We start from the raw sequence: 144,179 nt of genomic DNA on the forward strand, positions 1-144,179 counted from the left end.
CAGGCTTTTTTTCCCGTGAGACATTTTTCACCTATGGGACTTTTAACCTCTGAGACTTTGGTTTTTTACCCGTCAGATATTTTTTTACCCGTGAGACTTTTCTTACCTGTACAGACTTTTTTTACCCATGAGACTTTTTAGCCATGAGAATTTTTCCACCTCTGAGAGTTTTTTTACCCGTAAGACTTCTCTAACCATGAGACTTTTTTTACACGCGAGAATTCTTAAACGTGAGATTTGTTTTACCCGTGAGACATTTTTTACCTGTGAGACTATTTTACCCGTTAGTGTTTTTACCCATGAGATTTCTTTACCCGTCAGACTTTTTTGACTCATCAGGCTTTTTTTCCCGTGAGACATTTTTCACCTATGGGACTTTTAACCTCTGAGACTTTGGTTTTTTACCCGTCAGATATTTTTTTTCCCGTGAGACTTTTCTTACCTGTCAGACTTTTTTTACCCATGAGACTTTTTACCCATGAGAATTTTTCCACCTGTGAGAGTTTTTTTACCCGTAAGACTTCTCTAACCATGAGACTTTTTTTACACGCGAGAATTCTTAAACGTGAGATTTGTTTTACCCGTGAGACATTTTTTACCTGTGAGACTATTTTACCCGTTAGAGTTTTTACCCATGAGATTTCTTTACCTGTCAGACTTTTTTGACTCATCAGGCTTTTTTTCCCGTGAGACATTTTTCACCTATGGGACTTTTAACCTCTGAGACTTTGGTTTTTTACCCGTCAGATATTTTTTTACCCGTGAGACTTTTCTTACCTGTCAGGCTTTTTTTACCTGTGTTGACATTTTTCCCATGAGAATTTTTCCACCTCTGAGAGTTTTTTTACCCGTAAGACTTCTCTAACCATGAGACTTTTTTTACACGACAGATATTTTTAAACGTGAGATTTGTTTTACCCGTGTGACATTTTTTACCTGTGAGACTATTTTACCCGTTAGAGTTTTTACCCATGAGATTTCTTTACCCGTCAGACTTTTTTGACTCATCAGGCTTTTTTTCCCGTGAGACATTTTTCACCTATGGGACTTTTAACCTCTGAGACTTTGGTTTTTTACCCGTCAGATGTTTTTTTACCCGTGAGACTTTTTTTACCTGTGAGACTTTTTTTTCCCATGAGAATTTTTCCACCTCTGAGAGTTTTTTTACCCGAAAGACTTCTCTAACCTTGAGACTTTTTTTACACGCGAGAATTTTTAAAAGTGAGATTTATTTTACCCGTGAGACATTTTTTACCTGTGAGACTATTTTACCCGTTAGAGTTTTTACCCATGAGATTTCTTTACCCGTCAGACTTTTTTGACTCATCAGGCTTTTTTTCCCGTGAGACATTTTTCACCTATGGGACTTTTAACCTCTGAGACTTTGGTTTTTTACCCGTCAGATATTTTTTTTCCCGTGAGACTTTTCTTACCTGTCAGGCTTTTTTTACCTGTGTTGACATTTTTCCCATGAGAATTTTTCCACCTCTGAGAGTTTTTTTACCCGTAAGACTTCTCTAACCATGAGACTTTTTTTACACGCGAGAATTCTTAAACGTGAGATTTGTTTTACCCGTGTGACATTTTTTACCTGTGAGACTATTTTACCCGTTAGAGTTTTTACCCATGAGATTTCTTTACCCGTCAGACTTTTTTGACTCATCAGGCTTTTTTTCCCGTGAGACATTTTTCACCTATGGGACTTTTAACCTCTGAGACTTTGGTTTTTTACCCGTCAGATGTTTTTTTACCCGTGAGACTTTTTTTACCTGTGAGACTTTTTTTTCCCATGAGAATTTTTCCACCTCTGAGAGTTTTTTTACCCGAAAGACTTCTCTAACCTTGAGACTTTTTTTACACGCGAGAATTTTTAAAAGTGAGATTTATTTTACCCGTGAGACATTTTTTACCTGTGAGACTATTTTACCCGTTAGAGTTTTTACCCATGAGATTTCTTTACCCGTCAGACTTTTTTGACTCATCAGGCTTTTTTTCCCGTGAGACATTTTTCACCTATGGGACTTTTAACCTCTGAGACTTTGGTTTTTTACCCGTCAGATGTTTTTTTACCCGTGAGACTTTTTTTACCTGTGAGACTTTTTTTACCCATGAGACTTTTTACCCATGAGAATTTTTCCACCTCTGAGAGTTTTTTTACCCGTAAGACTTCTCTAACCATGAGACTTTTTTTACACGCGAGAATTCTTAAACGTGAGATTTGTTTTACCCGTGAGACATTTTTTACCTGTGAGACTATTTTACCCGTTAGAGTTTTAACCCATGAGATTTCTTTACCCGTCAGACTTTTTTGACTCATCAGGCTTTTTTTCCCGTGAGACATTTTTCACCTATGGGACTTTTAACCTCTGAGACTTTGGTTTTTTACCCGTCAGATGTTTTTTTACCCGTGAGACTTTTTTTACCTGTGAGACTTTTTTTACCCATGAGACTTTTTACCCATGAGAATTTTTCCACCTCTGAGAGTTTTTTTACCCGTAAGACTTCTCTAACCATGAGACTTTTTTTACACGCGAGAATTCTTAAACGTGAGATTTGTTTTACCCGTGAGACATTTTTTACCTGTGAGACTATTTTACCCGTTAGAGTTTTTACCCATGAGATTTCTTTACCCGTCAGACTTTTTTGACTCATCAGGCTTTTTTTCCCGTGAGACATTTTTCACCTATGGGACTTTTAACCTCTGAGACTTTGGTTTTTTACCCGTCAGATATTTTTTTACCCGTGAGACTTTTCTTACCTGTACAGACTTTTTTTACCCATGAGACTTTTTAGCCATGAGAATTTTTCCACCTCTGAGAGTTTTTTTACCCGTAAGACTTCTCTAACCATGAGACTTTTTTTACACGCGAGAATTCTTAAACGTGAGATTTGTTTTACCCGTGAGACATTTTTTACCTGTGAGACTATTTTACCCGTTAGTGTTTTTACCCATGAGATTTCTTTACCCGTCAGACTTTTTTGACTCATCAGGCTTTTTTTCCCGTGAGACATTTTTCACCTATGGGACTTTTAACCTCTGAGACTTTGGTTTTTTACCCGTCAGATGTTTTTTTACCCGTGAGACTTTTTTTACCTGTGAGACTTTTTTTACCCATGAGACTTTTTAGCCATGAGAATTTTTCCACCTCTGAGAGTTTTTTTACCCGTAAGACTTCTCTAACCATGAGACTTTTTTTACACGCGAGAATTCTTAAACGTGAGATTTGTTTTACCCGTGAGACATTTTTTACCTGTGAGACTATTTTACCCGTTAGAGTTTTTACCCATGAGATTTCTTTACCCGTCAGACTTTTTTGACTCATCAGGCTTTTTTTCCCGTGAGACATTTTTTACCTATGGGACTTTTAACCTCTGAGACTTTGTTTTTTTACCCGTCAGATGTTTTTTTACCCGTGAGACTTTTTTTACCTGTGAGACTTTTTTTTCCCATGAGAATTTTTCCACCTCTGAGAGTTTTTTTACCCGAAAGACTTCTCTAACCTTGAGACTTTTTTTACACACGAGAATTTTTAAAGGTGAGATTTATTTTACCCGTGAGACATTTTTTACCTGTGAGACTATTTTACCCGTTAGAGTTTTAACCCATGAGACTTCTTTACCCGTCAGACTTTTTTGACTCATCAGGCTTTTTTTCCCGTGAGACATTTTTCACCTATGGGACTTTTAACCTCTGAGACTTTGGTTTTTTACCCGTCAGATGTTTTTTTACCCGTGAGACTTTTTTTACCTGTGAGACTTTTTTTTCCCATGAGAATTTTTCCACCTCTGAGAGTTTTTTTACCCGAAAGACTTCTCTAACCATGAGACTTTTTTTACACGCGAGAATTCTTAAACGTGAGATTTGTTTTACCCGTGAGACATTTTTTACCTGTGAGACTATTTTACCCGTTAGAGTTTTTACCCATGAGATTTCTTTACCCGTCAGACTTTTTTGACTCATCAGGCTTTTTTTCCCGTGAGACATTTTTCACCTATGGGACTTTTAACCTCTGAGACTTTGGTTTTTTACCCGTCAGATATTTTTTTACCCGTGAGACTTTTCTTACCTGTCAGACTTTTTTTACCTGTGTTGACATTTTTCCCATGAGAATTTTTCCACCTCTGAGAGTTTTTTTACCCGTAAGACTTCTCTAACCATGAGACTTTTTTTACACGACAGATATTTTTAAACGTGAGATTTGTTTTACCCGTGTGACATTTTTTACCTGTGAGACTATTTTACCCGTTAGAGTTTTTACCCATGAGATTTCTTTACCCGTCAGACTTTTTTGACTCATCAGGCTTTTTTTCCCGTGAGACATTTTTCACCTATGGGACTTTTAACCTCTGAGACTTTGGTTTTTTACCCGTCAGATGTTTTTTTACCCGTGAGACTTTTTTTACCTGTGAGACTTTTTTTTCCCATGAGAATTTTTCCACCTCTGAGAGTTTTTTTACCCGAAAGACTTCTCTAACCTTGAGACTTTTTTTACACGCGAGAATTTTTAAAAGTGAGATTTATTTTACCCGTGAGACATTTTTTACCTGTGAGACTATTTTACCCGTTAGAGTTTTTACCCATGAGATTTCTTTACCCGTCAGACTTTTTTGACTCATCAGGCTTTTTTTCCCGTGAGACATTTTTCACCTATGGGACTTTTAACCTCTGAGACTTTGGTTTTTTACCCGTCAGATGTTTTTTTACCCGTGAGACTTTTTTTACCTGTGAGACTTTTTTTACCCATGAGACTTTTTACCCATGAGAATTTTTCCACCTCTGAGAGTTTTTTTACCCGTAAGACTTCTCTAACCATGAGACTTTTTTTACACGCGAGAATTCTTAAACGTGAGATTTGTTTTACCCGTGAGACATTTTTTACCTGTGAGACTATTTTACCCGTTAGAGTTTTTACCCATGAGATTTCTTTACCCGTCAGACTTTTTTGACTCATCAGGCTTTTTTTCCCGTGAGACATTTTTTACCTATGGGACTTTTAACCTCTGAGACTTTGTTTTTTTACCCGTCAGATGTTTTTTTACCCGTGAGACTTTTTTTACCTGTGAGACTTTTTTTTCCCATGAGAATTTTTCCACCTCTGAGAGTTTTTTTACCCGAAAGACTTCTCTAACCTTGAGACTTTTTTTACACACGAGAATTTTTAAAGGTGAGATTTATTTTACCCGTGAGACATTTTTTACCTGTGAGACTATTTTACCCGTTAGAGTTTTAACCCATGAGACTTCTTTACCCGTCAGACTTTTTTGACTCATCAGGCTTTTTTTCCCGTGAGACATTTTTCACCTATGGGACTTTTAACCTCTGAGACTTTGGTTTTTTACCCGTCAGATGTTTTTTTACCCGTGAGACTTTTTTTACCTGTGAGACTTTTTTTTCCCATGAGAATTTTTCCACCTCGGAGAGTTTTTTTACCCGAAAGACTTCTCTAACCATGAGACTTTTTTTACACGCGAGAATTTTTAAACCTGAAATTTGTTTTACCCGTGAGACATTTTTTACCTGTGAGACTATTTTACCCGTTAGAGTTTTTACCCATGAGATTTCTTTACCCGTCAGACTTTTTTGACTCATCAGGCTTTTTTTCCCGTGAGACATTTTTCACCTATGGGACTTTTAACCTCTGAGACTTTGGTTTTTTACCCGTCAGATATTTTTTTACCCGTGAGACTTTTCTTACCTGTACAGACTTTTTTTACCCATGAGACTTTTTAGCCATGAGAATTTTTCCACCTCTGAGAGTTTTTTTACCCGTAAGACTTCTCTAACCATGAGACTTTTTTTACACGCGAGAATTCTTAAACGTGAGATTTGTTTTACCCGTGAGACATTTTTTACCTGTGAGACTATTTTACCCGTTAGTGTTTTTACCCATGAGATTTCTTTACCCGTCAGACTTTTTTGACTCATCAGGCTTTTTTTCCCGTGAGACATTTTTCACCTATGGGACTTTTAACCTCTGAGACTTTGGTTTTTTACCCGTCAGATATTTTTTTTCCCGTGAGACTTTTCTTACCTGTCAGACTTTTTTTACCCATGAGACTTTTTACCCATGAGAATTTTTCCACCTGTGAGAGTTTTTTTACCCGTAAGACTTCTCTAACCATGAGACTTTTTTTACACGCGAGAATTCTTAAACGTGAGATTTGTTTTACCCGTGAGACATTTTTTACCTGTGAGACTATTTTACCCGTTAGAGTTTTAACCCATGAGATTTCTTTACCCGTCAGACTTTTTTGACTCATCAGGCTTTTTTTCCCGTGAGACATTTTTCACCTATGGGACTTTTAACCTCTGAGACTTTGGTTTTTTACCCGTCAGATGTTTTTTTACCCGTGAGACTTTTTTTACCTGTGAGACTTTTTTTTCCCATGAGAATTTTTCCACCTCTGAGAGTTTTTTTACCCGAAAGACTTCTCTAACCATGAGACTTTTTTTACACGCGAGAATTTTTAAACCTGAAATTTGTTTTACCCGTGAGACATTTTTTACCTGTGAGACTATTTTACCCGTTAGAGTTTTTACCCATGAGATTTCTTTACCCGTCAGACTTTTTTGACTCATCAGGCTTTTTTTCCCGTGAGACATTTTTCACCTATGGGACTTTTAACCTCTGAGACTTTGGTTTTTTACCCGTCAGATATTTTTTTACCCGTGAGACTTTTCTTACCTGTACAGACTTTTTTTACCCATGAGACTTTTTAGCCATGAGAATTTTTCCACCTCTGAGAGTTTTTTTACCCGTAAGACTTCTCTAACCATGAGACTTTTTTTACACGCGAGAATTCTTAAACGTGAGATTTGTTTTACCCGTGAGACATTTTTTACCTGTGAGACTATTTTACCCGTTAGTGTTTTTACCCATGAGATTTCTTTACCCGTCAGACTTTTTTGACTCATCAGGCTTTTTTTCCCGTGAGACATTTTTCACCTATGGGACTTTTAACCTCTGAGACTTTGGTTTTTTACCCGTCAGATATTTTTTTTCCCGTGAGACTTTTCTTACCTGTCAGACTTTTTTTACCTGTGTTGACATTTTTCCCATGAGAATTTTTCCACCTCTGAGAGTTTTTTTACCCGTAAGACTTCTCTAACCATGAGACTTTTTTTACACGACAGATATTTTTAAACGTGAGATTTGTTTTACCCGTGTGACATTTTTTACCTGTGAGACTATTTTACCCGTTAGAGTTTTTACCCATGAGATTTCTTTACCCGTCAGACTTTTTTGACTAATCAGGCTTTTTTTCCCTTGAGACATTTTTCACCTATGGGACTTTTAACCTCTGAGACTTTGGTTTTTTACCCGTCAGATGTTTTTTTACCCGTGAGACTTTTTTTACCTGTGAGACTTTTTTTTCCCATGAGAATTTTTCCACCTCTGAGAGTTTTTTTACCCGAAAGACTTCTCTAACCTTGAGACTTTTTTTACACGCGAGAATTCTTAAACGTGAGATTTGTTTTACCCGTGAGACATTTTTTACCTGTGAGACTATTTTACCCGTTAGAGTTTTTACCCATGAGATTTCTTTACCCGTCAGACTTTTTTGACTCATCAGGCTTTTTTTCCCGTGAGACATTTTTTACCTATGGGACTTTTAACCTCTGAGACTTTGTTTTTTTACCCGTCAGATGTTTTTTTACCCGTGAGACTTTTTTTACCTGTGAGACTTTTTTTTCCCATGAGAATTTTTCCACCTCTGAGAGTTTTTTTACCCGAAAGACTTCTCTAACCTTGAGACTTTTTTTACACACGAGAATTTTTAAAGGTGAGATTTATTTTACCCGTGAGACATTTTTTACCTGTGAGACTATTTTACCCGTTAGAGTTTTAACCCATGAGACTTCTTTACCCGTCAGACTTTTTTGACTCATCAGGCTTTTTTTCCCGTGAGACATTTTTCACCTATGGGACTTTTAACCTCTGAGACTTTGGTTTTTTACCCGTCAGATGTTTTTTTACCCGTGAGACTTTTTTTACCTGTGAGACTTTTTTTTCCCATGAGAATTTTTCCACCTCGGAGAGTTTTTTTACCCGAAAGACTTCTCTAACCATGAGACTTTTTTTACACGCGAGAATTTTTAAACCTGAAATTTGTTTTACCCGTGAGACATTTTTTACCTGTGAGACTATTTTACCCGTTAGAGTTTTTACCCATGAGATTTCTTTACCCGTCAGACTTTTTTGACTCATCAGGCTTTTTTTCCCGTGAGACATTTTTCACCTATGGGACTTTTAACCTCTGAGACTTTGGTTTTTTACCCGTCAGATATTTTTTTACCCGTGAGACTTTTCTTACCTGTACAGACTTTTTTTACCCATGAGACTTTTTAGCCATGAGAATTTTTCCACCTCTGAGAGTTTTTTTACCCGTAAGACTTCTCTAACCATGAGACTTTTTTTACACGCGAGAATTCTTAAACGTGAGATTTGTTTTACCCGTGAGACATTTTTTACCTGTGAGACTATTTTACCCGTTAGTGTTTTTACCCATGAGATTTCTTTACCCGTCAGACTTTTTTGACTCATCAGGCTTTTTTTCCCGTGAGACATTTTTCACCTATGGGACTTTTAACCTCTGAGACTTTGGTTTTTTACCCGTCAGATATTTTTTTTCCCGTGAGACTTTTCTTACCTGTCAGACTTTTTTTACCTGTGTTGACATTTTTCCCATGAGAATTTTTCCACCTCTGAGAGTTTTTTTACCCGTAAGACTTCTCTAACCATGAGACTTTTTTTACACGACAGATATTTTTAAACGTGAGATTTGTTTTACCCGTGTGACATTTTTTACCTGTGAGACTATTTTACCCGTTAGAGTTTTTACCCATGAGATTTCTTTACCCGTCAGACTTTTTTGACTCATCAGGCTTTTTTTCCCGTGAGACATTTTTCACCTATGGGACTTTTAACCTCTGAGACTTTGGTTTTTTACCCGTCAGATGTTTTTTTACCCGTGAGACTTTTTTTACCTGTGAGACTTTTTTTTCCCATGAGAATTTTTCCACCTCTGAGAGTTTTTTTACCCGAAAGACTTCTCTAACCTTGAGACTTTTTTTACACGCGAGAATTTTTAAAAGTGAGATTTATTTTACCCGTGAGACATTTTTTACCTGTGAGACTATTTTACCCGTTAGAGTTTTTACCCATGAGATTTCTTTACCCGTCAGACTTTTTTGACTCATCAGGCTTTTTTTCCCGTGAGACATTTTTCACCTATGGGACTTTTAACCTCTGAGACTTTGGTTTTTTACCCGTCAGATGTTTTTTTACCCGTGAGACTTTTTTTACCTGTGAGACTTTTTTTACCCATGAGACTTTTTACCCATGAGAATTTTTCCACCTCTGAGAGTTTTTTTACCCGTAAGACTTCTCTAACCATGAGACTTTTTTTACACGCGAGAATTCTTAAACGTGAGATTTGTTTTACCCGTGAGACATTTTTTACCTGTGAGACTATTTTACCCGTTAGAGTTTTTACCCATGAGATTTCTTTACCCGTCAGACTTTTTTGACTCATCAGGCTTTTTTTCCCGTGAGACATTTTTTACCTATGGGACTTTTAACCTCTGAGACTTTGTTTTTTTACCCGTCAGATGTTTTTTTACCCGTGAGACTTTTTTTACCTGTGAGACTTTTTTTTCCCATGAGAATTTTTCCACCTCTGAGAGTTTTTTTACCCGAAAGACTTCTCTAACCTTGAGACTTTTTTTACACACGAGAATTTTTAAAGGTGAGATTTATTTTACCCGTGAGACATTTTTTACCTGTGAGACTATTTTACCCGTTAGAGTTTTAACCCATGAGACTTCTTTACCCGTCAGACTTTTTTGACTCATCAGGCTTTTTTTCCCGTGAGACATTTTTCACCTATGGGACTTTTAACCTCTGAGACTTTGGTTTTTTACCCGTCAGATGTTTTTTTACCCGTGAGACTTTTTTTACCTGTGAGACTTTTTTTTCCCATGAGAATTTTTCCACCTCTGAGAGTTTTTTTACCCGAAAGACTTCTCTAACCATGAGACTTTTTTTACACGCGAGAATTTTTAAACCTGAAATTTGTTTTACCCGTGAGACATTTTTTACCTGTGAGACTATTTTACCCGTTAGAGTTTTTACCCATGAGATTTCTTTACCCGTCAGACTTTTTTGACTCATCAGGCTTTTTTTCCCGTGAGACATTTTTCACCTATGGGACTTTTAACCTCTGAGACTTTGGTTTTTTACCCGTCAGATATTTTTTTACCCGTGAGACTTTTCTTACCTGTACAGACTTTTTTTACCCATGAGACTTTTTAGCCATGAGAATTTTTCCACCTCTGAGAGTTTTTTTACCCGTAAGTCTTCTCTAACCATGAGACTTTTTTTACACGCGAGAATTCTTAAACGTGAGATTTGTTTTACCCGTGAGACATTTTTTACCTGTGAGACTATTTTACCCGTTAGTGTTTTTACCCATGAGATTTCTTTACCCGTCAGACTTTTTTGACTCATCAGGCTTTTTTTCCCGTGAGACATTTTTCACCTATGGGACTTTTAACCTCTGAGACTTTGGTTTTTTACCCGTCAGATATTTTTTTTCCCGTGAGACTTTTCTTACCTGTCAGACTTTTTTTACCTGTGTTGACATTTTTCCCATGAGAATTTTTCCACCTCTGAGAGTTTTTTTACCCGTAAGACTTCTCTAACCATGAGACTTTTTTTACACGACAGATATTTTTAAACGTGAGATTTGTTTTACCCGTGTGACATTTTTTACCTGTGAGACTATTTTACCCGTTAGAGTTTTTACCCATGAGATTTCTTTACCCGTCAGACTTTTTTGACTCATCAGGCTTTTTTTCCCGTGAGACATTTTTCACCTATGGGACTTTTAACCTCTGAGACTTTGGTTTTTTACCCGTCAGATGTTTTTTTACCCGTGAGACTTTTTTTACCTGTGAGACTTTTTTTTCCCATGAGAATTTTTCCACCTCTGAGAGTTTTTTTACCCGAAAGACTTCTCTAACCTTGAGACTTTTTTTACACGCGAGAATTTTTAAACGTGAGATTTATTTTACCCGTGAGACATTTTTTACCTGTGAGACTATTTTACCCGTTAGAGTTTTTACCCATGAGATTTCTTTACCCGTCAGACTTTTTTGACTCATCAGGCTTTTTTTCCCGTGAGACATTTTTCACCTATGGGACTTTTAACCTCTGAGACTTTGGTTTTTTACCCGTCAGATATTTTTTTTCCCGTGAGACTTTTCTTACCTGTCAGACTTTTTTTACCTGTGTTGACATTTTTCCCATGAGAATTTTTCCACCTCTGAGAGTTTTTTTACCCGTAAGACTTCTCTAACCATGAGACTTTTTTTACACGACAGATATTTTTAAACGTGAGATTTGTTTTACCCGTGAGACATTTTTTACCTGTGAGACTATTTTACCCGTTAGAGTTTTTACCCATGAGATTTCTTTACCTGTCAGACTTTTTTGACTCATCAGGCTTTTTTTCCCGTGAGACATTTTTCACCTATGGGACTTTTAACCTCTGAGACTTTGGTTTTTTACCCGTCAGATGTTTTTTTACCCGTGAGATTTTTTTTACCTGTGAGACTTTTTTTTCCCATGAGAATTTTTCCACCTCTGAGAGTTTTTTTACCCGAAAGACTTCTCTAACCTTGATACTTTTTTTACACGCGAGAATTTTTAAAGGTGAGATTTATTTTACCCGTGAGACATTTTTTACCTGTGAGACTATTTTACCCGTTAGAGTTTTAACCCATGAGATTTCTTTACCCGTCAGACTTTTTTGACTCATCAGGCTTTTTTTCCATTGAGACATTTTTCACCTATGGGACTTTTAACCTCTGAGACTTTGGTTTTTTACCCGTCAGATATTTTTTTACCCGTGAGACTTTTCTTACCTGTACAGACTTTTTTTACCCATGAGACTTTTTAGCCATGAGAATTTTTCCACCTCTGAGAGTTTTTTTACCCGAAAGACTTCTCTAACCATGAGACTTTTTTTACACGCGAGAATTCTTAAACGTGAGATTTGTTTTACCCGTGAGACATTTTTTACCTGTGAGACTATTTTACCCGTTAGAGTTTTTACCCATGAGATTTCTTTACCCGTCAGACTTTTTTGACTCATCAGGCTTTTTTTCCCGTGAGACATTTTTCACCTATGGGACTTTTAACCTCTGAGACTTTGGTTTTTTACCCGTCAGATATTTTTTTTCCCGTGAGACTTTTCTTACCTGTCAGACTTTTTTTACCTGTGTTGACATTTTTCCCATGAGAATTTTTCCACCTCTGAGAGTTTTTTTACCCGTAAGACTTCTCTAACCATGAGACTTTTTTTACACGACAGATATTTTTAAACGTGAGATTTGTTTTACCCGTGTGACATTTTTTACCTGTGAGACTATTTTACCCGTTAGAGTTTTTACCCATGAGATTTCTTTACCCGTCAGACTTTTTTGACTCATCAGGCTTTTTTTCCCGTGAGACATTTTTCACCTATGGGACTTTTAACCTCTGAGACTTTGGTTTTTTACCCGTCAGATGTTTTTTTACCCGTGAGACTTTTTTTACCTGTGAGACTTTTTTTTCCCATGAGAATTTTTCCACCTCGGAGAGTTTTTTTACCCGAAAGACTTCTCTAACCATGAGACTTTTTTTACACGCGAGAATTTTTAAACCTGAAATTTGTTTTACCCGTGAGACATTTTTTACCTGTGAGACTATTTTACCCGTTAGAGTTTTTACCCATGAGATTTCTTTACCCGTCAGACTTTTTTGACTCATCAGGCTTTTTTTCCCGTGAGACATTTTTCACCTATGGGACTTTTAACCTCTGAGACTTTGGTTTTTTACCCGTCAGATATTTTTTTACCCGTGAGACTTTTCTTACCTGTACAGACTTTTTTTACCCATGAGACTTTTTAGCCATGAGAATTTTTCCACCTCTGAGAGTTTTTTTACCCGTAAGACTTCTCTAACCATGAGACTTTTTTTACACGCGAGAATTCTTAAACGTGAGATTTGTTTTACCCGTGAGACATTTTTTACCTGTGAGACTATTTTACCCGTTAGTGTTTTTACCCATGAGATTTCTTTACCCGTCAGACTTTTTTGACTCATCAGGCTTTTTTTCCCGTGAGACATTTTTCACCTATGGGACTTTTAACCTCTGAGACTTTGGTTTTTTACCCGTCAGATATTTTTTTTCCCGTGAGACTTTTCTTACCTGTCAGACTTTTTTTACCCATGAGACTTTTTACCCATGAGAATTTTTCCACCTGTGAGAGTTTTTTTACCCGTAAGACTTCTCTAACCATGAGACTTTTTTTACACGCGAGAATTCTTAAACGTGAGATTTGTTTTACCCGTGAGACATTTTTTACCTGTGAGACTATTTTACCCGTTAGAGTTTTAACCCATGAGATTTCTTTACCCGTCAGACTTTTTTGACTCATCAGGCTTTTTTTCCCGTGAGACATTTTTCACCTATGGGACTTTTAACCTCTGAGACTTTGGTTTTTTACCCGTCAGATGTTTTTTTACCCGTGAGACTTTTTTTACCTGTGAGACTTTTTTTTCCCATGAGAATTTTTCCACCTCTGAGAGTTTTTTTACCCGAAAGACTTCTCTAACCATGAGACTTTTTTTACACGCGAGAATTTTTAAACCTGAAATTTGTTTTACCCGTGAGACATTTTTTACCTGTGAGACTATTTTACCCGTTAGAGTTTTTACCCATGAGATTTCTTTACCCGTCAGACTTTTTTGACTCATCAGGCTTTTTTTCCCGTGAGACATTTTTCACCTATGGGACTTTTAACCTCTGAGACTTTGGTTTTTTACCCGTCAGATATTTTTTTACCCGTGAGACTTTTCTTACCTGTACAGACTTTTTTTACCCATGAGACTTTTTAGCCATGAGAATTTTTCCACCTCTGAGAGTTTTTTTACCCGTAAGACTTCTCTAACCATGAGACTTTTTTTACACGCGAGAATTCTTAAACGTGAGATTTGTTTTACCCGTGAGACATTTTTTACCTGTGAGACTATTTTACCCGTTAGTGTTTTTACCCATGAGATTTCTTTACCCGTCAGACTTTTTTGACTCATCAGGCTTTTTTTCCCGTGAGACATTTTTCACCTATGGGACTTTTAACCTCTGAGACTTTGGTTTTTTACCCGTCAGATATTTTTTTTCCCGTGAGACTTTTCTTACCTGTCAGACTTTTTTTACCTGTGTTGACATTTTTCCCATGAGAATTTTTCCACCTCTGAGAGTTTTTTTACCCGTAAGACTTCTCTAACCATGAGACTTTTTTTACACGACAGATATTTTTAAACGTGAGATTTGTTTTACCCGTGTGACATTTTTTACCTGTGAGACTATTTTACCCGTTAGAGTTTTTACCCATGAGATTTCTTTACCCGTCAGACTTTTTTGACTCATCAGGCTTTTTTTCCCGTGAGACATTTTTCACCTATGGGACTTTTAACCTCTGAGACTTTGGTTTTTTACCCGTCAGATGTTTTTTTACCCGTGAGACTTTTTTTACCTGTGAGACTTTTTTTTCCCATGAGAATTTTTCCACCTCTGAGAGTTTTTTTACCCGAAAGACTTCTCTAACCTTGAGACTTTTTTTACACGCGAGAATTCTTAAACGTGAGATTTGTTTTACCCGTGAGACATTTTTTACCTGTGAGACTATTTTACCCGTTAGAGTTTTTACCCATGAGATTTCTTTACCCGTCAGACTTTTTTGACTCATCAGGCTTTTTTTCCCGTGAGACATTTTTTACCTATGGGACTTTTAACCTCTGAGACTTTGTTTTTTTACCCGTCAGATGTTTTTTTACCCGTGAGACTTTTTTTACCTGTGAGACTTTTTTTTCCCATGAGAATTTTTCCACCTCTGAGAGTTTTTTTACCCGAAAGACTTCTCTAACCTTGAGACTTTTTTTACACACGAGAATTTTTAAAGGTGAGATTTATTTTACCCGTGAGACATTTTTTACCTGTGAGACTATTTTACCCGTTAGAGTTTTAACCCATGAGACTTCTTTACCCGTCAGACTTTTTTGACTCATCAGGCTTTTTTTCCCGTGAGACATTTTTCACCTATGGGACTTTTAACCTCTGAGACTTTGGTTTTTTACCCGTCAGATGTTTTTTTACCCGTGAGACTTTTTTTACCTGTGAGACTTTTTTTTCCCATGAGAATTTTTCCACCTCGGAGAGTTTTTTTACCCGAAAGACTTCTCTAACCATGAGACTTTTTTTACACGCGAGAATTTTTAAACCTGAAATTTGTTTTACCCGTGAGACATTTTTTACCTGTGAGACTATTTTACCCGTTAGAGTTTTTACCCATGAGATTTCTTTACCCGTCAGACTTTTTTGACTCATCAGGCTTTTTTTCCCGTGAGACATTTTTCACCTATGGGACTTTTAACCTCTGAGACTTTGGTTTTTTACCCGTCAGATATTTTTTTACCCGTGAGACTTTTCTTACCTGTACAGACTTTTTTTACCCATGAGACTTTTTAGCCATGAGAATTTTTCCACCTCTGAGAGTTTTTTTACCCGTAAGACTTCTCTAACCATGAGACTTTTTTTACACGCGAGAATTCTTAAACGTGAGATTTGTTTTACCCGTGAGACATTTTTTACCTGTGAGACTATTTTACCCGTTAGTGTTTTTACCCATGAGATTTCTTTACCCGTCAGACTTTTTTGACTCATCAGGCTTTTTTTCCCGTGAGACATTTTTCACCTATGGGACTTTTAACCTCTGAGACTTTGGTTTTTTACCCGTCAGATATTTTTTTTCCCGTGAGACTTTTCTTACCTGTCAGACTTTTTTTACCTGTGTTGACATTTTTCCCATGAGAATTTTTCCACCTCTGAGAGTTTTTTTACCCGTAAGACTTCTCTAACCATGAGACTTTTTTTACACGACAGATATTTTTAAACGTGAGATTTGTTTTACCCGTGTGACATTTTTTACCTGTGAGACTATTTTACCCGTTAGAGTTTTTACCCATGAGATTTCTTTACCCGTCAGACTTTTTTGACTCATCAGGCTTTTTTTCCCGTGAGACATTTTTCACCTATGGGACTTTTAACCTCTGAGACTTTGGTTTTTTACCCGTCAGATGTTTTTTTACCCGTGAGACTTTTTTTACCTGTGAGACTTTTTTTTCCCATGAGAATTTTTCCACCTCTGAGAGTTTTTTTACCCGAAAGACTTCTCTAACCTTGAGACTTTTTTTACACGCGAGAATTTTTAAAAGTGAGATTTATTTTACCCGTGAGACATTTTTTACCTGTGAGACTATTTTACCCGTTAGAGTTTTTACCCATGAGATTTCTTTACCCGTCAGACTTTTTTGACTCATCAGGCTTTTTTTCCCGTGAGACATTTTTCACCTATGGGACTTTTAACCTCTGAGACTTTGGTTTTTTACCCGTCAGATGTTTTTTTACCCGTGAGACTTTTTTTACCTGTGAGACTTTTTTTACCCATGAGACTTTTTACCCATGAGAATTTTTCCACCTCTGAGAGTTTTTTTACCCGTAAGACTTCTCTAACCATGAGACTTTTTTTACACGCGAGAATTCTTAAACGTGAGATTTGTTTTACCCGTGAGACATTTTTTACCTGTGAGACTATTTTACCCGTTAGAGTTTTTACCCATGAGATTTCTTTACCCGTCAGACTTTTTTGACTCATCAGGCTTTTTTTCCCGTGAGACATTTTTTACCTATGGGACTTTTAACCTCTGAGACTTTGTTTTTTTACCCGTCAGATGTTTTTTTACCCGTGAGACTTTTTTTACCTGTGAGACTTTTTTTTCCCATGAGAATTTTTCCACCTCTGAGAGTTTTTTTACCCGAAAGACTTCTCTAACCTTGAGACTTTTTTTACACACGAGAATTTTTAAAGGTGAGATTTATTTTACCCGTGAGACATTTTTTACCTGTGAGACTATTTTACCCGTTAGAGTTTTAACCCATGAGACTTCTTTACCCGTCAGACTTTTTTGACTCATCAGGCTTTTTTTCCCGTGAGACATTTTTCACCTATGGGACTTTTAACCTCTGAGACTTTGGTTTTTTACCCGTCAGATGTTTTTTTACCCGTGAGACTTTTTTTACCTGTGAGACTTTTTTTTCCCATGAGAATTTTTCCACCTCTGAGAGTTTTTTTACCCGAAAGACTTCTCTAACCATGAGACTTTTTTTACACGCGAGAATTTTTAAACCTGAAATTTGTTTTACCCGTGAGACATTTTTTACCTGTGAGACTATTTTACCCGTTAGAGTTTTTACCCATGAGATTTCTTTACCCGTCAGACTTTTTTGACTCATCAGGCTTTTTTTCCCGTGAGACATTTTTCACCTATGGGACTTTTAACCTCTGAGACTTTGGTTTTTTACCCGTCAGATATTTTTTTACCCGTGAGACTTTTCTTACCTGTACAGACTTTTTTTACCCATGAGACTTTTTAGCCATGAGAATTTTTCCACCTCTGAGAGTTTTTTTACCCGTAAGTCTTCTCTAACCATGAGACTTTTTTTACACGCGAGAATTCTTAAACGTGAGATTTGTTTTACCCGTGAGACATTTTTTACCTGTGAGACTATTTTACCCGTTAGTGTTTTTACCCATGAGATTTCTTTACCCGTCAGACTTTTTTGACTCATCAGGCTTTTTTTCCCGTGAGACATTTTTCACCTATGGGACTTTTAACCTCTGAGACTTTGGTTTTTTACCCGTCAGATATTTTTTTTCCCGTGAGACTTTTCTTACCTGTCAGACTTTTTTTACCTGTGTTGACATTTTTCCCATGAGAATTTTTCCACCTCTGAGAGTTTTTTTACCCGTAAGACTTCTCTAACCATGAGACTTTTTTTACACGACAGATATTTTTAAACGTGAGATTTGTTTTACCCGTGTGACATTTTTTACCTGTGAGACTATTTTACCCGTTAGAGTTTTTACCCATGAGATTTCTTTACCCGTCAGACTTTTTTGACTCATCAGGCTTTTTTTCCCGTGAGACATTTTTCACCTATGGGACTTTTAACCTCTGAGACTTTGGTTTTTTACCCGTCAGATGTTTTTTTACCCGTGAGACTTTTTTTACCTGTGAGACTTTTTTTTCCCATGAGAATTTTTCCACCTCTGAGAGTTTTTTTACCCGAAAGACTTCTCTAACCTTGAGACTTTTTTTACACGCGAGAATTTTTAAACGTGAGATTTATTTTACCCGTGAGACATTTTTTACCTGTGAGACTATTTTACCCGTTAGAGTTTTTACCCATGAGATTTCTTTACCCGTCAGACTTTTTTGACTCATCAGGCTTTTTTTCCCGTGAGACATTTTTCACCTATGGGACTTTTAACCTCTGAGACTTTGGTTTTTTACCCGTCAGATATTTTTTTTCCCGTGAGACTTTTCTTACCTGTCAGACTTTTTTTACCTGTGTTGACATTTTTCCCATGAGAATTTTTCCACCTCTGAGAGTTTTTTTACCCGTAAGACTTCTCTAACCATGAGACTTTTTTTACACGACAGATATTTTTAAACGTGAGATTTGTTTTACCCGTGAGACATTTTTTACCTGTGAGACTATTTTACCCGTTAGAGTTTTTACCCATGAGATTTCTTTACCTGTCAGACTTTTTTGACTCATCAGGCTTTTTTTCCCGTGAGACATTTTTCACCTATGGGACTTTTAACCTCTGAGACTTTGGTTTTTTACCCGTCAGATGTTTTTTTACCCGTGAGATTTTTTTTACCTGTGAGACTTTTTTTTCCCATGAGAATTTTTCCACCTCTGAGAGTTTTTTTACCCGAAAGACTTCTCTAACCTTGATACTTTTTTTACACGCGAGAATTTTTAAAGGTGAGATTTATTTTACCCGTGAGACATTTTTTACCTGTGAGACTATTTTACCCGTTAGAGTTTTAACCCATGAGATTTCTTTACCCGTCAGACTTTTTTGACTCATCAGGCTTTTTTTCCATTGAGACATTTTTCACCTATGGGACTTTTAACCTCTGAGACTTTGGTTTTTTACCCGTCAGATATTTTTTTACCCGTGAGACTTTTCTTACCTGTACAGACTTTTTTTACCCATGAGACTTTTTAGCCATGAGAATTTTTCCACCTCTGAGAGTTTTTTTACCCGAAAGACTTCTCTAACCATGAGACTTTTTTTACACGCGAGAATTCTTAAACGTGAGATTTGTTTTACCCGTGAGACATTTTTTACCTGTGAGACTATTTTACCCGTTAGAGTTTTTACCCATGAGATTTCTTTACCCGTCAGACTTTTTTGACTCATCAGGCTTTTTTTCCCGTGAGACATTTTTCACCTATGGGACTTTTAACCTCTGAGACTTTGGTTTTTTACCCGTCAGATATTTTTTTTCCCGTGAGACTTTTCTTACCTGTCAGACTTTTTTTACCTGTGTTGACATTTTTCCCATGAGAATTTTTCCACCTCTGAGAGTTTTTTTACCCGTAAGACTTCTCTAACCATGAGACTTTTTTTACACGACAGATATTTTTAAACGTGAGATTTGTTTTACCCGTGTGACATTTTTTACCTGTGAGACTATTTTACCCGTTAGAGTTTTTACCCATGAGATTTCTTTACCCGTCAGACTTTTTTGACTCATCAGGCTTTTTTTCCCGTGAGACATTTTTCACCTATGGGACTTTTAACCTCTGAGACTTTGGTTTTTTACCCGTCAGATGTTTTTTTACCCGTGAGACTTTTTTTACCTGTGAGACTTTTTTTTCCCATGAGAATTTTTCCACCTCTGAGAGTTTTTTTACCCGAAAGACTTCTCTAACCTTGAGACTTTTTTTACACGCGAGAATTTTTAAGCCTGAAATTTGTTTTACCCGTGAGACATTTTTTACCTGTGAGACTATTTTACCCGTTAGAGTTTTAACCCATGAGATTTCTTTACCCGTCAGACTTTTTTGACTCATCAGGCTTTTTTTCCCGTGAGACATTTTTCACCTATGGGACTTTTAACCTCTGAGACTTTGTTTTTTTACCCGTCAGATGTTTTTTTACCCGTGAGACTTTTTTTACCCATGAGACTTTTTTTTCCCATGAGAATTTTTCCACCTCTGAGAGTTTTTTTACCCGAAAGACTTCTCTAACCATGAGACTTTTTTTACACGCGAGAATTTTTAAAGGTGAGATTTATTTTACCCGTGAGACATTTTTTACCTGTGAGACTATTTTACCCGTTAGAGTTTTAACCCATGAGATTTCTTTACCCGTCAGACTTTTTTGACTCATCAGGCTTTTTTTCCCGTGAGACATTTTTCACCTATGGGACTTTTAACCTCTGAGACTTTGGTTTTTTACCCGTCAGATGTTTTTTTACCCGTGAGACTTTTTTTACCTGTGAGACTTTTTTTTCCCATGAGAATTTTTCCACCTCTGAGAGTTTTTTTACCCGAAAGACTTCTCTAACCATGAGACTTTTTTTACACGCGAGAATTTTTAAACCTGAAATTTGTTTTACCCGTGAGACATTTTTTACCTGTGAGACTATTTTACCCGTTAGAGTTTTTACCCATGAGATTTCTTTACCCGTCAGACTTTTTTGACTCATCAGGCTTTTTTTCCCGTGAGACATTTTTCACCTATGGGACTTTTAACCTCTGAGACTTTGGTTTTTTACCCGTCAGATATTTTTTTACCCGTGAGACTTTTCTTACCTGTACAGACTTTTTTTACCCATGAGACTTTTTAGCCATGAGAATTTTTCCACCTCTGAGAGTTTTTTTACCCGTAAGACTTCTCTAACCATGAGACTTTTTTTACACGACAGATATTTTTAAACGTGAGATTTGTTTTACCCGTGTGACATTTTTTACCTGTGAGACTATTTTACCCGTTAGAGTTTTTACCCATGAGATTTCTTTACCCGTCAGACTTTTTTGACTCATCAGGCTTTTTTTCCCGTGAGACATTTTTCACCTATGGGACTTTTAACCTCTGAGACTTTGGTTTTTTACCCGTCAGATATTTTTTTACCCGTGAGACTTTTCTTACCTGTCAGGCTTTTTTTACCTGTGTTGACATTTTTCCCATGAGAATTTTTCCACCTCTGAGAGTTTTTTTACCCGTAAGACTTCTCTAACCATGAGACTTTTTTTACACGACAGATATTTTTAAACGTGAGATTTGTTTTACCCGTGTGACATTTTTTACCTGTGAGACTATTTTACCCGTTAGAGTTTTTACCCATGAGATTTCTTTACCCGTCAGACTTTTTTGACTCATCAGGCTTTTTTTCCCGTGAGACATTTTTCACCTATGGGACTTTTAACCTCTGAGACTTTGGTTTTTTACCCGTCAGATGTTTTTTTACCCGTGAGACTTTTTTTACCTGTGAGACTTTTTTTTCCCATGAGAATTTTTCCACCTCTGAGAGTTTTTTTACCCGAAAGACTTCTCTAACCTTGAGACTTTTTTTACACGCGAGAATTTTTAAACCTGAAATTTGTTTTACCCGTGAGACATTTTTTACCTGTGAGACTATTTTACCCGTTAGAGTTTTAACCCATGAGATTTCTTTACCCGTCAGACTTTTTTGACTCATCAGGCTTTTTTTCCCGTGAGACATTTTTCACCTATGGGACTTTTAACCTCTGAGACTTTGTTTTTTTACCCGTCAGATGTTTTTTTACCCGTGAGACTTTTTTTACCCATGAGACTTTTTTTTCCCATGAGAATTTTTCCACCTCTGAGAGTTTTTTTACCCGAAAGACTTCTCTAACCATGAGACTTTTTTTACACGCGAGAATTTTTAAACGTGAGATTTATTTTACCCGTGAGACATTTTTTACCTGTGAGACTATTTTACCCGTTAGAGTTTTAACCCATGAGATTTCTTTACCCGTCAGACTTTTTTGACTCATCAGGCTTTTTTTCCCGTGAGACATTTTTCACCTATGGGACTTTTAACCTCTGAGACTTTGGTTTTTTACCCGTCAGATGTTTTTTTACCCGTGAGACTTTTTTTACCTGTGAGACTTTTTTTTCCCATGAGAATTTTTCCACCTCTGAGAGTTTTTTTACCCGAAAGACTTCTCTAACCATGAGACTTTTTTTACACGCGAGAATTTTTAAACCTGAAATTTGTTTTACCCGTGAGACATTTTTTACCTGTGAGACTATTTTACCCGTTAGAGTTTTTACCCATGAGATTTCTTTACCCGTCAGACTTTTTTGACTCATCAGGCTTTTTTTCCCGTGAGACATTTTTCACCTATGGGACTTTTAACCTCTGAGACTTTGGTTTTTTACCCGTCAGATATTTTTTTACCCGTGAGACTTTTCTTACCTGTCAGGCTTTTTTTACCTGTGTTGACATTTTTCCCATGAGAATTTTTCCACCTCTGAGAGTTTTTTTACCCGTAAGACTTCTCTAACCATGAGACTTTTTTTACACGACAGATATTTTTAAACGTGAGATTTGTTTTACCCGTGTGACATTTTTTACCTGTGAGACTATTTTACCCGTTAGAGTTTTTACCCATGAGATTTCTTTACCCGTCAGACTTTTTTGACTCATCAGGCTTTTTTTCCCGTGAGACATTTTTCACCTATGGGACTTTTAACCTCTGAGACTTTGGTTTTTTACCCGTCAGATGTTTTTTTACCCGTGAGACTTTTTTTACCTGTGAGACTTTTTTTTCCCATGAGAATTTTTCCACCTCTGAGAGTTTTTTTACCCGAAAGACTTCTCTAACCTTGAGACTTTTTTTACACGCGAGAATTTTTAAAAGTGAGATTTATTTTACCCGTGAGACATTTTTTACCTGTGAGACTATTTTACCCGTTAGAGTTTTTACCCATGAGATTTCTTTACCCGTCAGACTTTTTTGACTCATCAGGCTTTTTTTCCCGTGAGACATTTTTCACCTATGGGACTTTTAACCTCTGAGACTTTGGTTTTTTACCCGTCAGATATTTTTTTTCCCGTGAGACTTTTCTTACCTGTCAGGCTTTTTTTACCTGTGTTGACATTTTTCCCATGAGAATTTTTCCACCTCTGAGAGTTTTTTTACCCGTAAGACTTCTCTAACCATGAGACTTTTTTTACACGACAGATATTTTTAAACGTGAGATTTGTTTTACCCGTGTGACATTTTTTACCTGTGAGACTATTTTACCCGTTAGAGTTTTTACCCATGAGATTTCTTTACCCGTCAGACTTTTTTGACTCATCAGGCTTTTTTTCCCGTGAGACATTTTTCACCTATGGGACTTTTAACCTCTGAGACTTTGGTTTTTTACCCGTCAGATGTTTTTTTACCCGTGAGACTTTTCTTACCTGTGAGACTTTTTTTTCCCATGAGAATTTTTCCACCTCTGAGAGTTTTTTTACCCGAAAGACTTCTCTAACCTTGAGACTTTTTTTACACGCGAGAATTTTTAAAAGTGAGATTTATTTTACCCGTGAGACATTTTTTACCTGTGAGACTATTTTACCCGTTAGAGTTTTTACCCATGAGATTTCTTTACCCGTCAGACTTTTTTGACTCATCAGGCTTTTTTTCCCGTGAGACATTTTTCACCTATGGGACTTTTAACCTCTGAGACTTTGGTTTTTTACCCGTCAGATGTTTTTTTACCCGTGAGACTTTTTTTACCTGTGAGACTTTTTTTACCCATGAGACTTTTTACCCATGAGAATTTTTCCACCTCTGAGAGTTTTTTTACCCGTAAGACTTCTCTAACCATGAGACTTTTTTTACACGCGAGAATTCTTAAACGTGAGATTTGTTTTACCCGTGAGACATTTTTTACCTGTGAGACTATTTTACCCGTTAGAGTTTTAACCCATGAGATTTCTTTACCCGTCAGACTTTTTTGACTCATCAGGCTTTTTTTCCCGTGAGACATTTTTCACCTATGGGACTTTTAACCTCTGAGACTTTGGTTTTTTACCCGTCAGATGTTTTTTTACCCGTGAGACTTTTTTTACCTGTGAGACTTTTTTTTCCCAAGAGAATTTTTCCACCTCTGAGAGTTTTTTTACCCGAAAGACTTCTCTAACCATGAGACTTTTTTTACACGCGAGAATTTTTAAACCTGAAATTTGTTTTACCCGTGAGACATTTTTTACCTGTGAGACTATTTTACCCGTTAGAGTTTTTACCCATGAGATTTCTTTACCCGTCAGACTTTTTTGACTCATCAGGCTTTTTTTCCCGTGAGACATTTTTCACCTATGGGACTTTTAACCTCTGAGACTTTGGTTTTTTACCCGTCAGATATTTTTTTACCCGTGAGACTTTTCTTACCTGTACAGACTTTTTTTACCCATGAGACTTTTTAGCCATGAGAATTTTTCCACCTCTGAGAGTTTTTTTACCCGTAAGACTTCTCTAACCATGAGACTTTTTTTACACGCGAGAATTCTTAAACGTGAGATTTGTTTTACCCGTGAGACATTTTTTACCTGTGAGACTATTTTACCCGTTAGTGTTTTTACCCATGAGATTTCTTTACCCGTCAGACTTTTTTGACTCATCAGGCTTTTTTTCCCGTGAGACATTTTTCACCTATGGGACTTTTAACCTCTGAGACTTTGGTTTTTTACCCGTCAGATATTTTTTTTCCCGTGAGACTTTTCTTACCTGTCAGACTTTTTTTACCTGTGTTGACATTTTTCCCATGAGAATTTTTCCACCTCTGAGAGTTTTTTTACCCGTAAGACTTCTCTAACCATGAGACTTTTTTTACACGACAGATATTTTTAAACGTGAGATTTGTTTTACCCGTGTGACATTTTTTACCTGTGAGACTATTTTACCCGTTAGAGTTTTTACCCATGAGATTTCTTTACCCGTCAGACTTTTTTGACTCATCAGGCTTTTTTTCCCGTGAGACATTTTTCACCTATGGGACTTTTAACCTCTGAGACTTTGGTTTTTTACCCGTCAGATGTTTTTTTACCCGTGAGACTTTTTTTACCTGTGAGACTTTTTTTTCCCATGAGAATTTTTCCACCTCTGAGAGTTTTTTTACCCGAAAGACTTCTCTAACCTTGAGACTTTTTTTACACGCGAGAATTTTTAAAAGTGAGATTTATTTTACCCGTGAGACATTTTTTACCTGTGAGACTATTTTACCCGTTAGAGTTTTTACCCATGAGATTTCTTTACCCGTCAGACTTTTTTGACTCATCAGGCTTTTTTTCCCGTGAGACATTTTTCACCTATGGGACTTTTAACCTCTGAGACTTTGGTTTTTTACCCGTCAGATATTTTTTTTCCCGTGAGACTTTTCTTACCTGTCAGACTTTTTTTACCTGTGTTGACATTTTTCCCATGAGAATTTTTCCACCTCTGAGAGTTTTTTTACCCGTAAGACTTCTCTAACCATGAGACTTTTTTTACACGACAGATATTTTTAAACGTGAGATTTGTTTTACCCGTGTGACATTTTTTACCTGTGAGACTATTTTACCCGTTAGAGTTTTTACCCATGAGATTTCTTTACCCGTCAGACTTTTTTGACTCATCAGGCTTTTTTTCCCGTGAGACATTTTTCACCTATGGGACTTTTAACCTCTGAGACTTTGGTTTTTTACCCGTCAGATGTTTTTTTACCCGTGAGACTTTTTTTACCTGTGAGACTTTTTTTTCCCATGAGAATTTTTCCACCTCTGAGAGTTTTTTTACCCGAAAGACTTCTCTAACCTTGAGACTTTTTTTACACGCGAGAATTTTTAAAAGTGAGATTTATTTTACCCGTGAGACATTTTTTACCTGTGAGACTATTTTACCCGTTAGAGTTTTTACCCATGAGATTTCTTTACCCGTCAGACTTTTTTGACTCATCAGGCTTTTTTTCCCGTGAGACATTTTTCACCTATGGGACTTTTAACCTCTGAGACTTTGGTTTTTTACCCGTCAGATGTTTTTTTACCCGTGAGACTTTTTTTACCTGTGAGACTTTTTTTACCCATGAGACTTTTTACCCATGAGAATTTTTCCACCTCTGAGAGTTTTTTTACCCGTAAGACTTCTCTAACCATGAGACTTTTTTTACACGCGAGAATTCTTAAACGTGAGATTTGTTTTACCCGTGAGACATTTTTTACCTGTGAGACTATTTTACCCGTTAGAGTTTTTACCCATGAGATTTGTTTACCCGTCAGACTTTTTTGACTCATCAGGCTTTTTTTCCCGTGAGACATTTTTTACCTATGGGACTTTTAACCTCTGAGACTTTGTTTTTTTACCCGTCAGATGTTTTTTTACCCGTGAGACTTTTTTTACCTGTGAGACTTTTTTTTCCCATGAGAATTTTTCCACCTCTGAGAGTTTTTTTACCCGAAAGACTTCTCTAACCTTGAGACTTTTTTTACACACGAGAATTTTTAAAGGTGAGATTTATTTTACCCGTGAGACATTTTTTACCTGTGAGACTATTTTACCCGTTAGAGTTTTAACCCATGAGACTTCTTTACCCGTCAGACTTTTTTGACTCATCAGGCTTTTTTTCCCGTGAGACATTTTTCACCTATGGGACTTTTAACCTCTGAGACTTTGGTTTTTTACCCGTCAGATGTTTTTTTACCCGTGAGACTTTTTTTACCTGTGAGACTTTTTTTTCCCATGAGAATTTTTCCACCTCTGAGAGTTTTTTTACCCGAAAGACTTCTCTAACCATGAGACTTTTTTTACACGCGAGAATTCTTAAACGTGAGATTTGTTTTACCCGTGAGACATTTTTTACCTGTGAGACTATTTTACCCGTTAGTGTTTTTACCCATGAGATTTCTTTACCCGTCAGACTTTTTTGACTCATCAGGCTTTTTTTCCCGTGAGACATTTTTCACCTATGGGACTTTTAACCTCTGAGACTTTGGTTTTTTACCCGTCAGATGTTTTTTTACCCGTGAGACTTTTTTTACCTGTGAGACTTTTTTTTCCCATGAGAATTTTTCCACCTCTGAGAGTTTTTTTACCCGAAAGACTTCTCTAACCTTGAGACTTTTTTTACACGCGAGAATTTTTAAAAGTGAGATTTATTTTACCCGTGAGACATTTTTTACCTGTGAGACTATTTTACCCGTTAGAGTTTTTACCCATGAGATTTCTTTACCCGTCAGACTTTTTTGACTCATCAGGCTTTTTTTCCCGTGAGACATTTTTCACCTATGGGACTTTTAACCTCTGAGACTTTGGTTTTTTACCCGTCAGATGTTTTTTTACCCGTGAGACTTTTTTTACCTGTGAGACTTTTTTTACCCATGAGACTTTTTACCCATGAGAATTTTTCCACCTCTGAGAGTTTTTTTACCCGTAAGACTTCTCTAACCATGAGACTTTTTTTACACGCGAGAATTCTTAAACGTGAGATTTGTTTTACCCGTGAGACATTTTTTACCTGTGAGACTATTTTACCCGTTAGAGTTTTTACCCATGAGATTTGTTTACCCGTCAGACTTTTTTGACTCATCAGGCTTTTTTTCCCGTGAGACATTTTTTACCTATGGGACTTTTAACCTCTGAGACTTTGTTTTTTTACCCGTCAGATGTTTTTTTACCCGTGAGACTTTTTTTACCTGTGAGACTTTTTTTTCCCATGAGAATTTTTCCACCTCTGAGAGTTTTTTTACCCGAAAGACTTCTCTAACCTTGAGACTTTTTTTACACACGAGAATTTTTAAAGGTGAGATTTATTTTACCCGTGAGACATTTTTTACCTGTGAGACTATTTTACCCGTTAGAGTTTTAACCCATGAGACTTCTTTACCCGTCAGACTTTTTTGACTCATCAGGCTTTTTTTCCCGTGAGACATTTTTCACCTATGGGACTTTTAACCTCTGAGACTTTGGTTTTTTACCCGTCAGATGTTTTTTTACCCGTGAGACTTTTTTTACCTGTGAGACTTTTTTTTCCCATGAGAATTTTTCCACCTCTGAGAGTTTTTTTACCCGAAAGACTTCTCTAACCATGAGACTTTTTTTACACGCGAGAATTCTTAAACGTGAGATTTGTTTTACCCGTGAGACATTTTTTACCTGTGAGACTATTTTACCCGTTAGTGTTTTTACCCATGAGATTTCTTTACCCGTCAGACTTTTTTGACTCATCAGGCTTTTTTTCCCGTGAGACATTTTTCACCTATGGGACTTTTAACCTCTGAGACTTTGGTTTTTTACCCGTCAGATATTTTTTTACCCGTGAGACTTTTCTTACCTGTCAGACTTTTTTTACCTGTGTTGACATTTTTCCCATGAGAATTTTTCCACCTCTGAGAGTTTTTTTACCCGTAAGACTTCTCTAACCATGAGACTTTTTTTACACGACAGATATTTTTAAACGTGAGATTTGTTTTACCCGTGTGACATTTTTTACCTGTGAGACTATTTTACCCGTTAGAGTTTTTACCCATGAGATTTCTTTACCCGTCAGACTTTTTTGACTCATCAGGCTTTTTTTCCCGTGAGACATTTTTTACCTATGGGACTTTTAACCTCTGAGACTTTGGTTTTTTACCCGTCAGATGTTTTTTTACCCGTGAGACTTTTTTTACCTGTGAGACTTTTTTTTCCCATGAGAATTTTTCCACCTCTGAGAGTTTTTTTACCCGAAAGACTTCTCTAACCATGAGACTTTTTTTACACGCGAGAATTCTTAAACGTGAGATTTATTTTACCCGTGAGACATTTTTTACCTGTGAGACTATTTTACCCGTTAGAGTTTTAACCCATGAGACTTCTTTACCCGTCAGACTTTTTTGACTCATCAGGCTTTTTTTCCCGTGAGACATTTTTCACCTATGGGACTTTTAACCTCTGAGACTTTGGTTTTTTACCCGTCAGATGTTTTTTTACCCGTGAGACTTTTTTTACCTGTGAGACTTTTTTTTCCCATGAGAATTTTTCCACCTCTGAGAGTTTTTTTACCCGAAAGACTTCTCTAACCTTGAGACTTTTTTTACACGCGAGAATTTTTAAAAGTGAGATTTATTTTACCCGTGAGACATTTTTTACCTGTGAGACTATTTTACCCGTTAGAGTTTTTACCCATGAGATTTCTTTACCCGTCAGACTTTTTTGACTCATCAGGCTTTTTTTCCCGTGAGACATTTTTCACCTATGGGACTTTTAACCTCTGAGACTTTGGTTTTTTACCCGTCAGATGTTTTTTTACCCGTGAGACTTTTTTTACCTGTGAGACTTTTTTTACCCATGAGACTTTTTACCCATGAGAATTTTTCCACCTCTGAGAGTTTTTTTACCCGTAAGACTTCTCTAACCATGAGACTTTTTTTACACGCGAGAATTCTTAAACGTGAGATTTGTTTTACCCGTGAGACATTTTTTACCTGTGAGACTATTTTACCCGTTAGAGTTTTTACCCATGAGATTTCTTTACCCGTCAGACTTTTTTGACTCATCAGGCTTTTTTTCCCGTGAGACATTTTTTACCTATGGGACTTTTAACCTCTGAGACTTTGTTTTTTTACCCGTCAGATGTTTTTTTACCCGTGAGACTTTTCTTACCTGTGAGACTTTTTTTTCCCATGAGAATTTTTCCACCTCTGAGAGTTTTTTTACCCGAAAGACTTCTCTAACCTTGAGACTTTTTTTACACACGAGAATTTTTAAAGGTGAGATTTATTTTACCCGTGAGACATTTTTTACCTGTGAGACTATTTTACCCGTTAGAGTTTTAACCCATGAGACTTCTTTACCCGTCAGACTTTTTTGACTCATCAGGCTTTTTTTCCCGTGAGACATTTTTCACCTATGGGACTTTTAACCTCTGAGACTTTGGTTTTTTACCCGTCAGATGTTTTTTTACCCGTGAGACTTTTTTTACCTGTGAGACTTTTTTTTCCCATGAGAATTTTTCCACCTCTGAGAGTTTTTTTACCCGAAAGACTTCTCTAACCATGAGACTTTTTTTACACGCGAGAATTTTTAAACCTGAAATTTGTTTTACCCGTGAGACATTTTTTACCTGTGAGACTATTTTACCCGTTAGAGTTTTTACCCATGAGATTTCTTTACCCGTCAGACTTTTTTGACTCATCAGGCTTTTTTTCCCGTGAGACATTTTTCACCTATGGGACTTTTAACCTCTGAGACTTTGGTTTTTTACCCGTCAGATATTTTTTTACCCGTGAGACTTTTCTTACCTGTACAGACTTTTTTTACCCATGAGACTTTTTAGCCATGAGAATTTTTCCACCTCTGAGAGTTTTTTTACCCGTAAGACTTCTCTAACCATGAGACTTTTTTTACACGCGAGAATTCTTAAACGTGAGATTTGTTTTACCCGTGAGACATTTTTTACTTGTGAGACTATTTTACCCGTTAGTGTTTTTACCCATGAGATTTCTTTACCCGTCAGACTTTTTTGACTCATCAGGCTTTTTTTCCCGTGAGACATTTTTCACCTATGGGACTTTTAACCTCTGAGACTTTGGTTTTTTACCCGTCAGATATTTTTTTTCCCGTGAGACTTTTCTTACCTGTCAGACTTTTTTTACCCATGAGACTTTTTACCCATGAGAATTTTTCCACCTGTGAGAGTTTTTTTACCCGTAAGACTTCTCTAACCATGAGACTTTTTTTACACGCGAGAATTCTTAAACGTGAGATTTGTTTTACCCGTGAGACATTTTTTACCTGTGAGACTATTTTACCCGTTAGTGTTTTTACCCATGAGATTTCTTTACCCGTCAGACTTTTTTGACTCATCAGGCTTTTTTTCCCGTGAGACATTTTTCACCTATGGGACTTTTAACCTCTGAGACTTTGGTTTTTTACCCGTCAGATATTTTTTTTCCCGTGAGACTTTTCTTACCTGTCAGACTTTTTTTACCTGTGTTGACATTTTTCCCATGAGAATTTTTCCACCTCTGAGAGTTTTTTTACCCGTAAGACTTCTCTAACCATGAGACTTTTTTTACACGACAGATATTTTTAAACGTGAGATTTGTTTTACCCGTGTGACATTTTTTACCTGTGAGACTATTTTACCCGTTAGAGTTTTTACCCATGAGATTTGTTTACCCGTCAGACTTTTTTGACTCATCAGGCTTTTTTTCCCGTGAGACATTTTTCACCTATGGGACTTTTAACCTCTGAGACTTTGGTTTTTTACCCGTCAGATGTTTTTTTACCCGTGAGACTTTTTTTACCTGTGAGACTTTTTTTTCCCATGAGAATTTTTCCACCTCTGAGAGTTTTTTTACCCGAAAGACTTCTCTAACCTTGAGACTTTTTTTACACGCGAGAATTTTTAAAAGTGAGATTTATTTTACCCGTGAGACATTTTTTACCTGTGAGACTATTTTACCCGTTAGAGTTTTTACCCATGAGATTTCTTTACCCGTCAGACTTTTTTGACTCATCAGGCTTTTTTTCCCGTGAGACATTTTTCACCTATGGGACTTTTAACCTCTGAGACTTTGGTTTTTTACCCGTCAGATGTTTTTTTACCCGTGAGACTTTTTTTACCCATGAGACTTTTTACCCATGAGAATTTTTCCACCTCTGAGAGTTTTTTTACCCGTAAGACTTCTCTAACCATGAGACTTTTTTTACACGCGAGAATTCTTAAACGTGAGATTTGTTTTACCCGTGAGACATTTTTTACCTGTGAGACTATTTTACCCGTTAGAGTTTTTACCCATGAGATTTCTTTACCCGTCAGACTTTTTTGACTCATCAGGCTTTTTTTCCCGTGAGACATTTTTCACCTATGGGACTTTTAACCTCTGAGACTTTGTTTTTTTACCCGTCAGATGTTTTTTTACCCGTGAGACTTTTTTTACCTGTGAGACTTTTTTTTCCCATGAGAATTTTTCCACCTCTGAGAGTTTTTTTACCCGAAAGACTTCTCTAACCTTGAGACTTTTTTTACACACGAGAATTTTTAAAGGTGAGATTTATTTTACCCGTGAGACATTTTTTACCTGTGAGACTATTTTACCCGTTAGAGTTTTAACCCATGAGACTTCTTTACCCGTCAGACTTTTTTGACTCATCAGGCTTTTTTTCCCGTGAGACATTTTTCACCTATGGGACTTTTAACCTCTGAGACTTTGGTTTTTTACCCGTCAGATGTTTTTTTACCCGTGAGACTTTTTTTACCTGTGAGACTTTTTTTTCCCATGAGAATTTTTCCACCTCTGAGAGTTTTTTTACCCGAAAGACTTCTCTAACCATGAGACTTTTTTTACACGCGAGAATTTTTAAACCTGAAATTTGTTTTACCCGTGAGACATTTTTTACCTGTGAGACTATTTTACCCATTAGAGTTTTTACCCATGAGATTTCTTTACCCGTCAGACTTTTTTGACTCATCAGGCTTTTTTTCCCGTGAGACATTTTTCACCTATGGGACTTTTAACCTCTGAGACTTTGGTTTTTTACCCGTCAGATATTTTTTTACCCGTGAGACTTTTCTTACCTGTACAGACTTTTTTTACCCATGAGACTTTTTAGCCATGAGAATTTTTCCACCTCTGAGAGTTTTTTTACCCGTAAGACTTCTCTAACCATGAGACTTTTTTTACACGCGAGAATTCTTAAACGTGAGATTTGTTTTACCCGTGAGACATTTTTTACCTGTGAGACTATTTTACCCGTTAGTGTTTTTACCCATGAGATTTCTTTACCCGTCAGACTTTTTTGACTCATCAGGCTTTTTTTCCCGTGAGACATTTTTCACCTATGGGACTTTTAACCTCTGAGACTTTGGTTTTTTACCCGTCAGATGTTTTTTTACCCGTGAGACTTTTTTTACCTGTGAGACTTTTTTTACCCATGAGACTTTTTACCCATGAGAATTTTTCCACCTCTGAGAGTTTTTTTACCCGTAAGACTTCTCTAACCATGAGACTTTTTTTACACGCGAGAATTCTTAAACGTGAGATTTGTTTTACCCGTGAGACATTTTTTACCTGTGAGACTATTTTACCCGTTAGAGTTTTTACCCATGAGATTTCTTTACCCGTCAGACTTTTTTGACTCATCAGGCTTTTTTTCCCGTGAGACATTTTTTACCTATGGGACTTTTAACCTCTGAGACTTTGTTTTTTTACCCGTCAGATGTTTTTTTACCCGTGAGACTTTTTTTACCTGTGAGACTTTTTTTTCCCATGAGAATTTTTCCACCTCTGAGAGTTTTTTTACCCGAAAGACTTCTCTAACCTTGAGACTTTTTTTACACACGAGAATTTTTAAAGGTGAGATTTATTTTACCCGTGAGACATTTTTTACCTGTGAGACTATTTTACCCGTTAGAGTTTTAACCCATGAGACTTCTTTACCCGTCAGACTTTTTTGACTCATCAGGCTTTTTTTCCCGTGAGACATTTTTCACCTATGGGACTTTTAACCTCTGAGACTTTGGTTTTTTACCCGTCAGATGTTTTTTTACCCGTGAGACTTTTTTTACCTGTGAGACTTTTTTTTCCCATGAGAATTTTTCCACCTCTGAGAGTTTTTTTACCCGAAAGACTTCTCTAACCATGAGACTTTTTTTACACGCGAGAATTTTTAAACCTGAAATTTGTTTTACCCGTGAGACATTTTTTACCTGTGAGACTATTTTACCCGTTAGAGTTTTTACCCATGAGATTTCTTTACCCGTCAGACTTTTTTGACTCATCAGGCTTTTTTTCCCGTGAGACATTTTTCACCTATGGGACTTTTAACCTCTGAGACTTTGGTTTTTTACCCGTCAGATATTTTTTTACCCGTGAGACTTTTCTTACCTGTACAGACTTTTTTTACCCATGAGACTTTTTAGCCATGAGAATTTTTCCACCTCTGAGAGTTTTTTTACCCGTAAGACTTCTCTAACCATGAGACTTTTTTTACACGCGAGAATTCTTAAACGTGAGATTTGTTTTACCCGTGAGACATTTTTTACCTGTGAGACTATTTTACCCGTTAGTGTTTTTACCCATGAGATTTCTTTACCCGTCAGACTTTTTTGACTCATCAGGCTTTTTTTCCCGTGAGACATTTTTCACCTATGGGACTTTTAACCTCTGAGACTTTGGTTTTTTACCCGTCAGATATTTTTTTTCCCGTGAGACTTTTCTTACCTGTCAGACTTTTTTTACCTGTGTTGACATTTTTCCCATGAGAATTTTTCCACCTCTGAGAGTTTTTTTACCCGTAAGACTTCTCTAACCATGAGACTTTTTTTACACGACAGATATTTTTAAACGTGAGATTTGTTTTACCCGTGTGACATTTTTTACCTGTGAGACTATTTTACCCGTTAGAGTTTTTACCCATGAGATTTCTTTACCTGTCAGACTTTTTTGACTCATCAGGCTTTTTTTCCCGTGAGACATTTTTCACCTATGGGACTTTTAACCTCTGAGACTTTGGTTTTTTACCCGTCAGATGTTTTTTTACCCGTGAGACTTTTTTTACCTGTGAGACTTTTTTTTCCCATGAGAATTTTTCCACCTCTGAGAGTTTTTTTACCCGAAAGACTTCTCTAACCTTGAGACTTTTTTTACACGCGAGAATTTTTAAAAGTGAGATTTATTTTACCCGTGAGACATTTTTTACCTGTGAGACTATTTTACCCGTTAGAGTTTTTACCCATGAGATTTCTTTACCCGTCAGACTTTTTTGACTCATCAGGCTTTTTTTCCCGTGAGACATTTTTCACCTATGGGACTTTTAACCTCTGAGACTTTGTTTTTTTACCCGTCAGATGTTTTTTTACCCGTGAGACTTGTTTTACCTGTGAGACTTTTTTTTCCCATGAGAATTTTTCCACCTCTGAGAGTTTTTTTACCCGAAAGACTTCTCTAACCTTGAGACTTTTTTTACACACGAGAATTTTTAAAGGTGAGATTTATTTTACCCGTGAGACATTTTTTACCTGTGAGACTATTTTACCCGTTAGAGTTTTAACCCATGAGACTTCTTTACCCGTCAGACTTTTTTGACTCATCAGGCTTTTTTTCCCGTGAGACATTTTTCACCTATGGGACTTTTAACCTCTGAGACTTTGGTTTTTTACCCGTCAGATGTTTTTTTACCCGTGAGACTTTTTTTACCTGTGAGACTTTTTTTTCCCATGAGAATTTTTCCACCTCTGAGAGTTTTTTTACCCGAAAGACTTCTCTAACCATGAGACTTTTTTTACACGCGAGAATTTTTAAACCTGAAATTTGTTTTACCCGTGAGACATTTTTTACCTGTGAGACTATTTTACCCGTTAGAGTTTTTACCCATGAGATTTCTTTACCCGTCAGACTTTTTTGACTCATCAGGCTTTTTTTCCCGTGAGACATTTTTCACCTATGGGACTTTTAACCTCTGAGACTTTGGTTTTTTACCCGTCAGATATTTTTTTACCCGTGAGACTTTTCTTACCTGTACAGACTTTTTTTACCCATGAGACTTTTTAGCCATGAGAATTTTTCCACCTCTGAGAGTTTTTTTACCCGTAAGACTTCTCTAACCATGAGACTTTTTTTACACGCGAGAATTCTTAAACGTGAGATTTGTTTTACCCGTGAGACATTTTTTACCTGTGAGACTATTTTACCCGTTAGTGTTTTTACCCATGAGATTTCTTTACCCGTCAGACTTTTTTGACTCATCAGGCTTTTTTTCCCGTGAGACATTTTTCACCTATGGGACTTTTAACCTCTGAGACTTTGGTTTTTTACCCGTCAGATATTTTTTTTCCCGTGAGACTTTTCTTACCTGTCAGACTTTTTTTACCTGTGTTGACATTTTTCCCATGAGAATTTTTCCACCTCTGAGAGTTTTTTTACCCGTAAGACTTCTCTAACCATGAGACTTTTTTTACACGACAGATATTTTTAAACGTGAGATTTGTTTTACCCGTGTGACATTTTTTACCTGTGAGACTATTTTACCCGTTAGAGTTTTTACCCATGAGATTTCTTTACCCGTCAGACTTTTTTGACTCATCAGGCTTTTTTTCCCGTGAGACATTTTTCACCTATGGGACTTTTAACCTCTGAGACTTTGGTTTTTTACCCGTCAGATGTTTTTTTACCCGTGAGACTTTTTTTACCTGTGAGACTTTTTTTTCCCATGAGAATTTTTCCACCTCTGAGAGTTTTTTTACCCGAAAGACTTCTCTAACCTTGAGACTTTTTTTACACGCGAGAATTTTTAAAAGTGAGATTTATTTTACCCGTGAGACATTTTTTACCTGTGAGACTATTTTACCCGTTAGAGTTTTTACCCATGAGATTTCTTTACCCGTCAGACTTTTTTGACTCATCAGGCTTTTTTTCCCGTGAGACATTTTTCACCTATGGGACTTTTAACCTCTGAGACTTTGGTTTTTTACCCGTCAGATGTTTTTTTACCCGTGAGACTTTTTTTACCTGTGAGACTTTTTTTACCCATGAGACTTTTTACCCATGAGAATTTTTCCACCTCTGAGAGTTTTTTTACCCGTAAGACTTCTCTAACCATGAGACTTTTTTTACACGCGAGAATTCTTAAACGTGAGATTTGTTTTACCCGTGAGACATTTTTTACCTGTGAGACTATTTTACCCGTTAGAGTTTTTACCCATGAGATTTCTTTACCCGTCAGACTTTTTTGACTCATCAGGCTTTTTTTCCCGTGAGACATTTTTTACCTATGGGACTTTTAACCTCTGAGACTTTGTTTTTTTACCCGTCAGATGTTTTTTTACCCGTGAGACTTTTTTTACCTGTGAGACTTTTTTTTCCCATGAGAATTTTTCCACCTCTGAGAGTTTTTTTACCCGAAAGACTTCTCTAACCTTGAGACTTTTTTTACACACGAGAATTTTTAAAGGTGAGATTTATTTTACCCGTGAGACATTTTTTACCTGTGAGACTATTTTACCCGTTAGAGTTTTAACCCATGAGACTTCTTTACCCGTCAGACTTTTTTGACTCATCAGGCTTTTTTTCCCGTGAGACATTTTTCACCTATGGGACTTTTAACCTCTGAGACTTTGGTTTTTTACCCGTCAGATGTTTTTTTACCCGTGAGACTTTTTTTACCTGTGAGACTTTTTTTTCCCATGAGAATTTTTCCACCTCTGAGAGTTTTTTTACCCGAAAGACTTCTCTAACCATGAGACTTTTTTTACACGCGAGAATTTTTAAACCTGAAATTTGTTTTACCCGTGAGACATTTTTTACCTGTGAGACTATTTTACCCGTTAGAGTTTTTACCCATGAGATTTCTTTACCCGTCAGACTTTTTTGACTCATCAGGCTTTTTTTCCCGTGAGACATTTTTCACCTATGGGACTTTTAACCTCTGAGACTTTGGTTTTTTACCCGTCAGATATTTTTTTACCCGTGAGACTTTTCTTACCTGTCAGACTTTTTTTACCTGTGTTGACATTTTAGCCATGAGAATTTTTCCACCTCTGAGAGTTTTTTTACCCGTAAGACTTCTCTAACCATGAGACTTTTTTTACACGCGAGAATTCTTAAACGTGAGATTTGTTTTACCCGTGAGACATTTTTTACCTGTGAGACTATTTTACCCGTTAGTGTTTTTACCCATGAGATTTCTTTACCCGTCAGACTTTTTTGACTCATCAGGCTTTTTTTCCCGTGAGACATTTTTCACCTATGGGACTTTTAACCTCTGAGACTTTGGTTTTTTACCCGTCAGATATTTTTTTTCCCGTGAGACTTTTCTTACCTGTCAGACTTTTTTTACCCATGAGACTTTTTACCCATGAGAATTTTTCCACCTGTGAGAGTTTTTTTACCCGTAAGACTTCTCTAACCATGAGACTTTTTTTACACGCGAGAATTCTTAAACGTGAGATTTGTTTTACCCGTGAGACATTTTTTACCTGTGAGACTATTTTACCCGTTAGAGTTTTAACCCATGAGATTTCTTTACCCGTCAGACTTTTTTGACTCATCAGGCTTTTTTTCCCGTGAGACATTTTTCACCTATGGGACTTTTAACCTCTGAGACTTTGGTTTTTTACCCGTCAGATGTTTTTTTACCCGTGAGACTTTTTTTACCTGTGAGACTTTTTTTTCCCATGAGAATTTTTCCACCTCTGAGAGTTTTTTTACCCGAAAGACTTCTCTAACCATGAGACTTTTTTTACACGCGAGAATTTTTAAACCTGAAATTTGTTTTACCCGTGAGACATTTTTTACCTGTGAGACTATTTTACCCGTTAGAGTTTTTACCCATGAGATTTCTTTACCCGTCAGACTTTTTTGACTCATCAGGCTTTTTTTCCCGTGAGACATTTTTCACCTATGGGACTTTTAACCTCTGAGACTTTGGTTTTTTACCCGTCAGATATTTTTTTACCCGTGAGACTTTTCTTACCTGTACAGACTTTTTTTACCCATGAGACTTTTTAGCCATGAGAATTTTTCCACCTCTGAGAGTTTTTTTACCCGTAAGACTTCTCTAACCATGAGACTTTTTTTACACGCGAGAATTCTTAAACGTGAGATTTGTTTTACCCGTGAGACATTTTTTACCTGTGAGACTATTTTACCCGTTAGTGTTTTTACCCATGAGATTTCTTTACCCGTCAGACTTTTTTGACTCATCAGGCTTTTTTTCCCGTGAGACATTTTTCACCTATGGGACTTTTAACCTCTGAGACTTTGGTTTTTTACCCGTCAGATATTTTTTTTCCCGTGAGACTTTTCTTACCTGTCAGACTTTTTTTACCTGTGTTGACATTTTTCCCATGAGAATTTTTCCACCTCTGAGAGTTTTTTTACCCGTAAGACTTCTCTAACCATGAGACTTTTTTTACACGACAGATATTTTTAAACGTGAGATTTGTTTTACCCGTGTGACATTTTTTACCTGTGAGACTATTTTACCCGTTAGAGTTTTTACCCATGAGATTTCTTTACCCGTCAGACTTTTTTGACTCATCAGGCTTTTTTTCCCGTGAGACATTTTTCACCTATGGGACTTTTAACCTCTGAGACTTTGGTTTTTTACCCGTCAGATGTTTTTTTACCCGTGAGACTTTTTTTACCTGTGAGACTTTTTTTTCCCATGAGAATTTTTCCACCTCTGAGAGTTTTTTTACCCGAAAGACTTCTCTAACCTTGAGACTTTTTTTACACGCGAGAATTTTTAAAAGTGAGATTTATTTTACCCGTGAGACATTTTTTACCTGTGAGACTATTTTACCCGTTAGAGTTTTTACCCATGAGATTTCTTTACCCGTCAGACTTTTTTGACTCATCAGGCTTTTTTTCCCGTGAGACATTTTTCACCTATGGGACTTTTAACCTCTGAGACTTTGGTTTTTTACCCGTCAGATATTTTTTTTCCCGTGAGACTTTTCTTACCTGTCAGACTTTTTTTACCTGTGTTGACATTTTTCCCATGAGAATTTTTCCACCTCTGAGAGTTTTTTTACCCGTAAGACTTCTCTAACCATGAGACTTTTTTTACACGACAGATATTTTTAAACGTGAGATTTGTTTTACCCGTGTGACATTTTTTACCTGTGAGACTATTTTACCCGTTAGAGTTTTTACCCATGAGATTTCTTTACCCGTCAGACTTTTTTGACTCATCAGGCTTTTTTTCCCGTGAGACATTTTTCACCTATGGGACTTTTAACCTCTGAGACTTTGGTTTTTTACCCGTCAGATGTTTTTTTACCCGTGAGACTTTTTTTACCTGTGAGACTTTTTTTACCCATGAGACTTTTTACCCATGAGAATTTTTCCACCTCTGAGAGTTTTTTTACCCGTAAGACTTCTCTAACCATGAGACTTTTTTTACACGCGAGAATTCTTAAACGTGAGATTTGTTTTACCCGTGAGACATTTTTTACCTGTGAGACTATTTTACCCGTTAGAGTTTTAACCCATGAGATTTCTTTACCCGTCAGACTTTTTTGACTCATCAGGCTTTTTTTCCCGTGAGACATTTTTCACCTATGGGACATTTAACCTCTGAGACTTTGGTTTTTTACCCGTCAGATGTTTTTTTACCCGTGAGACTTTTTTTACCTGTGAGACTTTTTTTACCCATGAGACTTTTTACCCATGAGAATTTTTCCACCTCTGAGAGTTTTTTTACCCATAAGACTTCTCTAACCATGAGACTTTTTTTACACGCGAGAATTCTTAAACGTGAGATTTGTTTTACCCGTGAGACATTTTTTACCTGTGAGACTATTTTACCCGTTAGAGTTTTAACCCATGAGATTTCTTTACCCGTCAGACTTTTTTGACTCATCAGGCTTTTTTTCCCGTGAGACATTTTTCACCTATGGGACTTTTAACCTCTGAGACTTTGGTTTTTTACCCGTCAGATGTTTTTTTACCCGTGAGACTTTTTTTACCTGTGAGACTTTTTTTTCCCATGAGAATTTTTCCACCTCTGAGAGTTTTTTTACCCGTAAGACTTCTCTAACCATGAGACTTTTTTTACACGCGAGAATTCTTAAACGTGAGATTTGTTTTACCCGTGAGACATTTTTTACCTGTGAGACTATTTTACCCGTTAGAGTTTTTACCCATGAGATTTCTTTACCCGTCAGACTTTTTTGACTCATCAGGCTTTTTTTCCCGTGAGACATTTTTTACCTATGGGACTTTTAACCTCTGAGACTTTGTTTTTTTACCCGTCAGATGTTTTTTTACCCGTGAGACTTTTTTTACCTGTGAGACTTTTTTTTCCCATGAGAATTTTTCCACCTCTGAGAGTTTTTTTACCCGAAAGACTTCTCTAACCTTGAGACTTTTTTTACACACGAGAATTTTTAAAGGTGAGATTTATTTTACCCGTGAGACATTTTTTACCTGTGAGACTATTTTACCCGTTAGAGTTTTAACCCATGAGACTTCTTTACCCGTCAGACTTTTTTGACTCATCAGGCTTTTTTTCCCGTGAGACATTTTTCACCTATGGGACTTTTAACCTCTGAGACTTTGGTTTTTTACCCGTCAGATGTTTTTTTACCCGTGAGACTTTTTTTACCTGTGAGACTTTTTTTTCCCATGAGAATTTTTCCACCTCTGAGAGTTTTTTTACCCGAAAGACTTCTCTAACCATGAGACTTTTTTTACACGCGAGAATTTTTAAACCTGAAATTTGTTTTACCCGTGAGACATTTTTTACCTGTGAGACTATTTTACCCGTTAGAGTTTTTACCCATGAGATTTCTTTACCCGTCAGACTTTTTTGACTCATCAGGCTTTTTTTCCCGTGAGACATTTTTCACCTATGGGACTTTTAACCTCTGAGACTTTGGTTTTTTACCCGTCAGATGTTTTTTTACCCGTGAGACTTTTCTTACCTGTACAGACTTTTTTTACCCATGAGACTTTTTAGCCATGAGAATTTTTCCACCTCTGAGAGTTTTTTTACCCGTAAGACTTCTCTAACCATGAGACTTTTTTTACACGCGAGAATTCTTAAACGTGAGATTTGTTTTACCCGTGAGACATTTTTTACCTGTGAGACTATTTTACCCGTTAGTGTTTTTACCCATGAGATTTCTTTACCCGTCAGACTTTTTTGACTCATCAGGCTTTTTTTCCCGTGAGACATTTTTCACCTATGGGACTTTTAACCTCTGAGACTTTGGTTTTTTACCCGTCAGATATTTTTTTTCCCGTGAGACTTTTCTTACCTGTCAGACTTTTTTTACCCATGAGACTTTTTACCCATGAGAATTTTTCCACCTGTGAGAGTTTTTTTACCCGTAAGACTTCTCTAACCATGAGACTTTTTTTACACGCGAGAATTCTTAAACGTGAGATTTGTTTTACCCGTGAGACATTTTTTACCTGTGAGACTATTTTACCCGTTAGAGTTTTAACCCATGAGATTTCTTTACCCGTCAGACTTTTTTGACTCATCAGGCTTTTTTTCCCGTGAGACATTTTTCACCTATGGGACTTTTAACCTCTGAGACTTTGGTTTTTTACCCGTCAGATGTTTTTTTACCCGTGAGACTTTTTTTACCTGTGAGACTTTTTTTTCCCATGAGAATTTTTCCACCTCTGAGAGTTTTTTTACCCGAAAGACTTCTCTAACCATGAGACTTTTTTTACACGCGAGAATTTTTAAACCTGAAATTTGTTTTACCCGTGAGACATTTTTTACCTGTGAGACTATTTTACCCGTTAGAGTTTTTACCCATGAGATTTCTTTACCCGTCAGACTTTTTTGACTCATCAGGCTTTTTTTCCCGTGAGACATTTTTCACCTATGGGACTTTTAACCTCTGAGACTTTGGTTTTTTACCCGTCAGATATTTTTTTACCCGTGAGACTTTTCTTACCTGTACAGACTTTTTTTACCCATGAGACTTTTTACCCATGAGAATTTTTCCACCTCTGAGAGTTTTTTTACCCGTAAGACTTCTCTAACCATGAGACTTTTTTTACACGCGAGAATTCTTAAACGTGAGATTTGTTTTACCCGTGAGACATTTTTTACCTGTGAGACTATTTTACCCGTTAGTGTTTTTACCCATGAGATTTCTTTACCCGTCAGACTTTTTTGACTCATCAGGCTTTTTTTCCCGTGAGACATTTTTCACCTATGGGACTTTTAACCTCTGAGACTTTGGTTTTTTACCCGTCAGATGTTTTTTTACCCGTGAGACTTTTTTTACCTGTGAGACTTTTTTTTCCCATGAGAATTTTTCCACCTCTGAGAGTTTTTTTACCCGAAAGACTTCTCTAACCTTGAGACTTTTTTTACACACGAGAATTTTTAAAGGTGAGATTTATTTTACCCGTGAGACATTTTTTACCTGTGAGACTATTTTACCCGTTAGAGTTTTAACCCATGAGACTTCTTTACCCGTCAGACTTTTTTGACTCATCAGGCTTTTTTTCCCGTGAGACATTTTTCACCTATGGGACTTTTAACCTCTGAGACTTTGGTTTTTTACCCGTCAGATGTTTTTTTACCCGTGAGACTTTTTTTACCTGTGAGACTTTTTTTTCCCATGAGAATTTTTCCACCTCTGAGAGTTTTTTTACCCGAAAGACTTCTCTAACCATGAGACTTTTTTTACACGCGAGAATTTTTAAACCTGAAATTTGTTTTACCCGTGAGACATTTTTTACCTGTGAGACTATTTTACCCGTTAGAGTTTTTACCCATGAGATTTCTTTACCCGTCAGACTTTTTTGACTCATCAGGCTTTTTTTCCCGTGAGACATTTTTCACCTATGGGACTTTTAACCTCTGAGACTTTGGTTTTTTACCCGTCAGATGTTTTTTTACCCGTGAGACTTTTCTTACCTGTACAGACTTTTTTTACCCATGAGACTTTTTAGCCATGAGAATTTTTCCACCTCTGAGAGTTTTTTTACCCGTAAGACTTCTCTAACCATGAGACTTTTTTTACACGCGAGAATTCTTAAACGTGAGATTTGTTTTACCCGTGAGACATTTTTTACCTGTGAGACTATTTTACCCGTTAGTGTTTTTACCCATGAGATTTCTTTACCCGTCAGACTTTTTTGACTCATCAGGCTTTTTTTCCCGTGAGACATTTTTCACCTATGGGACTTTTAACCTCTGAGACTTTGGTTTTTTACCCGTCAGATATTTTTTTTCCCGTGAGACTTTTCTTACCTGTCAGACTTTTTTTACCCATGAGACTTTTTACCCATGAGAATTTTTCCACCTGTGAGAGTTTTTTTACCCGTAAGACTTCTCTAACCATGAGACTTTTTTTACACGCGAGAATTCTTAAACGTGAGATTTGTTTTACCCGTGAGACATTTTTTACCTGTGAGACTATTTTACCCGTTAGAGTTTTAACCCATGAGATTTCTTTACCCGTCAGACTTTTTTGACTCATCAGGCTTTTTTTCCCGTGAGACATTTTTCACCTATGGGACTTTTAACCTCTGAGACTTTGGTTTTTTACCCGTCAGATGTTTTTTTACCCGTGAGACTTTTTTTACCTGTGAGACTTTTTTTTCCCATGAGAATTTTTCCACCTCTGAGAGTTTTTTTACCCGAAAGACTTCTCTAACCATGAGACTTTTTTTACACGCGAGAATTTTTAAACCTGAAATTTGTTTTACCCGTGAGACATTTTTTACCTGTGAGACTATTTTACCCGTTAGAGTTTTTACCCATGAGATTTCTTTACCCGTCAGACTTTTTTGACTCATCAGGCTTTTTTTCCCGTGAGACATTTTTCACCTATGGGACTTTTAACCTCTGAGACTTTGGTTTTTTACCCGTCAGATATTTTTTTACCCGTGAGACTTTTCTTACCTGTACAGACTTTTTTTACCCATGAGACTTTTTACCCATGAGAATTTTTCCACCTCTGAGAGTTTTTTTACCCGTAAGACTTCTCTAACCATGAGACTTTTTTTACACGCGAGAATTCTTAAACGTGAGATTTGTTTTACCCGTGAGACATTTTTTACCTGTGAGACTATTTTACCCGTTAGTGTTTTTACCCATGAGATTTCTTTACCCGTCAGACTTTTTTGACTCATCAGGCTTTTTTTCCCGTGAGACATTTTTCACCTATGGGACTTTTAACCTCTGAGACTTTGGTTTTTTACCCGTCAGATGTTTTTTTACCCGTGAGACTTTTTTTACCTGTGAGACTTTTTTTTCCCATGAGAATTTTTCCACCTCTGAGAGTTTTTTTACCCGAAAGACTTCTCTAACCTTGAGACTTTTTTTACACGCGAGAATTTTTAAAAGTGAGATTTATTTTACCCGTGAGACATTTTTTACCTGTGAGACTATTTTACCCGTTAGAGTTTTTACCCATGAGATTTCTTTACCCGTCAGACTTTTTTGACTCATCAGGCTTTTTTTCCCGTGAGACATTTTTCACCTATGGGACTTTTAACCTCTGAGACTTTGGTTTTTTACCCGTCAGATATTTTTTTTCCCGTGAGACTTTTCTTACCTGTCAGACTTTTTTTACCTGTGTTGACATTTTTCCCATGAGAATTTTTCCACCTCTGAGAGTTTTTTTACCCGTAAGACTTCTCTAACCATGAGACTTTTTTTACACGACAGATATTTTTAAACGTGAGATTTGTTTTACCCGTGTGACATTTTTTACCTGTGAGACTATTTTACCCGTTAGAGTTTTTACCCATGAGATTTCTTTACCCGTCAGACTTTTTTGACTCATCAGGCTTTTTTTCCCGTGAGACATTTTTCACCTATGGGACTTTTAACCTCTGAGACTTTGGTTTTTTACCCGTCAGATGTTTTTTTACCCGTGAGACTTTTTTTACCTGTGAGACTTTTTTTTCCCATGAGAATTTTTCCACCTCTGAGAGTTTTTTTACCCGAAAGACTTCTCTAACCTTGAGACTTTTTTTACACGCGAGAATTTTTAAAAGTGAGATTTATTTTACCCGTGAGACATTTTTTACCTGTGAGACTATTTTACCCGTTAGAGTTTTTACCCATGAGATTTCTTTACCCGTCAGACTTTTTTGACTCATCAGGCTTTTTTTCCCGTGAGACATTTTTCACCGATGGGACTTTTAACCTCTGAGACTTTGGTTTTTTACCCGTCAGATATTTTTTTACCCGTGAGACTTTTCTTACCTGTACAGACTTTTTTTACCCATGAGACTTTTTAGCCATGAGAATTTTTCCACCTCTGAGAGTTTTTTTACCCGTAAGACTTCTCTAACCATGAGACTTTTTTTACACGCGAGAATTCTTAAACGTGAGATTTATTTTACCCGTGAGACATTTTTTACCTGTGAGACTATTTTACCCGTTAGAGTTTTTACCCATGAGATTTCTTTACCCGTCAGACTTTTTTGACTCATCAGGCTTTTTTTCCCGTGAGACATTTTTCACCTATGGGACTTTTAACCTCTGAGACTTTGGTTTTTTACCCGTCAGATGTTTTTTTACCCGTGAGACTTTTTTTACCTGTGAGACTTTTTTTTCCCATGAGAATTTTTCCACCTCTGAGAGTTTTTTTACCCGAAAGACTTCTCTAACCTTGAGACTTTTTTTACACGCGAGAATTCTTAAACGTGAGATTTATTTTACCCGTGAGACATTTTTTACCTGTGAGACTATTTTACCCGTTAGAGTTTTTACCCATGAGATTTCTTTACCCGTCAGAATTTTTTGACTCATCAGGCTTTTTTTCCCGTGAGACATTTTTCACCTATGGGACTTTTAACCTCTGAGACTTTGGTTTTTTACCCGTCAGATGTTTTTTTACCCGTGAGACTTTTTTTACCTGTGAGACTTTTTTTACCCATGAGACTTTTTAGCCATGAGAATTTTTCCACCTCTGAGAGTTTTTTTACCCGTAAGACTTCTCTAACCATGAGACTTTTTTTACACGACAGATATTTTTAAACGTGAGATTTGTTTTACCCGTGTGACATTTTTTACCTGTGAGACTATTTTACCCGTTAGAGTTTTTACCCATGAGATTTCTTTACCCGTCAGACTTTTTTGACTCATCAGGCTTTTTTTCCCGTGAGACATTTTTCACCTATGGGACTTTTAACCTCTGAGACTTTGGTTTTTTACCCGTCAGATGTTTTTTTACCCGTGAGACTTTTTTTACCTGTGAGACTTTTTTTTCCCATGAGAATTTTTCCACCTCTGAGAGTTTTTTTACCCGAAAGACTTCTCTAACCTTGAGACTTTTTTTACACGCGAGAATTTTTAAAAGTGAGATTTATTTTACCCGTGAGACATTTTTTACCTGTGAGACTATTTTACCCGTTAGAGTTTTTACCCATGAGATTTCTTTACCCGTCAGACTTTTTTGACTCATCAGGCTTTTTTTCCCGTGAGACATTTTTCACCGATGGGACTTTTAACCTCTGAGACTTTGGTTTTTTACCCGTCAGATATTTTTTTACCCGTGAGACTTTTCTTACCTGTACAGACTTTTTTTACCCATGAGACTTTTTAGCCATGAGAATTTTTCCACCTCTGAGAGTTTTTTTACCCGTAAGACTTCTCTAACCATGAGACTTTTTTTACACGCGAGAATTCTTAAACGTGAGATTTATTTTACCCGTGAGACATTTTTTACCTGTGAGACTATTTTACCCGTTAGAGTTTTTACCCATGAGATTTCTTTACCCGTCAGACTTTTTTGACTCATCAGGCTTTTTTTCCCGTGAGACATTTTTCACCTATGGGACTTTTAACCTCTGAGACTTTGGTTTTTTACCCGTCAGATATTTTTTTTCCCGTGAGACTTTTCTTACCTGTCAGACTTTTTTTACCTGTGTTGACATTTTTCCCATGAGAATTTTTCCACCTCTGAGAGTTTTTTTACCCGTAAGACTTCTCTAACCATGAGACTTTTTTTACACGACAGATATTTTTAAACGTGAGATTTGTTTTACCCGTGTGACATTTTTTACCTGTGAGACTATTTTACCCGTTAGAGTTTTTACCCATGAGATTTCTTTACCCGTCAGACTTTTTTGACTCATCAGGCTTTTTTTCCCGTGAGACATTTTTCACCTATGGGACTTTTAACCTCTGAGACTTTGGTTTTTTACCCGTCAGATGTTTTTTTACCCGTGAGACTTTTTTTACCTGTGAGACTTTTTTTTCCCATGAGAATTTTTCCACCTCTGAGAGTTTTTTTACCCGAAAGACTTCTCTAACCTTGAGACTTTTTTTACACGCGAGAATTTTTAAAAGTGAGATTTATTTTACCCGTGAGACATTTTTTACCTGTGAGACTATTTTACCCGTTAGAGTTTTTACCCATGAGATTTCTTTACCCGTCAGACTTTTTTGACTCATCAGGCTTTTTTTCCCGTGAGACATTTTTCACCTATGGGACTTTTAACCTCTGAGACTTTGGTTTTTTACCCGTCAGATATTTTTTTTCCCGTGAGACTTTTCTTACCTGTCAGACTTTTTTTACCTGTGTTGACATTTTTCCCATGAGAATTTTTCCACCTCTGAGAGTTTTTTTACCCGTAAGACTTCTCTAACCATGAGACTTTTTTTACACGACAGATATTTTTAAACGTGAGATTTGTTTTACCCGTGTGACATTTTTTACCTGTGAGACTATTTTACCCGTTAGAGTTTTTACCCATGAGATTTCTTTACCCGTCAGACTTTTTTGACTCATCAGGCTTTTTTTCCCGTGAGACATTTTTCACCTATGGGACTTTTAACCTCTGAGACTTTGGTTTTTTACCCGTCAGATGTTTTTTTACCCGTGAGACTTTTTTTACCTGTGAGACTTTTTTTTTCCCATGAGAATTTTTCCACCTCTGAGAGTTTTTTTACCCGAAAGACTTCTCTAACCTTGAGACTTTTTTTACACGCGAGAATTTTTAAAAGTTAGATTTATTTTACCCGTGAGACATTTTTTACCTGTGAGACTATTTTACCCGTTAGAGTTTTTACCCATGAGATTTCTTTACCCGTCAGACTTTTTTGACTCATCAGGCTTTTTTTCCCGTGAGACATTTTTCACCGATGGGACTTTTAACCTCTGAGACTTTGGTTTTTTACCCGTCAGATATTTTTTTACCCGTGAGACTTTTCTTACCTGTACAGACTTTTTTTACCCATGAGACTTTTTAGCCATGAGAATTTTTCCACCTCTGAGAGTTTTTTTACCCGTAAGACTTCTCTAACCATGAGACTTTTTTTACACGCGAGAATTCTTAAACGTGAGATTTATTTTACCCGTGAGACATTTTTTACCTGTGAGACTATTTTACCCGTTAGAGTTTTTACCCATGAGATTTCTTTACCCGTCAGACTTTTTTGACTCATCAGGCTTTTTTTCCCGTGAGACATTTTTCACCTATGGGACTTTTAACCTCTGAGACTTTGGTTTTTTACCCGTCAGATATTTTTTTTCCCGTGAGACTTTTCTTACCTGTCAGACTTTTTTTACCTGTGTTGACATTTTTCCCATGAGAATTTTTCCACCTCTGAGAGTTTTTTTACCCGTAAGACTTCTCTAACCATGAGACTTTTTTTACACGACAGATATTTTTAAACGTGAGATTTGTTTTACCCGTGAGACATTTTTTACCTGTGAGACTATTTTACCCGTTAGAGTTTTTACCCATGAGATTTCTTTACCCGTCAGACTTTTTTGACTCATCAGGCTTTTTTTCCCGTGAGACATTTTTCACCTATGGGACTTTTAACCTCTGAGACTTTGGTTTTTTACCCGTCAGATGTTTTTTTACCCGTGAGACTTTTTTTACCTGTGAGACTTTTTTTTCCCATGAGAATTTTTCCACCTCTGAGAGTTTTTTTACCCGAAAGACTTCTCTAACCTTGAGACTTTTTTTACACGCGAGAATTCTTAAACGTGAGATTTATTTTACCCGTGAGACATTTTTTACCTGTGAGACTATTTTACCCGTTAGAGTTTTTACCCATGAGATTTCTTTACCCGTCAGACTTTTTTGACTCATCAGGCTTTTTTTCCCGTGAGACATTTTTCACCTATGGGACTTTTAACCTCTGAGACTTTGGTTTTTTACCCGTCAGATGTTTTTTTACCCGTGAGACTTTTTTTACCTGTGAGACTTTTTTTACCCATGAGACTTTTTACCCATGAGAATTTTTCCACCTCTGAGAGTTTTTTTACCCGTAAGACTTCTCTAACCATGAGACTTTTTTTACACGCGAGAATTCTTAAACGTGAGATTTGTTTTACCCGTGAGACATTTTTTACCTGTGAGACTATTTTACCCGTTAGAGTTTTAACCCATGAGATTTCTTTACCCGTCAGACTTTTTTGACTCATCAGGCTTTTTTTCCCGTGAGACATTTTTCACCTATGGGACTTTTAACCTCTGAGACTTTGGTTTTTTACCCGTCAGATGTTTTTTTACCCGTGAGACTTTTTTTACCTGTGAGACTTTTTTTACCCATGAGACTTTTTAGCCATGAGAATTTTTCCACCTCTGAGAGTTTTTTTACCCGTAAGACTTCTCTAACCATGAGACTTTTTTTACACGACAGATATTTTTAAACGTGAGATTTGTTTTACCCGTGTGACATTTTTTACCTGTGAGACTATTTTACCCGTTAGAGTTTTTACCCATGAGATTTCTTTACCCGTCAGACTTTTTTGACTCATCAGGCTTTTTTTCCCGTGAGACATTTTTCACCTATGGGACTTTTAACCTCTGAGACTTTGGTTTTTTACCCGTCAGATGTTTTTTTACCCGTGAGACTTTTTTTACCTGTGAGACTTTTTTTTCCCATGAGAATTTTTCCACCTCTGAGAGTTTTTTTACCCGAAAGACTTCTCTAACCTTGAGACTTTTTTTACACGCGAGAATTTTTAAAAGTGAGATTTATTTTACCCGTGAGACATTTTTTACCTGTGAGACTATTTTACCCGTTAGAGTTTTTACCCATGAGATTTCTTTACCCGTCAGACTTTTTTGACTCATCAGGCTTTTTTTCCCGTGAGACATTTTTCACCGATGGGACTTTTAACCTCTGAGACTTTGGTTTTTTACCCGTCAGATATTTTTTTACCCGTGAGACTTTTCTTACCTGTACAGACTTTTTTTACCCATGAGACTTTTTAGCCATGAGAATTTTTCCACCTCTGAGAGTTTTTTTACCCGTAAGACTTCTCTAACCATGAGACTTTTTTTACACGCGAGAATTCTTAAACGTGAGATTTATTTTACCCGTGAGACATTTTTTACCTGTGAGACTATTTTACCCGTTAGAGTTTTTACCCATGAGATTTCTTTACCCGTCAGACTTTTTTGACTCATCAGGCTTTTTTTCCCGTGAGACATTTTTCACCTATGGGACTTTTAACCTCTGAGACTTTGGTTTTTTACCCGTCAGATATTTTTTTTCCCGTGAGACTTTTCTTACCTGTCAGACTTTTTTTACCTGTGTTGACATTTTTCCCATGAGAATTTTTCCACCTCTGAGAGTTTTTTTACCCGTAAGACTTCTCTAACCATGAGACTTTTTTTACACGACAGATATTTTTAAACGTGAGATTTGTTTTACCCGTGTGACATTTTTTACCTGTGAGACTATTTTACCCGTTAGAGTTTTTACCCATGAGATTTCTTTACCCGTCAGACTTTTTTGACTCATCAGGCTTTTTTTCCCGTGAGACATTTTTCACCTATGGGACTTTTAACCTCTGAGACTTTGGTTTTTTACCCGTCAGATGTTTTTTTACCCGTGAGACTTTTTTTACCTGTGAGACTTTTTTTTCCCATGAGAATTTTTCCACCTCTGAGAGTTTTTTTACCCGAAAGACTTCTCTAACCTTGAGACTTTTTTTACACGCGAGAATTTTTAAAAGTGAGATTTATTTTACCCGTGAGACATTTTTTACCTGTGAGACTATTTTACCCGTTAGAGTTTTTACCCATGAGATTTCTTTACCCGTCAGACTTTTTTGACTCATCAGGCTTTTTTTCCCGTGAGACATTTTTCACCTATGGGACTTTTAACCTCTGAGACTTTGGTTTTTTACCCGTCAGATATTTTTTTTCCCGTGAGACTTTTCTTACCTGTCAGACTTTTTTTACCTGTGTTGACATTTTTCCCATGAGAATTTTTCCACCTCTGAGAGTTTTTTTACCCGTAAGACTTCTCTAACCATGAGACTTTTTTTACACGACAGATATTTTTAAACGTGAGATTTGTTTTACCCGTGTGACATTTTTTACCTGTGAGACTATTTTACCCGTTAGAGTTTTTACCCATGAGATTTCTTTACCCGTCAGACTTTTTTGACTCATCAGGCTTTTTTTCCCGTGAGACATTTTTCACCTATGGGACTTTTAACCTCTGAGACTTTGGTTTTTTACCCGTCAGATGTTTTTTTACCCGTGAGACTTTTTTTACCTGTGAGACTTTTTTTTTCCCATGAGAATTTTTCCACCTCTGAGAGTTTTTTTACCCGAAAGACTTCTCTAACCTTGAGACTTTTTTTACACGCGAGAATTTTTAAAAGTTAGATTTATTTTACCCGTGAGACATTTTTTACCTGTGAGACTATTTTACCCGTTAGAGTTTTTACCCATGAGATTTCTTTACCCGTCAGACTTTTTTGACTCATCAGGCTTTTTTTCCCGTGAGACATTTTTCACCGATGGGACTTTTAACCTCTGAGACTTTGGTTTTTTACCCGTCAGATATTTTTTTACCCGTGAGACTTTTCTTACCTGTACAGACTTTTTTTACCCATGAGACTTTTTAGCCATGAGAATTTTTCCACCTCTGAGAGTTTTTTTACCCGTAAGACTTCTCTAACCATGAGACTTTTTTTACACGCGAGAATTCTTAAACGTGAGATTTATTTTACCCGTGAGACATTTTTTACCTGTGAGACTATTTTACCCGTTAGAGTTTTTACCCATGAGATTTCTTTACCCGTCAGACTTTTTTGACTCATCAGGCTTTTTTTCCCGTGAGACATTTTTCACCTATGGGACTTTTAACCTCTGAGACTTTGGTTTTTTACCCGTCAGATATTTTTTTTCCCGTGAGACTTTTCTTACCTGTCAGACTTTTTTTACCTGTGTTGACATTTTTCCCATGAGAATTTTTCCACCTCTGAGAGTTTTTTTACCCGTAAGACTTCTCTAACCATGAGACTTTTTTTACACGACAGATATTTTTAAACGTGAGATTTGTTTTACCCGTGAGACATTTTTTACCTGTGAGACTATTTTACCCGTTAGAGTTTTTACCCATGAGATTTCTTTACCCGTCAGACTTTTTTGACTCATCAGGCTTTTTTTCCCGTGAGACATTTTTCACCTATGGGACTTTTAACCTCTGAGACTTTGGTTTTTTACCCGTCAGATGTTTTTTTACCCGTGAGACTTTTTTTACCTGTGAGACTTTTTTTTCCCATGAGAATTTTTCCACCTCTGAGAGTTTTTTTACCCGAAAGACTTCTCTAACCTTGAGACTTTTTTTACACGCGAGAATTTTTAAAAGTGAGATTTATTTTACCCGTGAGACATTTTTTACCTGTGAGACTATTTTACCCGTTAGAGTTTTTACCCATGAGATTTCTTTACCCGTCAGACTTTTTTGACTCATCAGGCTTTTTTTCCCGTGAGACATTTTTCACCTATGGGACTTTTAACCTCTGAGACTTTGGTTTTTTACCCGTCAGATGTTTTTTTACCCGTGAGACTTTTTTTACCTGTGAGACTTTTTTTACCCATGAGACTTTTTACCCATGAGAATTTTTCCACCTCTGAGAGTTTTTTTACCCGTAAGACTTCTCTAACCATGAGACTTTTTTTACACGCGAGAATTCTTAAACGTGAGATTTGTTTTACCCGTGAGACATTTTTTACCTGTGAGACTATTTTACCCGTTAGAGTTTTAACCCATGAGATTTCTTTACCCGTCAGACTTTTTTGACTCATCAGGCTTTTTTTCCCGTGAGACATTTTTCACCTATGGGACTTTTAACCTCTGAGACTTTGGTTTTTTACCCGTCAGATGTTTTTTTACCCGTGAGACTTTTTTTACCTGTGAGACTTTTTTTTCCCATGAGAATTTTTCCACCTCTGAGAGTTTTTTTACCCGAAAGACTTCTCTAACCATGAGACTTTTTTTACACGCGAGAATTTTTAAACCTGAAATTTGTTTTACCCGTGAGACATTTTTTACCTGTGAGACTATTTTACCCGTTAGAGTTTTTACCCATGAGATTTCTTTACCCGTCAGACTTTTTTGACTCATCAGGCTTTTTTTCCCGTGAGACATTTTTCACCTATGGGACTTTTAACCTCTGAGACTTTGGTTTTTTACCCGTCAGATATTTTTTTACCCGTGAGACTTTTCTTACCTGTACAGACTTTTTTTACCCATGAGACTTTTTAGCCATGAGAATTTTTCCACCTCTGAGAGTTTTTTTACCCGTAAGACTTCTCTAACCATGAGACTTTTTTTACACGCGAGAATTCTTAAACGTGAGATTTGTTTTACCCGTGAGACATTTTTTACCTGTGAGACTATTTTACCCGTTAGTGTTTTTACCCATGAGATTTCTTTACCCGTCAGACTTTTTTGACTCATCAGGCTTTTTTTCCCGTGAGACATTTTTCACCTATGGGACTTTTAACCTCTGAGACTTTGGTTTTTTACCCGTCAGATATTTTTTTTCCCGTGAGACTTTTCTTACCTGTCAGACTTTTTTTACCTGTGTTGACATTTTTCCCATGAGAATTTTTCCACCTCTGAGAGTTTTTTTACCCGTAAGACTTCTCTAACCATGAGACTTTTTTTACACGACAGATATTTTTAAACGTGAGATTTGTTTTACCCGTGTGACATTTTTTACCTGTGAGACTATTTTACCCGTTAGAGTTTTTACCCATGAGATTTCTTTACCCGTCAGACTTTTTTGACTCATCAGGCTTTTTTTCCCGTGAGACATTTTTCACCTATGGGACTTTTAACCTCTGAGACTTTGGTTTTTTACCCGTCAGATGTTTTTTTACCCGTGAGACTTTTTTTACCTGTGAGACTTTTTTTTCCCATGAGAATTTTTCCACCTCTGAGAGTTTTTTTACCCGAAAGACTTCTCTAACCTTGAGACTTTTTTTACACGCGAGAATTTTTAAAAGTGAGATTTATTTTACCCGTGAGACATTTTTTACCTGTGAGACTATTTTACCCGTTAGAGTTTTTACCCATGAGATTTCTTTACCCGTCAGACTTTTTTGACTCATCAGGCTTTTTTTCCCGTGAGACATTTTTCACCTATGGGACTTTTAACCTCTGAGACTTTGGTTTTTTACCCGTCAGATATTTTTTTTCCCGTGAGACTTTTCTTACCTGTCAGACTTTTTTTACCTGTGTTGACATTTTTCCCATGAGAATTTTTCCACCTCTGAGAGTTTTTTTACCCGTAAGACTTCTCTAACCATGAGACTTTTTTTACACGACAGATATTTTTAAACGTGAGATTTGTTTTACCCGTGTGACATTTTTTACCTGTGAGACTATTTTACCCGTTAGAGTTTTTACCCATGAGATTTCTTTACCCGTCAGACTTTTTTGACTCATCAGGCTTTTTTTCCCGTGAGACATTTTTCACCTATGGGACTTTTAACCTCTGAGACTTTGGTTTTTTACCCGTCAGATGTTTTTTTACCCGTGAGACTTTTTTTACCTGTGAGACTTTTTTTTCCCATGAGAATTTTTCCACCTCTGAGAGTTTTTTTACCCGAAAGACTTCTCTAACCATGAGACTTTTTTTACACGCGAGAATTCTTAAACGTGAGATTTGTTTTACCCGTGAGACATTTTTTACCTGTGAGACTATTTTACCCGTTAGAGTTTTTACCCATGAGATTTCTTTACCCGTCAGACTTTTTTGACTCATCAGGCTTTTTTTCCCGTGAGATATTTTTCACCGATGGGACTTTTAACCTCTGAGACTTTGGTTTTTTACCCGTCAGATGTTTTTTTACCCGTGAGACTTTTTTTACCTGTGAGACTTTTTTTACCCATGAGAATTTTTCCACCTCTGAGAGTTTTTTTACCCGTAAGACTTCTCTAACCATGAGACTTTTTTTACACGCGAGAATTTTTAAAAGTGAGATTTATTTTACCCGTGAGACATTTTTTACCTGTGAGACTATTTTACCCGTTAGAGTTTTTACCCATGAGATTTCTTTACCCGTCAGACTTTTTTGACTCATCAGGCTTTTTTTCCCGTGAGACATTTTTCACCTATGGGACTTTTAACCTCTGAGACTTTGGTTTTTTACCCGTCAGATATTTTTTTTCCCGTGAGACTTTTCTTACCTGTCAGACTTTTTTTACCTGTGTTGACATTTTTCCCATGAGAATTTTTCCACCTCTGAGAGTTTTTTTACCCGTAAGACTTCTCTAACCATGAGACTTTTTTTACACGACAGATATTTTTAAACGTGAGATTTGTTTTACCCGTGTGACATTTTTTACCTGTGAGACTATTTTACCCGTTAGAGTTTTTACCCATGAGATTTCTTTACCCGTCAGACTTTTTTGACTCATCAGGCTTTTTTTCCCGTGAGACATTTTTCACCTATGGGACTTTTAACCTCTGAGACTTTGGTTTTTTACCCGTCAGATGTTTTTTTACCCGTGAGACTTTTTTTACCTGTGAGACTTTTTTTTCCCATGAGAATTTTTCCACCTCTGAGAGTTTTTTTACCCGAAAGACTTCTCTAACCTTGAGACTTTTTTTACACGCGAGAATTTTTAAACGTGAGATTTATTTTACCCGTGAGACATTTTTTACCTGTGAGACTATTTTACCCGTTAGAGTTTTTACCCATGAGATTTCTTTACCCGTCAGACTTTTTTGACTCATCAGGCTTTTTTTCCCGTGAGACATTTTTCACCTATGGGACTTTTAACCTCTGAGACTTTGGTTTTTTACCCGTCAGATATTTTTTTTCCCGTGAGACTTTTCTTACCTGTCAGACTTTTTTTACCTGTGTTGACATTTTTCCCATGAGAATTTTTCCACCTCTGAGAGTTTTTTTACCCGTAAGACTTCTCTAACCATGAGACTTTTTTTACACGACAGATATTTTTAAACGTGAGATTTGTTTTACCCGTGTGACATTTTTTACCTGTGAGACTATTTTACCCGTTAGAGTTTTTACCCATGAGATTTCTTTACCCGTCAGACTTTTTTGACTCATCAGGCTTTTTTTCCCGTGAGACATTTTTCACCTATGGGACTTTTAACCTCTGAGACTTTGGTTTTTTACCCGTCAGATGTTTTTTTACCCGTGAGACTTTTTTTACCTGTGAGACTTTTTTTTCCCATGAGAATTTTTCCACCTCTGAGAGTTTTTTTACCCGTAAGACTTCTCTAACCATGAGACTTTTTTTACACGCGAGAATTCTTAAACGTGAGATTTGTTTTACCCGTGAGACATTTTTTACCTGTGAGACTATTTTACCCGTTAGAGTTTTTACCCATGAGATTTCTTTACCCGTCAGACTTTTTTGACTCATCAGGCTTTTTTTCCCGTGAGATATTTTTCACCGATGGGACTTTTAACCTCTGAGACTTTGGTTTTTTACCCGTCAGATGTTTTTTTACCCGTGAGACTTTTTTTACCTGTGAGACTTTTTTTACCCATGAGAATTTTTCCACCTCTGAGAGTTTTTTTACCCGTAAGACTTCTCTAACCATGAGACTTTTTTTACACGCGAGAATTTTTAAAAGTGAGATTTATTTTACCCGTGAGACATTTTTTACCTGTGAGACTATTTTACCCGTTAGAGTTTTTACCCATGAGATTTCTTTACCCGTCAGACTTTTTTGACTCATCAGGCTTTTTTTCCCGTGAGACATTTTTCACCTATGGGACTTTTAACCTCTGAGACTTTGGTTTTTTACCCGTCAGATATTTTTTTTCCCGTGAGACTTTTCTTACCTGTCAGACTTTTTTTACCTGTGTTGACATTTTTCCCATGAGAATTTTTCCACCTCTGAGAGTTTTTTTACCCGTAAGACTTCTCTAACCATGAGACTTTTTTTACACGACAGATATTTTTAAACGTGAGATTTGTTTTACCCGTGTGACATTTTTTACCTGTGAGACTATTTTACCCGTTAGAGTTTTTACCCATGAGATTTCTTTACCCGTCAGACTTTTTTGACTCATCAGGCTTTTTTTCCCGTGAGACATTTTTCACCTATGGGACTTTTAACCTCTGAGACTTTGGTTTTTTACCCGTCAGATGTTTTTTTACCCGTGAGACTTTTTTTACCTGTGAGACTTTTTTTTCCCATGAGAATTTTTCCACCTCTGAGAGTTTTTTTACCCGAAAGACTTCTCTAACCTTGAGACTTTTTTTACACGCGAGAATTTTTAAACGTGAGATTTATTTTACCCGTGAGACATTTTTTACCTGTGAGACTATTTTACCCGTTAGAGTTTTTACCCATGAGATTTCTTTACCCGTCAGACTTTTTTGACTCATCAGGCTTTTTTTCCCGTGAGACATTTTTCACCTATGGGACTTTTAACCTCTGAGACTTTGGTTTTTTACCCGTCAGATATTTTTTTTCCCGTGAGACTTTTCTTACCTGTCAGACTTTTTTTACCTGTGTTGACATTTTTCCCATGAGAATTTTTCCACCTCTGAGAGTTTTTTTACCCGTAAGACTTCTCTAACCATGAGACTTTTTTTACACGACAGATATTTTTAAACGTGAGATTTGTTTTACCCGTGTGACATTTTTTACCTGTGAGACTATTTTACCCGTTAGAGTTTTTACCCATGAGATTTCTTTACCCGTCAGACTTTTTTGACTCATCAGGCTTTTTTTCCCGTGAGACATTTTTCACCTATGGGACTTTTAACCTCTGAGACTTTGGTTTTTTACCCGTCAGATGTTTTTTTACCCGTGAGACTTTTTTTACCTGTGAGACTTTTTTTTCCCATGAGAATTTTTCCACCTCTGAGAGTTTTTTTACCCGTAAGACTTCTCTAACCATGAGACTTTTTTTACACGCGAGAATTCTTAAACGTGAGATTTGTTTTACCCGTGAGACATTTTTTACCTGTGAGACTATTTTACCCGTTAGAGTTTTTACCCATGAGATTTCTTTACCCGTCAGACTTTTTTGACTCATCAGGCTTTTTTTCCCGTGAGATATTTTTCACCGATGGGACTTTTAACCTCTGAGACTTTGGTTTTTTACCCGTCAGATGTTTTTTTACCCGTGAGACTTTTTTTACCTGTGAGACTTTTTTTACCCATGAGAATTTTTCCACCTCTGAGAGTTTTTTTACCCGTAAGACTTCTCTAACCATGAGACTTTTTTTACACGCGAGAATTTTTAAAAGTGAGATTTATTTTACCCGTGAGACATTTTTTACCTGTGAGACTATTTTACCCGTTAGAGTTTTTACCCATGAGATTTCTTTACCCGTCAGACTTTTTTGACTCATCAGGCTTTTTTTCCCGTGAGACATTTTTCACCTATGGGACTTTTAACCTCTGAGACTTTGGTTTTTTACCCGTCAGATATTTTTTTTCCCGTGAGACTTTTCTTACCTGTCAGACTTTTTTTACCTGTGTTGACATTTTTCCCATGAGAATTTTTCCACCTCTGAGAGTTTTTTTACCCGTAAGACTTCTCTAACCATGAGACTTTTTTTACACGACAGATATTTTTAAACGTGAGATTTGTTTTACCCGTGTGACATTTTTTACCTGTGAGACTATTTTACCCGTTAGAGTTTTTACCCATGAGATTTCTTTACCCGTCAGACTTTTTTGACTCATCAGGCTTTTTTTCCCGTGAGACATTTTTCACCTATGGGACTTTTAACCTCTGAGACTTTGGTTTTTTACCCGTCAGATGTTTTTTTACCCGTGAGACTTTTTTTACCTGTGAGACTTTTTTTTCCCATGAGAATTTTTCCACCTCTGAGAGTTTTTTTACCCGAAAGACTTCTCTAACCTTGAGACTTTTTTTACACGCGAGAATTTTTAAACGTGAGATTTATTTTACCCGTGAGACATTTTTTACCTGTGAGACTATTTTACCCGTTAGAGTTTTTACCCATGAGATTTCTTTACCCGTCAGACTTTTTTGACTCATCAGGCTTTTTTTCCCGTGAGACATTTTTCACCTATGGGACTTTTAACCTCTGAGACTTTGGTTTTTTACCCGTCAGATATTTTTTTTCCCGTGAGACTTTTCTTACCTGTCAGACTTTTTTTACCTGTGTTGACATTTTTCCCATGAGAATTTTTCCACCTCTGAGAGTTTTTTTACCCGAAAGACTTCTCTAACCTTGAGACTTTTTTTACACGCGAGAATTTTTAAAAGTGAGATTTATTTTACCCGTGAGACATTTTTTACCTGTGAGACTATTTTACCCGTTAGAGTTTTTACCCATGAGATTTCTTTACCCGTCAGACTTTTTTGACTCATCAGGCTTTTTTTCCCGTGAGACATTTTTCACCTATGGGACTTTTAACCTCTGAGACTTTGGTTTTTTACCCGTCAGATGTTTTTTTACCCGTGAGACTTTTTTTACCTGTGAGACTTTTTTTACCCATGAGACTTTTTACCCATGAGAATTTTTCCACCTCTGAGAGTTTTTTTACCCGTAAGACTTCTCTAACCATGAGACTTTTTTTACACGACAGATACTTTTAAACGTGAGATTTGTTTTACCCGTGTGACATTTTTTACCTGTGAGACTATTTTACCCGTTAGAGTTTTTACCCATGAGATTTCTTTACCCGTCAGACTTTTTTGACTCATCAGGCTTTTTTTCCCGTGAGACATTTTTCACCTATGGGACTTTTAACCTCTGAGACTTTGGTTTTTTACCCGTCAGATGTTTTTTTACCCGTGAGACTTTTTTTACCTGTGAGACTTTTTTTTCCCATGAGAATTTTTCCACCTCTGAGAGTTTTTTTACCCGAAAGACTTCTCTAACCTTGAGACTTTTTTTACACGCGAGAATTTTTAAAAGTGAGATTTATTTTACCCGTGAGACATTTTTTACCTGTGAGACTATTTTACCCGTTAGAGTTTTTACCCATGAGATTTCTTTACCCGTCAGACTTTTTTGACTCATCAGGCTTTTTTTCCCGTGAGACATTTTTCACCTATGGGACTTTTAACCTCTGAGACTTTGGTTTTTTACCCGTCAGATGTTTTTTTACCCGTGAGACTTTTTTTACCTGTGAGACTTTTTTTACCCATGAGACTTTTTACCCATGAGAATTTTTCCACCTCTGAGAGTTTTTTTACCCGTAAGACTTCTCTAACCATGAGACTTTTTTTACACGCGAGAATTCTTAAACGTGAGATTTGTTTTACCCGTGAGACATTTTTTACCTGTGAGACTATTTTACCCGTTAGAGTTTTAACCCATGAGATTTCTTTACCCGTCAGACTTTTTTGACTCATCAGGCTTTTTTTCCCGTGAGACATTTTTCACCTATGGGACTTTTAACCTCTGAGACTTTGGTTTTTTACCCGTCAGATGTTTTTTTACCCGTGAGACTTTTTTTACCTGTGAGACTTTTTTTTCCCATGAGAATTTTTCCACCTCTGAGAGTTTTTTTACCCGAAAGACTTCTCTAACCATGAGACTTTTTTTACACGCGAGAATTTTTAAACCTGAAATTTGTTTTACCCGTGAGACATTTTTTACCTGTGAGACTATTTTACCCGTTAGAGTTTTTACCCATGAGATTTCTTTACCCGTCAGACTTTTTTGACTCATCAGGCTTTTTTTCCCGTGAGACATTTTTCACCTATGGGACTTTTAACCTCTGAGACTTTGGTTTTTTACCCGTCAGATATTTTTTTACCCGTGAGACTTTTCTTACCTGTACAGACTTTTTTTACCCATGAGACTTTTTAGCCATGAGAATTTTTCCACCTCTGAGAGTTTTTTTACCCGAAAGACTTCTCTAACCATGAGACTTTTTTTACACGCGAGAATTTTTAAAAGTGAGATTTATTTTACCCGTGAGACATTTTTTACCTGTGAGACTATTTTACCCGTTAGAGTTTTTACCCATGAGATTTCTTTACCCGTCAGACTTTTTTGACTCATCAGGCTTTTTTTCCCGTGAGACATTTTTCACCTATGGGACTTTTAACCTCTGAGACTTTGGTTTTTTACCCGTCAGATATTTTTTTTCCCGTGAGACTTTTCTTACCTGTCAGACTTTTTTTACCTGTGTTGACATTTTTCCCATGAGAATTTTTCCACCTCTGAGAGTTTTTTTACCCGTAAGACTTCTCTAACCATGAGACTTTTTTTACACGACAGATATTTTTAAACGTGAGATTTGTTTTACCCGTGTGACATTTTTTACCTGTGAGACTATTTTACCCGTTAGAGTTTTTACCCATGAGATTTCTTTACCCGTCAGACTTTTTTGACTCATCAGGCTTTTTTTCCCGTGAGACATTTTTCACCTATGGGACTTTTAACCTCTGAGACTTTGGTTTTTTACCCGTCAGATGTTTTTTTACCCGTGAGACTTTTTTTACCTGTGAGACTTTTTTTTCCCATGAGAATTTTTCCACCTCTGAGAGTTTTTTTACCCGAAAGACTTCTCTAACCTTGAGACTTTTTTTACACGCGAGAATTTTTAAAAGTTAGATTTATTTTACCCGTGAGACATTTTTTACCTGTGAGACTATTTTACCCGTTAGAGTTTTTACCCATGAGATTTCTTTACCCGTCAGACTTTTTTGACTCATCAGGCTTTTTTTCCCGTGAGACATTTTTCACCTATGGGACTTTTAACCTCTGAGACTTTGGTTTTTTACCCGTCAGATGTTTTTTTACCCGTGAGACTTTTTTTACCTGTGAGACTTTTTTTTCCCATGAGAATTTTTCCACCTCTGAGAGTTTTTTTACCCGAAAGACTTCTCTAACCATGAGACTTTTTTTACACGCGAGAATTTTTAAACCTGAAATTTGTTTTACCCGTGAGACATTTTTTACCTGTGAGACTATTTTACCCGTTAGAGTTTTTACCCATGAGATTTCTTTACCCGTCAGACTTTTTTGACTCATCAGGCTTTTTTTCCCGTGAGACATTTTTCACCTATGGGACTTTTAACCTCTGAGACTTTGGTTTTTTACCCGTCAGATATTTTTTTACCCGTGAGACTTTTCTTACCTGTACAGACTTTTTTTACCCATGAGACTTTTTAGCCATGAGAATTTTTCCACCTCTGAGAGTTTTTTTACCCGTAAGACTTCTCTAACCATGAGACTTTTTTTACACGCGAGAATTCTTAAACGTGAGATTTGTTTTACCCGTGAGACATTTTTTACCTGTGAGACTATTTTACCCGTTAGAGTTTTTACCCATGAGATTTCTTTACCCGTCAGACTTTTTTGACTCATCAGGCTTTTTTTCCCGTGAGACATTTTTCACCTATGGGACTTTTAACCTCTGAGACTTTGGTTTTTTACCCGTCAGATATTTTTTTTCCCGTGAGACTTTTCTTACCTGTCAGACTTTTTTTACCTGTGTTGACATTTTTCCCATGAGAATTTTTCCACCTCTGAGAGTTTTTTTACCCGTAAGACTTCTCTAACCATGAGACTTTTTTTACACGACAGATATTTTTAAACGTGAGATTTGTTTTACCCGTGTGACATTTTTTACCTGTGAGACTATTTTACCCGTTAGAGTTTTTACCCATGAGATTTCTTTACCCGTCAGACTTTTTTGACTCATCAGGCTTTTTTTCCCGTGAGACATTTTTCACCTATGGGACTTTTAACCTCTGAGACTTTGGTTTTTTACCCGTCAGATGTTTTTTTACCCGTGAGACTTTTTTTACCTGTGAGACTTTTTTTTCCCATGAGAATTTTTCCACCTCTGAGAGTTTTTTTACCCGAAAGACTTCTCTAACCTTGAGACTTTTTTTACACGCGAGAATTTTTAAAAGTTAGATTTATTTTACCCGTGAGACATTTTTTACCTGTGAGACTATTTTACCCGTTAGAGTTTTTACCCATGAGATTTCTTTACCCGTCAGACTTTTTTGACTCATCAGGCTTTTTTTCCCGTGAGATATTTTTTACCGATGGGACTTTTAACCTCTGAGACTTTGGTTTTTTACCCGTCAGATATTTTTTTACCCGTGAGACTTTTCTTACCTGTACAGACTTTTTTTACCTGTGTTGACATTTTTCCCATGAGAATTTTTCCACCTCTGAGAGTTTTTTTACCTGTAAGACTTCTCTAACCATGAGACTTTTTTTACACGACAGATATTTTTAAACGTGAGATTTGTTTTACCCGTGAGACATTTTTTACCTGTGAGACTATTTTACCCGTTAGAGTTTTTACCCATGAGATTTCTTTACCCGTCAGACTTTTTTGACTCATCAGGCTTTTTTTCCCGTGAGACATTTTTCACCTATGGGACTTTTAACCTCTGAGACTTTGGTTTTTTACCCGTCAGATGTTTTTTTACCCGTGAGACTTTTTTTACCTGTGAGACTTTTTTTTCCCATGAGAATTTTTCCACCTCTGAGAGTTTTTTTACCCGAAAGACTTCTCTAACCTTGAGACTTTTTTTACACGCGAGAATTCTTAAACGTGAGATTTATTTTACCCGTGAGACATTTTTTACCTGTGAGACTATTTTACCCGTTAGAGTTTTTACCCATGAGATTTCTTTACCCGTCAGACTTTTTTGACTCATCAGGCTTTTTTTCCCGTGAGACATTTTTCACCTATGGGACTTTTAACCTCTGAGACTTTGGTTTTTTACCCGTCAGATGTTTTTTTACCCGTGAGACTTTTTTTACCTGTGAGACTTTTTTTACCCATGAGACTTTTTACCCATGAGAATTTTTCCACCTCTGAGAGTTTTTTTACCCGTAAGACTTCTCTAACCATGAGACTTTTTTTACACGACAGATATTTTTAAACGTGAGATTTGTTTTACCCGTGTGACATTTTTTACCTGTGAGACTATTTTACCCGTTAGAGTTTTTACCCATGAGATTTCTTTACCCGTCAGACTTTTTTGACTCATCAGGCTTTTTTTCCCGTGAGACATTTTTCACCTATGGGACTTTTAACCTCTGAGACTTTGGTTTTTTACCCGTCAGATGTTTTTTTACCCGTGAGACTTTTTTTACCTGTGAGACTTTTTTTTCCCATGAGAATTTTTCCACCTCTGAGAGTTTTTTTACCCGAAAGACTTCTCTAACCATGAGACTTTTTTTACACGCGAGAATTTTTAAAAGTGAGATTTATTTTACCCGTGAGACATTTTTTACCTGTGAGACTATTTTACCCGTTAGAGTTTTTACCCATGAGATTTCTTTACCCGTCAGACTTTTTTGACTCATCAGGCTTTTTTTCCCGTGAGACATTTTTCACCGATGGGACTTTTAACCTCTGAGACTTTGGTTTTTTACCCGTCAGATATTTTTTTACCCGTGAGACTTTTCTTACCTGTACAGACTTTTTTTACCCATGAGACTTTTTAGCCATGAGAATTTTTCCACCTCTGAGAGTTTTTTTACCCGTAAGACTTCTCTAACCATGAGACTTTTTTTACACGCGAGAATTCTTAAACGTGAGATTTATTTTACCCGTGAGACATTTTTTACCTGTGAGACTATTTTACCCGTTAGAGTTTTTACCCATGAGATTTCTTTACCCGTCAGACTTTTTTGACTCATCAGGCTTTTTTTCCCGTGAGACATTTTTCACCTATGGGACTTTTAACCTCTGAGACTTTGGTTTTTTACCCGTCAGATATTTTTTTTCCCGTGAGACTTTTCTTACCTGTCAGACTTTTTTTACCTGTGTTGACATTTTTCCCATGAGAATTTTTCCACCTCTGAGAGTTTTTTTACCCGAAAGACTTCTCTAACCATGAGACTTTTTTTACACGACAGATATTTTTAAACGTGAGATTTGTTTTACCCGTGAGACATTTTTTACCTGTGAGACTATTTTACCCGTTAGAGTTTTTACCCATGAGATTTCTTTACCCGTCAGACTTTTTTGACTCATCAGGCTTTTTTTCCCGTGAGACATTTTTCACCTATGGGACTTTTAACCTCTGAGACTTTGGTTTTTTACCCGTCAGATGTTTTTTTACCCGTGAGACTTTTTTTACCTGTGAGACTTTTTTTACCCATGAGACTTTTTACCCATGAGAATTTTTCCACCTCTGAGAGTTTTTTTACCCGTAAGACTTCTCTAACCATGAGACTTTTTTTACACGCGAGAATTCTTAAACGTGAGATTTGTTTTACCCGTGAGACATTTTTTACCTGTGAGACTATTTTACCCGTTAGAGTTTTAACCCATGAGATTTCTTTACCCGTCAGACTTTTTTGACTCATCAGGCTTTTTTTCCCGTGAGACATTTTTCACCTATGGGACTTTTAACCTCTGAGACTTTGGTTTTTTACCCGTCAGATGTTTTTTTACCCGTGAGACTTTTTTTACCTGTGAGACTTTTTTTTCCCATGAGAATTTTTCCACCTCTGAGAGTTTTTTTACCCGAAAGACTTCTCTAACCATGAGACTTTTTTTACACGCGAGAATTTTTAAACCTGAAATTTGTTTTACCCGTGAGACATTTTTTACCTGTGAGACTATTTTACCCGTTAGAGTTTTTACCCATGAGATTTCTTTACCCGTCAGACTTTTTTGACTCATCAGGCTTTTTTTCCCGTGAGACATTTTTCACCTATGGGACTTTTAACCTCTGAGACTTTGGTTTTTTACCCGTCAGATATTTTTTTAACCGTGAGACTTTTCTTACCTGTACAGACTTTTTTTACCCATGAGACTTTTTAGCCATGAGAATTTTTCCACCTCTGAGAGTTTTTTTACCCGTAAGACTTCTCTAACCATGAGACTTTTTTTACACGCGAGAATTCTTAAACGTGAGATTTGTTTTACCCGTGAGACATTTTTTACCTGTGAGACTATTTTACCCGTTAGTGTTTTTACCCATGAGATTTCTTTACCCGTCAGACTTTTTTGACTCATCAGGCTTTTTTTCCCGTGAGACATTTTTCACCTATGGGACTTTTAACCTCTGAGACTTTGGTTTTTTACCCGTCAGATATTTTTTTTCCCGTGAGACTTTTCTTACCTGTCAGACTTTTTTTACCTGTGTTGACATTTTTCCCATGAGAATTTTTCCACCTCTGAGAGTTTTTTTACCCGTAAGACTTCTCTAACCATGAGACTTTTTTTACACGACAGATATTTTTAAACGTGAGATTTGTTTTACCCGTGTGACATTTTTTACCTGTGAGACTATTTTACCCGTTAGAGTTTTTACCCATGAGATTTCTTTACCCGTCAGACTTTTTTGACTCATCAGGCTTTTTTTCCCGTGAGACATTTTTCACCTATGGGACTTTTAACCTCTGAGACTTTGTTTTTTTACCCGTCAGATGTTTTTTTACCCGTGAGACTTTTTTTACCTGTGAGACTTTTTTTTCCCATGAGAATTTTTCCACCTCTGAGAGTTTTTTTACCCGAAAGACTTCTCTAACCTTGAGACTTTTTTTACACGCGAGAATTTTTAAAAGTGAGATTTATTTTACCCGTGAGACATTTTTTACCTGTGAGACTATTTTACCCGTTAGAGTTTTTACCCATGAGATTTCTTTACCCGTCAGACTTTTTTGACTCATCAGGCTTTTTTTCCCGTGAGACATTTTTCACCTATGGGACTTTTAACCTCTGAGACTTTGGTTTTTTACCCGTCAGATGTTTTTTTACCCGTGAGACTTTTTTTACCTGTGAGACTTTTTTTACCCATGAGACTTTTTACCCATGAGAATTTTTCCACCTCTGAGAGTTTTTTTACCCGTAAGACTTCTCTAACCATGAGACTTTTTTTACACGCGAGAATTCTTAAACGTGAGATTTGTTTTACCCGTGAGACATTTTTTACCTGTGAGACTATTTTACCCGTTAGAGTTTTTACCCATGAGATTCCTTTACCCGTCAGACTTTTTTGACTCATCAGGCTTTTTTTCCCGTGAGACATTTTTCACCTATGGGACTTTTAACCTCTGAGACTTTGGTTTTTTACCCGTCAGATGTTTTTTTTCCCGTGAGACTTTTCTTACCTGTCAGACTTTTTTTACCTGTGTTGACATTTTTCCCATGAGAATTTTTCCACCTCTGAGAGTTTTTTTACCCATAAGACTTCTCTAACCATGAGACTTTTTTTACACGACAGATATTTTTAAACGTGAGATTTGTTTTACCCGTGTGACATTTTTTACCTGTGAGACTATTTTACCCGTTAGAGTTTTTACCCATGAGATTTCTTTACCCGTCAGACTTTTTTGACTCATCAGGCTTTTTTTCCCGTGAGACATTTTTCACCTATGGGACTTTTAACCTCTGAGACTTTGGTTTTTTACCCGTCAGATGTTTTTTTACCCGTGAGACTTTTTTTACCTGTGAGACTTTTTTTTCCCATGAGAATTTTTCCACCTCTGAGAGTTTTTTTACCCGAAAGACTTCTCTAACCTTGAGACTTTTTTTACACGCGAGAATTTTTAAAAGTGAGATTTATTTTACCCGTGAGACATTTTTTACCTGTGAGACTATTTTACCCGTTAGAGTTTTTACCCATGAGATTTCTTTACCCGTCAGACTTTTTTGACTCATCAGGCTTTTTTTCCCGTGAGACATTTTTCACCTATGGGACTTTTAACCTCTGAGACTTTGGTTTTTTACCCGTCAGATATTTTTTTACCCGTGAGACTTTTCTTACCTGTACAGACTTTTTTTACCCATGAGACTTTTTACCCATGAGAATTTTTCCACCTCTGAGAGTTTTTTTACCCGTAAGACTTCTCTAACCATGAGACTTTTTTTACACGCGAGAATTCTTAAACGTGAGATTTGTTTTACCCGTGAGACATTTTTTACCTGTGAGACTATTTTACCCGTTAGTGTTTTTACCCATGAGATTTCTTTACCCGTCAGACTTTTTTGACTCATCAGGCTTTTTTTCCCGTGAGACATTTTTCACCTATGGGACTTTTAACCTCTGAGACTTTGGTTTTTTACCCGTCAGATATTTTTTTTCCCGTGAGACTTTTCTTACCTGTCAGACTTTTTTTACCCATGAGACTTTTTACCCATGAGAATTTTTCCACCTCTGAGAGTTTTTTTACCCGTAAGACTTCTCTAACCATGAGACTTTTTTTACACGCGAGAATTCTTAAACGTGAGATTTGTTTTACCCGTGAGACATTTTTTACCTGTGAGACTATTTTACCCGTTAGAGTTTTAACCCATGAGATTTCTTTACCCGTCAGACTTTTTTGACTCATCAGGCTTTTTTTCCCGTGAGACATTTTTCACCTATGGGACTTTTAACCTCTGAGACTTTGGTTTTTTACCCGTCAGATGTTTTTTTACCCGTGAGACTTTTTTTACCTGTGAGACTTTTTTTTCCCATGAGAATTTTTCCACCTCTGAGAGTTTTTTTACCCGAAAGACTTCTCTAACCTTGAGACTTTTTTTACACGCGAGAATTTTTAAAAGTGAGATTTATTTTACCCGTGAGACATTTTTTACCTGTGAGACTATTTTACCCGTTAGAGTTTTTACCCATGAGATTTCTTTACCCGTCAGACTTTTTTGACTCATCAGGCTTTTTTTCCCGTGAGACATTTTTCACCTATGGGACTTTTAACCTCTGAGACTTTGGTTTTTTACCCGTCAGATATTTTTTTACCCGTGAGACTTTTCTTACCTGTACAGACTTTTTTTACCCATGAGACTTTTTAGCCATGAGAATTTTTCCACCTCTGAGAGTTTTTTTACCCGTAAGACTTCTCTAACCATGAGACTTTTTTTACACGCGAGAATTCTTAAACGTGAGATTTGTTTTACCCGTGAGACATTTTTTACCTGTGAGACTATTTTACCCGTTAGTGTTTTTACCCATGAGATTTCTTTACCCGTCAGACTTTTTTGACTCATCAGGCTTTTTTTCCCGTGAGACATTTTTCACCTATGGGACTTTTAACCTCTGAGACTTTGGTTTTTTACCCGTCAGATATTTTTTTTCCCGTGAGACTTTTCTTACCTGTCAGACTTTTTTTACCCATGAGACTTTTTACCCATGAGAATTTTTCCACCTCTGAGAGTTTTTTTACCCGTAAGACTTCTCTAACCATGAGACTTTTTTTACACGCGAGAATTCTTAAACGTGAGATTTGTTTTACCCGTGAGACATTTTTTACCTGTGAGACTATTTTACCCGTTAGAGTTTTAACCCATGAGATTTCTTTACCCGTCAGACTTTTTTGACTCATCAGGCTTTTTTTCCCGTGAGACATTTTTCACCTATGGGACTTTTAACCTCTGAGACTTTGGTTTTTTACCCGTCAGATGTTTTTTTACCCGTGAGACTTTTTTTACCTGTGAGACTTTTTTTTCCCATGAGAATTTTTCCACCTCTGAGAGTTTTTTTACCCGAAAGACTTCTCTAACCATGAGACTTTTTTTACACGCGAGAATTTTTAAACCTGAAATTTGTTTTACCCGTGAGACATTTTTTACCTGTGAGACTATTTTACCCGTTAGAGTTTTTACCCATGAGATTTCTTTACCCGTCAGACTTTTTTGACTCATCAGGCTTTTTTTCCCGTGAGACATTTTTCACCTATGGGACTTTTAACCTCTGAGACTTTGGTTTTTTACCCGTCAGATATTTTTTTACCCGTGAGACTTTTCTTACCTGTACAGACTTTTTTTACCCATGAGACTTTTTAGCCATGAGAATTTTTCCACCTCTGAGAGTTTTTTTACCCGTAAGACTTCTCTAACCATGAGACTTTTTTTACACGCGAGAATTCTTAAACGTGAGATTTGTTTTACCCGTGAGACATTTTTTACCTGTGAGACTATTTTACCCGTTAGAGTTTTTACCCATGAGATTTCTTTACCCGTCAGACTTTTTTGACTCATCAGGCTTTTTTTCCCGTGAGACATTTTTCACCTATGGGACTTTTAACCTCTGAGACTTTGGTTTTTTACCCGTCAGATGTTTTTTTACCCGTGAGACTTTTTTTACCTGTGAGACTTTTTTTTCCCATGAGAATTTTTCCACCTCTGAGAGTTTTTTTACCCGAAAGACTTCTCTAACCTTGAGACTTTTTTTAAACGCGAGAATTTTTAAAAGTGAGATTTATTTTACCCGTGAGACATTTTTTACCTGTGAGACTATTTTACCCGTTAGAGTTTTTACCCATGAGATTTCTTTACCCGTCAGACTTTTTTGACTCATCAGGCTTTTTTTCCCGTGAGACATTTTTCACCTATGGGACTTTTAACCTCTGAGACTTTGGTTTTTTACCCGTCAGATGTTTTTTTACCCGTGAGACTTTTCTTACCTGTCAGACTTTTTTTACCCATGAGACTTTTTACCCATGAGAATTTTTCCACCTCTGAGAGTTTTTTTACCCGTAAGACTTCTCTAACCATGAGACTTTTTTTACACGCGAGAATTCTTAAACGTGAGATTTGTTTTACCCGTGAGACATTTTTTACCTGTGAGACTATTTTACCCGTTAGAGTTTTTACCCATGAGATTTCTTTACCCGTCAGACTTTTTTGACTCATCAGGCTTTTTTTCCCGTGAGACATTTTTCACCTATGGGACTTTTAACCTCTGAGACTTTGGTTTTTTACCCGTCAGATGTTTTTTTACCCGTGAGACTTTTTTTACCTGTGAGACTTTTTTTTCCCATGAGAATTTTTCCACCTCTGAGAGTTTTTTTACCCGAAAGACTTCTCTAACCATGAGACTTTTTTTACACACGAGAATTTTTAAAGGTGAGATTTATTTTACCCGTGAGACATTTTTTACCTGTGAGACTATTTTACCCGTTAGAGTTTTAACCCATGAGACTTCTTTACCCGTCAGACTTTTTTGACTCATCAGGCTTTTTTTCCCGTGAGACATTTTTCACCTATGGGACTTTTAACCTCTGAGACTTTGGTTTTTTACCCGTCAGATGTTTTTTTACCCGTGAGACTTTTTTTACCTGTGAGACTTTTTTTTCCCATGAGAATTTTTCCACCTCTGAGAGTTTTTTTACCCGAAAGACTTCTCTAACCATGAGACTTTTTTTACACGCGAGAATTTTTAAACCTGAAATTTGTTTTACCCGTGAGACATTTTTTACCTGTGAGACTATTTTACCCGTTAGAGTTTTTACCCATGAGATTTCTTTACCCGTCAGACTTTTTTGACTCATCAGGCTTTTTTTCCCGTGAGACATTTTTCACCTATGGGACTTTTAACCTCTGAGACTTTGGTTTTTTACCCGTCAGATATTTTTTTACCCGTGAGACTTTTCTTACCTGTACAGACTTTTTTTACCCATGAGACTTTTTAGCCATGAGAATTTTTCCACCTCTGAGAGTTTTTTTACCCGTAAGACTTCTCTAACCATGAGACTTTTTTTACACGCGAGAATTCTTAAACGTGAGATTTGTTTTACCCGTGAGACATTTTTTACCTGTGAGACTATTTTACCCGTTAGTGTTTTTACCCATGAGATTTCTTTACCCGTCAGACTTTTTTGACTCATCAGGCTTTTTTTCCCGTGAGACATTTTTCACCTATGGGACTTTTAACCTCTGAGACTTTGGTTTTTTACCCGTCAGATGTTTTTTTACCCGTGAGACTTTTTTTACCTGTGAGACTTTTTTTTCCCATGAGAATTTTTCCACCTCTGAGAGTTTTTTTACCCGTAAGACTTCTCTAACCTTGAGACTTTTTTTACACGCGAGAATTTTTAAAAGTGAGATTTATTTTACCCGTGAGACATTTTTTACCTGTGAGACTATTTTACCCGTTAGAGTTTTTACCCATGAGATTTCTTTACCCGTCAGACTTTTTTGACTCATCAGGCTTTTTTTCCCGTGAGACATTTTTCACCTATGGGACTTTTAACCTCTGAGACTTTGGTTTTTTACCCGTCAGATGTTTTTTTACCCGTGAGACTTTTTTTACCTGTGAGACTTTTTTTACCCATGAGACTTTTTACCCATGAGAATTTTTCCACCTCTGAGAGTTTTTTTACCCGTAAGACTTCTCTAACCATGAGACTTTTTTTACACGCGAGAATTCTTAAACGTGAGATTTGTTTTACCCGTGAGACATTTTTTACCTGTGAGACTATTTTACCCGTTAGAGTTTTTACCCATGAGATTTCTTTACCCGTCAGACTTTTTTGACTCATCAGGCTTTTTTTCCCGTGAGACATTTTTCACCTATGGGACTTTTAACCTCTGAGACTTTGGTTTTTTACCCGTCAGATGTTTTTTTACCCGTGAGACTTTTTTTACCTGTGAGACTTTTTTTTCCCATGAGAATTTTTCCACCTCTGAGAGTTTTTTTACCCGAAAGACTTCTCTAACCATGAGACTTTTTTTACACGCGAGAATTCTTAAACGTGAGATTTGTTTTACCCGTGAGACATTTTTTACCTGTGAGACTATTTTACCCGTTAGTGTTTTTACCCATGAGATTTCTTTACCCGTCAGACTTTTTTGACTCATCAGGCTTTTTTTCCCGTGAGACATTTTTCACCTATGGGACTTTTAACCTCTGAGACTTTGGTTTTTTACCCGTCAGATATTTTTTTTCCCGTGAGACTTTTCTTACCTGTCAGACTTTTTTTACCTGTGTTGACATTTTTCCCATGAGAATTTTTCCACCTCTGAGAGTTTTTTTACCCGTAAGACTTCTCTAACCTTGAGACTTTTTTTACACGACAGATATTTTTAAACGTGAGATTTGTTTTACCCGTGTGACATTTTTTACCTGTGAGACTATTTTACCCGTTAGAGTTTTTACCCATGAGATTTCTTTACCCGTCAGACTTTTTTGACTCATCAGGCTTTTTTTCCCGTGAGACATTTTTCACCTATGGGACTTTTAACCTCTGAGACTTTGGTTTTTTACCCGTCAGATGTTTTTTTACCCGTGAGACTTTTTTTACCTGTGAGACTTTTTTTACCCATGAGAATTTTTCCACCTCTGAGAGTTTTTTTACCCGAAAGACTTCTCTAACCTTGAGACTTTTTTTACACGCGAGAATTTTTAAAAGTGAGATTTATTTTACCCGTGAGACATTTTTTACCTGTGAGACTATTTTACCCGTTAGAGTTTTTACCCATGAGATTTGTTTACCCGTCAGACTTTTTTGACTCATCAGGCTTTTTTTCCCGTGAGACATTTTTCACCTATGGGACTTTTAACCTCTGAGACTTTGGTTTTTTACTCGTCAGATGTTTTTTTACCCGTGAGACTTTTTTTACCTGTGAGACTTTTTTTACCCATGAGACTTTTTACCCATGAGAATTTTTCCACCTCTGAGAGTTTTTTTACCCGTAAGACTTCTCTAACCATGAGACTTTTTTTACACGCGAGAATTCTTAAACGTGAGATTTGTTTTACCCGTGAGACATTTTTTACCTGTGAGACTATTTTACCCGTTAGAGTTTTTACCCATGAGATTTCTTTACCCGTCAGACTTTTTTGACTCATCAGGCTTTTTTTCCCGTGAGACATTTTTCACCTATGGGACTTTTAACCTCTGAGACTTTGGTTTTTTACCCGTCAGATGTTTTTTTACCCGTGAGACTTTTTTTACCTGTGAGACTTTTTTTTCCCATGAGAATTTTTCCACCTCTGAGAGTTTTTTTACCCGAAAGACTTCTCTAACCTTGAGACTTTTTTTACACGCGAAAATTTTTAAAGGTGAGATTTGTTTTACCCGTGAGACATTTTTTACCTGTGAGACTATTTTACCCGTTAGAGTTTTAACCCATGAGATTTCTTTACCCGTCAGACTTTTTTGACTCATCAGGCTTTTTTTCCCGTGAGACATTTTTCACCTATGGGACTTTTAACCTCTGAGACTTTGGTTTTTTACCCGTCAGATGTTTTTTTACCCGTGAGACTTTTTTTACCTGTGAGACTTTTTTTTCCCATGAGAATTTTTCCACCTCTGAGAGTTTTTTTACCCGAAAGACTTCTCTAACCATGAGACTTTTTTTACACGCGAGAATTTTTAAACCTGAAATTTGTTTTACCCGTGAGACATTTTTTACCTGTGAGACTATTTTACCCGTTAGAGTTTTTACCCATGAGATTTCTTTACCCGTCAGACTTTTTTGACTCATCAGGCTTTTTTTCCCGTGAGACATTTTTCACCTATGGGACTTTTAACCTCTGAGACTTTGGTTTTTTACCCGTCAGATATTTTTTTACCCGTGAGACTTTTCTTACCTGTACAGACTTTTTTTACCCATGAGACTTTTTAGCCATGAGAATTTTTCCACCTCTGAGAGTTTTTTTACCCGTAAGACTTCTCTAACCATGAGACTTTTTTTACACGCGAGAATTCTTAAACGTGAGATTTGTTTTACCCGTGAGACATTTTTTACCTGTGAGACTATTTTACCCGTTAGTGTTTTTACCCATGAGATTTCTTTACCCGTCAGACTTTTTTGACTCATCAGGCTTTTTTTCCCGTGAGACATTTTTCACCTATGGGACTTTTAACCTCTGAGACTTTGGTTTTTTACCCGTCAGATATTTTTTTTCCCGTGAGACTTTTCTTACCTGTCAGACTTTTTTTACCTGTGTTGACATTTTTCCCATGAGAATTTTTCCACCTCTGAGAGTTTTTTTACCCGTAAGACTTCTCTAACCATGAGACTTTTTTTACACGACAGATATTTTTAAACGTGAGATTTGTTTTACCCGTGTGACATTTTTTACCTGTGAGACTATTTTACCCGTTAGAGTTTTTACCCATGAGATTTCTTTACCCGTCAGACTTTTTTGACTCATCAGGCTTTTTTTCCCGTGAGACATTTTTCACCTATGGGACTTTTAACCTCTGAGACTTTGGTTTTTTACCCGTCAGATGTTTTTTTACCCGTGAGACTTTTTTTACCTGTGAGACTTTTTTTACCCATGAGAATTTTTCCACCTCTGAGAGTTTTTTTACCCGAAAGACTTCTCTAACCTTGAGACTTTTTTTACACGCGAGAATTTTTAAAAGTGAGATTTATTTTACCCGTGAGACATTTTTTACCTGTGAGACTATTTTACCCGTTAGAGTTTTTACCCATGAGATTTCTTTACCCGTCAGACTTTTTTGACTCATCAGGCTTTTTTTCCCGTGAGACATTTTTCACCTATGGGACTTTTAACCTCTGAGACTTTGGTTTTTTACCCGTCAGATGTTTTTTTACCCGTGAGACTTTTTTTACCTGTGAGACTTTTTTTACCCATGAGACTTTTTACCCATGAGAATTTTTCCACCTCTGAGAGTTTTTTTACCCGTAAGACTTCTCTAACCATGAGACTTTTTTTACACGCGAGAATTCTTAAACGTGAGATTTGTTTTACCCGTGAGACATTTTTTACCTGTGAGACTATTTTACCCGTTAGAGTTTTAACCCATGAGATTTCTTTACCCGTCAGACTTTTTTGACTCATCAGGCTTTTTTTCCCGTGAGACATTTTTCACCTATGGGACTTTTAACCTCTGAGACTTTGGTTTTTTACCCGTCAGATGTTTTTTTACCCGTGAGACTTTTTTTACCTGTGAGACTTTTTTTTCCCATGAGAATTTTTCCACCTCTGAGAGTTTTTTTACCCGAAAGACTTCTCTAACCATGAGACTTTTTTTACACGCGAGAATTTTTAAACCTGAAATTTGTTTTACCCGTGAGACATTTTTTACCTGTGAGACTATTTTACCCGTTAGAGTTTTTACCCATGAGATTTCTTTACCCGTCAGACTTTTTTGACTCATCAGGCTTTTTTTCCCGTGAGACATTTTTCACCTATGGGACTTTTAACCTCTGAGACTTTGGTTTTTTACCCGTCAGATATTTTTTTACCCGTGAGACTTTTCTTACCTGTACAGACTTTTTTTACCCATGAGACTTTTTAGCCATGAGAATTTTTCCACCTCTGAGAGTTTTTTTACCCGTAAGACTTCTCTAACCATGAGACTTTTTTTACACGCGAGAATTCTTAAACGTGAGATTTGTTTTACCCGTGAGACATTTTTTACCTGTGAGACTATTTTACCCGTTAGAGTTTTAACCCATGAGATTTCTTTACCCGTCAGACTTTTTTGACTCATCAGGCTTTTTTTCCCGTGAGACATTTTTCACCTATGGGACTTTTAACCTCTGAGACTTTGTTTTTTTACCCGTCAGATGTTTTTTTACCCGTGAGACTTTTTTTACCTGTGAGACTTTTTTTTCCCATGAGAATTTTTCCACCTCTGAGAGTTTTTTTACCCGAAAGACTTCTCTAACCTTGAGACTTTTTTTACACGCGAAAATTTTTAAAGGTGAGATTTATTTTACCCGTGAGACATTTTTTACCTGTGAGACTATTTTACCCGTTAGAGTTTTAACCCATGAGATTTCTTTACCCGTCAGACTTTTTTGACTCATCAGGCTTTTTTTCCCGTGAGACATTTTTCACCTATGGGACTTTTAACCTCTGAGACTTTGGTTTTTTACCCGTCAGATGTTTTTTTACCCGTGAGACTTTTTTTACCTGTGAGACTTTTTTTTCCCATGAGAATTTTTCCACCTCTGAGAGTTTTTTTACCCGAAAGACTTCTCTAACCATGAGACTTTTTTTACACGCGAGAATTTTTAAACGTGAGATTTATTTTACCCGTGAGACATTTTTTACCTGTGAGACTATTTTACCCGTTAGAGTTTTTACCCATGAGATTTCTTTACCCGTCAGACTTTTTTGACTCATCAGGCTTTTTTTCCCGTGAGACATTTTTCACCTATGGGACTTTTAACCTCTGAGACTTTGGTTTTTTACCCGTCAGATATTTTTTTACCCGTGAGACTTTTCTTACCTGTACAGACTTTTTTTACCCATGAGACTTTTTAGCCATGAGAATTTTTCCACCTCTGAGAGTTTTTTTACCCGTAAGACTTCTCTAACCATGAGACTTTTTTTACACGCGAGAATTCTTAAACGTGAGATTTGTTTTACCCGTGAGACATTTTTTACCTGTGAGACTATTTTACCCGTTAGTGTTTTTACCCATGAGATTTCTTTACCCGTCAGACTTTTTTGACTCATCAGGCTTTTTTTCCCGTGAGACATTTTTCACCTATGGGACTTTTAACCTCTGAGACTTTGGTTTTTTACCCGTCAGATATTTTTTTTCCCGTGAGACTTTTCTTACCTGTCAGACTTTTTTTACCTGTGTTGACATTTTTCCCATGAGAATTTTTCCACCTCTGAGAGTTTTTTTACCCGTAAGACTTCTCTAACCATGAGACTTTTTTTACACGACAGATATTTTTAAACGTGAGATTTGTTTTACCCGTGTGACATTTTTTACCTGTGAGACTATTTTACCCGTTAGAGTTTTTACCCATGAGATTTCTTTACCCGTCAGACTTTTTTGACTCATCAGGCTTTTTTTCCCGTGAGACATTTTTCACCTATGGGACTTTTAACCTCTGAGACTTTGGTTTTTTACCCGTCAGATGTTTTTTTACCCGTGAGACTTTTTTTACCTGTGAGACTTTTTTTACCCATGAGAATTTTTCCACCTCTGAGAGTTTTTTTACCCGAAAGACTTCTCTAACCTTGAGACTTTTTTTACACGCGAGAATTTTTAAAAGTGAGATTTATTTTACCCGTGAGACATTTTTTACCTGTGAGACTATTTTACCCGTTAGAGTTTTTACCCATGAGATTTCTTTACCCGTCAGACTTTTTTGACTCATCAGGCTTTTTTTCCCGTGAGACATTTTTCACCTATGGGACTTTTAACCTCTGAGACTTTGGTTTTTTACCCGTCAGATGTTTTTTTACCCGTGAGACTTTTTTTACCTGTGAGACTTTTTTTACCCATGAGACTTTTTACCCATGAGAATTTTTCCACCTCTGAGAGTTTTTTTACCCGTAAGACTTCTCTAACCATGAGACTTTTTTTACACGCGAGAATTCTTAAACGTGAGATTTGTTTTACCCGTGAGACATTTTTTACCTGTGAGACTATTTTACCCGTTAGAGTTTTAACCCATGAGATTTCTTTACCCGTCAGACTTTTTTGACTCATCAGGCTTTTTTTCCCGTGAGACATTTTTCACCTATGGGACTTTTAACCTCTGAGACTTTGGTTTTTTACCCGTCAGATGTTTTTTTACCCGTGAGACTTTTTTTACCTGTGAGACTTTTTTTACCCATGAGACTTTTTACCCATGAGAATTTTTCCACCTCTGAGAGTTTTTTTACCCATAAGACTTCTCTAACCATGAGACTTTTTTTACACGCGAGAATTCTTAAACGTGAGATTTGTTTTACCCGTGAGACATTTTTTACCTGTGAGACTATTTTACCCGTTAGAGTTTTAACCCATGAGATTTCTTTACCCGTCAGACTTTTTTGACTCATCAGGCTTTTTTTCCCGTGAGACATTTTTCACCTATGGGACTTTTAACCTCTGAGACTTTGGTTTTTTACCCGTCAGATGTTTTTTTACCCGTGAGACTTTTTTTACCTGTGAGACTTTTTTTTCCCATGAGAATTTTTCCACCTCTGAGAGTTTTTTTACCCGTAAGACTTCTCTAACCATGAGACTTTTTTTACACGCGAGAATTCTTAAACGTGAGATTTATTTTACCCGTGAGACATTTTTTACCTGTGAGACTATTTTACCCGTTAGTGTTTTTACCCATGAGATTTCTTTACCCGTCAGACTTTTTTGACTCATCAGGCTTTTTTTCCCGTGAGACATTTTTCACCTATGGGACTTTTAACCTCTGAGACTTTGGTTTTTTACCCGTCAGATATTTTTTTACCCGTGAGACTTTTCTTACCTGTCAGACTTTTTTTACCCATGAGACTTTTTAGCCATGAGAATTTTTCCACCTCTGAGAGTTTTTTTACCCGTAAGACTTCTCTAACCATGAGACTTTTTTTACACGCGAGAATTCTTAAACGTGAGATTTATTTTACCCGTGAGACATTTTTTACCTGTGAGACTATTTTACCCGTTAGTGTTTTTACCCATGAGATTTCTTTACCCGTCAGACTTTTTTGACTCATCAGGCTTTTTTTCCCGTGAGACATTTTTTACCTATGGGACTTTTAACCTCTGAGACTTTGTTTTTTTACCCGTCAGATGTTTTTTTACCCGTGAGACTTTTTTTACCTGTGAGACATTTTACCCATGAGAATTTATCCACCTCTGAGTGTTTTTTTACCCGAAAGACTTCTCTAACATGAGACTTTTTTTACACGCGAGAATTTTTAAAAGTGAGATTTATTTTACCCGTGAGACATTTTTTACCCGTGAGACTATTTTACCCGTTAGAGTTTTTACCCATGAGATTTCTTTACCCGTCAGACTTTTTTGACTCATCAGGCTTTTTTTCCCGTGAGACATTTTTCACCTATGGGACTTTTAACCTCTGAGACTTTGGTTTTTTACCCGTCAGATGTTTTTTTACCCGTGAGACTTTTCTTACCTGTCAGACTTTTTTTTTCCCATGAGAATTTTTCCACCTCTGAGAGTTTTTTTACCCGAAAGACTTCTCTAACCTTGAGACTTTTTTTACACGCGAGAATTTTTAAAAGTGAGATTTATTTTACCCGTGAGACATTTTTTACCTGTGAGACTATTTTACCCGTTAGAGTTTTTACCCATGAGATTTCTTTACCCGTCAGACTTTTTTGACTCATCAGGCTTTTTTTCCCGTGAGACATTTTTCACCTATGGGACTTTTAACCTCTGAGACTTTGGTTTTTTACCCGTCAGATATTTTTTTTCCCGTGAGACTTTTCTTACCTGTCAGACTTTTTTTACCTGTGTTGACATTTTTCCCATGAGAATTTTTCCACCTCTGAGAGTTTTTTTACCCGTAAGACTTCTCTAACCATGAGACTTTTTTTACACGACAGATATTTTTAAACGTGAGATTTGTTTTACCCGTGTGACATTTTTTACCTGTGAGACTATTTTACCCGTTAGAGTTTTTACCCATGAGATTTCTTTACCCGTCAGACTTTTTTGACTCATCAGGCTTTTTTTCCCGTGAGACATTTTTCACCTATGGGACTTTTAACCTCTGAGACTTTGGTTTTTTACCCGTCAGATGTTTTTTTACCCGTGAGACTTTTTTTACCTGTGAGACTTTTTTTACCCATGAGACTTTTTACCCATGAGAATTTTTCCACCTCTGAGAGTTTTTTTACCCGTAAGACTTCTCTAACCATGAGACTTTTTTTACACGCGAGAATTTTTAAACCTGAAATTTGTTTTACCCGTGAGACATTTTTTACCTGTGAGACTATTTTACCCGTTAGAGTTTTAACCCATGAGATTTCTTTACCCGTCAGACTTTTTTGACTCATCAGGCTTTTTTTCCCGTGAGACATTTTTCACCTATGGGACTTTTAACCTCTGAGACTTTGGTTTTTTACCCGTCAGATGTTTTTTTACCCGTGAGACTTTTTTTACCTGTGAGACTTTTTTTTCCCATGAGAATTTTTCCACCTCTGAGAGTTTTTTTACCCGAAAGACTTCTCTAACCTTGAGACTTTTTTTACACGCGAGAATTTTTAAAAGTGAGATTTATTTTACCCGTGAGACATTTTTTACCTGTGAGACTATTTTACCCGTTAGAGTTTTTACCCATGAGATTTCTTTACCCGTCAGACTTTTTTGACTCATCAGGCTTTTTTTCCCGTGAGACATTTTTCACCTATGGGACTTTTAACCTCTGAGACTTTGGTTTTTTACCCGTCAGATGTTTTTTTACCCGTGAGACTTTTTTTACCTCTGAGACTTTTTTTACCTGTGTTCACATTATTCCCATGAGAATTTTTCCACCTCTGAGAGTTTTTTTACCCGAAAGACTTCTCTAACCATGAGACTTTTTTTACACGCGAGAATTTTTAAACCTGAAATTTGTTTTACCCGTGAGACATTTTTTACCTGTGAGACTATTTTACCCGTTAGAGTTTTTACCCATGAGATTTCTTTACCCGTCAGACTTTTTTGACTCATCAGGCTTTTTTTCCCGTGAGACATTTTTCACCTATGGGACTTTTAACCTCTGAGACTTTGGTTTTTTACCCGTCAGATGTTTTTTTACCTGTGAGACTTTTTTTACCTGTGAGACTTTTTTTTCCCATGAGAATTTTTCCACCTCTGAGAGTTTTTTTACCCGAAAGACTTCTCTAACCATGAGACTTTTTTTACACGCGAGAATTTTTAAACCTGAAATTTGTTTTACCCGTGAGACATTTTTTACCTGTGAGACTATTTTACCCGTTAGAGTTTTAACCCATGAGATTTCTTTACCCGTCAGACTTTTTTGACTCATCAGGCTTTTTTTCCCGTGAGACATTTTTCACCTATGGGACTTTTAACCTCTGAGACTTTGGTTTTTTACCCGTCAGATGTTTTTTACCCGTGAGACTTTTTTTACCTGTGAGACTTTTTTTACCCATGAGACTTTTTACCCATGAGAATTTTTCCACCTCTGAGAGTTTTTTTACCCGTAAGACTTCTCTAACCATGAGACTTTTTTTACACGCGAGAATTCTTAAACGTGAGATTTGTTTTACCCGTGAGACATTTTTTACCTGTGAGACTATTTTACCCGTTAGAGTTTTTACCCATGAGATTTCTTTACCCGTCAGACTTTTTTGACTCATCAGGCTTTTTTTCCCGTGAGACATTTTTTACCTATGGGACTTTTAACCTCTGAGACTTTGTTTTTTTACCCGTCAGATGTTTTTTTACCCGTGAGACTTTTTTTACCTGTGAGACTTTTTTTTCCCATGAGAATTTTTCCAACTCTGAGAGTTTTTTTACCCGAAAGACTTCTCTAACCTTGAGACTTTTTTTACACGCGAGAATTTTTAAAAGTGAGATTTATTTTACCCGTGAGACATTTTTTACCTGTGAGACTATTTTACCCGTTAGAGTTTTTACCCATGAGATTTCTTTACCCGTCAGACTTTTTTGACTCATCAGGCTTTTTTTCCCGTGAGACATTTTTCACCTATGGGACTTTTAACCTCTGAGACTTTGGTTTTTTACCCGTCAGATGTTTTTTTACCCGTGAGACTTTTTTTACCTGTGAGACTTTTTTTACCCATGAGACTTTTTACCCATGAGAATTTTTCCACCTCTGAGAGTTTTTTTACCCGTAAGACTTCTCTAACCATGAGACTTTTTTTACACGCGAGAATTCTTAAACGTGAGATTTGTTTTACCCGTGAGACATTTTTTACCTGTGAGACTATTTTACCCGTTAGAGTTTTAACCCATGAGATTTCTTTACCCGTCAGACTTTTTTGACTCATCAGGCTTTTTTTCCCGTGAGACATTTTTCACCTATGGGACTTTTAACCTCTGAGACTTTGGTTTTTTACCCGTCAGATGTTTTTTTACCCGTGAGACTTTTTTTACCTGTGAGACTTTTTTTTCCCATGAGAATTTTTCCACCTCTGAGAGTTTTTTTACCCGAAAGACTTCTCTAACCTTGAGACTTTTTTTACACGCGAGAATTTTTAAAAGTGAGATTTATTTTACCCGTGAGACATTTTTTACCTGTGAGACTATTTTACCCGTTAGAGTTTTTACCCATGAGATTTCTTTACCCGTCAGACTTTTTTGACTCATCAGGCTTTTTTTCCCGTGAGACATTTTTCACCTATGGGACTTTTAACCTCTGAGACTTTGGTTTTTTACCCGTCAGATGTTTTTTTACCCGTGAGACTTTTTTTACCTGTGAGACTTTTTTTACCTGTGAGACTTTTTTTTCCCATGAGAATTTTTCCACCTCTGAGAGTTTTTTTACCCGAAAGACTTCTCTAACCATGAGACTTTTTTTACACGCGAGAATTTTTAAACCTGAAATTTGTTTTACCCGTGAGACATTTTTTACCTGTGAGACTATTTTACCCGTTAGAGTTTTTACCCATGAGATTTCTTTACCCGTCAGACTTTTTTGACTCATCAGGCTTTTTTTCCCGTGAGACATTTTTCACCTATGGGACTTTTAACCTCTGAGACTTTGGTTTTTTACCCGTCAGATGTTTTTTTACCCGTGAGACTTTTTTTACCTGTGAGACTTTTTTTACCCATGAGACTTTTTACCCATGAGAATTTTTCCACCTCTGAGAGTTTTTTTACCCATAAGACTTCTCTAACCATGAGACTTTTTTTACACGCGAGAATTCTTAAACGTGAGATTTGTTTTACCCGTGAGACATTTTTTACCTGTGAGACTATTTTACCCGTTAGAGTTTTTACCCATGAGATTTCTTTACCCGTCAGACTTTTTTGACTCATCAGGCTTTTTTTCCCGTGAGACATTTTTCACCTATGGGACTTTTAACCTCTGAGACTTTGGTTTTTTACCCGTCAGATGTTTTTTACCCGTGAGACTTTTTTTACCTGTGAGACTTTTTTTTCCCATGAGAATTTTTCCACCTCTGAGAGTTTTTTTACCCGAAAGACTTCTTTAACCTTGAGACTTTTTTTACACGCGAGAATTTTTAAAGGTGAGATTTATTTTACCCGTGAGACATTTTTTACCTGTGAGACTATTTTACCCGTTAGAGTTTTAACCCATGAGATTTCTTTACCCGTCAGACTTTTTTGACTCATCAGGCTTTTTTTCCCGTGAGACATTTTTCACCTATGGGACTTTTAACCTCTGAGACTTTGGTTTTTTACCCGTCAGATGTTTTTTTACCCGTGAGACTTTTTTTACCTGTGAGACTTTTTTTTCCCATGAGAATTTTTCCAACTCTGAGAGTTTTTTTACCCGAAAGACTTCTCTAACCATGAGACTTTTTTTACACGCGAGAATTCTTAAACGTGAGATTTGTTTTACCCGTGAGACATTTTTTACCTGTGAGACTATTTTACCCGTTAGAGTTTTTACCCATGAGATTTCTTTACCCGTCAGACTTTTTTGACTCATCAGGCTTTTTTTCCCGTAAGACATTTTTCACCTATGGGACTTTTAACCTCTGAGACTTTGGTTTTTTACCCGTCAGATGTTTTTTTACCCGTGAGACTTTTTTTACCTGTGAGACTTTTTTTACCCATGAGACTTTTTACCCATGAGAATTTTTCCACCTCTGAGAGTTTTTTTACCCGTAAGACTTCTCTAACCATGAGACTTTTTTTACACGCGAGAATTCTTAAACGTGAGATTTGTTTTACCCGTGAGACATTTTTTACCTGTGAGACTATTTTACCCGTTAGAGTTTTAACCCATGAGATTTCTTTACCCGTCAGACTTTTTTGACTCATCAGGCTTTTTTTCCCGTGAGACATTTTTCACCTATGGGACTTTTAACCTCTGAGACTTTGGTTTTTTACCCGTCAGATGTTTTTTTACCCGTGAGACTTTTTTTACCTGTGAGACTTTTTTTTCCCATGAGAATTTTTCCACCTCTGAGAGTTTTTTTACCCGAAAGACTTCTCTAACCTTGAGACTTTTTTTACACGCGAGAATTTTTAAAAGTGAGATTTATTTTACCCGTGAGACATTTTTTACCTGTGAGACTATTTTACCCGTTAGAGTTTTTACCCATGAGATTTCTTTACCCGTCAGACTTTTTTGACTCATCAGGCTTTTTTTCCCGTGAGACATTTTTCACCTATGGGACTTTTAACCTCTGAGACTTTGGTTTTTTACCCGTCAGATGTTTTTTTACCCGTGAGACTTTTTTTACCCGTGAGACTTTTTTTACCTGTGAGACTTTTTTTTCCCATGAGAATTTTTCCACCTCTGAGAGTTTTTTTACCCGAAAGACTTCTCTAACCATGAGACTTTTTTTACACGCGAGAATTTTTAAACCTGAAATTTGTTTTACCCGTGAGACATTTTTTACCTGTGAGACTATTTTACCCGTTAGAGTTTTTACCCATGAGATTTCTTTACCCGTCAGACTTTTTTGACTCATCAGGCTTTTTTTCCCGTGAGACATTTTTCACCTATGGGACTTTTAACCTCTGAGACTTTGGTTTTTTACCCGTCAGATGTTTTTTTACCCGTGAGACTTTTTTTACCTGTGAGACTTTTTTTACCCATGAGACTTTTTACCCATGAGAATTTTTCCACCTCTGAGAGTTTTTTTACCCATAAGACTTCTCTAACCATGAGACTTTTTTTACACGCGAGAATTCTTAAACGTGAGATTTGTTTTACCCGTGAGACATTTTTTACCTGTGAGACTATTTTACCCGTTAGAGTTTTTACCCATGAGATTTCTTTACCCGTCAGACTTTTTTGACTCATCAGGCTTTTTTTCCCGTGAGACATTTTTCACCTATGGGACTTTTAACCTCTGAGACTTTGGTTTTTTACCCGTCAGATGTTTTTTACCCGTGAGACTTTTTTTACCTGTGAGACTTTTTTTTCCCATGAGAATTTTTCCACCTCTGAGAGTTTTTTTACCCGAAAGACTTCTCTAACCTTGAGACTTTTTTTACACGCGAGAATTTTTAAAGGTGAGATTTATTTTACCCGTGAGACATTTTTTACCTGTGAGACTATTTTACCCGTTAGAGTTTTAACCCATGAGATTTCTTTACCCGTCAGACTTTTTTGACTCATCAGGCTTTTTTTCCCGTGAGACATTTTTCACCTATGGGACTTTTAACCTCTGAGACTTTGGTTTTTTACCCGTCAGATGTTTTTTTACCCGTGAGACTTTTTTTACCTGTGAGACTTTTTTTTCCCATGAGAATTTTTCCAACTCTGAGAGTTTTTTTACCCGAAAGACTTCTCTAACCATGAGACTTTTTTTACACGCGAGAATTCTTAAACGTGAGATTTGTTTTACCCGTGAGACATTTTTTACCTGTGAGACTATTTTACCCGTTAGAGTTTTAACCCATGAGATTTCTTTACCCGTCAGACTTTTTTGACTCATCAGGCTTTTTTTCCCGTGAGACATTTTTCACCTATGGGACTTTTAACCTCTGAGACTTTGGTTTTTTACCCGTCAGATGTTTTTTTACCCGTGAGACTTTTTTTACCTGTGAGACTTTTTTTACCCATGAGACTTTTTAGCCATGAGAATTTTTCCACCTCTGAGAGTTTTTTTACCCGAAAGACTTCTCTAACCATGAGACTTTTTTTACACGCGAGAATTTTTAAACCTGAAATTTGTTTTACCCGTGAGACATTTTTTACCTGTGAGACTATTTTACCCGTTAGAGTTTTTACCCATGAGATTTCTTTACCCGTCAGACTTTTTTGACTCATCAGGCTTTTTTTCCCGTGAGACATTTTTCACCTATGGGACTTTTAACCTCTGAGACTTTGGTTTTTTACCCGTCAGATGTTTTTTACCCGTGAGACTTTTCTTACCTGTACAGACTTTTTTTACCCATGAGACTTTTTAGCCATGAGAATTTTTCCACCTCTGAGAGTTTTTTTACCCGTAAGACTTCTCTAACCATGAGACTTTTTTTACACGCGAGAATTCTTAAACGTGAGATTTGTTTTACCCGTGAGACATTTTTTACCTGTGAGACTATTTTACCCGTTAGAGTTTTTACCCATGAGATTTCTTTACCCGTCAGACTTTTTTGACTCATCAGGCTTTTTTTCCCGTGAGACATTTTTTACCTATGGGACTTTTAACCTCTGAGACTTTGTTTTTTTACCCGTCAGATGTTTTTTTACCCGTGAGACTTTTTTTACCTGTGAGACTTTTTTTACCCATGAGACTTTTTACCCATGAGAATTTTTCCACCTCTGAGAGTTTTTTTACCCGTAAGACTTCTCTAACCATGAGACTTTTTTTACACGCGAGAATTCTTAAACGTGAGATTTGTTTTACCCGTGAGACATTTTTTACCTGTGAGACTATTTTACCCGTTAGAGTTTTAACCCATGAGATTTCTTTACCCGTCAGACTTTTTTGACTCATCAGGCTTTTTTTCCCGTGAGACATTTTTCACCTATGGGACTTTTAACCTCTGAGACTTTGGTTTTTTACCCGTCAGATGTTTTTTTACCCGTGAGACTTTTTTTACCTGTGAGACTTTTTTTTCCCATGAGAATTTTTCCACCTCTGAGAGTTTTTTTACCCGAAAGACTTCTCTAACCTTGAGACTTTTTTTACACGCGAGAATTTTTAAAAGTGAGATTTATTTTACCCGTGAGACATTTTTTACCTGTGAGACTATTTTACCCGTTAGAGTTTTTACCCATGAGATTTCTTTACCCGTCAGACTTTTTTGACTCATCAGGCTTTTTTTCCCGTGAGACATTTTTCACCTATGGGACTTTTAACCTCTGAGACTTTGGTTTTTTACCCGTCAGATGTTTTTTTACCCGTGAGACTTTTTTTACCTGTGAGACTTTTTTTACCTGTGAGACTTTTTTTTCCCATGAGAATTTTTCCACCTCTGAGAGTTTTTTTACCCGAAAGACTTCTCTAACCATGAGACTTTTTTTACACGCGAGAATTTTTAAACCTGAAATTTGTTTTACCCGTGAGACATTTTTTACCTGTGAGACTATTTTACCCGTTAGAGTTTTTACCCATGAGATTTCTTTACCCGTCAGACTTTTTTGACTCATCAGGCTTTTTTTCCCGTGAGACATTTTTCACCTATGGGACTTTTAACCTCTGAGACTTTGGTTTTTTACCCGTCAGATGTTTTTTTACCCGTGAGACTTTTTTTACCTGTGAGACTTTTTTTACCCATGAGACTTTTTACCCATGAGAATTTTTCCACCTCTGAGAGTTTTTTTACCCATAAGACTTCTCTAACCATGAGACTTTTTTTACACGCGAGAATTCTTAAACGTGAGATTTGTTTTACCCGTGAGACATTTTTTACCTGTGAGACTATTTTACCCGTTAGAGTTTTTACCCATGAGATTTCTTTACCCGTCAGACTTTTTTGACTCATCAGGCTTTTTTTCCCGTGAGACATTTTTCACCTATGGGACTTTTAACCTCTGAGACTTTGGTTTTTTACCCGTCAGATGTTTTTTACCCGTGAGACTTTTTTTACCTGTGAGACTTTTTTTACCCATGAGACTTTTTACCCATGAGAATTTTTCCACCTCTGAGAGTTTTTTTACCCGTAAGACTTCTCTAACCATGAGACTTTTTTTACACGCGAGAATTCTTAAACGTGAGATTTGTTTTACCCGTGAGACATTTTTTACCTGTGAGACTATTTTACCCGTTAGAGTTTTTACCCATGAGATTTCTTTACCCGTCAGACTTTTTTGACTCATCAGGCTTTTTTTCCCGTGAGACATTTTTTACCTATGGGACTTTTAACCTCTGAGACTTTGTTTTTTTACCCGTCAGATGTTTTTTTACCCGTGAGACTTTTTTTACCTGTGAGACTTTTTTTTCCCATGAGAATTTTTCCACCTCTGAGAGTTTTTTTACCCGAAAGACTTCTCTAACCTTGAGACTTTTTTTACACGCGAGAATTTTTAAAGGTGAGATTTATTTTACCCGTGAGACATTTTTTACCTGTGAGACTATTTTACCCGTTAGAGTTTTAACCCATGAGATTTCTTTACCCGTCAGACTTTTTTGACTCATCAGGCTTTTTTTCCCGTGAGACATTTTTCACCTATGGGACTTTTAACCTCTGAGACTTTGGTTTTTTACCCGTCAGATGTTTTTTTACCCGTGAGACTTTTTTTACCTGTGAGACTTTTTTTTCCCATGAGAATTTTTCCAACTCTGAGAGTTTTTTTACCCGTAAGACTTCTCTAACCATGAGACTTTTTTTACACGCGAGAATTCTTAAACGTGAGATTTGTTTTACCCGTGAGACATTTTTTACCTGTGAGACTATTTTACCCGTTAGAGTTTTAACCCATGAGATTTCTTTACCCGTCAGACTTTTTTGACTCATCAGGCTTTTTTTCCCGTGAGACATTTTTCACCTATGGGACTTTTAACCTCTGAGACTTTGGTTTTTTACCCGTCAGATGTTTTTTACCCGTGAGACTTTTTTTACCTGTGAGACTTTTTTTACCCATGAGACTTTTTACCCATGAGAATTTTTCCACCTCTGAGAGTTTTTTTACCCGTAAGACTTCTCTAACCATGAGACTTTTTTTACACGCGAGAATTCTTAAACGTGAGATTTGTTTTACCCGTGAGACATTTTTTACCTGTGAGACTATTTTACCCGTTAGAGTTTTTACCCATGAGATTTCTTTACCCGTCAGACTTTTTTGACTCATCAGGCTTTTTTTCCCGTGAGACATTTTTCACCTATGGGACTTTTAACCTCTGAGACTTTGGTTTTTTACCCGTCAGATGTTTTTTACCCGTGAGACTTTTTTTACCTGTGAGACTTTTTTTACCCATGAGACTTTTTACCCATGAGAATTTTTCCACCTCTGAGAGTTTTTTTACCCGTAAGACTTCTCTAACCATGAGACTTTTTTTACACGCGAGAATTCTTAAACGTGAGATTTGTTTTACCCGTGAGACATTTTTTACCTGTGAGACTATTTTACCCGTTAGAGTTTTTACCCATGAGATTTCTTTACCCGTCAGACTTTTTTGACTCATCAGGCTTTTTTTCCCGTGAGACATTTTTTACCTATGGGTCTTTTAACCTCTGAGACTTTGTTTTTTTACCCGTCAGATGTTTTTTTACCCGTGAGACTTTTTTTACCTGTGAGACTTTTTTTTCCCATGAGAATTTTTCCACCTCTGAGAGTTTTTTTACCCGAAAGACTTCTCTAACCTTGAGACTTTTTTTACACGCGAGAATTTTTAAAGGTGAGATTTATTTTACCCGTGAGACATTTTTTACCTGTGAGACTATTTTACCCGTTAGAGTTTTAACCCATGAGATTTCTTTACCCGTCAGACTTTTTTGACTCATCAGGCTTTTTTTCCCGTGAGACATTTTTCACCTATGGGACTTTTAACCTCTGAGACTTTGGTTTTTTACCCGTCAGATGTTTTTTTACCCGTGAGACTTTTTTTACCTGTGAGACTTTTTTTTCCCATGAGAATTTTTCCAACTCTGAGAGTTTTTTTACCCGAAAGACTTCTCTAACCATGAGACTTTTTTTACACGCGAGAATTCTTAAACGTGAGATTTGTTTTACCCGTGAGACATTTTTTACCTGTGAGACTATTTTACCCGTTAGAGTTTTAACCCATGAGATTTCTTTACCCGTCAGACTTTTTTGACTCATCAGGCTTTTTTTCCCGTGAGACATTTTTCACCTATGGGACTTTTAACCTCTGAGACTTTGGTTTTTTACCCGTCAGATGTTTTTTACCCGTGAGACTTTTTTTACCTGTGAGACTTTTTTTACCCATGAGACTTTTTACCCATGAGAATTTTTCCACCTCTGAGAGTTTTTTTACCCGTAAGACTTCTCTAACCATGAGACTTTTTTTACACGCGAGAATTCTTAAACGTGAGATTTGTTTTACCCGTGAGACATTTTTTACCTGTGAGACTATTTTACCCGTTAGAGTTTTTACCCATGAGATTTCTTTACCCGTCAGACTTTTTTGACTCATCAGGCTTTTTTTCCCGTGAGACATTTTTTACCTATGGGACTTTTAACCTCTGAGACTTTGGTTTTTTACCCGTCAGATGTTTTTTTACCCGTGAGACTTTTTTTACCTGTGAGACTTTTTTTTCCCATGAGAATTTTTCCACCTCTGAGAGTTTTTTTACCCGAAAGACTTTTCTAACCTTGAGACTTTTTTTACACGCGAGAATTTTTAAAGGTGAGATTTATTTTACCCGTGAGACATTTTTTACCTGTGAGACTATTTTACCCGTTAGAGTTTTAACCCATGAGATTTCTTTACCCGTCAGACTTTTTTGACTCATCAGGCTTTTTTTCCCGTGAGACATTTTTCACCTATGGGACTTTTAACCTCTGAGACTTTGGTTTTTTACCCGTCAGATGTTTTTTTACCTGTGAGACTTTTTTTACCTGTGAGACTTTTTTTTCCCATGAGAATTTTTCCACCTCTGAGAGTTTTTTTACCCGAAAGACTTCTCTAACCATGAGACTTTTTTTACACGCGAGAATTTTTAAACCTGAAATTTGTTTTACCCGTGAGACATTTTTTACCTGTGAGACTATTTTACCCGTTAGAGTTTTTACCCATGAGATTTCTTTACCCGTCAGACTTTTTTGACTCATCAGGCTTTTTTTCCCGTGAGACATTTTTCACCTATGGGACTTTTAACCTCTGAGACTTTGGTTTTTTACCCGTCAGATGTTTTTTTACCCGTGAGACTTTTTTTACCTGTGAGACTTTTTTTACCCATGAGACTTTTTACCCATGAGAATTTTTCCACCTCTGAGAGTTTTTTTACCCGTAAGACTTCTCTAACCATGAGACTTTTTTTACACGCGAGAATTCTTAAACGTGAGATTTGTTTTACCCGTGAGACATTTTTTACCTGTGAGACTATTTTACCCGTTAGAGTTTTAACCCATGAGATTTCTTTACCCGTCAGACTTTTTTGACTCATCAGGCTTTTTTTCCCGTGAGACATTTTTCACCTATGGGACTTTTAACCTCTGAGACTTTGGTTTTTTACCCGTCAGATGTTTTTTTACCCGTGAGACTTTTTTTACCTGTGAGACTTTTTTTTCCCATGAGAATTTTTCCACCTCTGAGAGTTTTTTTACCCGAAAGACTTCTCTAACCATGAGACTTTTTTTACACGCGAGAATTTTTAAAGGTGAGATTTGTTTTACCCGTGAGACATTTTTTACCTGTGAGACTATTTTACCCGTTAGAGTTTTTACCCATGAGATTTCTTTACCCGTCAGACTTTTTTGACTCATCAGGCTTTTTTTCCCGTGAGACATTTTTCACCTATGGGACTTTTAACCTCTGAGACTTTGGTTTTTTACCCGTCAGATGTTTTTTTACCCGTGAGACTTTTTTTACCTGTGAGACTTTTTTTACCCATGAGACTTTTTACCCATGAGAATTTTTCCACCTCTGAGAGTTTTTTTACCCGTAAGACTTCTCTAACCATGAGACTTTTTTTACACGCGAGAATTCTTAAACGTGAGATTTGTTTTACCCGTGAGACATTTTTTACCTGTGAGACTATTTTACCCGTTAGAGTTTTTACCCATGAGATTTCTTTACCCGTCAGACTTTTTTGACTCATCAGGCTTTTTTTCCCGTGAGACATTTTTTACCTATGGGAATTTTAACCTCTGAGACTTTGGTTTTTTACCCGTCAGATGTTTTTTTACCCGTGAGACTTTTTTTACCTGTGAGACTTTTTTTTCCCATGAGAATTTTTCCACCTCTGAGAGTTTTTTTACCCGAAAGACTTCTCTAACCTTGAGACTTTTTTTACACGCGAAAATTTTTAAAGGTGAGATTTATTTTACCCGTGAGACATTTTTTACCTGTGAGACTATTTTACCCGTTAGAGTTTTAACCCATGAGATTTCTTTACCCGTCAGACTTTTTTGACTCATCAGGCTTTTTTTCCCGTGAGACATTTTTCACCTATGGGACTTTTAACCTCTGAGACTTTGGTTTTTTACCCGTCAGATGTTTTTTTACCTGTGAGACTTTTTTTACCTGTGAGACTTTTTTTTCCCATGAGAATTTTTCCACCTCTGAGAGTTTTTTTACCCGAAAGACTTCTCTAACCATGAGACTTTTTTTACACGCGAGAATTTTTAAACCTGAAATTTGTTTTACCCGTGAGACATTTTTTACCTGTGAGACTATTTTACCCGTTAGAGTTTTTACCCATGAGATTTCTTTACCCGTCAGACTTTTTTGACTCATCAGGCTTTTTTTCCCGTGAGACATTTTTCACCTATGGGACTTTTAACCTCTGAGACTTTGGTTTTTTACCCGTCAGATATTTTTTTACCCGTGAGACTTTTCTTACCTGTACAGACTTTTTTTACCCATGAGACTTTTTAGCCATGAGAATTTTTCCACCTCTGAGAGTTTTTTTACCCGTAAGACTTCTCTAACCATGAGACTTTTTTTACACGCGAGAATTCTTAAACGTGAGATTTATTTTACCCGTGAGACATTTTTTACCTGTTAGACTATTTTACCCGTTAGAGTTTTTACCCATGAGATTTCTTTACCCGTCAGACTTTTTTGACTCATCAGGCTTTTTTTCCCGTGAGACATTTTTCACCTATGGGACTTTTAACCTCTGAGACTTTGGTTTTTTACCCGTCAGATATTTTTTTTCCCGTGAGACTTTTCTTACCTGTCAGACTTTTTTTACCTGTGTTGACATTTTTCCCATGAGAATTTTTCCACCTCTGAGAGTTTTTTTACCCGTAAGACTTCTGTAACCATGAGACTTTTTTTACACGCGAGAATTTTTAAAAGTGAGATTTATTTTACCCGTGAGACATTTTTTACCTGTGAGACTATTTTACCCGTTAGAGTTTTTACCCATGAGATTTCTTTACCCGTCAGACTTTTTTGACTCATCAGGCTTTTTTTCCCGTGAGACATTTTTCACCTATGGGACTTTTAACCTCTGAGACTTTGGTTTTTTACCCGTCAGATGTTTTTTTACCCGTGAGACTTTTTTTACCTGTGAGACTTTTTTTTCCCATGAGAATTTTTCCACCTCTGAGAGTTTTTTTACCCGAAAGACTTCTCTAACCTTGAGACTTTTTTTACACGCGAGAATTTTTAAAAGTGAGATTTATTTTACCCGTGAGACATTTTTTACCTGTGAGACTATTTTACCCGTTAGAGTTTTTACCCATGAGATTTCTTTACCCGTCAGACTTTTTTGACTCATCAGGCTTTTTTTCCCGTGAGACATTTTTCACCTATGGGACTTTTAACCTCTGAGACTTTGGTTTTTTACCCGTCAGATGTTTTTTTACCCGTGAGACTTTTTTTACCCGTGAGACTTTTTTTACCTGTGAGACTTTTTTTTCCCATGAGAATTTTTCCACCTCTGAGAGTTTTTTTACCCGAAAGACTTTTCTAACCTTGAGACTTTTTTTACACGCGAGAATTTTTAAAGGTGAGATTTATTTTACCCGTGAGACATTTTTTACCTGTGAGACTATTTTACCCGTTAGAGTTTTAACCCATGAGATTTCTTTACCCGTCAGACTTTTTTGACTCATCAGGCTTTTTTTCCCGTGAGACATTTTTCACCTATGGGACTTTTAACCTCTGAGACTTTGGTTTTTTACCCGTCAGATGTTTTTTTACCTGTGAGACTTTTTTTACCTGTGAGACTTTTTTTTCCCATGAGAATTTTTCCACCTCTGAGAGTTTTTTTACCCGAAAGACTTCTCTAACCATGAGACTTTTTTTACACGCGAGAATTTTTAAACCTGAAATTTGTTTTACCCGTGAGACATTTTTTACCTGTGAGACTATTTTACCCGTTAGAGTTTTTACCCATGAGATTTCTTTACCCGTCAGACTTTTTTGACTCATCAGGCTTTTTTTCCCGTGAGACATTTTTCACCTATGGGACTTTTAACCTCTGAGACTTTGGTTTTTTACCCGTCAGATGTTTTTTTACCCGTGAGACTTTTTTTACCTGTGAGACTTTTTTTACCCATGAGACTTTTTACCCATGAGAATTTTTCCACCTCTGAGAGTTTTTTTACCCGTAAGACTTCTCTAACCATGAGACTTTTTTTACACGCGAGAATTCTTAAACGTGAGATTTGTTTTACCCGTGAGACATTTTTTACCTGTGAGACTATTTTACCCGTTAGAGTTTTAACCCATGAGATTTCTTTACCCGTCAGACTTTTTTGACTCATCAGGCTTTTTTTCCCGTGAGACATTTTTCACCTATGGGACTTTTAACCTCTGAGACTTTGGTTTTTTACCCGTCAGATGTTTTTTTACCCGTGAGACTTTTTTTACCTGTGAGACTTTTTTTTCCCATGAGAATTTTTCCACCTCTGAGAGTTTTTTTACCCGAAAGACTTCTCTAACCATGAGACTTTTTTTACACGCGAGAATTTTTAAAGGTGAGATTTGTTTTACCCGTGAGACATTTTTTACCTGTGAGACTATTTTACCCGTTAGAGTTTTTACCCATGAGATTTCTTTACCCGTCAGACTTTTTTGACTCATCAGGCTTTTTTTCCCGTGAGACATTTTTCACCTATGGGACTTTTAACCTCTGAGACTTTGGTTTTTTACCCGTCAGATGTTTTTTTACCCGTGAGACTTTTTTTACCTGTGAGACTTTTTTTACCCATGAGACTTTTTACCCATGAGAATTTTTCCACCTCTGAGAGTTTTTTTACCCGTAAGACTTCTCTAACCATGAGACTTTTTTTACACGCGAGAATTCTTAAACGTGAGATTTGTTTTACCCGTGAGACATTTTTTACCTGTGAGACTATTTTACCCGTTAGAGTTTTTACCCATGAGATTTCTTTACCCGTCAGACTTTTTTGACTCATCAGGCTTTTTTTCCCGTGAGACATTTTTTACCTATGGGAATTTTAACCTCTGAGACTTTGGTTTTTTACCCGTCAGATGTTTTTTTACCCGTGAGACTTTTTTTACCTGTGAGACTTTTTTTTCCCATGAGAATTTTTCCACCTCTGAGAGTTTTTTTACCCGAAAGACTTCTCTAACCTTGAGACTTTTTTTACACGCGAAAATTTTTAAAGGTGAGATTTATTTTACCCGTGAGACATTTTTTACCTGTGAGACTATTTTACCCGTTAGAGTTTTAACCCATGAGATTTCTTTACCCGTCAGACTTTTTTGACTCATCAGGCTTTTTTTCCCGTGAGACATTTTTCACCTATGGGACTTTTAACCTCTGAGACTTTGGTTTTTTACCCGTCAGATGTTTTTTTACCTGTGAGACTTTTTTTACCTGTGAGACTTTTTTTTCCCATGAGAATTTTTCCACCTCTGAGAGTTTTTTTACCCGAAAGACTTCTCTAACCATGAGACTTTTTTTACACGCGAGAATTTTTAAACCTGAAATTTGTTTTACCCGTGAGACATTTTTTACCTGTGAGACTATTTTACCCGTTAGAGTTTTTACCCATGAGATTTCTTTACCCGTCAGACTTTTTTGACTCATCAGGCTTTTTTTCCCGTGAGACATTTTTCACCTATGGGACTTTTAACCTCTGAGACTTTGGTTTTTTACCCGTCAGATATTTTTTTACCCGTGAGACTTTTCTTACCTGTACAGACTTTTTTTACCCATGAGACTTTTTAGCCATGAGAATTTTTCCACCTCTGAGAGTTTTTTTACCCGTAAGACTTCTCTAACCATGAGACTTTTTTTACACGCGAGAATTCTTAAACGTGAGATTTATTTTACCCGTGAGACATTTTTTACCTGTTAGACTATTTTACCCGTTAGAGTTTTTACCCATGAGATTTCTTTACCCGTCAGACTTTTTTGACTCATCAGGCTTTTTTTCCCGTGAGACATTTTTCACCTATGGGACTTTTAACCTCTGAGACTTTGGTTTTTTACCCGTCAGATATTTTTTTTCCCGTGAGACTTTTCTTACCTGTCAGACTTTTTTTACCTGTGTTGACATTTTTCCCATGAGAATTTTTCCACCTCTGAGAGTTTTTTTACCCGTAAGACTTCTGTAACCATGAGACTTTTTTTACACGCGAGAATTTTTAAAAGTGAGATTTATTTTACCCGTGAGACATTTTTTACCTGTGAGACTATTTTACCCGTTAGAGTTTTTACCCATGAGATTTCTTTACCCGTCAGACTTTTTTGACTCATCAGGCTTTTTTTCCCGTGAGACATTTTTCACCTATGGGACTTTTAACCTCTGAGACTTTGGTTTTTTACCCGTCAGATGTTTTTTTACCCGTGAGACTTTTTTTACCTGTGAGACTTTTTTTTCCCATGAGAATTTTTCCACCTCTGAGAGTTTTTTTACCCGAAAGACTTCTCTAACCTTGAGACTTTTTTTACACGCGAGAATTTTTAAAAGTGAGATTTATTTTACCCGTGAGACATTTTTTACCTGTGAGACTATTTTACCCGTTAGAGTTTTTACCCATGAGATTTCTTTACCCGTCAGACTTTTTTGACTCATCAGGCTTTTTTTCCCGTGAGACATTTTTCACCTATGGGACTTTTAACCTCTGAGACTTTGGTTTTTTACCCGTCAGATGTTTTTTTACCCGTGAGACTTTTTTTACCTGTGAGACTTTTTTTACCTGTGAGACTTTTTTTTCCCATGAGAATTTTTCCACCTCTGAGAGTTTTTTTACCCGAAAGACTTCTCTAACCATGAGACTTTTTTTACACGCGAGAATTTTTAAACCTGAAATTTGTTTTACCCGTGAGACATTTTTTACCTGTGAGACTATTTTACCCGTTAGAGTTTTTACCCATGAGATTTCTTTACCCGTCAGACTTTTTTGACTCATCAGGCTTTTTTTCCCGTGAGACATTTTTCACCTATGGGACTTTTAACCTCTGAGACTTTGGTTTTTTACCCGTCAGATGTTTTTTTACCCGTGAGACTTTTTTTACCTGTGAGACTTTTTTTACCCATGAGACTTTTTACCCATGAGAATTTTTCCACCTCTGAGAGTTTTTTTACCCGTAAGACTTCTCTAACCATGAGACTTTTTTTACACGCGAGAATTCTTAAACGTGAGATTTGTTTTACCCGTGAGACATTTTTTACCTGTGAGACTATTTTACCCGTTAGAGTTTTTACCCATGAGATTTCTTTACCCGTCAGACTTTTTTGACTCATCAGGCTTTTTTTCCCGTGAGACATTTTTCACCTATGGGACTTTTAACCTCTGAGACTTTGGTTTTTTACCCGTCAGATGTTTTTTACCCGTGAGACTTTTTTTACCTGTGAGACTTTTTTTACCCATGAGACTTTTTACCCATGAGAATTTTTCCACCTCTGAGAGTTTTTTTACCCGTAAGACTTCTCTAACCATGAGACTTTTTTTACACGCGAGAATTCTTAAACGTGAGATTTGTTTTACCCGTGAGACATTTTTTACCTGTGAGACTATTTTACCCGTTAGAGTTTTTACCCATGAGATTTCTTTACCCGTCAGACTTTTTTGACTCATCAGGCTTTTTTTCCCGTGAGACATTTTTTACCTATGGGACTTTTAACCTCTGAGACTTTGTTTTTTTACCCGTCAGATGTTTTTTTACCCGTGAGACTTTTTTTACCTGTGAGACTTTTTTTTCCCATGAGAATTTTTCCACCTCTGAGAGTTTTTTTACCCGAAAGACTTCTCTAACCTTGAGACTTTTTTTACACGCGAGAATTTTTAAAGGTGAGATTTATTTTACCCGTGAGACATTTTTTACCTGTGAGACTATTTTACCCGTTAGAGTTTTAACCCATGAGATTTCTTTACCCGTCAGACTTTTTTGACTCATCAGGCTTTTTTTCCCGTGAGACATTTTTCACCTATGGGACTTTTAACCTCTGAGACTTTGGTTTTTTACCCGTCAGATGTTTTTTTACCCGTGAGACTTTTTTTACCTGTGAGACTTTTTTTTCCCATGAGAATTTTTCCAACTCTGAGAGTTTTTTTACCCGAAAGACTTCTCTAACCATGAGACTTTTTTTACACGCGAGAATTCTTAAACGTGAGATTTGTTTTACCCGTGAGACATTTTTTACCTGTGAGACTATTTTACCCGTTAGAGTTTTAACCCATGAGATTTCTTTACCCGTCAGACTTTTTTGACTCATCAGGCTTTTTTTCCCGTGAGACATTTTTCACCTATGGGACTTTTAACCTCTGAGACTTTGGTTTTTTACCCGTCAGATGTTTTTTACCCGTGAGACTTTTTTTACCTGTGAGACTTTTTTTACCCATGAGACTTTTTACCCATGAGAATTTTTCCACCTCTGAGAGTTTTTTTACCCGTAAGACTTCTCTAACCATGAGACTTTTTTTACACGCGAGAATTCTTAAACGTGAGATTTGTTTTACCCGTGAGACATTTTTTACCTGTGAGACTATTTTACCCGTTAGAGTTTTTACCCATGAGATTTCTTTACCCGTCAGACTTTTTTGACTCATCAGGCTTTTTTTCCCGTGAGACATTTTTCACCTATGGGACTTTTAACCTCTGAGACTTTGGTTTTTTACCCGTCAGATGTTTTTTACCCGTGAGACTTTTTTTACCTGTGAGACTTTTTTTACCCATGAGACTTTTTACCCATGAGAATTTTTCCACCTCTGAGAGTTTTTTTACCCGTAAGACTTCTCTAACCATGAGACTTTTTTTACACGCGAGAATTCTTAAACGTGAGATTTGTTTTACCCGTGAGACATTTTTTACCTGTGAGACTATTTTACCCGTTAGAGTTTTTACCCATGAGATTTCTTTACCCGTCAGACTTTTTTGACTCATCAGGCTTTTTTTCCCGTGAGACATTTTTTACCTATGGGTCTTTTAACCTCTGAGACTTTGTTTTTTTACCCGTCAGATGTTTTTTTACCCGTGAGACTTTTTTTACCTGTGAGACTTTTTTTTCCCATGAGAATTTTTCCACCTCTGAGAGTTTTTTTACCCGAAAGACTTCTCTAACCTTGAGACTTTTTTTACACGCGAGAATTTTTAAAGGTGAGATTTATTTTACCCGTGAGACATTTTTTACCTGTGAGACTATTTTACCCGTTAGAGTTTTAACCCATGAGATTTCTTTACCCGTCAGACTTTTTTGACTCATCAGGCTTTTTTTCCCGTGAGACATTTTTCACCTATGGGACTTTTAACCTCTGAGACTTTGGTTTTTTACCCGTCAGATGTTTTTTTACCCGTGAGACTTTTTTTACCTGTGAGACTTTTTTTTCCCATGAGAATTTTTCCAACTCTGAGAGTTTTTTTACCCGAAAGACTTCTCTAACCATGAGACTTTTTTTACACGCGAGAATTCTTAAACGTGAGATTTGTTTTACCCGTGAGACATTTTTTACCTGTGAGACTATTTTACCCGTTAGAGTTTTAACCCATGAGATTTCTTTACCCGTCAGACTTTTTTGACTCATCAGGCTTTTTTTCCCGTGAGACATTTTTCACCTATGGGACTTTTAACCTCTGAGACTTTGGTTTTTTACCCGTCAGATGTTTTTTACCCGTGAGACTTTTTTTACCTGTGAGACTTTTTTTACCCATGAGACTTTTTACCCATGAGAATTTTTCCACCTCTGAGAGTTTTTTTACCCGTAAGACTTCTCTAACCATGAGACTTTTTTTACACGCGAGAATTCTTAAACGTGAGATTTGTTTTACCCGTGAGACATTTTTTACCTGTGAGACTATTTTACCCGTTAGAGTTTTTACCCATGAGATTTCTTTACCCGTCAGACTTTTTTGACTCATCAGGCTTTTTTTCCCGTGAGACATTTTTTACCTATGGGAATTTTAACCTCTGAGACTTTGGTTTTTTACCCGTCAGATGTTTTTTTACCCGTGAGACTTTTTTTACCTGTGAGACTTTTTTTTCCCATGAGAATTTTTCCACCTCTGAGAGTTTTTTTACCCGAAAGACTTCTCTAACCTTGAGACTTTTTTTACACGCGAAAATTTTTAAAGGTGAGATTTATTTTACCCGTGAGACATTTTTTACCTGTGAGACTATTTTACCCGTTAGAGTTTTAACCCATGAGATTTCTTTACCCGTCAGACTTTTTTGACTCATCAGGCTTTTTTTCCCGTGAGACATTTTTCACCTATGGGACTTTTAACCTCTGAGACTTTGGTTTTTTACCCGTCAGATGTTTTTTTACCTGTGAGACTTTTTTTACCTGTGAGACTTTTTTTTCCCATGAGAATTTTTCCACCTCTGAGAGTTTTTTTACCCGAAAGACTTCTCTAACCATGAGACTTTTTTTACACGCGAGAATTTTTAAACCTGAAATTTGTTTTACCCGTGAGACATTTTTTACCTGTGAGACTATTTTACCCGTTAGAGTTTTTACCCATGAGATTTCTTTACCCGTCAGACTTTTTTGACTCATCAGGCTTTTTTTCCCGTGAGACATTTTTCACCTATGGGACTTTTAACCTCTGAGACTTTGGTTTTTTACCCGTCAGATATTTTTTTACCCGTGAGACTTTTCTTACCTGTACAGACTTTTTTTACCCATGAGACTTTTTAGCCATGAGAATTTTTCCACCTCTGAGAGTTTTTTTACCCGTAAGACTTCTCTAACCATGAGACTTTTTTTACACGCGAGAATTCTTAAACGTGAGATTTATTTTACCCGTGAGACATTTTTTACCTGTTAGACTATTTTACCCGTTAGAGTTTTTACCCATGAGATTTCTTTACCCGTCAGACTTTTTTGACTCATCAGGCTTTTTTTCCCGTGAGACATTTTTCACCTATGGGACTTTTAACCTCTGAGACTTTGGTTTTTTACCCGTCAGATATTTTTTTTCCCGTGAGACTTTTCTTACCTGTCAGACTTTTTTTACCTGTGTTGACATTTTTCCCATGAGAATTTTTCCACCTCTGAGAGTTTTTTTACCCGTAAGACTTCTGTAACCATGAGACTTTTTTTACACGCGAGAATTTTTAAAAGTGAGATTTATTTTACCCGTGAGACATTTTTTACCTGTGAGACTATTTTACCCGTTAGAGTTTTTACCCATGAGATTTCTTTACCCGTCAGACTTTTTTGACTCATCAGGCTTTTTTTCCCGTGAGACATTTTTCACCTATGGGACTTTTAACCTCTGAGACTTTGGTTTTTTACCCGTCAGATGTTTTTTTACCCGTGAGACTTTTTTTACCTGTGAGACTTTTTTTTCCCATGAGAATTTTTCCACCTCTGAGAGTTTTTTTACCCGAAAGACTTCTCTAACCTTGAGACTTTTTTTACACGCGAGAATTTTTAAAAGTGAGATTTATTTTACCCGTGAGACATTTTTTACCTGTGAGACTATTTTACCCGTTAGAGTTTTTACCCATGAGATTTCTTTACCCGTCAGACTTTTTTGACTCATCAGGCTTTTTTTCCCGTGAGACATTTTTCACCTATGGGACTTTTAACCTCTGAGACTTTGGTTTTTTACCCGTCAGATGTTTTTTTACCCGTGAGACTTTTTTTACCCGTGAGACTTTTTTTACCTGTGAGACTTTTTTTTCCCATGAGAATTTTTCCACCTCTGAGAGTTTTTTTACCCGAAAGACTTTTCTAACCTTGAGACTTTTTTTACACGCGAGAATTTTTAAAGGTGAGATTTATTTTACCCGTGAGACATTTTTTACCTGTGAGACTATTTTACCCGTTAGAGTTTTAACCCATGAGATTTCTTTACCCGTCAGACTTTTTTGACTCATCAGGCTTTTTTTCCCGTGAGACATTTTTCACCTATGGGACTTTTAACCTCTGAGACTTTGGTTTTTTACCCGTCAGATGTTTTTTTACCTGTGAGACTTTTTTTACCTGTGAGACTTTTTTTTCCCATGAGAATTTTTCCACCTCTGAGAGTTTTTTTACCCGAAAGACTTCTCTAACCATGAGACTTTTTTTACACGCGAGAATTTTTAAACCTGAAATTTGTTTTACCCGTGAGACATTTTTTACCTGTGAGACTATTTTACCCGTTAGAGTTTTTACCCATGAGATTTCTTTACCCGTCAGACTTTTTTGACTCATCAGGCTTTTTTTCCCGTGAGACATTTTTCACCTATGGGACTTTTAACCTCTGAGACTTTGGTTTTTTACCCGTCAGATGTTTTTTTACCCGTGAGACTTTTTTTACCTGTGAGACTTTTTTTACCCATGAGACTTTTTACCCATGAGAATTTTTCCACCTCTGAGAGTTTTTTTACCCGTAAGACTTCTCTAACCATGAGACTTTTTTTACACGCGAGAATTCTTAAACGTGAGATTTGTTTTACCCGTGAGACATTTTTTACCTGTGAGACTATTTTACCCGTTAGAGTTTTAACCCATGAGATTTCTTTACCCGTCAGACTTTTTTGACTCATCAGGCTTTTTTTCCCGTGAGACATTTTTCACCTATGGGACTTTTAACCTCTGAGACTTTGGTTTTTTACCCGTCAGATGTTTTTTTACCCGTGAGACTTTTTTTACCTGTGAGACTTTTTTTTCCCATGAGAATTTTTCCACCTCTGAGAGTTTTTTTACCCGAAAGACTTCTCTAACCATGAGACTTTTTTTACACGCGAGAATTTTTAAAGGTGAGATTTGTTTTACCCGTGAGACATTTTTTACCTGTGAGACTATTTTACCCGTTAGAGTTTTTACCCATGAGATTTCTTTACCCGTCAGACTTTTTTGACTCATCAGGCTTTTTTTCCCGTGAGACATTTTTCACCTATGGGACTTTTAACCTCTGAGACTTTGGTTTTTTACCCGTCAGATGTTTTTTTACCCGTGAGACTTTTTTTACCTGTGAGACTTTTTTTACCCATGAGACTTTTTACCCATGAGAATTTTTCCACCTCTGAGAGTTTTTTTACCCGTAAGACTTCTCTAACCATGAGACTTTTTTTACACGCGAGAATTCTTAAACGTGAGATTTGTTTTACCCGTGAGACATTTTTTACCTGTGAGACTATTTTACCCGTTAGAGTTTTTACCCATGAGATTTCTTTACCCGTCAGACTTTTTTGACTCATCAGGCTTTTTTTCCCGTGAGACATTTTTTACCTATGGGAATTTTAACCTCTGAGACTTTGGTTTTTTACCCGTCAGATGTTTTTTTACCCGTGAGACTTTTTTTACCTGTGAGACTTTTTTTTCCCATGAGAATTTTTCCACCTCTGAGAGTTTTTTTACCCGAAAGACTTCTCTAACCTTGAGACTTTTTTTACACGCGAAAATTTTTAAAGGTGAGATTTATTTTACCCGTGAGACATTTTTTACCTGTGAGACTATTTTACCCGTTAGAGTTTTAACCCATGAGATTTCTTTACCCGTCAGACTTTTTTGACTCATCAGGCTTTTTTTCCCGTGAGACATTTTTCACCTATGGGACTTTTAACCTCTGAGACTTTGGTTTTTTACCCGTCAGATGTTTTTTTACCTGTGAGACTTTTTTTACCTGTGAGACTTTTTTTTCCCATGAGAATTTTTCCACCTCTGAGAGTTTTTTTACCCGAAAGACTTCTCTAACCATGAGACTTTTTTTACACGCGAGAATTTTTAAACCTGAAATTTGTTTTACCCGTGAGACATTTTTTACCTGTGAGACTATTTTACCCGTTAGAGTTTTTACCCATGAGATTTCTTTACCCGTCAGACTTTTTTGACTCATCAGGCTTTTTTTCCCGTGAGACATTTTTCACCTATGGGACTTTTAACCTCTGAGACTTTGGTTTTTTACCCGTCAGATATTTTTTTACCCGTGAGACTTTTCTTACCTGTACAGACTTTTTTTACCCATGAGACTTTTTAGCCATGAGAATTTTTCCACCTCTGAGAGTTTTTTTACCCGTAAGACTTCTCTAACCATGAGACTTTTTTTACACGCGAGAATTCTTAAACGTGAGATTTATTTTACCCGTGAGACATTTTTTACCTGTTAGACTATTTTACCCGTTAGAGTTTTTACCCATGAGATTTCTTTACCCGTCAGACTTTTTTGACTCATCAGGCTTTTTTTCCCGTGAGACATTTTTCACCTATGGGACTTTTAACCTCTGAGACTTTGGTTTTTTACCCGTCAGATATTTTTTTTCCCGTGAGACTTTTCTTACCTGTCAGACTTTTTTTACCTGTGTTGACATTTTTCCCATGAGAATTTTTCCACCTCTGAGAGTTTTTTTACCCGTAAGACTTCTGTAACCATGAGACTTTTTTTACACGCGAGAATTTTTAAAAGTGAGATTTATTTTACCCGTGAGACATTTTTTACCTGTGAGACTATTTTACCCGTTAGAGTTTTTACCCATGAGATTTCTTTACCCGTCAGACTTTTTTGACTCATCAGGCTTTTTTTCCCGTGAGACATTTTTCACCTATGGGACTTTTAACCTCTGAGACTTTGGTTTTTTACCCGTCAGATGTTTTTTTACCCGTGAGACTTTTTTTACCTGTGAGACTTTTTTTTCCCATGAGAATTTTTCCACCTCTGAGAGTTTTTTTACCCGAAAGACTTCTCTAACCTTGAGACTTTTTTTACACGCGAGAATTTTTAAAAGTGAGATTTATTTTACCCGTGAGACATTTTTTACCTGTGAGACTATTTTACCCGTTAGAGTTTTTACCCATGAGATTTCTTTACCCGTCAGACTTTTTTGACTCATCAGGCTTTTTTTCCCGTGAGACATTTTTCACCTATGGGACTTTTAACCTCTGAGACTTTGGTTTTTTACCCGTCAGATGTTTTTTTACCCGTGAGACTTTTTTTACCTGTGAGACTTTTTTTACCTGTGAGACTTTTTTTTCCCATGAGAATTTTTCCACCTCTGAGAGTTTTTTTACCCGAAAGACTTCTCTAACCATGAGACTTTTTTTACACGCGAGAATTTTTAAACCTGAAATTTGTTTTACCCGTGAGACATTTTTTACCTGTGAGACTATTTTACCCGTTAGAGTTTTTACCCATGAGATTTCTTTACCCGTCAGACTTTTTTGACTCATCAGGCTTTTTTTCCCGTGAGACATTTTTCACCTATGGGACTTTTAACCTCTGAGACTTTGGTTTTTTACCCGTCAGATGTTTTTTTACCCGTGAGACTTTTTTTACCTGTGAGACTTTTTTTACCCATGAGACTTTTTACCCATGAGAATTTTTCCACCTCTGAGAGTTTTTTTACCCGTAAGACTTCTCTAACCATGAGACTTTTTTTACACGCGAGAATTCTTAAACGTGAGATTTGTTTTACCCGTGAGACATTTTTTACCTGTGAGACTATTTTACCCGTTAGAGTTTTTACCCATGAGATTTCTTTACCCGTCAGACTTTTTTGACTCATCAGGCTTTTTTTCCCGTGAGACATTTTTCACCTATGGGACTTTTAACCTCTGAGACTTTGGTTTTTTACCCGTCAGATGTTTTTTACCCGTGAGACTTTTTTTACCTGTGAGACTTTTTTTACCCATGAGACTTTTTACCCATGAGAATTTTTCCACCTCTGAGAGTTTTTTTACCCGTAAGACTTCTCTAACCATGAGACTTTTTTTACACGCGAGAATTCTTAAACGTGAGATTTGTTTTACCCGTGAGACATTTTTTACCTGTGAGACTATTTTACCCGTTAGAGTTTTTACCCATGAGATTTCTTTACCCGTCAGACTTTTTTGACTCATCAGGCTTTTTTTCCCGTGAGACATTTTTTACCTATGGGACTTTTAACCTCTGAGACTTTGTTTTTTTACCCGTCAGATGTTTTTTTACCCGTGAGACTTTTTTTACCTGTGAGACTTTTTTTTCCCATGAGAATTTTTCCACCTCTGAGAGTTTTTTTACCCGAAAGACTTCTCTAACCTTGAGACTTTTTTTACACGCGAGAATTTTTAAAGGTGAGATTTATTTTACCCGTGAGACATTTTTTACCTGTGAGACTATTTTACCCGTTAGAGTTTTAACCCATGAGATTTCTTTACCCGTCAGACTTTTTTGACTCATCAGGCTTTTTTTCCCGTGAGACATTTTTCACCTATGGGACTTTTAACCTCTGAGACTTTGGTTTTTTACCCGTCAGATGTTTTTTTACCCGTGAGACTTTTTTTACCTGTGAGACTTTTTTTTCCCATGAGAATTTTTCCAACTCTGAGAGTTTTTTTACCCGAAAGACTTCTCTAACCATGAGACTTTTTTTACACGCGAGAATTCTTAAACGTGAGATTTGTTTTACCCGTGAGACATTTTTTACCTGTGAGACTATTTTACCCGTTAGAGTTTTAACCCATGAGATTTCTTTACCCGTCAGACTTTTTTGACTCATCAGGCTTTTTTTCCCGTGAGACATTTTTCACCTATGGGACTTTTAACCTCTGAGACTTTGGTTTTTTACCCGTCAGATGTTTTTTACCCGTGAGACTTTTTTTACCTGTGAGACTTTTTTTACCCATGAGACTTTTTACCCATGAGAATTTTTCCACCTCTGAGAGTTTTTTTACCCGTAAGACTTCTCTAACCATGAGACTTTTTTTACACGCGAGAATTCTTAAACGTGAGATTTGTTTTACCCGTGAGACATTTTTTACCTGTGAGACTATTTTACCCGTTAGAGTTTTTACCCATGAGATTTCTTTACCCGTCAGACTTTTTTGACTCATCAGGCTTTTTTTCCCGTGAGACATTTTTCACCTATGGGACTTTTAACCTCTGAGACTTTGGTTTTTTACCCGTCAGATGTTTTTTACCCGTGAGACTTTTTTTACCTGTGAGACTTTTTTTACCCATGAGACTTTTTACCCATGAGAATTTTTCCACCTCTGAGAGTTTTTTTACCCGTAAGACTTCTCTAACCATGAGACTTTTTTTACACGCGAGAATTCTTAAACGTGAGATTTGTTTTACCCGTGAGACATTTTTTACCTGTGAGACTATTTTACCCGTTAGAGTTTTTACCCATGAGATTTCTTTACCCGTCAGACTTTTTTGACTCATCAGGCTTTTTTTCCCGTGAGACATTTTTTACCTATGGGTCTTTTAACCTCTGAGACTTTGTTTTTTTACCCGTCAGATGTTTTTTTACCCGTGAGACTTTTTTTACCTGTGAGACTTTTTTTTCCCATGAGAATTTTTCCACCTCTGAGAGTTTTTTTACCCGAAAGACTTCTCTAACCTTGAGACTTTTTTTACACGCGAGAATTTTTAAAGGTGAGATTTATTTTACCCGTGAGACATTTTTTACCTGTGAGACTATTTTACCCGTTAGAGTTTTAACCCATGAGATTTCTTTACCCGTCAGACTTTTTTGACTCATCAGGCTTTTTTTCCCGTGAGACATTTTTCACCTATGGGACTTTTAACCTCTGAGACTTTGGTTTTTTACCCGTCAGATGTTTTTTTACCCGTGAGACTTTTTTTACCTGTGAGACTTTTTTTTCCCATGAGAATTTTTCCAACTCTGAGAGTTTTTTTACCCGAAAGACTTCTCTAACCATGAGACTTTTTTTACACGCGAGAATTCTTAAACGTGAGATTTGTTTTACCCGTGAGACATTTTTTACCTGTGAGACTATTTTACCCGTTAGAGTTTTAACCCATGAGATTTCTTTACCCGTCAGACTTTTTTGACTCATCAGGCTTTTTTTCCCGTGAGACATTTTTCACCTATGGGACTTTTAACCTCTGAGACTTTGGTTTTTTACCCGTCAGATGTTTTTTACCCGTGAGACTTTTTTTACCTGTGAGACTTTTTTTACCCATGAGACTTTTTACCCATGAGAATTTTTCCACCTCTGAGAGTTTTTTTACCCGTAAGACTTCTCTAACCATGAGACTTTTTTTACACGCGAGAATTCTTAAACGTGAGATTTGTTTTACCCGTGAGACATTTTTTACCTGTGAGACTATTTTACCCGTTAGAGTTTTTACCCATGAGATTTCTTTACCCGTCAGACTTTTTTGACTCATCAGGCTTTTTTTCCCGTGAGACATTTTTCACCTATGGGACTTTTAACCTCTGAGACTTTGGTTTTTTACCCGTCAGATATTTTTTTTCCCGTGAGACTTTTCTTACCTGTCAGACTTTTTTTACCTGTGTTGACATTTTTCCCATGAGAATTTTTCCACCTCTGAGAGTTTTTTTACCCGTAAGACTTCTGTAACCATGAGACTTTTTTTACACGACAGATATTTTTAAACGTGAGATTTGTTTTACCCGTGTGACATTTTTTACCTGTGAGACTATTTTACCCGTTAGAGTTTTTACCCATGAGATTTCTTTACCCGTCAGACTTTTTTGACTCATCAGGCTTTTTTTCCCGTGAGACATTTTTCACCTATGGGACTTTTAACCTCTGAGACTTTGGTTTTTTACCCGTCAGATGTTTTTTTACCCGTGAGACTTTTTTTACCTGTGAGACTTTTTTTACCCATGAGAATTTTTCCACCTCTGAGAGTTTTTTTACCCGAAAGACTTCTCTAACCTTGAGACTTTTTTTACACGCGAGAATTTTTAAAAGTGAGATTTATTTTACCCGTGAGACATTTTTTACCTGTGAGACTATTTTACCCGTTAGAGTTTTTACCCATGAGATTTCTTTACCCGTCAGACTTTTTTGACTCATCAGGCTTTTTTTCCCGTGAGACATTTTTCACCTATGGGACTTTTAACCTCTGAGACTTTGGTTTTTTACCCGTCAGATGTTTTTTTACCCGTGAGACTTTTTTTACCTGTGAGACTTTTTTTACCTGTGAGACTTTTTTTTCCCATGAGAATTTTTCCACCTCTGAGAGTTTTTTTACCCGAAAGACTTCTCTAACCATGAGACTTTTTTTACACGCGAGAATTTTTAAACCTGAAATTTGTTTTACCCGTGAGACATTTTTTACCTGTGAGACTATTTTACCCGTTAGAGTTTTTACCCATGAGATTTCTTTACCCGTCAGACTTTTTTGACTCATCAGGCTTTTTTTCCCGTGAGACATTTTTCACCTATGGGACTTTTAACCTCTGAGACTTTGGTTTTTTACCCGTCAGATGTTTTTTTACCCGTGAGACTTTTTTTACCTGTGAGACTTTTTTTACCCATGAGACTTTTTACCCATGAGAATTTTTCCACCTCTGAGAGTTTTTTTACCCGTAAGACTTCTCTAACCATGAGACTTTTTTTACACGCGAGAATTCTTAAACGTGAGATTTGTTTTACCCGTGAGACATTTTTTACCTGTGAGACTATTTTACCCGTTAGAGTTTTTACCCATGAGATTTCTTTACCCGTCAGACTTTTTTGACTCATCAGGCTTTTTTTCCCGTGAGACATTTTTCACCTATGGGACTTTTAACCTCTGAGACTTTGGTTTTTTACCCGTCAGATGTTTTTTACCCGTGAGACTTTTTTTACCTGTGAGACTTTTTTTACCCATGAGACTTTTTACCCATGAGAATTTTTCCACCTCTGAGAGTTTTTTTACCCGTAAGACTTCTCTAACCATGAGACTTTTTTTACACGCGAGAATTCTTAAACGTGAGATTTGTTTTACCCGTGAGACATTTTTTACCTGTGAGACTATTTTACCCGTTAGAGTTTTTACCCATGAGATTTCTTTACCCGTCAGACTTTTTTGACTCATCAGGCTTTTTTTCCCGTGAGACATTTTTTACCTATGGGACTTTTAACCTCTGAGACTTTGTTTTTTTACCCGTCAGATGTTTTTTTACCCGTGAGACTTTTTTTACCTGTGAGACTTTTTTTTCCCATGAGAATTTTTCCACCTCTGAGAGTTTTTTTACCCGAAAGACTTCTCTAACCTTGAGACTTTTTTTACACGCGAGAATTTTTAAAGGTGAGATTTATTTTACCCGTGAGACATTTTTTACCTGTGAGACTATTTTACCCGTTAGAGTTTTAACCCATGAGATTTCTTTACCCGTCAGACTTTTTTGACTCATCAGGCTTTTTTTCCCGTGAGACATTTTTCACCTATGGGACTTTTAACCTCTGAGACTTTGGTTTTTTACCCGTCAGATGTTTTTTTACCCGTGAGACTTTTTTTACCTGTGAGACTTTTTTTTCCCATGAGAATTTTTCCAACTCTGAGAGTTTTTTTACCCGAAAGACTTCTCTAACCATGAGACTTTTTTTACACGCGAGAATTCTTAAACGTGAGATTTGTTTTACCCGTGAGACATTTTTTACCTGTGAGACTATTTTACCCGTTAGAGTTTTAACCCATGAGATTTCTTTACCCGTCAGACTTTTTTGACTCATCAGGCTTTTTTTCCCGTGAGACATTTTTCACCTATGGGACTTTTAACCTCTGAGACTTTGGTTTTTTACCCGTCAGATGTTTTTTACCCGTGAGACTTTTTTTACCTGTGAGACTTTTTTTACCCATGAGACTTTTTACCCATGAGAATTTTTCCACCTCTGAGAGTTTTTTTACCCGTAAGACTTCTCTAACCATGAGACTTTTTTTACACGCGAGAATTCTTAAACGTGAGATTTGTTTTACCCGTGAGACATTTTTTACCTGTGAGACTATTTTACCCGTTAGAGTTTTTACCCATGAGATTTCTTTACCCGTCAGACTTTTTTGACTCATCAGGCTTTTTTTCCCGTGAGACATTTTTCACCTATGGGACTTTTAACCTCTGAGACTTTGGTTTTTTACCCGTCAGATATTTTTTTTCCCGTGAGACTTTTCTTACCTGTCAGACTTTTTTTACCTGTGTTGACATTTTTCCCATGAGAATTTTTCCACCTCTGAGAGTTTTTTTACCCGTAAGACTTCTGTAACCATGAGACTTTTTTTACACGACAGATATTTTTAAACGTGAGATTTGTTTTACCCGTGTGACATTTTTTACCTGTGAGACTATTTTACCCGTTAGAGTTTTTACCCATGAGATTTCTTTACCCGTCAGACTTTTTTGACTCATCAGGCTTTTTTTCCCGTGAGACATTTTTCACCTATGGGACTTTTAACCTCTGAGACTTTGGTTTTTTACCCGTCAGATGTTTTTTTACCCGTGAGACTTTTTTTACCTGTGAGACTTTTTTTTCCCATGAGAATTTTTCCACCTCTGAGAGTTTTTTTACCCGAAAGACTTCTCTAACCTTGAGACTTTTTTTACACGCGAGAATTTTTAAAAGTGAGATTTATTTTACCCGTGAGACATTTTTTACCTGTGAGACTATTTTACCCGTTAGAGTTTTTACCCATGAGATTTCTTTACCCGTCAGACTTTTTTGACTCATCAGGCTTTTTTTCCCGTGAGACATTTTTCACCTATGGGACTTTTAACCTCTGAGACTTTGGTTTTTTACCCGTCAGATGTTTTTTTACCCGTGAGACTTTTTTTACCTGTGAGACTTTTTTTACCTGTGAGACTTTTTTTTCCCATGAGAATTTTTCCACCTCTGAGAGTTTTTTTACCCGAAAGACTTCTCTAACCATGAGACTTTTTTTACACGCGAGAATTTTTAAACCTGAAATTTGTTTTACCCGTGAGACATTTTTTACCTGTGAGACTATTTTACCCGTTAGAGTTTTTACCCATGAGATTTCTTTACCCGTCAGACTTTTTTGACTCATCAGGCTTTTTTTCCCGTGAGACATTTTTCACCTATGGGACTTTTAACCTCTGAGACTTTGGTTTTTTACCCGTCAGATGTTTTTTTACCCGTGAGACTTTTTTTACCTGTGAGACTTTTTTTACCCATGAGACTTTTTACCCATGAGAATTTTTCCACCTCTGAGAGTTTTTTTACCCGTAAGACTTCTCTAACCATGAGACTTTTTTTACACGCGAGAATTCTTAAACGTGAGATTTGTTTTACCCGTGAGACATTTTTTACCTGTGAGACTATTTTACCCGTTAGAGTTTTTACCCATGAGATTTCTTTACCCGTCAGACTTTTTTGACTCATCAGGCTTTTTTTCCCGTGAGACATTTTTCACCTATGGGACTTTTAACCTCTGAGACTTTGGTTTTTTACCCGTCAGATGTTTTTTACCCGTGAGACTTTTTTTACCTGTGAGACTTTTTTTACCCATGAGACTTTTTACCCATGAGAATTTTTCCACCTCTGAGAGTTTTTTTACCCGTAAGACTTCTCTAACCATGAGACTTTTTTTACACGCGAGAATTCTTAAACGTGAGATTTGTTTTACCCGTGAGACATTTTTTACCTGTGAGACTATTTTACCCGTTAGAGTTTTTACCCATGAGATTTCTTTACCCGTCAGACTTTTTTGACTCATCAGGCTTTTTTTCCCGTGAGACATTTTTTACCTATGGGACTTTTAACCTCTGAGACTTTGTTTTTTTACCCGTCAGATGTTTTTTTACCCGTGAGACTTTTTTTACCTGTGAGACTTTTTTTTCCCATGAGAATTTTTCCACCTCTGAGAGTTTTTTTACCCGAAAGACTTCTCTAACCTTGAGACTTTTTTTACACGCGAGAATTTTTAAAGGTGAGATTTATTTTACCCGTGAGACATTTTTTACCTGTGAGACTATTTTACCCGTTAGAGTTTTAACCCATGAGATTTCTTTACCCGTCAGACTTTTTTGACTCATCAGGCTTTTTTTCCCGTGAGACATTTTTCACCTATGGGACTTTTAACCTCTGAGACTTTGGTTTTTTACCCGTCAGATGTTTTTTTACCCGTGAGACTTTTTTTACCTGTGAGACTTTTTTTACCCATGAGACTTTTTACCCATGAGAATTTTTCCACCTCTGAGAGTTTTTTTACCCGTAAGACTTCTCTAACCATGAGACTTTTTTTACACGCGAGAATTCTTAAACGTGAGATTTGTTTTACCCGTGAGACATTTTTTACCTGTGAGACTATTTTACCCGTTAGAGTTTTTACCCATGAGATTTCTTTACCCGTCAGACTTTTTTGACTCATCAGGCTTTTTTTCCCGTGAGACATTTTTCACCTATGGGACTTTTAACCTCTGAGACTTTGGTTTTTTACCCGTCAGATGTTTTTTACCCGTGAGACTTTTTTTACCTGTGAGACTTTTTTTACCCATGAGACTTTTTACCCATGAGAATTTTTCCACCTCTGAGAGTTTTTTTACCCGTAAGACTTCTCTAACCATGAGACTTTTTTTACACGCGAGAATTCTTAAACGTGAGATTTGTTTTACCCGTGAGACATTTTTTACCTGTGAGACTATTTTACCCGTTAGAGTTTTTACCCATGAGATTTCTTTACCCGTCAGACTTTTTTGACTCATCAGGCTTTTTTTCCCGTGAGACATTTTTTACCTATGGGACTTTTAACCTCTGAGACTTTGGTTTTTTACCCGTCAGATGTTTTTTTACCCGTGAGACTTTTTTTACCTGTGAGACTTTTTTTTCCCATGAGAATTTTTCCACCTCTGAGAGTTTTTTTACCCGAAAGACTTTTCTAACCTTGAGACTTTTTTTACACGCGAGAATTTTTAAAGGTGAGATTTATTTTACCCGTGAGACATTTTTTACCTGTGAGACTATTTTACCCGTTAGAGTTTTAACCCATGAGATTTCTTTACCCGTCAGACTTTTTTGACTCATCAGGCTTTTTTTCCCGTGAGACATTTTTCACCTATGGGACTTTTAACCTCTGAGACTTTGGTTTTTTACCCGTCAGATGTTTTTTTACCTGTGAGACTTTTTTTACCTGTGAGACTTTTTTTTCCCATGAGAATTTTTCCACCTCTGAGAGTTTTTTTACCCGAAAGACTTCTCTAACCATGAGACTTTTTTTACACGCGAGAATTTTTAAACCTGAAATTTGTTTTACCCGTGAGACATTTTTTACCTGTGAGACTATTTTACCCGTTAGAGTTTTTACCCATGAGATTTCTTTACCCGTCAGACTTTTTTGACTCATCAGGCTTTTTTTCCCGTGAGACATTTTTCACCTATGGGACTTTTAACCTCTGAGACTTTGGTTTTTTACCCGTCAGATATTTTTTTACCCGTGAGACTTTTCTTACCTGTACAGACTTTTTTTACCCATGAGACTTTTTAGCCATGAGAATTTTTCCACCTCTGAGAGTTTTTTTACCCGTAAGACTTCTCTAACCATGAGACTTTTTTTACACGCGAGAATTCTTAAACGTGAGATTTATTTTACCCGTGAGACATTTTTTACCTGTTAGACTATTTTACCCGTTAGAGTTTTTACCCATGAGATTTCTTTACCCGTCAGACTTTTTTGACTCATCAGGCTTTTTTTCCCGTGAGACATTTTTCACCTATGGGACTTTTAACCTCTGAGACTTTGGTTTTTTACCCGTCAGATATTTTTTTTCCCGTGAGACTTTTCTTACCTGTCAGACTTTTTTTACCTGTGTTGACATTTTTCCCATGAGAATTTTTCCACCTCTGAGAGTTTTTTTACCCGTAAGACTTCTGTAACCATGAGACTTTTTTTACACGACAGATATTTTTAAACGTGAGATTTGTTTTACCCGTGTGACATTTTTTACCTGTGAGACTATTTTACCCGTTAGAGTTTTTACCCATGAGATTTCTTTACCCGTCAGACTTTTTTGACTCATCAGGCTTTTTTTCCCGTGAGACATTTTTCACCTATGGGACTTTTAACCTCTGAGACTTTGGTTTTTTACCCGTCAGATGTTTTTTTACCCGTGAGACTTTTTTTACCTGTGAGACTTTTTTTTCCCATGAGAATTTTTCCACCTCTGAGAGTTTTTTTACCCGAAAGACTTCTCTAACCTTGAGACTTTTTTTACACGCGAGAATTTTTAAAAGTGAGATTTATTTTACCCGTGAGACATTTTTTACCTGTGAGACTATTTTACCCGTTAGAGTTTTTACCCATGAGATTTCTTTACCCGTCAGACTTTTTTGACTCATCAGGCTTTTTTTCCCGTGAGACATTTTTCACCTATGGGACTTTTAACCTCTGAGACTTTGGTTTTTTACCCGTCAGATGTTTTTTTACCCGTGAGACTTTTTTTACCTGTGAGACTTTTTTTACCTGTGAGACTTTTTTTTCCCATGAGAATTTTTCCACCTCTGAGAGTTTTTTTACCCGAAAGACTTCTCTAACCATGAGACTTTTTTTACACGCGAGAATTTTTAAACCTGAAATTTGTTTTACCCGTGAGACATTTTTTACCTGTGAGACTATTTTACCCGTTAGAGTTTTTACCCATGAGATTTCTTTACCCGTCAGACTTTTTTGACTCATCAGGCTTTTTTTCCCGTGAGACATTTTTCACCTATGGGACTTTTAACCTCTGAGACTTTGGTTTTTTACCCGTCAGATGTTTTTTTACCCGTGAGACTTTTTTTACCTGTGAGACTTTTTTTACCCATGAGACTTTTTACCCATGAGAATTTTTCCACCTCTGAGAGTTTTTTTACCCATAAGACTTCTCTAACCATGAGACTTTTTTTACACGCGAGAATTCTTAAACGTGAGATTTGTTTTACCCGTGAGACATTTTTTACCTGTGAGACTATTTTACCCGTTAGAGTTTTTACCCATGAGATTTCTTTACCCGTCAGACTTTTTTGACTCATCAGGCTTTTTTTCCCGTGAGACATTTTTCACCTATGGGACTTTTAACCTCTGAGACTTTGGTTTTTTACCCGTCAGATGTTTTTTACCCGTGAGACTTTTTTTACCTGTGAGACTTTTTTTACCCATGAGACTTTTTACCCATGAGAATTTTTCCACCTCTGAGAGTTTTTTTACCCGTAAGACTTCTCTAACCATGAGACTTTTTTTACACGCGAGAATTCTTAAACGTGAGATTTGTTTTACCCGTGAGACATTTTTTACCTGTGAGACTATTTTACCCGTTAGAGTTTTTACCCATGAGATTTCTTTACCCGTCAGACTTTTTTGACTCATCAGGCTTTTTTTCCCGTGAGACATTTTTTACCTATGGGACTTTTAACCTCTGAGACTTTGTTTTTTTACCCGTCAGATGTTTTTTTACCCGTGAGACTTTTTTTACCTGTGAGACTTTTTTTTCCCATGAGAATTTTTCCACCTCTGAGAGTTTTTTTACCCGAAAGACTTCTCTAACCTTGAGACTTTTTTTACACGCGAGAATTTTTAAAGGTGAGATTTATTTTACCCGTGAGACATTTTTTACCTGTGAGACTATTTTACCCGTTAGAGTTTTAACCCATGAGATTTCTTTACCCGTCAGACTTTTTTGACTCATCAGGCTTTTTTTCCCGTGAGACATTTTTCACCTATGGGACTTTTAACCTCTGAGACTTTGGTTTTTTATCCGTCAGATGTTTTTTTACCCGTGAGACTTTTTTTACCTGTGAGACTTTTTTTTCCCATGAGAATTTTTCCAACTCTGAGAGTTTTTTTACCCGAAAGACTTCTCTAACCATGAGACTTTTTTTACACGCGAGAATTCTTAAACGTGAGATTTGTTTTACCCGTGAGACATTTTTTACCTGTGAGACTATTTTACCCGTTAGAGTTTTAACCCATGAGATTTCTTTACCCGTCAGACTTTTTTGACTCATCAGGCTTTTTTTCCCGTGAGACATTTTTCACCTATGGGACTTTTAACCTCTGAGACTTTGGTTTTTTACCCGTCAGATGTTTTTTACCCGTGAGACTTTTTTTACCTGTGAGACTTTTTTTACCCATGAGACTTTTTACCCATGAGAATTTTTCCACCTCTGAGAGTTTTTTTACCCGTAAGACTTCTCTAACCATGAGACTTTTTTTACACGCGAGAATTCTTAAACGTGAGATTTGTTTTACCCGTGAGACATTTTTTACCTGTGAGACTATTTTACCCGTTAGAGTTTTTACCCATGAGATTTCTTTACCCGTCAGACTTTTTTGACTCATCAGGCTTTTTTTCCCGTGAGACATTTTTCACCTATGGGACTTTTAACCTCTGAGACTTTGGTTTTTTACCCGTCAGATGTTTTTTACCCGTGAGACTTTTTTTACCTGTGAGACTTTTTTTACCCATGAGACTTTTTACCCATGAGAATTTTTCCACCTCTGAGAGTTTTTTTACCCGTAAGACTTCTCTAACCATGAGACTTTTTTTACACGCGAGAATTCTTAAACGTGAGATTTGTTTTACCCGTGAGACATTTTTTACCTGTGAGACTATTTTACCCGTTAGAGTTTTTACCCATGAGATTTCTTTACCCGTCAGACTTTTTTGACTCATCAGGCTTTTTTTCCCGTGAGACATTTTTTACCTATGGGTCTTTTAACCTCTGAGACTTTGTTTTTTTACCCGTCAGATGTTTTTTTACCCGTGAGACTTTTTTTACCTGTGAGACTTTTTTTTCCCATGAGAATTTTTCCACCTCTGAGAGTTTTTTTACCCGAAAGACTTCTCTAACCTTGAGACTTTTTTTACACGCGAGAATTTTTAAAGGTGAGATTTATTTTACCCGTGAGACATTTTTTACCTGTGAGACTATTTTACCCGTTAGAGTTTTAACCCATGAGATTTCTTTACCCGTCAGACTTTTTTGACTCATCAGGCTTTTTTTCCCGTGAGACATTTTTCACCTATGGGACTTTTAACCTCTGAGACTTTGGTTTTTTACCCGTCAGATGTTTTTTTACCCGTGAGACTTTTTTTACCTGTGAGACTTTTTTTTCCCATGAGAATTTTTCCAACTCTGAGAGTTTTTTTACCCGAAAGACTTCTCTAACCATGAGACTTTTTTTACACGCGAGAATTCTTAAACGTGAGATTTGTTTTACCCGTGAGACATTTTTTACCTGTGAGACTATTTTACCCGTTAGAGTTTTAACCCATGAGATTTCTTTACCCGTCAGACTTTTTTGACTCATCAGGCTTTTTTTCCCGTGAGACATTTTTCACCTATGGGACTTTTAACCTCTGAGACTTTGGTTTTTTACCCGTCAGATGTTTTTTACCCGTGAGACTTTTTTTACCTGTGAGACTTTTTTTACCCATGAGACTTTTTACCCATGAGAATTTTTCCACCTCTGAGAGTTTTTTTACCCGTAAGACTTCTCTAACCATGAGACTTTTTTTACACGCGAGAATTCTTAAACGTGAGATTTGTTTTACCCGTGAGACATTTTTTACCTGTGAGACTATTTTACCCGTTAGAGTTTTTACCCATGAGATTTCTTTACCCGTCAGACTTTTTTGACTCATCAGGCTTTTTTTCCCGTGAGACATTTTTTACCTATGGGACTTTTAACCTCTGAGACTTTGGTTTTTTACCCGTCAGATGTTTTTTTACCCGTGAGACTTTTTTTACCTGTGAGACTTTTTTTTCCCATGAGAATTTTTCCACCTCTGAGAGTTTTTTTACCCGAAAGACTTTTCTAACCTTGAGACTTTTTTTACACGCGAGAATTTTTAAAGGTGAGATTTATTTTACCCGTGAGACATTTTTTACCTGTGAGACTATTTTACCCGTTAGAGTTTTAACCCATGAGATTTCTTTACCCGTCAGACTTTTTTGACTCATCAGGCTTTTTTTCCCGTGAGACATTTTTCACCTATGGGACTTTTAACCTCTGAGACTTTGGTTTTTTACCCGTCAGATGTTTTTTTACCTGTGAGACTTTTTTTACCTGTGAGACTTTTTTTTCCCATGAGAATTTTTCCACCTCTGAGAGTTTTTTTACCCGAAAGACTTCTCTAACCATGAGACTTTTTTTACACGCGAGAATTTTTAAACCTGAAATTTGTTTTACCCGTGAGACATTTTTTACCTGTGAGACTATTTTACCCGTTAGAGTTTTTACCCATGAGATTTCTTTACCCGTCAGACTTTTTTGACTCATCAGGCTTTTTTTCCCGTGAGACATTTTTCACCTATGGGACTTTTAACCTCTGAGACTTTGGTTTTTTACCCGTCAGATGTTTTTTTACCCGTGAGACTTTTTTTACCTGTGAGACTTTTTTTACCCATGAGACTTTTTACCCATGAGAATTTTTCCACCTCTGAGAGTTTTTTTACCCGTAAGACTTCTCTAACCATGAGACTTTTTTTACACGCGAGAATTCTTAAACGTGAGATTTGTTTTACCCGTGAGACATTTTTTACCTGTGAGACTATTTTACCCGTTAGAGTTTTAACCCATGAGATTTCTTTACCCGTCAGACTTTTTTGACTCATCAGGCTTTTTTTCCCGTGAGACATTTTTCACCTATGGGACTTTTAACCTCTGAGACTTTGGTTTTTTACCCGTCAGATGTTTTTTTACCCGTGAGACTTTTTTTACCTGTGAGACTTTTTTTTCCCATGAGAATTTTTCCACCTCTGAGAGTTTTTTTACCCGAAAGACTTCTCTAACCATGAGACTTTTTTTACACGCGAGAATTTTTAAAGGTGAGATTTGTTTTACCCGTGAGACATTTTTTACCTGTGAGACTATTTTACCCGTTAGAGTTTTTACCCATGAGATTTCTTTACCCGTCAGACTTTTTTGACTCATCAGGCTTTTTTTCCCGTGAGACATTTTTCACCTATGGGACTTTTAACCTCTGAGACTTTGGTTTTTTACCCGTCAGAGGTTTTTTTACCCGTGAGACTTTTTTTACCTGTGAGACTTTTTTTACCCATGAGACTTTTTACCCATGAGAATTTTTCCACCTCTGAGAGTTTTTTTACCCGTAAGACTTCTCTAACCATGAGACTTTTTTTACACGCGAGAATTCTTAAACGTGAGATTTGTTTTACCCGTGAGACATTTTTTACCTGTGAGACTATTTTACCCGTTAGAGTTTTTACCCATGAGATTTCTTTACCCGTCAGACTTTTTTGACTCATCAGGCTTTTTTTCCCGTGAGACATTTTTTACCTATGGGAATTTTAACCTCTGAGACTTTGGTTTTTTACCCGTCAGATGTTTTTTTACCCGTGAGACTTTTTTTACCTGTGAGACTTTTTTTTCCCATGAGAATTTTTCCACCTCTGAGAGTTTTTTTACCCGAAAGACTTCTCTAACCTTGAGACTTTTTTTACACGCGAAAATTTTTAAAGGTGAGATTTATTTTACCCGTGAGACATTTTTTACCTGTGAGACTATTTTACCCGTTAGAGTTTTAACCCATGAGATTTCTTTACCCGTCAGACTTTTTTGACTCATCAGGCTTTTTTTCCCGTGAGACATTTTTCACCTATGGGACTTTTAACCTCTGAGACTTTGGTTTTTTACCCGTCAGATGTTTTTTTACCTGTGAGACTTTTTTTACCTGTGAGACTTTTTTTTCCCATGAGAATTTTTCCACCTCTGAGAGTTTTTTTACCCGAAAGACTTCTCTAACCATGAGACTTTTTTTACACGCGAGAATTTTTAAACCTGAAATTTGTTTTACCCGTGAGACATTTTTTACCTGTGAGACTATTTTACCCGTTAGAGTTTTTACCCATGAGATTTCTTTACCCGTCAGACTTTTTTGACTCATCAGGCTTTTTTTCCCGTGAGACATTTTTCACCTATGGGACTTTTAACCTCTGAGACTTTGGTTTTTTACCCGTCAGATATTTTTTTACCCGTGAGACTTTTCTTACCTGTACAGACTTTTTTTACCCATGAGACTTTTTACCCATGAGAATTTTTCCACCTCTGAGAGTTTTTTTACCCGTAAGACTTCTCTAACCATGAGACTTTTTTTACACGCGAGAATTCTTAAACGTGAGATTTATTTTACCCGTGAGACATTTTTTACCTGTTAGACTATTTTACCCGTTAGAGTTTTTACCCATGAGATTTCTTTACCCGTCAGACTTTTTTGACTCATCAGGCTTTTTTTCCCGTGAGACATTTTTCACCTATGGGACTTTTAACCTCTGAGACTTTGGTTTTTTACCCGTCAGATATTTTTTTTCCCGTGAGACTTTTCTTACCTGTCAGACTTTTTTTACCTGTGTTGACATTTTTCCCATGAGAATTTTTCCACCTCTGAGAGTTTTTTTACCCGTAAGACTTCTGTAACCATGAGACTTTTTTTACACGACAGATATTTTTAAACGTGAGATTTGTTTTACCCGTGTGACATTTTTTACCTGTGAAGAGTATTTTACCCGTTAGAGTTTTTACCCATGAGATTTCTTTACCCGTCAGACTTTTTTGACTCATCAGGCTTTTTTTCCCGTGAGACATTTTTCACCTATGGGACTTTTAACCTCTGAGACTTTGGTTTTTTACCCGTCAGATGTTTTTTTACCCGTGAGACTTTTTTTACCTGTGAGACTTTTTTTTCCCATGAGAATTTTTCCACCTCTGAGAGTTTTTTTACCCGAAAGACTTCTCTAACCTTGAGACTTTTTTTACACGCGAGAATTTTTAAAAGTTAGATTTATTTTACCCGTGAGACATTTTTTACCTGTGAGACTATTTTACCCGTTAGAGTTTTTACCCATGAGATTTCTTTACCCGTCAGACTTTTTTGACTCATCAGGCTTTTTTTCCCGTGAGACATTTTTCACCTATGGGACTTTTAACCTCTGAGACTTTGGTTTTTTACCCGTCAGATGTTTTTTACCCGTGAGACTTTTTTTACCTGTGAGACTTTTTTTACCCATGAGACTTTTTACCCATGAGAATTTTTCCACCTCTGAGAGTTTTTTTACCCGTAAGACTTCTCTAACCATGAGACTTTTTTTACACGCGAGAATTCTTAAACGTGAGATTTGTTTTACCCGTGAGACATTTTTTACCTGTGAGACTATTTTACCCGTTAGAGTTTTTACCCATGAGATTTCTTTACCCGTCAGACTTTTTTGACTCATCAGGCTTTTTTTCCCGTGAGACATTTTTTACCTATGGGACTTTTAACCTCTGAGACTTTGGTTTTTTACCCGTCAGATGTTTTTTTACCCGTGAGACTTTTTTTACCTGTGAGACTTTTTTTTCCCATGAGAATTTTTCCACCTCTGAGAGTTTTTTTACCCGAAAGACTTTTCTAACCTTGAGACTTTTTTTACACGCGAGAATTTTTAAAGGTGAGATTTATTTTACCCGTGAGACATTTTTTACCTGTGAGACTATTTTACCCGTTAGAGTTTTAACCCATGAGATTTCTTTACCCGTCAGACTTTTTTGACTCATCAGGCTTTTTTTCCCGTGAGACATTTTTCACCTATGGGACTTTTAACCTCTGAGACTTTGGTTTTTTACCCGTCAGATGTTTTTTTACCTGTGAGACTTTTTTTACCTGTGAGACTTTTTTTTCCCATGAGAATTTTTCCACCTCTGAGAGTTTTTTTACCCGAAAGACTTCTCTAACCATGAGACTTTTTTTACACGCGAGAATTTTTAAACCTGAAATTTGTTTTACCCGTGAGACATTTTTTACCTGTGAGACTATTTTACCCGTTAGAGTTTTTACCCATGAGATTTCTTTACCCGTCAGACTTTTTTGACTCATCAGGCTTTTTTTCCCGTGAGACATTTTTCACCTATGGGACTTTTAACCTCTGAGACTTTGGTTTTTTACCCGTCAGATGTTTTTTTACCCGTGAGACTTTTTTTACCTGTGAGACTTTTTTTACCCATGAGACTTTTTACCCATGAGAATTTTTCCACCTCTGAGAGTTTTTTTACCCGTAAGACTTCTCTAACCATGAGACTTTTTTTACACGCGAGAATTCTTAAACGTGAGATTTGTTTTACCCGTGAGACATTTTTTACCTGTGAGACTATTTTACCCGTTAGAGTTTTAACCCATGAGATTTCTTTACCCGTCAGACTTTTTTGACTCATCAGGCTTTTTTTCCCGTGAGACATTTTTCACCTATGGGACTTTTAACCTCTGAGACTTTGGTTTTTTACCCGTCAGATGTTTTTTTACCCGTGAGACTTTTTTTACCTGTGAGACTTTTTTTTCCCATGAGAATTTTTCCACCTCTGAGAGTTTTTTTACCCGAAAGACTTCTCTAACCATGAGACTTTTTTTACACGCGAGAATTTTTAAAGGTGAGATTTGTTTTACCCGTGAGACATTTTTTACCTGTGAGACTATTTTACCCGTTAGAGTTTTTACCCATGAGATTTCTTTACCCGTCAGACTTTTTTGACTCATCAGGCTTTTTTTCCCGTGAGACATTTTTCACCTATGGGACTTTTAACCTCTGAGACTTTGGTTTTTTACCCGTCAGAGGTTTTTTTACCCGTGAGACTTTTTTTACCTGTGAGACTTTTTTTACCCATGAGACTTTTTACCCATGAGAATTTTTCCACCTCTGAGAGTTTTTTTACCCGTAAGACTTCTCTAACCATGAGACTTTTTTTACACGCGAGAATTCTTAAACGTGAGATTTGTTTTACCCGTGAGACATTTTTTACCTGTGAGACTATTTTACCCGTTAGAGTTTTTACCCATGAGATTTCTTTACCCGTCAGACTTTTTTGACTCATCAGGCTTTTTTTCCCGTGAGACATTTTTTACCTATGGGAATTTTAACCTCTGAGACTTTGGTTTTTTACCCGTCAGATGTTTTTTTACCCGTGAGACTTTTTTTACCTGTGAGACTTTTTTTTCCCATGAGAATTTTTCCACCTCTGAGAGTTTTTTTACCCGAAAGACTTCTCTAACCTTGAGACTTTTTTTACACGCGAAAATTTTTAAAGGTGAGATTTATTTTACCCGTGAGACATTTTTTACCTGTGAGACTATTTTACCCGTTAGAGTTTTAACCCATGAGATTTCTTTACCCGTCAGACTTTTTTGACTCATCAGGCTTTTTTTCCCGTGAGACATTTTTCACCTATGGGACTTTTAACCTCTGAGACTTTGGTTTTTTACCCGTCAGATGTTTTTTTACCTGTGAGACTTTTTTTACCTGTGAGACTTTTTTTTCCCATGAGAATTTTTCCACCTCTGAGAGTTTTTTTACCCGAAAGACTTCTCTAACCATGAGACTTTTTTTACACGCGAGAATTTTTAAACCTGAAATTTGTTTTACCCGTGAGACATTTTTTACCTGTGAGACTATTTTACCCGTTAGAGTTTTTACCCATGAGATTTCTTTACCCGTCAGACTTTTTTGACTCATCAGGCTTTTTTTCCCGTGAGACATTTTTCACCTATGGGACTTTTAACCTCTGAGACTTTGGTTTTTTACCCGTCAGATATTTTTTTACCCGTGAGACTTTTCTTACCTGTACAGACTTTTTTTACCCATGAGACTTTTTACCCATGAGAATTTTTCCACCTCTGAGAGTTTTTTTACCCGTAAGACTTCTCTAACCATGAGACTTTTTTTACACGCGAGAATTCTTAAACGTGAGATTTATTTTACCCGTGAGACATTTTTTACCTGTTAGACTATTTTACCCGTTAGAGTTTTTACCCATGAGATTTCTTTACCCGTCAGACTTTTTTGACTCATCAGGCTTTTTTTCCCGTGAGACATTTTTCACCTATGGGACTTTTAACCTCTGAGACTTTGGTTTTTTACCCGTCAGATATTTTTTTTCCCGTGAGACTTTTCTTACCTGTCAGACTTTTTTTACCTGTGTTGACATTTTTCCCATGAGAATTTTTCCACCTCTGAGAGTTTTTTTACCCGTAAGACTTCTGTAACCATGAGACTTTTTTTACACGACAGATATTTTTAAACGTGAGATTTGTTTTACCCGTGTGACATTTTTTACCTGTGAAGAGTATTTTACCCGTTAGAGTTTTTACCCATGAGATTTCTTTACCCGTCAGACTTTTTTGACTCATCAGGCTTTTTTTCCCGTGAGACATTTTTCACCTATGGGACTTTTAACCTCTGAGACTTTGGTTTTTTACCCGTCAGATGTTTTTTTACCCGTGAGACTTTTTTTACCTGTGAGACTTTTTTTTCCCATGAGAATTTTTCCACCTCTGAGAGTTTTTTTACCCGAAAGACTTCTCTAACCTTGAGACTTTTTTTACACGCGAGAATTTTTAAAAGTTAGATTTATTTTACCCGTGAGACATTTTTTACCTGTGAGACTATTTTACCCGTTAGAGTTTTTACCCATGAGATTTCTTTACCCGTCAGACTTTTTTGACTCATCAGGCTTTTTTTCCCGTGAGACATTTTTCACCTATGGGACTTTTAACCTCTGAGACTTTGGTTTTTTACCCGTCAGATGTTTTTTACCCGTGAGACTTTTTTTACCTGTGAGACTTTTTTTACCCATGAGACTTTTTACCCATGAGAATTTTTCCACCTCTGAGAGTTTTTTTACCCGAAAGACTTCTCTAACCATGAGACTTTTTTTACACGCGAGAATTTTTAAAGGTGAGATTTGTTTTACCCGTGAGACATTTTTTACCTGTGAGACTATTTTACCCGTTAGAGTTTTTACCCATGAGATTTCTTTACCCGTCAGACTTTTTTGACTCATCAGGCTTTTTTTCCCGTGAGACATTTTTCACCTATGGGACTTTTAACCTCTGAGACTTTGGTTTTTTACCCGTCAGAGGTTTTTTTACCCGTGAGACTTTTTTTACCTGTGAGACTTTTTTTACCCATGAGACTTTTTACCCATGAGAATTTTTCCACCTCTGAGAGTTTTTTTACCCGTAAGACTTCTCTAACCATGAGACTTTTTTTACACGCGAGAATTCTTAAACGTGAGATTTGTTTTACCCGTGAGACATTTTTTACCTGTGAGACTATTTTACCCGTTAGAGTTTTTACCCATGAGATTTCTTTACCCGTCAGACTTTTTTGACTCATCAGGCTTTTTTTCCCGTGAGACATTTTTTACCTATGGGAATTTTAACCTCTGAGACTTTGGTTTTTTACCCGTCAGATGTTTTTTTACCCGTGAGACTTTTTTTACCTGTGAGACTTTTTTTTCCCATGAGAATTTTTCCACCTCTGAGAGTTTTTTTACCCGAAAGACTTCTCTAACCTTGAGACTTTTTTTACACGCGAAAATTTTTAAAGGTGAGATTTATTTTACCCGTGAGACATTTTTTACCTGTGAGACTATTTTACCCGTTAGAGTTTTAACCCATGAGATTTCTTTACCCGTCAGACTTTTTTGACTCATCAGGCTTTTTTTCCCGTGAGACATTTTTCACCTATGGGACTTTTAACCTCTGAGACTTTGGTTTTTTACCCGTCAGATGTTTTTTTACCTGTGAGACTTTTTTTACCTGTGAGACTTTTTTTTCCCATGAGAATTTTTCCACCTCTGAGAGTTTTTTTACCCGAAAGACTTCTCTAACCATGAGACTTTTTTTACACGCGAGAATTTTTAAACCTGAAATTTGTTTTACCCGTGAGACATTTTTTACCTGTGAGACTATTTTACCCGTTAGAGTTTTTACCCATGAGATTTCTTTACCCGTCAGACTTTTTTGACTCATCAGGCTTTTTTTCCCGTGAGACATTTTTCACCTATGGGACTTTTAACCTCTGAGACTTTGGTTTTTTACCCGTCAGATATTTTTTTACCCGTGAGACTTTTCTTACCTGTACAGACTTTTTTTACCCATGAGACTTTTTACCCATGAGAATTTTTCCACCTCTGAGAGTTTTTTTACCCGTAAGACTTCTCTAACCATGAGACTTTTTTTACACGCGAGAATTCTTAAACGTGAGATTTATTTTACCCGTGAGACATTTTTTACCTGTTAGACTATTTTACCCGTTAGAGTTTTTACCCATGAGATTTCTTTACCCGTCAGACTTTTTTGACTCATCAGGCTTTTTTTCCCGTGAGACATTTTTCACCTATGGGACTTTTAACCTCTGAGACTTTGGTTTTTTACCCGTCAGATATTTTTTTTCCCGTGAGACTTTTCTTACCTGTCAGACTTTTTTTACCTGTGTTGACATTTTTCCCATGAGAATTTTTCCACCTCTGAGAGTTTTTTTACCCGTAAGACTTCTGTAACCATGAGACTTTTTTTACACGACAGATATTTTTAAACGTGAGATTTGTTTTACCCGTGTGACATTTTTTACCTGTGAAGAGTATTTTACCCGTTAGAGTTTTTACCCATGAGATTTCTTTACCCGTCAGACTTTTTTGACTCATCAGGCTTTTTTTCCCGTGAGACATTTTTCACCTATGGGACTTTTAACCTCTGAGACTTTGGTTTTTTACCCGTCAGATGTTTTTTTACCCGTGAGACTTTTTTTACCTGTGAGACTTTTTTTTCCCATGAGAATTTTTCCACCTCTGAGAGTTTTTTTACCCGAAAGACTTCTCTAACCTTGAGACTTTTTTTACACGCGAGAATTTTTAAAAGTTAGATTTATTTTACCCGTGAGACATTTTTTACCTGTGAGACTATTTTACCCGTTAGAGTTTTTACCCATGAGATTTCTTTACCCGTCAGACTTTTTTGACTCATCAGGCTTTTTTTCCCGTGAGACATTTTTCACCTATGGGACTTTTAACCTCTGAGACTTTGGTTTTTTACCCGTCAGATGTTTTTTTACCTGTGAGACTTTTTTTACCTGTGAGACTTTTTTTTCCCATGAGAATTTTTCCACCTCTGAGAGTTTTTTTACCCGAAAGACTTCTCTAACCATGAGACTTTTTTTACACGCGAGAATTTTTAAACCTGAAATTTGTTTTACCCGTGAGACATTTTTTACCTGTGAGACTATTTTACCCGTTAGAGTTTTTACCCATGAGATTTCTTTACCCGTCAGACTTTTTTGACTCATCAGGCTTTTTTTCCCGTGAGACATTTTTCACCTATGGGACTTTTAACCTCTGAGACTTTGGTTTTTTACCCGTCAGATGTTTTTTTACCCGTGAGACTTTTTTTACCTGTGAGACTTTTTTTACCCATGAGACTTTTTACCCATGAGAATTTTTCCACCTCTGAGAGTTTTTTTACCCGTAAGACTTCTCTAACCATGAGACTTTTTTTACACGCGAGAATTCTTAAACGTGAGATTTGTTTTACCCGTGAGACATTTTTTACCTGTGAGACTATTTTACCCGTTAGAGTTTTAACCCATGAGATTTCTTTACCCGTCAGACTTTTTTGACTCATCAGGCTTTTTTTCCCGTGAGACATTTTTCACCTATGGGACTTTTAACCTCTGAGACTTTGGTTTTTTACCCGTCAGATGTTTTTTTACCCGTGAGACTTTTTTTACCTGTGAGACTTTTTTTTCCCATGAGAATTTTTCCACCTCTGAGAGTTTTTTTACCCGAAAGACTTCTCTAACCATGAGACTTTTTTTACACGCGAGAATTTTTAAAGGTGAGATTTGTTTTACCCGTGAGACATTTTTTACCTGTGAGACTATTTTACCCGTTAGAGTTTTTACCCATGAGATTTCTTTACCCGTCAGACTTTTTTGACTCATCAGGCTTTTTTTCCCGTGAGACATTTTTCACCTATGGGACTTTTAACCTCTGAGACTTTGGTTTTTTACCCGTCAGAGGTTTTTTTACCCGTGAGACTTTTTTTACCTGTGAGACTTTTTTTACCCATGAGACTTTTTACCCATGAGAATTTTTCCACCTCTGAGAGTTTTTTTACCCGTAAGACTTCTCTAACCATGAGACTTTTTTTACACGCGAGAATTCTTAAACGTGAGATTTGTTTTACCCGTGAGACATTTTTTACCTGTGAGACTATTTTACCCGTTAGAGTTTTTACCCATGAGATTTCTTTACCCGTCAGACTTTTTTGACTCATCAGGCTTTTTTTCCCGTGAGACATTTTTTACCTATGGGAATTTTAACCTCTGAGACTTTGGTTTTTTACCCGTCAGATGTTTTTTTACCCGTGAGACTTTTTTTACCTGTGAGACTTTTTTTTCCCATGAGAATTTTTCCACCTCTGAGAGTTTTTTTACCCGAAAGACTTCTCTAACCTTGAGACTTTTTTTACACGCGAAAATTTTTAAAGGTGAGATTTATTTTACCCGTGAGACATTTTTTACCTGTGAGACTATTTTACCCGTTAGAGTTTTAACCCATGAGATTTCTTTACCCGTCAGACTTTTTTGACTCATCAGGCTTTTTTTCCCGTGAGACATTTTTCACCTATGGGACTTTTAACCTCTGAGACTTTGGTTTTTTACCCGTCAGATGTTTTTTTACCTGTGAGACTTTTTTTACCTGTGAGACTTTTTTTTCCCATGAGAATTTTTCCACCTCTGAGAGTTTTTTTACCCGAAAGACTTCTCTAACCATGAGACTTTTTTTACACGCGAGAATTTTTAAACCTGAAATTTGTTTTACCCGTGAGACATTTTTTACCTGTGAGACTATTTTACCCGTTAGAGTTTTTACCCATGAGATTTCTTTACCCGTCAGACTTTTTTGACTCATCAGGCTTTTTTTCCCGTGAGACATTTTTCACCTATGGGACTTTTAACCTCTGAGACTTTGGTTTTTTACCCGTCAGATATTTTTTTACCCGTGAGACTTTTCTTACCTGTACAGACTTTTTTTACCCATGAGACTTTTTACCCATGAGAATTTTTCCACCTCTGAGAGTTTTTTTACCCGTAAGACTTCTCTAACCATGAGACTTTTTTTACACGCGAGAATTCTTAAACGTGAGATTTATTTTACCCGTGAGACATTTTTTACCTGTTAGACTATTTTACCCGTTAGAGTTTTTACCCATGAGATTTCTTTACCCGTCAGACTTTTTTGACTCATCAGGCTTTTTTTCCCGTGAGACATTTTTCACCTATGGGACTTTTAACCTCTGAGACTTTGGTTTTTTACCCGTCAGATATTTTTTTTCCCGTGAGACTTTTCTTACCTGTCAGACTTTTTTTACCTGTGTTGACATTTTTCCCATGAGAATTTTTCCACCTCTGAGAGTTTTTTTACCCGTAAGACTTCTGTAACCATGAGACTTTTTTTACACGACAGATATTTTTAAACGTGAGATTTGTTTTACCCGTGTGACATTTTTTACCTGTGAAGAGTATTTTACCCGTTAGAGTTTTTACCCATGAGATTTCTTTACCCGTCAGACTTTTTTGACTCATCAGGCTTTTTTTCCCGTGAGACATTTTTCACCTATGGGACTTTTAACCTCTGAGACTTTGGTTTTTTACCCGTCAGATGTTTTTTTACCCGTGAGACTTTTTTTACCTGTGAGACTTTTTTTTCCCATGAGAATTTTTCCACCTCTGAGAGTTTTTTTACCCGAAAGACTTCTCTAACCTTGAGACTTTTTTTACACGCGAGAATTTTTAAAAGTTAGATTTATTTTACCCGTGAGACATTTTTTACCTGTGAGACTATTTTACCCGTTAGAGTTTTTACCCATGAGATTTCTTTACCCGTCAGACTTTTTTGACTCATCAGGCTTTTTTTCCCGTGAGACATTTTTCACCTATGGGACTTTTAACCTCTGAGACTTTGGTTTTTTACCCGTCAGATGTTTTTTACCCGTGAGACTTTTTTTACCTGTGAGACTTTTTTTACCCATGAGACTTTTTACCCATGAGAATTTTTCCACCTCTGAGAGTTTTTTTACCCGTAAGACTTCTCTAACCATGAGACTTTTTTTACACGCGAGAATTCTTAAACGTGAGATTTGTTTTACCCGTGAGACATTTTTTACCTGTGAGACTATTTTACCCGTTAGAGTTTTTACCCATGAGATTTCTTTACCCGTCAGACTTTTTTGACTCATCAGGCTTTTTTTCCCGTGAGACATTTTTTACCTATGGGACTTTTAACCTCTGAGACTTTGGTTTTTTACCCGTCAGATGTTTTTTTACCCGTGAGACTTTTTTTACCTGTGAGACTTTTTTTTCCCATGAGAATTTTTCCACCTCTGAGAGTTTTTTTACCCGAAAGACTTTTCTAACCTTGAGACTTTTTTTACACGCGAGAATTTTTAAAGGTGAGATTTATTTTACCCGTGAGACATTTTTTACCTGTGAGACTATTTTACCCGTTAGAGTTTTAACCCATGAGATTTCTTTACCCGTCAGACTTTTTTGACTCATCAGGCTTTTTTTCCCGTGAGACATTTTTCACCTATGGGACTTTTAACCTCTGAGACTTTGGTTTTTTACCCGTCAGATGTTTTTTTACCTGTGAGACTTTTTTTACCTGTGAGACTTTTTTTTCCCATGAGAATTTTTCCACCTCTGAGAGTTTTTTTACCCGAAAGACTTCTCTAACCATGAGACTTTTTTTACACGCGAGAATTTTTAAACCTGAAATTTGTTTTACCCGTGAGACATTTTTTACCTGTGAGACTATTTTACCCGTTAGAGTTTTTACCCATGAGATTTCTTTACCCGTCAGACTTTTTTGACTCATCAGGCTTTTTTTCCCGTGAGACATTTTTCACCTATGGGACTTTTAACCTCTGAGACTTTGGTTTTTTACCCGTCAGATGTTTTTTTACCCGTGAGACTTTTTTTACCTGTGAGACTTTTTTTACCCATGAGACTTTTTACCCATGAGAATTTTTCCACCTCTGAGAGTTTTTTTACCCGTAAGACTTCTCTAACCATGAGACTTTTTTTACACGCGAGAATTCTTAAACGTGAGATTTGTTTTACCCGTGAGACATTTTTTACCTGTGAGACTATTTTACCCGTTAGAGTTTTAACCCATGAGATTTCTTTACCCGTCAGACTTTTTTGACTCATCAGGCTTTTTTTCCCGTGAGACATTTTTCACCTATGGGACTTTTAACCTCTGAGACTTTGGTTTTTTACCCGTCAGATATTTTTTTTCCCGTGAGACTTTTCTTACCTGTCAGACTTTTTTTACCTGTGTTGACATTTTTCCCATGAGAATTTTTCCACCTCTGAGAGTTTTTTTACCCGTAAGACTTCTGTAACCATGAGACTTTTTTTACACGACAGATATTTTTAAACGTGAGATTTGTTTTACCCGTGTGACATTTTTTACCTGTGAGACTATTTTACCCGTTAGAGTTTTTACCCATGAGATTTCTTTACCCGTCAGACTTTTTTGACTCATCAGGCTTTTTTTCCCGTGAGACATTTTTCACCTATGGGACTTTTAACCTCTGAGACTTTGGTTTTTTACCCGTCAGATGTTTTTTTACCCGTGAGACTTTTTTTACCTGTGAGACTTTTTTTTCCCATGAGAATTTTTCCACCTCTGAGAGTTTTTTTACCCGAAAGACTTCTCTAACCTTGAGACTTTTTTTACACGCGAGAATTTTTAAAAGTGAGATTTATTTTACCCGTGAGACATTTTTTACCTGTGAGACTATTTTACCCGTTAGAGTTTTTACCCATGAGATTTCTTTACCCGTCAGACTTTTTTGACTCATCAGGCTTTTTTTCCCGTGAGACATTTTTCACCTATGGGACTTTTAACCTCTGAGACTTTGGTTTTTTACCCGTCAGATGTTTTTTACCCGTGAGACTTTTTTTACCTGTGAGACTTTTTTTACCCATGAGACTTTTTACCCATGAGAATTTTTCCACCTCTGAGAGTTTTTTTACCCGTAAGACTTCTCTAACCATGAGACTTTTTTTACACGCGAGAATTCTTAAACGTGAGATTTGTTTTACCCGTGAGACATTTTTTACCTGTGAGACTATTTTACCCGTTAGAGTTTTTACCCATGAGATTTCTTTACCCGTCAGACTTTTTTGACTCATCAGGCTTTTTTTCCCGTGAGACATTTTTTACCTATGGGACTTTTAACCTCTGAGACTTTGGTTTTTTACCCGTCAGATGTTTTTTTACCCGTGAGACTTTTTTTACCTGTGAGACTTTTTTTTCCCATGAGAATTTTTCCACCTCTGAGAGTTTTTTTACCCGAAAGACTTTTCTAACCTTGAGACTTTTTTTACACGCGAGAATTTTTAAAGGTGAGATTTATTTTACCCGTGAGACATTTTTTACCTGTGAGACTATTTTACCCGTTAGAGTTTTAACCCATGAGATTTCTTTACCCGTCAGACTTTTTTGACTCATCAGGCTTTTTTTCCCGTGAGACATTTTTCACCTATGGGACTTTTAACCTCTGAGACTTTGGTTTTTTACCCGTCAGATGTTTTTTTACCTGTGAGACTTTTTTTACCTGTGAGACTTTTTTTTCCCATGAGAATTTTTCCACCTCTGAGAGTTTTTTTACCCGAAAGACTTCTCTAACCATGAGACTTTTTTTACACGCGAGAATTTTTAAACCTGAAATTTGTTTTACCCGTGAGACATTTTTTACCTGTGAGACTATTTTACCCGTTAGAGTTTTTACCCATGAGATTTCTTTACCCGTCAGACTTTTTTGACTCATCAGGCTTTTTTTCCCGTGAGACATTTTTCACCTATGGGACTTTTAACCTCTGAGACTTTGGTTTTTTACCCGTCAGATGTTTTTTTACCCGTGAGACTTTTTTTACCTGTGAGACTTTTTTTACCCATGAGACTTTTTACCCATGAGAATTTTTCCACCTCTGAGAGTTTTTTTACCCGTAAGACTTCTCTAACCATGAGACTTTTTTTACACGCGAGAATTCTTAAACGTGAGATTTGTTTTACCCGTGAGACATTTTTTACCTGTGAGACTATTTTACCCGTTAGAGTTTTTACCCATGAGATTTCTTTACCCGTCAGACTTTTTTGACTCATCAGGCTTTTTTTCCCGTGAGACATTTTTCACCTATGGGACTTTTAACCTCTGAGACTTTGGTTTTTTACCCGTCAGATGTTTTTTTACCCGTGAGACTTTTTTTACCTGTGAGACTTTTTTTTCCCATGAGAATTTTTCCACCTCTGAGAGTTTTTTTACCCGAAAGACTTCTCTAACCATGAGACTTTTTTTACACGCGAGAATTTTTAAAGGTGAGATTTGTTTTACCCGTGAGACATTTTTTACCTGTGAGACTATTTTACCCGTTAGAGTTTTTACCCATGAGATTTCTTTACCCGTCAGACTTTTTTGACTCATCAGGCTTTTTTTCCCGTGAGACATTTTTCACCTATGGGACTTTTAACCTCTGAGACTTTGGTTTTTTACCCGTCAGATGTTTTTTTACCTGTGAGACTTTTTTTACCCATGAGACTTTTTACCCATGAGAATTTTTCCACCTCTGAGAGTTTTTTTACCTGTAAGACTTCTCTAACCATGAGACTTTTTTTACACGCGAGAATTCTTAAACGTGAGATTTGTTTTACCCGTGAGACATTTTTTACCTGTGAGACTATTTTACCCGTTAGAGTTTTTACCCATGAGATTTCTTTACCCGTCAGACTTTTTTGACTCATCAGGCTTTTTTTCCCGTGAGACATTTTTTACCTATGGGACTTTTAACCTCTGAGACTTTGGTTTTTTACCCGTCAGATGTTTTTTTACCCGTGAGACTTTTTTTACCTGTGAGACTTTTTTTTCCCATGAGAATTTTTCCACCTCTGAGAGTTTTTTTACCCGAAAGACTTCTCTAACCTTGAGACTTTTTTTACACGCGAAAATTTTTAAAGGTGAGATTTATTTTACCCGTGAGACATTTTTTACCTGTGAGACTATTTTACCCGTTAGAGTTTTAACCCATGAGATTTCTTTACCCGTCAGACTTTTTTGACTCATCAGGCTTTTTTTCCCGTGAGACATTTTTCACCTATGGGACTTTTAACCTCTGAGACTTTGGTTTTTTACCCGTCAGATGTTTTTTTACCTGTGAGACTTTTTTTACCTGTGAGACTTTTTTTTCCCATGAGAATTTTTCCACCTCTGAGAGTTTTTTTACCCGAAAGACTTCTCTAACCATGAGACTTTTTTTACACGCGAGAATTTTTAAACCTGAAATTTGTTTTACCCGTGAGACATTTTTTACCTGTGAGACTATTTTACCCGTTAGAGTTTTTACCCATGAGATTTCTTTACCCGTCAGACTTTTTTGACTCATCAGGCTTTTTTTCCCGTGAGACATTTTTCACCTATGGGACTTTTAACCTCTGAGACTTTGGTTTTTTACCCGTCAGATATTTTTTTACCCGTGAGACTTTTCTTACCTGTACAGACTTTTTTTACCCATGAGACTTTTTAGCCATGAGAATTTTTCCACCTCTGAGAGTTTTTTTACCCGTAAGACTTCTCTAACCATGAGACTTTTTTTACACGCGAGAATTCTTAAACGTGAGATTTATTTTACCCGTGAGACATTTTTTACCTGTGAGACTATTTTACCCGTTAGAGTTTTTACCCATGAGATTTCTTTACCCGTCAGACTTTTTTGACTCATCAGGCTTTTTTTCCCGTGAGACATTTTTCACCTATGGGACTTTTAACCTCTGAGACTTTGGTTTTTTACCCGTCAGATATTTTTTTTCCCGTGAGACTTTTCTTACCTGTCAGACTTTTTTTACCTGTGTTGACATTTTTCCCATGAGAATTTTTCCACCTCTGAGAGTTTTTTTACCCGTAAGACTTCTCTAACCATGAGACTTTTTTTACACGCGAGAATTCTTAAACGTGAGATTTGTTTTACCCGTGAGACATTTTTTACCTGTGAGACTATTTTACCCGTTAGTGTTTTTACCCATGAGATTTCTTTACCCGTCAGACTTTTTTGACTCATCAGGCTTTTTTTCCCGTGAGACATTTTTCACCTATGGGACTTTTAACCTCTGAGACTTTGGTTTTTTACCCGTCAGATATTTTTTTTCCCGTGAGACTTTTCTTACCTGTCAGACTTTTTTTACCTGTGTTGACATTTTTCCCATGAGAATTTTTCCACCTCTGAGAGTTTTTTTACCCGTAAGACTTCTGTAACCATGAGACTTTTTTTACACGACAGATATTTTTAAACGTGAGATTTGTTTTACCCGTGTGACATTTTTTACCTGTGAGACTATTTTACCCGTTAGAGTTTTTACCCATGAGATTTCTTTACCCGTCAGACTTTTTTGACTCATCAGGCTTTTTTTCCCGTGAGACATTTTTCACCTATGGGACTTTTAACCTCTGAGACTTTGGTTTTTTACCCGTCAGATGTTTTTTTACCCGTGAGACTTTTTTTACCTGTGAGACTTTTTTTTCCCATGAGAATTTTTCCACCTCTGAGAGTTTTTTTACCCGAAAGACTTCTCTAACCATGAGACTTTTTTTACACGCGAGAATTCTTAAACGTGAGATTTGTTTTACCCGTGAGACATTTTTTACCTGTGAGACTATTTTACCCGTTAGAGTTTTAACCCATGAGATTTCTTTACCCGTCAGACTTTTTTGACTCATCAGGCTTTTTTTCCCGTGAGACATTTTTCACCTATGGGACTTTTAACCTCTGAGACTTTGGTTTTTTACCCGTCAGATGTTTTTTTACCCGTGAGACTTTTTTTACCTGTGAGACTTTTTTTACCCATGAGAATTTTTCCACCTCTGAGAGTTTTTTTACCCGAAAGACTTCTCTAACCTTGAGACTTTTTTTACACGCGAGAATTTTTAAAAGTGAGATTTATTTTACCCGTGAGACATTTTTTACCTGTGAGACTATTTTACCCGTTAGAGTTTTTACCCATGAGATTTCTTTACCCGTCAGACTTTTTTGACTCATCAGGCTTTTTTTCCCGTGAGACATTTTTCACCTATGGGACTTTTAACCTCTGAGACTTTGGTTTTTTACCCGTCAGATGTTTTTTTACCCGTGAGACTTTTTTTACCTGTGAGACTTTTTTTACCCATGAGACTTTTTACCCATGAGAATTTTTCCACCTCTGAGAGTTTTTTTACCCGTAAGACTTCTCTAACCATGAGACTTTTTTTACACGCGAGAATTCTTAAACGTGAGATTTATTTTACCCGTGAGACATTTTTTACCTGTGAGACTATTTTACCCGTTAGAGTTTTTACCCATGAGATTTCTTTACCCGTCAGACTTTTTTGACTCATCAGGCTTTTTTTCCCGTGAGACATTTTTCACCTATGGGACTTTTAACCTCTGAGACTTTGGTTTTTTACCCGTCAGATGTTTTTTTACCTGTGAGACTTTTTTTACCTGTGAGACTTTTTTTACCCATGAGACTTTTTAGCCATGAGAATTTTTCCACCTCTGAGAGTTTTTTTACCCGTAAGACTTCTCTAACCATGAGACTTTTTTTACACGCGAGAATTCTTAAACGTGAGATTTGTTTTACCCGTGAGACATTTTTTACCTGTGAGACTATTTTACCCGTTAGAGTTTTTACCCATGAGATTTCTTTACCCGTCAGACGTTTTTGACTCATCAGGCTTTTTTTCCCGTGAGACATTTTTCACCTATGGGACTTTTAACCTCTGAGACTTTGGTTTTTTACCCGTCAGATGTTTTTTTACCCGTGAGACTTTTTTTACCTGTGAGACTTTTTTTACCCATGAGACTTTTTACCCATGAGAATTTTTCCACCTCTGAGAGTTTTTTTACCCGTAAGACTTCTCTAACCATGAGACTTTTTTTACACGCGAGAATTCTTAAACGTGAGATTTGTTTTACCCGTGAGACATTTTTTACCTGTGAGACTATTTTACCCGTTAGAGTTTTTACCCATGAGATTTCTTTACCCGTCAGACTTTTTTGACTCATCAGGCTTTTTTTCCCGTGAGACATTTTTTACCTATGGGACTTTTAACCTCTGAGACTTTGGTTTTTTACCCGTCAGATGTTTTTTTACCCGTGAGACTTTTTTTACCTGTGAGACTTTTTTTTCCCATGAGAATTTTTCCACCTCTGAGAGTTTTTTTACCCGAAAGACTTCTCTAACCTTGAGACTTTTTTTACACGCGAGAATTTTTAAAGGTGAGATTTATTTTACCCGTGAGACATTTTTTACCTGTGAGACTATTTTACCCGTTAGAGTTTTAACCCATGAGATTTCTTTACCCGTTAGACTTTTTTGACTCATCAGGCTTTTTTTCCCGTGAGACATTTTTCACCTATGGGACTTTTAACCTCTGAGACTTTGGTTTTTTACCCGTCAGATGTTTTTTTACCTGTGAGACTTTTTTTACCTGTGAGACTTTTTTTTCCCATGAGAATTTTTCCACCTCTGAGAGTTTTTTTACCCGAAAGACTTCTCTAACCATGAGACTTTTTTTACACGCGAGAATTTTTAAACCTGAAATTTGTTTTACCCGTGAGACATTTTTTACCTGTGAGACTATTTTACCCGTTAGAGTTTTTACCCATGAGATTTCTTTACCCGTCAGACTTTTTTGACTCATCAGGCTTTTTTTCCCGTGAGACATTTTTCACCTATGGGACTTTTAACCTCTGAGACTTTGGTTTTTTACCCGTCAGATGTTTTTTTACCTGTGAGACTTTTTTTACCTGTGAGACTTTTTTTACCCATGAGACTTTTTAGCCATGAGAATTTTTCCACCTCTGAGAGTTTTTTTACCCGTAAGACTTCTCTAACCATGAGACTTTTTTTACACGACAGATATTTTTAAACGTGAGATTTGTTTTACCCGTGAGACATTTTTTACCTGTGAGACTATTTTACCCGTTAGAGTTTTTACCCATGAGATTTCTTTACCCGTCAGACTTTTTTGACTCATCAGGCTTTTTTTCCCGTGAGACATTTTTCACCTATGGGACTTTTAACCTCTGAGACTTTGGTTTTTTACCCGTCAGATGTTTTTTTACCCGTGAGACTTTTTTTACCTGTGAGACTTTTTTTTCCCATGAGAATTTTTCCACCTCTGAGAGTTTTTTTACCCGAAAGACTTCTCTAACCTTGAGACTTTTTTTACACGCGAGAATTCTTAAACGTGAGATTTATTTTACCCGTGAGACATTTTTTACCTGTGAGACTATTTTACCCGTTAGAGTTTTTACCCATGAGATTTCTTTACCCGTCAGACTTTTTTGACTCATCAGGCTTTTTTTCCCGTGAGACATTTTTCACCTATGGGACTTTTAAACCTCTGAGACTTTGGTTTTTTACCCGTCAGATGTTTTTTTACCCGTGAGACTTTTTTTACCTGTGAGACTTTTTTTACCCATGAGACTTTTTACCCATGAGAATTTTTCCACCTCTGAGAGTTTTTTTACCCGTAAGACTTCTCTAACCATGAGACTTTTTTTACACGCGAGAATTCTTAAACGTGAGATTTGTTTTACCCGTGAGACATTTTTTACCTGTGAGACTATTTTACCCGTTAGAGTTTTTACCCATGAGATTTCTTTACCCGTCAGACTTTTTTGACTCATCAGGCTTTTTTTCCCGTGAGACATTTTTTACCTATGGGACTTTTAACCTCTGAGACTTTGGTTTTTTACCCGTCAGATGTTTTTTTACCCGTGAGACTTTTTTTACCTGTGAGACTTTTTTTTCCCATGAGAATTTTTCCACCTCTGAGAGTTTTTTTACCCGAAAGACTTCTCTAACCATGAGACTTTTTTTACACGCGAGAATTTTTAAAGGTGAGATTTATTTTACCCGTGAGACATTTTTTACCTGTGAGACTATTTTACCCGTTAGAGTTTTAACCCATGAGATTTCTTTACCCGTTAGACTTTTTTGACTCATCAGGCTTTTTTTCCCGTGAGACATTTTTCACCTATGGGACTTTTAACCTCTGAGACTTTGGTTTTTTACCCGTCAGATGTTTTTTTTACCTGTGAGACTTTTTTTACCTGTGAGACTTTTTTTTCCCATGAGAATTTTTCCACCTCTGAGAGTTTTTTTACCCGAAAGACTTCTCTAACCATGAGACTTTTTTTACACGCGAGAATTTTTAAACCTGAAATTTGTTTTACCCGTGAGACATTTTTTACCTGTGAGACTATTTTACCCGTTAGAGTTTTTACCCATGAGATTTCTTTACCCGTCAGACTTTTTTGACTCATCAGGCTTTTTTTCCCGTGAGACATTTTTCACCTATGGGACTTTTAACCTCTGAGACTTTGGTTTTTTACCCGTCAGATATTTTTTTACCCGTGAGACTTTTCTTACCTGTACAGACTTTTTTTACCCATGAGACTTTTTAGCCATGAGAATTTTTCCACCTCTGAGAGTTTTTTTACCCGTAAGACTTCTCTAACCATGAGACTTTTTTTACACGCGAGAATTCTTAAACGTGAGATTTGTTTTACCCGTGAGACATTTTTTACCTGTGAGACTATTTTACCCGTTAGTGTTTTTACCCATGAGATTTCTTTACCCGTCAGACTTTTTTGACTCATCAGGCTTTTTTTCCCGTGAGACATTTTTCACCTATGGGACTTTTAACCTCTGAGACTTTGGTTTTTTACCCGTCAGATATTTTTTTACCCGTGAGACTTTTCTTACCTGTCAGTCTTTTTTTACCCATGAGACTTTTTAGCCATGAGAATTTTTCCACCTCTGAGAGTTTTTTTACCTGTAAGACTTCTCTAACCATGAGACTTTTTTTACACGACAGATATTTTTAAACGTGAGATTTGTTTTACCCGTGTGACATTTTTTACCTGTGAGACTATTTTACCCGTTAGAGTTTTTACCCATGAGATTTCTTTACCCGTCAGACTTTTTTGACTCATCAGGCTTTTTTTCCCGTGAGACATTTTTCACCTATGGGACTTTTAACCTCTGAGACTTTGGTTTTTTACCCGTCAGATATTTTTTTTCCCGTGAGACTTTTCTTACCTGTCAGACTTTTTTTACCTGTGTTGACATTTTTCCCATGAGAATTTTTCCACCTCTGAGAGTTTTTTTACCCGTAAGACTTCTCTAACCATGAGACTTTTTTTACACGACAGATATTTTTAAACGTGAGATTTGTTTTACCCGTGTGACATCTTTTACCTGTGAGACTATTTTACCCGTTAGAGTTTTTACCCATGAGATTTCTTTACCCGTCAGACTTTTTTGACTCATCAGGCTTTTTTTCCCGTGAGACATTTTTCACCTATGGGACTTTTAACCTCTGAGACTTTGGTTTTTTACCCGTCAGATGTTTTTTTACCCGTGAGACTTTTTTTACCTGTGAGACTTTTTTTTCCCATGAGAATTTTTCCACCTCTGAGAGTTTTTTTACCCGAAAGACTTCTCTAACCTTGAGACTTTTTTTACACGCGAGAATTCTTAAACGTGAGATTTGTTTTACCCGTGAGACATTTTTTACCTGTGAGACTATTTTACCCGTTAGAGTTTTAACCCATGAGATTTCTTTACCCGTCAGACTTTTTTGACTCATCAGGCTTTTTTTCCCGTGAGACATTTTTCACCTATGGGACTTTTAACCTCTGAGACTTTGGTTTTTTACCCGTCAGATGTTTTTTTACCTGTGAGACTTTTTTTACCTGTGAGACTTTTTTTTCCCATGAGAATTTTTCCACCTCTGAGAGTTTTTTTACCCGTAAGACTTCTCTAACCATGAGACTTTTTTTACACGCGAGAATTTTTAAACCTGAAATTTGTTTTACCCGTGAGACATTTTTTACCTGTGAGACTATTTTACCCGTTAGAGTTTTTACCCATGAGATTTCTTTACCCGTCAGACTTTTTTGACTCATCAGGCTTTTTTTCCCGTGAGACATTTTTCACCTATGGGACTTTTAACCTCTGAGACTTTGTTTTTTTACCCGTCAGATATTTTTTTACCCGTGAGACTTTTCTTACCTGTACAGACTTTTTTTACCCATGAGACTTTTTAGCCATGAGAATTTTTCCACCTCTGAGAGTTTTTTTACCCGTAAGACTTCTCTAACCATGAGACTTTTTTTACACGCGAGAATTCTTAAACGTGAGATTTATTTTACCCGTGAGACATTTTTTACCTGTGAGACTATTTTACCCGTTAGAGTTTTTACCCATGAGATTTCTTTACCCGTCAGACTTTTTTGACTCATCAGGCTTTTTTTCCCGTGAGACATTTTTCACCTATGGGACTTTTAACCTCTGAGACTTTGGTTTTTTACCCGTCAGATATTTTTTTTCCCGTGAGACTTTTCTTACCTGTCAGACTTTTTTTACCTGTGTTGACATTTTTCCCATGAGAATTTTTCCACCTCTGAGAGTTTTTTTACCCGTAAGACTTCTCTAACCATGAGACTTTTTTTACACGACAGATATTTTTAAACGTGAGATTTGTTTTACCCGTGTGACATTTTTTACCTGTGAGACTATTTTACCCGTTAGAGTTTTTACCCATGAGATTTCTTTACCCGTCAGACTTTTTTGACTCATCAGGCTTTTTTTCCCGTGAGACATTTTTCACCTATGGGACTTTTAACCTCTGAGACTTTGGTTTTTTACCCGTCAGATATTTTTTTTCCCGTGAGACTTTTCTTACCTGTCAGACTTTTTTTACCTGTGTTGACATTTTTCCCATGAGAATTTTTCCACCTCTGAGAGTTTTTTTACCCGTAAGACTTCTGTAACCATGAGACTTTTTTTACACGACAGATATTTTTAAACGTGAGATTTGTTTTACCCGTGTGACATTTTTTACCTGTGAGACTATTTTACCCGTTAGAGTTTTTACCCATGAGATTTCTTTACCCGTCAGACTTTTTTGACTCATCAGGCTTTTTTTCCCGTGAGACATTTTTCACCTATGGGACTTTTAACCTCTGAGACTTTGGTTTTTTACCCGTCAGATGTTTTTTTACCCGTGAGACTTTTTTTACCTGTGAGACTTTTTTTTCCCATGAGAATTTTTCCACCTCTGAGAGTTTTTTTACCCGAAAGACTTCTCTAACCTTGAGACTTTTTTTACACGCGAGAATTTTTAAAAGTGAGATTTATTTTACCCGTGAGACATTTTTTACCTGTGAGACTATTTTACCCGTTAGAGTTTTTACCCATGAGATTTCTTTACCCGTCAGACTTTTTTGACTCATCAGGCTTTTTTTCCCGTGAGACATTTTTCACCTATGGGACTTTTAACCTCTGAGACTTTGGTTTTTTACCCGTCAGATGTTTTTTTACCCGTGAGACTTTTTTTACCTGTGAGACTTTTTTTACCCATGAGAATTTTTCCACCTCTGAGAGTTTTTTTACCCGAAAGACTTCTCTAACCATGAGACTTTTTTTACACGCGAGAATTCTTAAACGTGAGATTTGTTTTACCCGTGAGACATTTTTTACCTGTGAGACTATTTTACCCGTTAGAGTTT

This window comes from Falco punctatus (assembly GCF_963210335.1).
Source record: "Falco punctatus genome assembly, contig: scaffold_47, whole genome shotgun sequence".
NCBI lineage: Eukaryota > Metazoa > Chordata > Aves > Falconiformes > Falconidae > Falco > Falco punctatus.